This window comes from Protopterus annectens, chromosome 7.part1, assembly GCF_019279795.1.
Source record: "Protopterus annectens isolate FY-2018-M chromosome 7.part1, PAN1.0, whole genome shotgun sequence".
Lineage (NCBI taxonomy): Eukaryota > Metazoa > Chordata > Ceratodontiformes > Protopteridae > Protopterus > Protopterus annectens.
The window spans coordinates 449,549,290-449,693,468 of NC_056740.1; the positions used below are offsets into that span (position 1 = coordinate 449,549,290).

The 144,179-nt window shown below is 41.4% G+C and overlaps 1 protein-coding gene across 1 annotated transcript; it reads right to left on the reverse strand.

The window, feature by feature from the left end:
• Positions 1–2,964: 2,964 nt before the first annotated feature.
• Positions 2,965–118,820, reverse strand: LOC122807821 (three-prime repair exonuclease 1-like). The gene is made up of 2 exons (XM_044078910.1): positions 118,712–118,820; positions 2,965–4,272 (listed from the first exon to the last, which is right to left on the reverse strand). Exon 2 carries the CDS (start codon positions 4,254–4,256, stop codon positions 3,240–3,242), a length of 1,017 nt encoding a protein of 338 aa, XP_043934845.1. The 5' UTR covers positions 4,257–4,272; positions 118,712–118,820; the 3' UTR covers positions 2,965–3,239.
• Positions 118,821–144,179: the final 25,359 nt, after the last annotated feature.

The following is a 144,179-nucleotide window of genomic DNA, read 5'->3' on the forward strand; positions in this document are numbered from 1 at the left end:
CAGTGTGAAATATGAGGGTAACTGAAGTTTTGTCAGGCTATAGGGAAGGTCTTCTCAGTGTGAAATATGAGGGTAACTGAAGTTTTGTCAGGCTATAGGGAAGGTCTTCTCAGTGTGAAATATGAGGGTAACTGAAGTTTTGTCAGGCTATAGGGAAGGTCTTCTCAGTGTGAAATATGAGGGTAACTGAAGTTTTGTCAGGCTATAGGGAAGGTCTTGTCAGTGTGAAATATGAGGGTAACTGAAGTTTTGTCAGGCTATAGGGAAGGTCTTCTCAGTGTGAAATATGAGGGTAACTGAAGTTTTGTCAGGCTATAGGGAAGGTCTTCTCAGTGTGAAATATGAGGGTAACTGAAGTTTTGTCAGGCTATAGGGAAGGTCTTCTCAGTGTGAAATATGAGGGTAACTGAAGTTTTGTCAGGCTATAGGGAAGGTCTTCTCAGTGTGAAATATGAGGGTAACTGAAGTTTTGTCAGGCTATAGGGAAGGTCTTCTCAGTGTGAAATATGAGGGTAACTGAAGTTTTGTCAGGCTATAGGGAAGGTCTTCTCAGTGTGAAATATGAGGGTAACTGAAGTTTTGTCAGGCTATAGGGAAGGTCTTCTCAGTGTGAAATATGAGGGTAACTGAAGTTTTGTCAGGCTATAGGGAAGGTCTTCTCAGTGTGAAATATGAGGGTAACTGAAGTTTTGTCAGGCTATAGGGAAGGTCTTCTCAGTGTGAAATATGAGGGTAACTGAAGTTTTGTCAGGCTATAGGGAAGGTCTTCTCAGTGTGATCCTGTCATACTTATTACAATGAGCAGATGATATAAGATGGGGGGGTCTTCTGAAGTCAAATTTAAATAAAGAATGAGCAACTCAAGAGCTACTGAGTTAAAAATACAACATAGACAGGGTAGGCAGGGTGTGGAAACATTGACAATTGTCTCAGAGCAGCTTTAGTTGGGAGGTCTCACATATAAAACCCAGTAACTTAAACCCCACAGAGTTAGTAACTCAGATCAGATTTTAATGTTTTCGGTTTACAGTTCAGTGTCTTCCTCTGATTTTTTACTCTTTCATAACTTTGCACTTATGCTTGAAAATCCCAGGACTTCTCAAAGTTTTCTCTTCTTTCATGCATTGACTTTTTGCACTAGGCAGGCACCTCCCACGTTATTTGTTATTGTAGAGGTTCCTTCATTCTATTCTAAAAAAATAAATAAATGACCTTGACTGTCTCGAGCTACTGGATTGTCTATCCGTTGCCCAACCACCTTAATTTTCTATGAGCACATCGCAACAACTATCTGTTCCCTCCAACTCATGACAAGCCTCACTCATGATGATTGGACTCCTGCTAGATGTTTATTTTATTAATTAATTGACTGTGAAGGATGTACAGTTTGTACAGGCAGGTCAGACATTTTCCATTGTTCAGATGTAATATTGTATTTAAATGATCTCTCAAGTCTGGAACTGAGGTTCTGTGTCCTCACCACTTTTAGCTCTTCCTGTCTTCTATACATGCAGAGTATTCCTCTGTAATTGAGGTTCTCTGACATCCTTGGATATTTCAGTTTAAGGGGTTCATACCATACTTCACCATCACTTATTATTCCGTTATCTTTTTTCTTTTCCTGTATGACCTTTACTTTTGTTTTTGTTTTATGTAATGATTTCAGGAATTAAACCCTTCACTATAACTCAGTTGAAAAGTTGGTTTCTGATTGGTTATGTCTTTTTCTTATATGAAGTTCCATTGGGTATGTCAGAAATTAATACTATTGGCTGTATTTGGAATTTTTCAAAACAGGTGGTTAGGCTCCTCATACTGTGTCTATTGTTATGTTACTTATACAAAGATGTATAATGAATCTTTGGTATATATAACTGTTCATAAAATTGTACCAAAAATATGTTTGAAGGATTATTTCTTAATGCAAGTTCTTACAAAACTTTTGGTTAACTGTCTCTGTTGGATTTAATAAAGCTTAAGTCACTAGTGGCACTGTACAATTCATGTATATTTTTATTTTGTTTAGCTAATATGTATAGCTATTGTAAGGAGTCAATAGTACAGAACCCAACGAGACACTTTCAGCTGTGAGCAAACAGGACAACAATGAATAGTGAGCACACATGTAGCAATAAACTGATGAATTAAAGTCTGATCCATCATGGACATTGACTTTAATGATACCCACCTGGAACAGCACTACTTTTAAATAAATACATATAATTAAACGGTTCTGCAGTTTACATATTAAAATCAAACAGAGAAAGTGCAAAACAATTTGAAAACCACAGAACAAACAGTGTACAAAATCATGAGCATCAGCTGTGAATACACAGAAAATGATGTGCAAACAGTGAACAAGTTACGTGAACAGCAGTTGTGAAAACAGTGCAAGCAGTAGAACTCAGTTATCAGAGTATCGGCACACATTTGCACAGTAAAATGTGAGTGGGTAGCGCATGTTAAACAGTTGTAGATACTGATTCCTGCTAGCATGTGCTGTTGATGAATCAAGAGTTTGTAACAAATGGCAGTAAAATGAATGAGGTTAGAAGCTGATGATGTCACATGATACAGTCTGCTAACTGTGAGTCCAGTATGTCGAAAATCAGCAGACTGGTTTAGATACTAAGGAAGAAAAATGATGACCAATGAAATAAAAACTATATTTAAGTAGTTTTACACACCAGCAGAACTCTCAACTTATTGGCGCAAACAGTCTGGACAAAGCCAAAAATAATGTGGGGACAAAGCCCCTAAAACAGGGACAAGTTTTAAATATTGCTCTCATAAACTTAGAAGGATGCTGTAATAAAACATCTTGTGTTACCATGCATTTTCTGAAGGATATGACGTCTGAAACTCAAATGCTTGTCATTATATAATGAATTCGGTCTTCACTGATTTGCCACAAAAATCCAGAAAACCACAAATTTTATGAGGAACAGACAAAAAATATGAGACAAAAATCTGGGCATTCTCTGAAAATTTGGACAGTTGAGAGGTATGCACATCAGCTGATAGTAATTACTTTTACATCTTGATTTCAGGGAATTTCTGGTAAGCACTTGGATGCTACCTTTGTTTTGAAGGGACAGCATGAGTGAGGACTAGAACTAGGGCTGAATGAAGTCTGTAGCTGAAAGTGTGGGTAATACCTTTATAGAAGAAATACATCCATTTTCTTTTGAGTTGGCACTTAAAGGGTGTGCCTCAGCTCTGTCTTCACTACAGCCTTGTCACTTAACTTCTAAAAGGAACAATATGAGAGTGCAAAGTATAAGTATAAGCAGACCAGTGGCCAACATCGTTGGCGGACATTTGTCATCAAATGAGCCAGAATTATTGTAGTGTCTTAGAAAGTGACTGGATGTACCACTGAATCTTGTATCTTTGAAAACCTTTCCTTGATATGATTTATATACTGGTTGTTCATCATCCGTTTGGTCCTCATCACTAAAATGAACGTGCTTTCTCTGTTGAGATTGAGAAGGTGTAATGTAGTCCCATGTTTGTCTGCGTGTTCCAAAATTTTGAATACACATCATTGACATGTCACTAAATGTTTTGTAGTTTTCATCAACCCATTTAATAAGGTCTTCTGCTTTCCACAGAAAGACCATTATAAGTGCAGTTGCATCACCCTCTGCAGTATGGCTGTTCTGTGGGTATCGTTTATAGAACTGGAAGAACAGGTCACGAAGGTTGTAAAGCTTCCTTTTTTTCTTAAAATTAGACGTTTGATCATAAGAACATTGATCCGTTTTATCAACAGCTCTTATTGCCACTAAGCTATCAACACAGAATATGTCATCCAAGATGCAGGAATCGATCAAGAATAATTCTGCCTTCAGCAGTGGAAAATCATATTTGTAGCCATTATGTGCTACCAAACAGACTGGTTGTGCTTGTCGATCAAGGAAAGCTTTTAACAGACACGCCACATTAGTGTTGAAGGGTTTCTTCTGATTATCTTGTAGGAGGTTGTTACTAAGTCTAGTCACGGTGCTGGCAGATGGTGCAATCGGTTTGTCTGGGTCTATGTAAAGGCATAGCTTGTCAGCGACTCTAGGAAAAAGTGGCTCCGGATTTGTAAAAGAACTTGTAGACTGAGGATTATCCAGCGAGTACCTATTCACTGCGATCATACACAGTTCTGTTACTTTAGGATGCTGCAAAGGTAAGCCAGTAGCTTCCAGGTCAAGAAACACAAATGTTCGAAAGCGCTTCCTGGTATGATAGGAAAAGAACTGCATCTTTTAATTCAGAAGCCTGAAACAAACAAAAATCCAGTTTATATTAATGTCTAATGATTATAAACATAACAAATACAGTCTGTGAGTGTGAGAGCTGCATGCTAGTAAACCAGTAATGCAGGTATTACATAGAGCAATGACAGATTCATTATTTTTTCCAGTCTGTGCACATTCACACATTTTATTGTCTTATAAAAATATGAGGTTACACTAAACAGGCACTTCAAACTACTTTGTGCCTTATAGGCATTTTGAACCTTAATTATTTTATGCAAATGTATCTTTTTTCATGGCACCTGACCTGTAAACTTCTTGTAAGTTTTAGCCACTCATAATATGCTGTAGACCTGCCAACCCTCCCTCCCAAAAAAAGAATAAAACTGTAGAGTTATAATATTGTAATGAAAATGCCTGAAGGCACAGGGGCATATGTGGATCTGTCACAGAAGGCTGGTAAACAGAGGCGTATAAACCATTTTCATTTGGTTTCTGTGTATCTGCAAAGAGACTTTGTTCCACTCTGTACTGTGGTAGAAAGACAAAGATTTGTGAATTTATATGCTATGTGCAAATTGCATGGTCTATATCAGCCCCTCTAGTAATGCCAGATATACAGGGTCCTAATTCCCGAACGGTCCTTTACCCCAGAATACGGACACCAGCACGACCACTATCCTGAAGGGTGTGCAAGGTATCTGTAATCATATCAGCATCAGTAACTTGCAGTTAAATCAGTCTGCATTTAGTGGAGTTCATAGGTTCTTAGCTTCATAGGTTCATACTAGGCTATCTGCCCTAGGGCATTTATAAGCCCAGCCAGAGTGTGTTTGGCTTTCGCCACCCATTTTAAATTAATTTTGCTATGCCCTTTTTCGAGGTTAGTATACTGTGCCTCTGTCTAACAGTAACACAGAAGTGACACCCGGGGTAAACCTACGATCTCCCATCCACTCATCAAGATTCCTCTTGAAGAGAGTCAATGAGGGACTGCCTAACCTGGACTGGGATTTTATTCCAGAGTGAATGGAGCCTCTGTGTTATGAATTTGTCTCTCCAGCATGTCCTATTTATTTCAGTGCTGAGGTTCAAGTCTCTCGAGCACGTAGCTCGATGGGATTTGGATTTTCTGAGGTGCAGCATGTCCATTAATTCCGGGTTGGACATGGCTTTATACGTCAGGCACAGATCGCCTCTGAGCAGGCAGTATACCACTGAGTAGAGCTGGAGTTTCTTTAACCGGGCAGCATATGGCATCTGTTTGAGCCCTTTGATCCTCTTGGTGAGGTACTTTTGGGGTCTTTCCAGTTGCTGCAGGTGTCTGGTAAGGTACATCCCAAAAGGGGCATTGTACTCAATTATGGGCCTGATGAGGGATGAGTAAAGAGGCACGATGACCTTCTCTGATCTAGATGTGAATCCCTTCATGATTAGGTGGGCTATATAAAATGTTTTTCTAACCACTTTGGCCACGTGGTTGTCAAATGAGAGATTGCTATCAACTTGGGTCCCCAGGTCCCTAATTACTTCTTCTGTACTTAATGGATTATCACCTATGTGGTAATTTGTGGGCACTTTGTTTTTGCCAAAGGGGATGACTATACACTTTTTGGTGTTTAGCTTGAGGCCATGGCTCTGGCACTAGTTGTCTGTTTCTATGAGGCCCTTTTGGAGGATGCTTGTGTTGGCTGGAGAGTCGATTATGGCGTCCACTTTGCAGTCATCTGCGAACTTGGTCAGCCACAGTCCTTCCGTGTTGGCCTGTACCTCCGAGAAATATATACCGAACAAGAGAGGTCCCAGGACTGAGCCTTGTGGGACGCCACTTGTAACTGGTTTGGAGTTTGACATGGCTCCAGCAATTCTAACCATGTGGGTTCTGTCCTTGAGCCAGTTTGCAACCCATCTAGTGACATAGGGGTTTATATTTAAGCTGGTGAGCTTATCTATAATGCCCGAGTGGGGTATTGTATTGAAGGCTTTGTGAGGTCCAGGTAGGCTGTGTGGACCACCTTCCCTCATCAATGGCCTTGGTGACTGTTTCAAAGAAATTGACCAGGTTTAAGAGGCAGGATCTGCCTTAACAAAGCTGAACTGGGTAGGATCCAGTGTCTGTAGGTCCCCAATATCTTTATTTATGAGGTCCATGATGATCCTTTCCATAGCTTTGCAGACCAAGCTAGTCAGGCTTATGGGGCGATAGTTTCCAGGATCCGTTGAGGCACCACCTTTGTGGAGAGGGACCTCTGTTGCTGTACGCCACTCTTTGGGTACATATCCTGTAGTAAGGCTGAGATTGAACAGTAGTTTTATGTTTGGGTTTAGCTCTTCTTGGAGTTCATGTAGGATGCAGCCCGGGACACCGTCTGGTCCCATTGATGCTGTGTTTTTTGCTTTGGAGGGGGCGGCTCTTACCTGAGCATCTGAGATGTCAGGGGCAGCACTCTGCTGGGATAGATATTTGCCCTTTTGGTGGGGGGCCGCGACTTTGCGCTGAACCTGTCCGCTAGGATGTTGGCCATGTCTGTGGGTTCGTGTATTTTTGTCATTTTGGACTAATTCTGAGCATATCTGGGAATTCCCACCCAGGTTCCTAACATAACTAAAGAAAGCCTTGTGATTATCCTTAGTGTCCTGTGCAATTTTTCTCTTGAAGCTGGCCTTAGACGATTTTATGAGTGCCTGTAGTTTTTTGCTAATACTGATCAGAGATGCCTTCCCTTTTTGGGATTTTGCTCTATCATGTAGTAGCTTCCTCCTTCTATTGTATAGTGTGTTTATGGCTGGGGTCCACCAGACAGGACGTCTGCCTTTGGAGGATTGGGTCTTGGTTTTATTTGGGATTGCATGATCCATGCATTCCTGAAGGTGTTCATAGAATGTGTTAATAAAGGATTCTGCAGTCTGGGCCATATTTTCTACAGGCCCGGGGGCTTTGAAGGATTCCACCTCAGTTTTGAGGAGTGTGAAATTTGCTTTAGAGAAGTTTTTCACTGTGGTTTTCTGGGCAGGGGGTGGGGTCGGGATGTGAATATCCGGTGAGATTAGTTTATGGTCTGATCTTACCAGTGAGGGATGCACTTCTGGTCTGGAGCATAGAGTCCCCATGTTGGTGATGATCAAGTCCAGTATGTTTTCCCCTCTTGTGGGAGTGGTAACAAGTTGTTCCATAGCATTTGAGTTTATAAATTCTAGGAACCTTTGGGCTAGGGTGTTGGAGCTAGAGTAATGCTTCCAGTCTATGTTTGGGTAGTTGAAGTCACCCAATATAATGGTGTTTGGAGAGACCTTCATATTTTCCAGTGTTCTCAGGAAGGCCATGTGGGGTTCCTGGGTTTGGGAGGGTGGTCTGTAGCAGGCTATAAACTGGAAGGCAGTTTTACTCACTGTTAGTTGCACATGGATAGTCTCTGATGCTTCATGCTGTGCCACCAACCTGGAGGTGTGGGTATCTTTGACGAATATTGATACTCCCCCTCCTTTTGTGGTTCGGTCCAAGTTTTGGGGCTGAAAAGCATGGTATGAGGTATAACCTGGTAGTGCTGGGGTGCTCTCGGGAGCCTTGAACCAGGTTTCTGTTACTGCACAGATATTGATGTTCTCCATGCTAAGGAGAATTTTGAGTGCATGCATCTTGAGGTTTAGACTTCTGGCATTGAGTAGCATTACTCTTAGTTTCTTATCCCTTGTGATACCTATGGAGGTGGGTTTGTCTTTTGAGCCTTGCCTAAAAAAGGCACTATGGGGGCAGCAAGAGCCTTTGCCAATATCCGAAAGCCCAGGGGTGACAGGTGGAAGCCGTCCCTAGCGAAGCATCATAGCTTGTCGAGCATGTCATCCCAGGCTGACAGGCATTGGATCCCCTTTGAATGACACTAATACTTAAGCCAATTGTTGAAATTGATCATCTTGTCTTCATATTGTGGCATCATTCTTGGTGAGGGTAAGATGCTACTCAAGGTCAGGGTCATACCGGCCTGGGCTACATGCTCAGAGAGCTCCTCTATGTCTCTTTTCATGTAGTCCAGGGAGGTACATCTCAGGTCATTCACACCAGCATGGACAATGACTGAGTCATATTTGTACTTGCCTTGGAGTGACCTGAGTGCTTGTGTTATGTGGCGGATCCTAGCACCCGACAGGCAGCTCACCGTGACCTTCTCCTTGTTCAGCCTGGTGAGCGGGACGTCAGTGTGCCTGACGATAGAGTCACCTATTACAAGTGTATCAGGTGTGTTGTTTAGCCTTAAGGGCTGTGACTGTTTGGCACACTGGCTTTGTAAGCTATGTGTTGCACGTGTTTTGTTTTGGGGTAGCGGTTGCTTGGGTATCTGCTTTGGAGGTCTCTGCTGCTTAGGCAGATTTTTATTTAGAGCCTCCGAGTATGTTTTTGTGTGTTTATGTGTTTGGTTTGCTGTCGTGGTAGGTCTATGTCAGACTGGAATTGTAGTGAGTGTGGTTTCCTTCTCCTCCTGACTGGTTACGCCAGTACTGAGTTGAGAGAGCTTAGCCTCCAATTTGGCTATACGGTTGCATCTCTCACATGTGTTGGAATTTGTTGGGAGGAGGGGAGGGTTGTCCGTCTACATGAGGCAGTTGTAACATTGCCTCAAGATTCTCAGATTCACAAGCTGGACCGGAGAGGAGATTGACAACTGACCTTTGGACATGCCAGAATAGTATTGGGAATTCCTTTATAATTGAAAAAAGGGCCAATGGGGAACAAGGTACTCAAGGGGAGTTTGTGAGGGTGTAGTGCTTTTAATTTTTAGTGCTGACTTATATAATTGCTTTAGTGAGCAAGTGCCAGGTAACTTAAATGCAATGTGTTACAGGTAACTTAAATGCAAAAATGACAAACAGTAACTTTCTTTCAAGTGAAACAAGGAAATAAGTACAGTAAGCAATGCAGATATCACTAGGGATCCACAGAAGTGCTGAAAAGCCGCGTTTTAGGTGGAATTAGCGTTTCAGGGAAATAACAAGCAAACAAACAACAAACATACAAACATAGCTAGATTCAGCAGGCCTGGATCTAGTCTATGCTATAGCAAACAAGGTGTACCAATTTCAGTAAGAAACAGTTCAAATATGCAGGCACTATAAGCCTTTAACCAGAAATTCCCAGCTCAGAAGGGCAGAGTCCAGCCTCTCCTCCCACAAGAGTGCAGACCACGAACCTTCTTAATGTAAAATAACTGGCCTGAAGCCCAAGTGCTTAAACCAGAACTAATATATTTTTAGAATAACAGACACTGAGCCCTCAATCAGCAGTTCCCAACTTAGAAGGATGTAAGCTACCTGTCCTGCCACCACAGTGCAGTTCCTTTTCTGTTGCTGATGTTACACCTTGAATATAGTACCCCCACCCATATGTATGCTTCTCTGAATTATATCCCTGATTTATGAATGAGTGAACAGTGGCAGGATATAGATGGTTTAGAGGAAGTCAACAAAAATATGCATTATCTGCACTTATACCATATTTTTTCACCACAGCATTTTATTAAAATATCTCCAAAATGAAAAATAACACAAGCATAGAACAATCATTTTGAATGGGGAATTATATAAACAAGACGAAGTATCAGAACTGTAGTAAAACGGAAAAAAAAAGAAAATATAGTTTTCGTTTGTTAATAACAAGTGTGGATACTACAAGTCTGAGAAAACACTCTTAACAGATAAAGTTGCAATAAGCTGATGTGGTTACTGCAAGTGTGAGAAAACATTCTGAGATAGAGTATTTATATTCTGAAATAAACAAGCATCCTGAAAGTAAAGAAAGACAGTTGATTCACAAGCATAGCACACTTATCACGTAAGTAGTGATTTTATATGAATGCTAGTGCATAAAGAATGTAGTGTGTGATTCACAAGCATGAGACACTTGTACAGCTGGAAGATGAGGTAGTCAAAATGACTGGAGTGGCACAAGGGTATCTGTGGTATAAGAAAACAATTAAAGTGAAGTTTATAAAACTGTATATACTACAATTAGCTAATAAAACATGGTGAGATGCTCTGAGTATAGTGGCCTGTGTAACTAAAATAAGATCCAAATTATTATTTAAAAATAAAAGCATAAGATTCAAAGAATACAAAACAAGCTGAAACAGAATTAACAAGGATCCATTTAGTAACTATCGAAACGTACAGAGCATTACAGCTCTGAACTGTTCATGAGCTGCTCCCTGTTATCTAGCGGTACAGGGTTTGAGTCCTTCCACCTCCATTTACCCACTGTGTGACTGAACAAGTCACTTAACCAGACAGGGTCCTGGCTCACTCCTAAGAAGTATCATTTGTGTCTGATAGGCTTACCTAGTTAACAAAGGAATAAAGCAAGTAAATGCTTTCAGCATAAAAGTATTACAAGAGATCATCTGACATAAGTGTTTCTGTGCAGATCACTAACAGAATCAGAATGAATCCACAAAAACACTGTCAGCACAATAATACAACACATACATTCTATTCTACATGGTGTTGGTCTAGTTTGTACCTCACATAAGACATTAAAACAACTACATGAAGAATAGCAAGTAAGATGCAATAAATTTAATAAGTCATTAACCTGTCGACAATTATCTCAAGTCAGTGATAAAACAAAAATCATACTAAGTCCATATTACTCCACAACAGAATACATTTTTTTAGGTGACCAACATTTCAGTGTGAGTACACGACTAAAGGCTTCCATTGAGAGTACTCATTACAGCCGAGTGACGTCTCCAGGCGTTTCTGCAGTTACCTCCTACTGCACTTCTAGGCGTCAAATATTGCCTGTTCATATTTGCACTGATATTTCCAAAACCATGCTACATACAAGGTATCAGAATATTTTATCTTGAAGCATGCATGATGGCAAACACAACTGTATTGATATATGACCTCCATCAATTATTATTTGGTAGAACTATAAGGTGATCACTTCATTTTTTCAAGGCTGAAGCCACACCCACTGGGAGTTACAGGTGCACACTTAAAAGAACTCTACTGGAGGGAATGAGTGTATGGTTGTAACAGGGACCTATACTCAGATAATAAATTGGTACCCAATAACTAAAATTTACAAGTTTGATAAATGTCTAGAAAATGTTAAAGAAATACTCTGACATTAAACAAATAGTTGCAATGGTACTATAACGAGCAAACATATAATTCAATCAAATGGATAGCTGTAGAATAATGTGTGTACGTCTCTTTAAGAAGCTATCCAAGGGCTTGCACAGGTGTATAAATACTGAACACGTATGAGCCTGACTGCCATTTTGTAATAAATTGTTGAAATGTAAGCATGTCTGCATGTAAGGTCTGTCTGTTAATCAGTTTGTTTAGATGCTTTATTACACAGAAACACATCAGAATGGATAGCAGCATCATTAAATATAAACAAAAAGTTACTGGTGGTCTCTGGGCCATATTCAAAGTGGTGGCAGTGTTACCATGCAAGAGATCACACAGGTGACTATATTTTAAGGCATCTATGCTGATGACCTAATAGAGAATGATTTTGACAATGCAGCACCTTGTGTGCATGCTGCTACACACAGCCAGGCATGAAGGCAATCATGTGGGGAAGGCTGTAGGGTGGAGATCCAGCTGGGACCAACCTACATCACCAGCTCAGGCTGCCAATGTGACTACCTCGGAAGGGGAGCTGGCCAGTAGAAACAAACTGGCAACTGAGTCGCAGCACCAGAAAATTCCTGCAATTCCCATGGAAGGTGGTACTTCTAGGGTGATTGTCATCGGGGAGAACTTGATGCACCACTGGTAGATGGTACCAGAATTCCTTTGGGAGAGATGTTGGGAAGGGTCACCAAATAGAAGATGAGACAGGCTCAGCTCTCAGACTCTGTTTTACAGGGTTTGAAGTAAATAGCCATAAAGGCTATTCCCATATATTGGGACAGAGATTTATTTGTACAGGGAATGGATCCCTAAAGTAGGGGAGACTTAGCACATCAATCAGTAGTACTAAGAGTCTGTCTACAGGCACTTCTATCCATAGCCCATGATATTCATTTTACTGGTCATATGGCCATAAAGCACACTAAATGATGGTACAGGCATAATTTTCTTTGGCCAGGAATTGCAAAAGACATCACAGGGTACTGCAGGACCTATGATTAGTGCCAAATGATTGGCAAAACAAAGCTGCTTTCATGCCTATATCTGTTATTTAGGAACCATTTCAGAGGGTAGCTATGGATATTGTAGGACCTCTGAGTTCCCCAAGTTCCACAGATCAAACATATATTCTGGTAGTGGTGGATTCTGACACTAGATATCCAGAAATGGTGGTATTGTCATCCATTAAAGGAAATAAAGTGGAGATGTTTAGTAGATATTTTCAGCAGGGTGTGTTTTCATAAAAAATACTGACAGAGATGCCAACTTTATGCCAGACCTGTTGGCATGTTTGTGGAAGTGGTTGTGAGGTAAAGCATTTACAAAAAGAAAAATCCATGGTATCCCACGAAGTCTCTGAAAAACCCAGTGTGCAACCTATACTGGGTCAAAAATCAAACTAAGAAGAAACATCACAGTGTGGAGGGTGTGATGTTCACTTCCTGAATTATGTTATGGACCTAGTACACTTAATAAAAATCAAACTGTAAAACACCTGCTACAAAGTAATCAAACAGAAAATAGGTAGAGTCCGCAGCTGAGTTAAAAATGGAGTATCCTTTATTGAAGCGCACAAACAAGCGATCCTAGTTGAGTATAATGAAAAGCATTAAAATCATTCCTGCAGCCAAGTCCCCCTTCCCCCCTTACCACCATAGTGTAATCTGAGACTGTGCTACCTAAAAAATGAAACTAAAAAGCTAAATTAAAATATAAGACCGGCTTATTAAAACTTTATATAGGCTAACCAACTAATGCAAAACTTTATTAATTAAGAAACTAACTAACTAACAAAATGACTAACTAACTAAATAACAAAAAGATCTACCAGAATAAATAATAATAAATATAAACTATACCACTTTTAACAAAGATTGCTTTTGTATCAAGTAAATACTTATCAGGTTTGTGTGTCAAAAACAAAACATAATATGAATGAACACGTGTGTAAATCTACAAGTGAAAACCTAAGTAAAATGAAATACTTAAAAATAATTGCTAAGGTGAAATACAGTGATAAATGTTAAAAATAAAGCACTAAGGCCATGGGGATCTGTTAAAGTGTGGCATCTAACTAAGAAAACAATTAGTCTGAATGTGTAAGAGTGCACTCAAGAGTAATTACAACCTTTAAAACAGAAAAAGAAAAAGACTAGGCCCGTGCACATCGTGTGCACTATCAGACTAGGCCCGTGCACATCGTGTGCACTATCAGACTAGGCCCGTGCACATCGTGTGCACTATCAGACTAGGCCCGTGCACATCGTGTGCACTATCAGACTAGGCCCATGCACATCGTGTGCACTATCAGACTAGGCCCGTGCACATCGTGTGCACTATCAGACTAGGCCTGTGCACATTGTGTGCACTATCAGACTTTTACTGCCTAAAAGGAAAAAGTGTTCAGTTTAAAATCTAAAGTAGCATTTAATGTGGAGCCATCAAAAATTATTACTGTATGAGCCATCAAAATATATCCTTTATAACACTGTAAGTTAAAAGAAGCAAACCATGCTTGATATTTGTTTTTAAATACAATATAAGTAAGTAATGTCAGCATTAATCAGTCTCATAACAGATGTTTAAAAAACAGGGGGGTCAAGTTTTATGGGTTCTAGTATGCTGTTTATGGAGCAATAATAATTAAGCCCTGGTTTTCTAAAAGAGTTCAGTTTCAGCTGCCACAGTAGTTCACGTTTTTCTAAAAGATGAGGGATATGTCCTTCCAGTTCCAAAAGGACCACACAATCAGTAATTTGAAATTTAAAGGCAGTGTGTCTTTTATGAAGCTGCAGGTGCTGGGCCAGTGCATTATTCTTGCACTTAGCTCTAATTTCAAAAAAGATGGCCAGAAATCCTTCTTTTAAGTCTATTGAGTGTTTTCCCCACATAAAATGCTTCAGTCATTTCAGCTCACCCTGTAATCCACGTGCAATCAGTTACAGTCACCTCCTGCACTGGTTTTAATTTTAATCATTTTCTTTATTGGCTTAACAGAACCACCCTCTGTAACCACTCCCTTGCTCCAAACAACCTGATTATACATAAATAATGAATGTTTTTATGCTTGTCATTATACTCAGCTAGGATCGCTTGTTTGTGTGTTTCAATAAAGGATATTCCATTTTAAAGGAAAACTCCACCTTCTCCATCAGTTTAACTCAACTCTTAGGTTGCTTTTCTCCCTACAATATGATTCCAGTACTGCATGGGCACTACCTGCAACCTGCTTGTACTTTATAAAAACATTCTTTCCTCGCTTTGGTATCAAAGGAAGGGAAAGACCACACACTTTTTTAAGCTTAACTTCTCACATAAGTTGAAGAGGAATTTGCCTACACTTGCATGACATACCACAGACACAGATATTAGTAGTCAGGAGCTCAGGCTGCTGTAAACAAGACAGAGAGGTGTGGCATACCACAGACACAGATATTAGTAGTCAGGAGCTCAGGCTGCTGTAAACAAGACAGAGAGGTGTGACATACCACAGACACAGATATTAGTAGTCAGGAGCTCAGGCTGCTGTAAACAAGACAGAGAGGTGTGACATACCACAGACACAGATATTAGTAGTCAGGAGCTCAGGCTGCTGTAAACAAGACAGAGAGGTGTGACATACCACAGACACAGATATTAGTAGTCAGGAGCTCAGGCTGCTGTAAACAAGACAGAGAGGTGTGACATACCACAGACACAGATATTAGTAGTCAGGAGCTCAGGCTGCTGTAAACAAGACAGAGAGGTGTGACATACCACAGACACAGATATTAGTAGTCAGGAGCTCAGGCTGCTGTAAACAAGACAGAGAGGTGTGACATACCACAGACACAGATATTAGTAGTCAGGAGCTCAGGCTGCTGTAAACAAGACAGAGAGGTGTGACATACCACAGACACAGATATTAGTAGTCAGGAGCTCAGGCTGCTGTAAACAAGACAGAGAGGTGTGACATACCACAGACACAGATATTAGTAGTCAGGAGCTCAGGCTGCTGTAAACAAGACAGAGAGGTGTGACATACCACAGACACAGATATTAGTAGTCAGGAGCTCAGGCTGCTGTAAACAAGACAGAGAGGTGTGACATACCACAGACACAGATATTAGTAGTCAGGAGCTCAGGCTGCTGTAAACAAGACAGAGAGGTGTGACATACCACAGACACAGATATTAGTAGTCAGGAGCTCAGGCTGCTGTAAACAAGACAGAGAGGTGTGACATACCACAGACACAGATATTAGTAGTCAGGAGCTCAGACTGCTGTAAACAAGACAGAGAGGTGTGGCATACCACAGACACAGATATTAGTAGTCAGGAGCTCAGGCTGCTGTAAACAAGACAGAGAGGTGTGAAACTGTTTTCCATTTTCTTTACTGCAGAGAGGAAGAGAAACTTACACTGATTCACAGCTGCTTCCCATGTAGCCATGCCTTTCATAGCAAAACAGAAGAATTAGATCAGTTAATAGTTCAAAGGCAGTTGTCACCTTTTTTGACAAATTTGCATAAGCAGCATCACAGTATTGAAATGCTAAGCTTTAAACTTTAAATGTTTGTTGATTACACTACTTTACATTTAAATATGACTTGAATGTAGCATCAAATATATCTGTGACATTTAGAGAAAAGTCAGACAATATTTCTTCTTGTACATTTTGTAAAGTTATCAGCACATTTACCAAAGTGTAGGGGAGGGGCTATCAATTCATCTTGGACTATAAAAAGATACTTTGAGCAAAGGCCTGCAATTTAGCAACTATTTTGGCTGCAGCTGTATAATTCCTTAGTATACTATAAAACAAGCCTTGAGACACACACAAAGGAGGGCCCTTCAAGAAATAAAAGAATCAGTCCTGTTACAGACACTATACAAGATGACAGTGACTGACACTAATCCCATTATATGTCAATGGAATGGGAATACACCGCTACTTCCTTATGTCTAGCATGACTTATATATAAAGCAGGCCTGAAATGGATTATGGGAAAGATGGGAAAGAGAAAGGCTTGAAGAAAAATAAGATCACGTTGATTTGTCAAGCCCCATTAATAGCCATTTTGCATAAAACATATTAAAAGAAGCAGACAGAGTGATTATGACATGTTAAAATAACTCAGAAAACAGAGAAAGAGTGAAAAAATTGATTTTTTTTAGTTCTAAGGTGGAGTTGGCCTTTAATTCAGCTGTGGACTACCTACTATTTTCTATTTGATTATTTTGTAGCACGCATTTTATGGTTCGATTTTTATTACGTGAACTAGGTGCATAACATAATTCAGGAAGTGAACATCACACTCTCCATACTGCGAAGTTTCTTCAGTGTAAAGCATTTAAAGACTCCCCCCTACCATCCACAGACAAAAGTTCTGTTGTAGAGGTTTAACTCTGCACTGAAGGCCACCTTAAGAGCATATTCAGATCACTTTAAGAGGTAGTAGGACTAGTTCCTGTCAGATAGGTTCATAGGATCGTAGGCGTGTACTAGGCTAATGGCCATGGAGCCTTTACAAGCCTAGCCCACAGAAGTGCCCTGGCATTGTGCTGCCCGACGTCAATTCCCAGTGCCTCTATCAAGTAGAGCCACTGGAGTGATCCCCGGGGTGAACTTTCTATTTCCCATCCACTCATCAAGATTTCTCTTGAAGAGGACAAGTGAGGTGCTCTGCTTGACATATATGGGAAGTCTGTTCCAGAGCATGGCCAGTCTCTGGATTATGAACCTGCCCCTCCAGCGTGTTCTGTTGCTTATGGTAATGAGGTTGAGGTCTCTGGAGAGTGTGGTGCAGGGGGATTGAGATTTCTTTAGATGTAGCATTTCTAACAGAGCTGGGACAGACATGGCTTTGTAAGTCAAGCAGAGCTCACCTCTTAGTAGATGATATGAGACAGAGAATAGCTGGAGTTTTTGAGTCTGTCCATGTACGACATGTGTTTAAGGCCTAGGATCCTCTTCGTGAGGTACTTTTGTGGCCTTTCCAGCTGTTTCATGTGTCTAGTGTGGTACATGCCAAATGGGGCATTACACTCAATGACTGGCCTAATGACAGAAGAGTAGAGAGAGATGATGACCTTTTTCTTCCTAGATGCAAAACCCTTGGTAATGAGATGTGCCACATAGAAGGACATTCTGACCACAGTGGCAATGTGGTGGTCGAAGGAGAGGTTGCTTTCAACCTGTGTCCCCAGATCTCTAATAATGCCTTCAGTTTTCAGTGGGCTCCCATGAATGTGGTAATTAGTGGGAACTGAGTTTTTCCCAAAGGGGATGATGGCACATTTTTTGGCATTCAGTTTAAGGCCATGGTTTTGACACCAGTCATTGGTCTCAGTGAGGCCTTTCTGTAGGATGCCTACATCACTTCAGGAGTTAATAATGGCTCCCAGCTTGCAGTCATCTGTGAACTTGGTCAGCCAGAGTCTCTCCATGTTGGCCTGGACTTCTGAGAACATAAATCCATTTTCTAAAAGATGAAACTATAATAACTGATATTAATGAGTGATTGTAATCTTTAGTGATCAATAAGAAAATCTTATGTGTTAGTATGTAAACCATGAGTATGCATTCTTGCAGGATCTCCACATACACATATAAAGAGATGCTTATGCTTTTGAAATAATCCAGGCATTTGAAAGATGTCCTTGCCATTGAAGTGATCCAGGCATTTGGAAGTGGCTTGAACTTGTTTGTTCATTCATTCCTCAGTCAGGGAAAAGGTTGTTAATCTTTACCTACAAACCTCACAAACACTCTCTATCTCTAGCACCTGCATGCTCACACACATGTAGACACAAACGCACGCACACACACGCACACACACGCACACACACACACACACACACACACACACACACACACACACACACACACACACACACACACACACACACACACACACACACACACACACACACCACATATGCTGTATATCACATTTTTATACAAGCATCTGTTTTCAGGAAATTTAGCTCCAGAATAGCTGGTACCCAGTTTTTACTAAAATGAAAAGACTGTGCTTTCTGCACCACTCAGTTTTAGCTCCAGGGAAGTCTCTCATTGGCTCAAATGGACAACAGTGAAACAGATGAAAGAACCAAGGAGAACAGAGCAGCTGAGAGGAGTTGATTTGCAGATGAGTGGACCTATGTAAGCATGATGGGTGATGCTAGAGGGTCGCTTTTTTCTCATCTTTTTTTTGTAGGTTTATGGGGCTCCTCTGCCAGCACCCATCAGGGCCTGCATACTGTCTCCCCCTAGAATGACACCAATTGCATATCCAGTTGTAAAATCCAATTATCATGTCTTGATACCCAAGCATCATTCTTGGTGAAGGCCAAATACTATTCCAAGCCAGTGTCTTTCCTGCCACTAATATATGTTTAGTAAGTTCCATCATGCCTCTCTGAAAGTCCCTGTGGATGGAGCACCTCAGGTTATTCACCTCCAAACTGGTCACAGTTAAGTCATAGTCATATTTGTCTGGTTTAAGGGTCCTTTGAGCCCTTGTAACATCAGATTGTGGTATCAAACAAGCAGCATACACTCACTCTGTTTGTTTCCAACAGTAAGCATGGAGTCTGTATGTTTAACAGTGGAGTAACCTTTGACTTAAATACTTCTATGTGTAAAACCAGATGTAGTGGTCCTCGTGGACTTAAGCATGCTTTCCTGCTGACTCTTGCTATGCTGTGTGGAGTTTCAGTATGTGAGAATGAAAAAGTGATTGGTGTTGCCTTGCATGCTGGAGACTGGGATATTTTACAGTGTGTTTTAGGAGGTTTTGGCAAATGTTTCATTACAGCCTCAGCATACGTTATGTACCTAGTAGTGTGCTATGACTGATGTGCTGTGGATGTACGTTTGATTTCTGATTTAGAATCAGTAGTACATCATTAAGAGTCCTTAATGGCTTGCACAGCTTAGGGACCACAGAGCCCTTTCTTCAGAATCAGAAGTTGTGAAAGTTTTTGGGGTAGCGTGCTACCCCCAATGTAAGTGCTTTCTTGAATCCAAACTTGGCAACTTGTCTTTCTAGGAGGTAAGGCTGTCCTATTTCTATAATTAGACATTGACACATGGTTATGTCCACACTCATTTCACTGGTGAGGTGTTGTAGGTTTGTTCAGTCTTTCATGATATCATGACTAGAGCTTATACTCTAACAAAAATTGAGGAGACCACCCTCCTAAAACAAAACAAAACAAAAATATAAAAATACATTTTTGCATCAAAACCCTACAATTTAGTGTGTTTATGGTAACACGGGGTATCATTACTTGCAGCTGCTTCTGAAAATCTGAGAATATATTTTGTTGTTACAGCTGATCTTATGAATTTGTTTTGAGCTGTACCCATTGTTAATGGGTTACCTTAATTTGACTGAAACCCATTTGACTGACAAATAGTACTTCAGTACACTTTAAGGCAAATACTGATTTGTCCCCTTCCCCAATGTAATGCGACCCTGGAGTTAGTATATATAGTTAGGGGTTGAGTGGGGTGCACAGCCCCCCCACCTATTTTGGTTTAAATTCTGCACTTTTTGTGTTATATTCTTCTTTTAAACAAAACTAGGTGAGGGGCTTCACCCCAACCCCCCCAACTATATATACTAAATTTTATTTGCCTTAAAGTGTACTGAAGTACTAGTTGTCAGTCAAATGAGTTGTCAGTCAAATGGGTTTCAGTCAAATGAGTTTTCAGTCAAATGAAGGTAACCCCTTGCTAATACATCACAATGGATGGAACCCAAAGTAGCAGACAGACTGTTACATTTTATTTTTATTTACTTGTTTTATTTTCCATTTGGTAACTGGGTAAGTAATCTATGACCTGTGGACAAATGCATGAATATGAGCAACATTAAAATATATTACAGCCAGTGAATAAAACCAATACAAATCTCACATTAATGATAGTTCTGTACATTCAGACATACAGCTAAGGCAGAGGTGTAGTTGTTACATTAAGTAGCATTTCAAAATCATCACATTTTCAAAGTTGTAATAGAATGGCATACAATGAGAAATTAATTCCTGAATATTCACCCCTACAAGCATTAAAATTATGTACCTTGCATACAGTATATCACTGGTATAGCAGCAATATAAACTGACTGCTTGAGTACTATTTGTAACAGTTTAAAAATGTTATTATATAGTTAACCAGTCCCCTTGAAGTAATTACAACTTATCTCATTATGCAGGTAAATGAATAAGTTGTCCTGAACCTTGGAGTGAGTCTTGGGATTTTGCATCAGAAGGAAGTTTATTCCATAATGTTAAGCCAAGCCTGGAGAAGGCACATTCTCCAAATGGTGTTTTAAATGTGGGCCAGTTTAGGACAATAATAATCATCTTAATGGTTTCTCAGTAAGTATGGTTGCCCTGTGATATGAAGTTTTCTTTTTGGGGGGCAACACCCTTCATTTAGGCGTTTAAATATGAGAGTGCCAAGGAGGTAGGAGGATGTTGCTGTTACTGGGAGCCAATTAAGGCTCTTTAGGAGATTGCAGGGGTGAAAGTGCAAGTCTGCAAGAAGTGCAAATCTGCAAATTTAATTTTCAGCAGTCTGTAGTCTCTGAGTGTTGTATGCTGAGCGAAAGACAAGCAAAGGTAATCCATATTCAAGTTTTGGAAGAAGAACATTCTTAGTCAGTGCAGAGCAGGCAGCTGGAGCAAGGACGTGTGAAATTCTATACCAGATTTTTAGACAAGAGAGGACTTTGTTAACAATGATGGTGTGGGTAGTAAAGGACAGTGACTGATCTATAAGGAGACCTAGATAGTTCTATTCAGAAACCCGAGGAATAACATTGTTTAGCCTATCTGCAATGGTGAAGGCTGGAGAGTGAGTGATCTATAATGAGACCTAGAAACTTATTCAGAAACCTGAGGAATAACATTGTTTAGTCTGGCTGTGATGGTAAAGGCTGGCAGTTGAGGTACTTTATGGGGAAGCAAACATCATGGAATTTGTTTTTTAATGGTTGATCAGCAGGTTATTGGAGTAAAGTCCAAGAGCAGAGGTATGAGAATGAGTGCTGTAGTTGCATTTGTTTTGGTCTGAGATATGTTTATTGGCATGTAACAGTAGGATATTATCTGCATATAAAATAATATTTAGTCCTGGAGGTTCTTCGGTAAGGTTATTAGTGAAGGGACAGAGCAATAAGGGCCTAAGACTGAGCCTAGTGGGACTCTAGAGTACCAACAGTGAATAGCTGATTGTCAGTGTGGACTTGAAAGGTTTTATTTTCACGGTACTGTTGGAACCATTTGATGTTAATAGGGACAAAGCTGAATCTTTTCAGTTAGTTTATGATCATACTGTGGTTTAGAGTTTCAAAAGCCTTGGTTCTGTCAACAAAAATTCCAGTAATAATGGGTCTGTCATTGATGGTGCTGTATATGGGATCAGTTGTTGTGACTAAAGCTATAGCTGAGCTAATGGCATTTCAGAAACCTCGCTGTTTGTCTAACAGAAGGTCATAATTACTGAGGTGTGTAAGCATTCATTTGCATAGATATTTTTTAAATATTTTTGTGGGAGGGCTAAGATTAGAGATGGGTCCAAAGTCTTTATGTGTTTTGGGTGAAGGTACTTTTGGGAGAAGGATAATGATGGAATGCTTTACGGAAGGAGGAACAACTCCTGAGGTGAGTGAGATATTGTATATATATGACAAGGACTTGGTAATTTTATCTGCAGTTCTCCTAGGACAGCTTGGGTGCAGAGTACTAAATCTGCAGAGGAACACCTCAAGTGATTTTAGCAGGGTGTTAGTATCCATTGCAGATATCTCAGAGAAGTGAAAGGCAACTGCATATTCAGCTAAGGTGTATAGTTGATAACGAGGACTATGATCAGAGGGATGGTGAGGGTGGGTTGGGGGAGAGTAAGGAATTGGTGATGGCTAGGATTGTAGCTATAAGACAGGATTTGTACTCTTCAGCTACAATGCTGTCTGAACTCCTGGAAGATGAATTATCTGAGTAAGAAGGTTTGGTGAATTGGTCAGCGAGTTGCTTTATTTCTTTCCAGAAGTGTTTATGGCTGTTTGTAGCAGCCAGTTGTTTGTTTCTTAGGTAGATGGATTTACCTTAATCAGTGGCAACAATAGTTTGCCCTCTCTATGAGAGGTAAGCTTGTTGTAGTTGGCATATTTTGTTCCCAGCTAGTCCAGGCAGTACCCTTTGTTTCATTACATTCTTAGTGTTGTTTGTCAGCCACAGGCAACTATGTGTTATGAAAAAAAACATCCAACAGTCCGTCACCCTAATGTATTTTTCCACCCACACCCCCTCCAAATTAAGCATACCGTCTCCAAGATCACAGTACATTAAGGAAAAGAATGACTCATGCAAGTCAAGCCCATGGCATGCCCACATCTGCACGAACTGCCCAGGGAGGTACAGATGTAACAGATCACCAAAACAAAAGTATTCCATGATGCAGGAACTATGTCTGGTATCCAACCTGTGACCTAGATGCTAAGAGAGCAAACATAAAGGAGTACAAAGATTAAACCTAGAAGATATCACCTTAGCTCTTAGAGCTAAGAGAATGTTTCTAATACTATTTCAGCAGGTGGAATAACACACCTCACAGAAGTGTTTTTTTTTTTTTTTAAGTTTAAAAGACTTATTCAAGTTAGTTAAGTGAACTGATAGACAAGCTTTCTTGCTCTGATGTTACACCAGATATTTAAAGCCATTCTGGGACCATAGATGGAGGATCCAAGTTTACTGAGTGCCGGAAAAGGAAGAGGTGGAGAAATAAGTGGACCAATCCCATTGCTTAGAGTTGAATCCCTTATTCGAACAAGCCAAACAGCCAGAGGAGCGCTTCCATCCCAACTCATCCTGTCATGAATGTTCCCATTAAGTTTGCAATTCATCAGGTGCTTGTTTATGCAAACCAAATGAGGTATAAATGCTTATATTTACAAAACCTCATGTTATATTGCGAGGCTGGAAGACAGCACAAATAATAAGTTACACTTCTGAAATGTTTTTTGCATAAGCTTCTTCTGTGTATCCTTTTCTCTTATTATCTCTGAATTTTAGATTCTTTGCAGAGGGAAAGAGGTTATACAAAAAAGGATGTGTGTCATTTCATCTGAAATGCGTCCCTTACAAGGAACACACATTTTGCATCAAAAACTGCATCATTATTTATGTATTTGTCTTTGTTGACTGGGATAGCCTAATTGGAAAAAGTTCAATTTCAGTGGAGACCCAGGGAGAAAAGCTCCATCACAGGTACATACCTGCTTGAAATCACATTACACCATCACAGGTGCACATTTGACATTAAACTACAAATTTGAAGCAAAAACACCATTAAATTTGAAATATAATGTACATTTGCAGTTTAGGTAAGATTTCTTCATTCTGATAACAGAAGTGAATAAGTCCTGTTCTCATGATAGAATGCTTGAGGTGTTAGTGTGTTGTAACATTGTGTTGAATAAAGTACGTTATCAGTGTAGAAGTTTATTTCAATGGGAAAAAAAGGTCATGTAGCTGTAGTTATTTAGCCTTAAAACCTTAGGAGTGTGTGATGTAGGTGAAATGAATGTATCTTGAAACTGGGACATATAATCTTGATGTGGGGGTGGGGGGTAGATATAGTAAGATACTGGGTAAGGTAAAGCCTTTCAGTGTTGGAGGGAAGCCTTCTAGCTTATCAGTGGGAGTGGTAAGCACTAGGTAGCCTATTAGGAGTGGTTTCTGGCCCAAAAATTGTAGTTTATTGGCCGTTTGGGCAGTTTTTCCATCTCTTTCAACTTTCTGGTTTAAAAACCCACGTTTGTGCTTGTTTCCCGCCTTTCCTATAACTAGTCTTAGTCCAGATACAGATTTGCTTTATCCAGGACTGTTTGTGAGCTTCTGAGTGGTGTCAAAGTCTGCTCTTTAATTTTTCCCTTAGATCTACTAGTTCTCTCCTCTCCTGCACGTTTACTGATTCTCGGCTGGAGCACCTTCTGTGTGGAGTCTGCATGTCCTCCCCGTGGTCGTATGAAGTATAAAGACATGCAGGTAGGTGCATACATGAATGGGTGTGCCTTCTTTGAAGGTTGGGTGTCGGGCTGGCAACTCGGCACCGTAAAATCCACTGCCATCATTAGCGGACCGGAGTTCCGCTGTGGCAACCCCTAACCGGGAAAAGCAGAAAGACAAAAGATTAATCTAGCACTTTACCAGACTTCTTGTAGCAATTATTATAGCACACAAAAGTGCTACCAGCACTAAACGTTCTACAAGGAAACAGCTCCAGTACTTATTATTAATGGCCACCCCTCCAGGCATGTCTAAAGGTCAGTTCCCTGTGCTTTCTCCTATTAACCTGGTGAACTTGGACAGCCTGAGACAATGTAGCAACTGCCTCATGTACCCTGACAACCCTCTCCTCTTAACCTCCCAACACTCAGACTTGTGAGAGATGCATTTACAGTGGATATAAAAAGTTTACACACCCCTGTTAAAATGCCAGGCTTTTGTGATATAAAAAAATGAGACCACAATAAATCATTTCAAAACTTTTTCCAACCTTTAGTGTAACCTATAACCTGTACAATTCAATTGAAAAGCAAACAAATCTGTTAGGGGGAAAAATATAAAAAATAAAAAATGTACAATAAGCTGGTTGCATAAGTGTGCACACCCTTAAACTAATACTTTGTTGAAGCACCTTTTGATTTAATTACAGCATTCAGTCTTCTTGGGTACACACCTGCCATCAATTAAACAGACTCTGATTAACCCCAAAGAAACTCAGCTGTCATAGTAGGATTTTCCTGACATTTACTCAGTTGCCTGCTACAGCAAAAGCTATGGTTCACAGCAAGCCTACAAAGCATCAAAAGGATCTCATTGTTGAAAGTTATCAGTCAGGAGAAGGGTAGAAAAACATTTCCCCAGCATTGGATGTACCATGAAACACAGTGAAAACAGTCATCAAAAAGTGGAGAAAATATGGGACAACAGTAACGTTGCAAAGAACTGAACGTTCCTCCAAAAATGATGAAAAGGCAAGATGAAAACTGGTCAGGAAGCCTGCCAAAAGACCTACAGTAACACTGAAGGAGCTGCAGGAATTTCTGGCAAGTACTGGTTGTGTACTACATGTGACAACAATCTCCCATATTCTCCATATGTCTGGGCTATGTGGCAGAGTTGCAAGATGAAAGCCTTTTCTTACAAAGAAAAACATCCAGGCCTGGCTAAAATTTGCAAAACAATACATCAGGTCTCCCAAAATCATGTGGGAAAATGTGTTATGGTCTGATGAAATCAAGGTTGAACTTTTTGGCCACAATGCCAAAAGGTACGTTTGGCACAAAAACAACACTTCTCATCACCAAAAGAACATCATCTCCATGGTGAAGCATGGTGGTGGCAGTATCATGCTTTGGGGTTGCTTTTCTTCAGCTGGAACTGGGATTTTAGTTAAGGTGGAGGGAATTATGAACAGTTCCAAATACTAGTCACTTTTGGCCCAAAACCTTCAGGTGTCTGCTAGAAAGCTGAAGATGAAGAGGAATTTTACCTTTCAGCATGACAATGACCCCAAGCATACATCCAAATCAGCAAAAGAATGGCTTCACCAGAAGAAAATTAAAGTTTTGGAATGGCCCAGCCAGAGCTCAGACCTAAATCCAATAGAGAATCTGTGGGATGACCTGAAGAGGACTGTGCACAAGAGATGGCCTCACAATCTGACAGATTTGGAGTGCTTTTGCAAGGAAGAGTGGGCAAATATTGCCAAGTCAAGATGTGCCATGCTGATAGACTCCTACCAAAGAAGACTGAATGCTGTAATTAAATCAAAAGGTGCTTCACTAAAGTATTATTTTAAGGGTGTGCACACTTATGCAACCAGCTTATTGTACGTTTTTTATTTTTTATATTTTTTCCCCTAACAGATTTGTTTGTTTTTCCATTGAATTGTACAGGTTATAGGTCACATTAAAGGTGGGAAAAGTTTTGGAATGATTTATTGTGGTCTCATTTTTTATATCACAAAAACTTGACATTTTAACAGGGGTGTGTAAACTTTTTATAACCACTGTATATATTCAAATTGGAAGCCACTCACTCTCCAGCCAAGACCGGAATAGCTGGTCAAGAAGAGAAGGTCAACACTTGCACCACACCACATGGAACACATAGCCCTCCAGAACACACACCAGCACTGCCTTTACATAAAAACATAAACCGCACACCTACCTTTGCGGAGGCTCTCAATAAAAATCTACCCAAACAGCACTCACTCGATCACCACAACACAACACTAATTATGAGACACATAACTCTCCTAAACAGTGTGCCAGTCAACCAAAGCCCCTGAGGCAAAACAGCATGCCCAACACACTAGTCATAGGTGACTCGATACTGAGGCACATTGATGTCCCACTCACTAGGTTGAATAAGGAGAAAATAGCAGTCAGCTGCCTGTCAGGCACTAGGACCCACCACATAATGCACGCACTCACGTCCCTCAACAGCAGGTATAAATATGACACTGTCATTGTACATGTGGGTGTAAATGACCTGAGACGTACCTCCATGGACTACATGAAAAGAAACATGGAGGAGTTCTCGGATTATGTAGCCCAGGTGAGTATGACCCTAGCCCTGAGCAGCATCCTACCATCACCCAGAATAATACCACAGTACAAGCAGAAAATGATTCATTTCAACAACTGGCTATGTTTCTGGTGTCATTCTAAGGGGATCATGTCATGCCTGGGATGACATGATTGATAGACTTCAATGCTTTGCCAGAAATGGCCTGCATCTGTCACCCCTGGGCTTCGGGATACTGGGCAAGGCTCTTGCCACCCCATATAGTGCCTTTTTTAGGCAGTGTTCCAAAGACCAAATTACCACTGTAACAGCTACAAACAAATGCAATCTGACGGTCATGCTGCTCAATGCTAGAAGTCTAAATCTCAAAATGCACTCGCTGAAAGCATTCCTTAAAATGGAGAACATCGACGTTTGTGCCATAACAGAGACCTGGTTCAAGGCAGCAGAAAGCACCCCTGCACTACCAGGCTATAACTCATTCCACACCTTCCGGCCCAAGAACTTGGACCGAAGCTCCAAAGGTAGTGTTTTTTCAATATTCATAAAAGATGCACACACCTCCAGACTGGTAGCCCAACATATTGCATCAGAGATACTTCAGGTGCAGCTAACATTGGGTAAGACAGCAATTCAGGTCGTAGCCTACTATAGGTCCGCAACCATGTCCGAAGACTCACACTCCATGTTCCTAAGCACCCTGGAGAATATTAGGGTCCAACCTGACACTCTCATACTGGGCTACTTCAACTACCCCTCCATTAACTGTGAAAACTACTCATGTACCAATACACTTGCCCAGCGTTTTCTGGAATTCATTAATTCCAGTGCCCTGGACCAGCTTGTTCTTACCCCCACTAGAGGTACTAACATCCTTGACCTGGTCATAACTAACATAGGTGACCATTGCCCTACACCAGTAGTCAGCTCCTCCCTGGTTAGATCTGACCACAAACTAACCACCTTGGACATCCACATCCCTCACCCCCCCCCCCCCCGCAAAGGTAACCACCATGAAAAACGTCTCCAAAGTTAACTTTGGGCTCCTAAAAACAGAGGTGGCTAACTTCATGGCACCCATGCAAATGAAGAATAGTTGCATGACCGCCGAATCAAACACCAATGCACAGTATGAACACGTACATAAATGCAAGGATCTCAGTCCCAAGACTGGAAAAACTCCCTTATCAGTCTCAACAAAAAGTTGAGATCCCTCATCAAATCCTCTAAAGCTAGCTATGAAAACAGAATTGCAGCAGATAGTAAAGACAACCACAAGGCCTTCTATAGTTATGTAAAGAATCTCCACTGCAATCTCCAGATTTTCCCTGATCTACTGCACAATGGTACCTCCTATGCTGAGCCAACAGATATTGCCAATATACTGGCTGACAGATTCAGTGCCAGCTTTACCCCTCTCTCCCCCCCCTAAGGGATCAGTCACAATACCAGTAGATTTCCAGGGACCCAGTATTACTGCTGCACAGGTTAAAAATGCACTGTCCAAGGCCAAGAATACCGCTTTTATGGGACCTGACAATATCCCTGGCTGTTTTCTACATGAACTACGGAGTGAACTGGCACCTCATCTCTGTGCCCTGTTCAATCACAGCCTCACCTCAGGCTTTGTCCCTAGCACATGGTGCACTGTTACAGTCATCCCTCTCCACAAAGGAGGAGCAACTACAGACCCTGGGAACTACTGCCCCATTAGCTTGACGAGTGTGATATGCAGAGCTATGGAATGCATCATCATGGACCTAATAAACAAGGATATAGGGAATCTCCAAACTCTGGATCCCACACAGTCTGGTTTTGTGAAGGATAGATCATGCCTGCTCAACTTGGTTGACTTCTTTGAGTCAGTCACCAGAGCTGTGGATGAAGGCAAGGTGGTTATACAGCCTACCTTGATCTGGCCAAGGCCTTTGATACCATTCCCCACTCAGGAATCATAGAAAAACTCACTAAGCTAGCCATCAACCCCTATATCACTAGTTGGGTTGCAAACTGGCTCACAGGTAGAACCCACAGTGTGAAAGTAGCTGACTCCAAGTCACACTGCAGACCAGTCATGAGTGGAGTCCCACAGGGTTCAGTCCTGGGTCCTCTCCTGTTTGGTATCTACTTTTCTAAAGTCCAGGCCAACACAAAGGGACTCTGGCTGACAAAGTTGACAGACGATAGCATGTTGGGAGCTATTATTAACTCCCCAAGTGATCTTGACATCCTGCAGAAAGGCCTTACTGAGACCAATGACTGGTGTCAGACCCATGGCCTTAAGCTCAATGCCAAAAAATGTGTCATCATCCCCTTTGGGAAAAACCCGGTTCGCATGAATTACCACATCGTTGGTAGTCCACTGAACACAGAAGGTGTTATAAGGGGTCTAGGATATATGGCCGAATATCCATTTGGCCGAAAATACTAATGACAGTGTATATGCCCTGTTCCCCACTGTAGTGCGATCTCGGAGTGAGAATATTAAAGTGTGGGGGGGGGGGTGAAGCCCACCACTTATATAGGTTTAGAACTACTTCCTCATGGTATGAATAACAATTAGACAATGTTAAAAAATGGCAGATATTACTAAACTGAACTGGGTGGGGGGCTATGCCCCCCACACACCCCACTTTAATATTCTCACTTCGAGTTCGCACTACAGTGGGGAACAGGGCATATACACTGTTATTAGTGTTTTCAGCCAAATGGATTTTCGGCGATTTGGACCATATGTAACAAATTTTCAGCCAAATGGAATTTTGGCCATATATCCTAGACCTGTTATAAGAGATCTGGGAACACAGGCTGACAGCAACCTCTCTTTTGTCCACCACATTGCCACTGTGGTCAGAAAGCCCTTGCATCCAGGAAGAAAGAGGTCATCGTCTCCCCCTACTCTTCCCTCATTAGGCCAGTCATTGAGTACAATGCCCCATTTGGCATATACCTCACTAAACACCTGCAACAACTAGAGAGGCCATAAAAGTACCTTACAAAGAGGATCCTAGGCCTTAAACATTTGTTTTATATGGACAGACTCAAAAAACTCCAACTATTCTCTGTCTCATCTAGCCTACTTAGAGGCGATCTCTGCTTGACTTACAAAGCCATGTCTGACCCAGCTTTGTTAGAAATGATACATCTGAAGAAATCCCAGTCCCTCCATACCACATGCTCCAGTGACCTCAACCTCATTACCACAATCAACATGCTGGAGGGGCAGGTTCATAACCCAGAGACTGCCCATGTTATGGAATAGACTTTCCATACATGTCAAGCAGAGCACCTCACTGGCCCTCTTCAAAAGAAATCTTGATGAGTGGATAGGAAATAGAAAATTCACCCCGGGGATCACTCCAGTGGCTCTACTCGACAGAGGCACTAGGAACTAAGGTTAGGTGGCATGATGCCAGGGTAATCCTATGGGCTGGACTTGTAAAGGCCCCAGGGCCATGACCCTAGTACACACCTATGACCCTATGAACCTATGACCTATGAACCTAAATGTGAGTTTTGTGAAAGAGAAGAGAATGCTGTCATCTGTACAGTCACTGAGACGTGGTTTGAAGCCACAGAGATCACACCAATGGTGCAAGGTTATAACGGCTTCCACAAATTTATAGTAGCTACTGCACAGACAGGGACTAAAGGTGGAGGTGTCTCAATTTACATCAGAAAGAAATATACCTGAAGGCTGGACAAACAGGACAATGCAATTCAGCTTCTCCATGTTCAAATCACTATAGACAAAATGCAATGCCACTTCCTTGCAAGGTATACCCCCTCTATGACCCAAGAAACCCATACCATTTATTTAACTTACTAGAAACACTCACCATCCAACCCAACATCATATTCATGGGTGATTTCAATTATCCTACTATTAACTTGGCATCCTACATGACACCAAATGTACAGGTGTAGAGATTCATGGATTTGTAAACACAAACTCCCTGGACCAGATTGTCAATACACCAAGGGGTGCAACCATACTGGATGTGGTCATCACTAATAATGAAGAATGCTGTACACACATAGTGTTATGTTTTCTCTAATAAGGTCAGATCCCAAAATGGCTTCATTTAAAGCAAAAATAAATCCTGAAACCCCATATAACCCTGGAATATTCAGTAACTACTATAAGGCTAACTTCCTACTGTTAAGTGGTAACCTGGCAAAACTGCAAGCCCCCGTAAACCCTGAGAACATGGCTGCCTACGCAGACCTGTTCACAAAAATCCTATACAAGCATGTTAATAGCTGCATAGAAGCAGCTGTAGCCACCAGGAAGAAGTACAGAACTAACTCAAAAAATAAGCTGCCCTGGTTGAATCACAAAATCATTAGGCTGTATAACAGAAGGAAGAAAATCATGGCAAAAATTAGGGGGTGCAGCACCAAGCAGGGTAAAAGCACTCTCACCAAACTAAACAAACAACTTAGAGAAGACAAATTAAAGTCTACCAAAGCTAGATTTGAGGGAAATTTGGCCTCCCATGCCAAGGACAACCGTAAAACATTCTTTAGCTATGTCCACAACCTCAAAAGCAATATGCAATTGCATCTAGAGCTCATTGTAAATGGAGCCACCTATATTGTGCCAGAAGATATAGCAAACTTACTGGCTGACAAATTCAGCTCCAGCTTTGCCCGGCTCTTCCCCTCAACCTTCCCTCAGGAAATACCATCAAATATAACTCCCTCTGCTATCACCAGGAAACAAGTCCTTACTGCTCTTTCTCTAAGACTAAGCACACTGCATCAATGGGCCCAGACAATATCCCAGGATGCCATCTAAATAGCATGAAATATGACCCATCAGGCCTTCTGGAATTGCTATTTAACTGTAGCGTCCAAATAGGCTTTGTGCCTCATGAATGGAAAACAGTAACAGTTATCCCTCTGCAAAAAGAGGGGCCATCTACAGACCCTGGAAACTACAGCCCCATAAGTCTCATTATTGTCATCTGCAAAGAAGTGGAAAGTGTTACCATGGCAATGGTTAATAATGATATAGTACACCTCCAGAGACTGGACACAACCCAATTTTGTTTCATTAAGGCAGGTCATGTCTACTCAGCCTGCTGGATTTCTTTGAAAGGGTCACCGAAGCAATAGATGAGGGAAAAATGGTTCACACTGCCTACCTTGACCTAGCCAAGACATTTGACACAATACCCCACTTGGGCATTGTTTACAAACTCAAGAGATTGGGTACAAACCTTTATGTCACTCAGTGGATAGTCAACTGGCTCAAAGACAGGACTCAAGAAGTTAGAACTGGGGCGTCCACCTCTACAAAGAGGCCAGTCACTAGTGGAGCCACTCAGTGAATTGTCCTGGGCAGCTCCTTTTTGCCATTTACTTATCTGAAGTCAAGGCCAGTGTCAATGGCCTCCAGCTGAATAAATTTGGAGATGACTGCAAATTAGAAGTAGACACTGAATCCCACACTGACATGAATGTTCTCCAGGAAGGGCTGATACAGACAAACAACTGGTGGCAGAGCTGTGGACTAAAACTAAATGCTAAGGAATGCTAACACTATCCTTTGGGAAGTCTTTCATTCCTTGTAACTATCATCTTGACAACACACCTTTTGGAGTTGACCCAGTAGACAGGGACTTAGGGACACACACAGACAGTAATCTAGCCTTTGACTATCACTTTGTCTATAGTAGTGAGGAAATCATTCAGTGCTGTGTAACTTACAAACAAAGGTATGGCATCTAGGTCCAAGGAAGTCATTGTTCCACTGTATTCAGCATTCATCATACCTTTGGTAAGTAACTAACAAGGCATGTCCAACAACTGAAACATCCACAGAGGCTCCTCACAAAAGAATACAGGGTATAATTGACATGTCCTATGCAGACCACCTCAAGGACCTACCCTGTATTCTGCCTTCTACAGGCTGTTGAGGGGAGATCTATGCCTGGCATAAAATCATTGTCAGACCCCACTTTGATGGATCTCCTGCATATCTGCAAAACAAACAGCACAAGAATTACCCATTCTAAAGACTTAACCTTGCCTGTGATATAAATGGGACCTGCTGGAGAGACAGGTATCTATCCCAGAGACTATCCTATCTCTGGAACAGGCTGCCCATCCATGGGAAGCAGAGTTCCTACCTAAACCAATTCACTTTCCAATGTAACTTGGAAAATTGGATGGGGAACAGGAAATCCATCCCAAGTTTGGCACCTATGTCTCTAATGGGCAGAGGTAGCCTGAAAATGGTTCATCTCCCAGGCTCCTGCTTGCACTTATCAAGGGTATCAGAACTTGTCAGAGATTTGAGATGCATGGCTAGGCTTAAAAAGGCCCTTGTGGTCATTAGCCTAGTAAACACCTATGAACCTATGAAGCTATGTCTAAGATTCTAGATGGAAGAGTGCAAAAGAATAGGTCACTAGAAAGCTGAAAAGGATAGACAAAAGAGGAAGATATTTAGTGGGGTGATATGAATGAAGTTTTATTTTGATACTGAATATGATAAGGAAGGTATCGTCATCTTCTTTCGGCTGTTCCTATTAGGGGTCACCACAGTGGATCACCTGTTTCCATTCCTTCCTGTCCTCTGCATCTTGCTCTGTCACACCAACCACCTGCATGTCCTCTCTCACCACATCCATCTTAGGCCTTCCTCTTTTCCTGTTACCTGGTAGCTTCATTCTTTTCCCAATATACTCAGCATCCCTCCTCAGCACATGTCCAAACCAACGTAATCTTGCCTCTCTGGCTTTGTCTCCAAACCTTCCAACATGGGCTGACCCTCTAATATACTTATTCCTAATCCTGTCCACCCTCATCGCACCCAGTACAAATCTTAACATCTTCAGCTCTGCCACATCAAGTTCTGACTCCTGCCTTTTTGTCAATGCCACTGTCTCCAACCCATATAATATAGCTGGTCTCACTACCCTCTTGTAGACCTTCCCTTTCACTCTTACAGGTACTCGTCTGTCACAAATCACTCCTGACACTCTTCTCCACCCACTCCATCCTGCCTGAACTCTCTTCTTCACCTCTCTTCCACACTCACCATTACTCCGAACTATTGACCTCAAGGATTTAAACTCATCCTCCTTCGCCACCTCTACTCCTTGCATCCTCACCATTCTTCTATCCTCCCTCTCATTCACACATATATATTCTGTCTTAGTCCTGCTGACCTTCATTCCACTTCTCTCTAGAGCATATCTCCATCTCTCCAGGGTCTCCTCCACCTGTTCTCTACTCTCACTACAGATCACAATGTCATCTGCAAACATCATAGTCCATGGGGACTCCTGTTTGATCTCATCTGTCAAACTGTCCATCACCACTGCAAATAAGAAAGGGCTCAGAGCTGATCCTTGATGTAACCCCACCTCCACCTTAAACGGATCCATCACTCCCACCGCAGACCTCACCGCTGTCACACTACCCTCGTACATATCCTGTACCACTCTTACATACTTCTCTGACACTCCTGACTTCCTCATACAATACCACAACACCTCTCTAGGTACCCTGTCATATGCTTTCTCTAAGTCTACAAAAACACAATGCAACTCCTTCTGACATTCTCTGTACTTCTCCATCAACACTCTCAGAGCAAACATCACATCTGTAGTGCTCTTTCCCGGCATGAAACCATACTGCTGTTCACTAATCATCATGTCCCTTCTTAACCTAGCTTCCACTACTCTTTCCCATAATTTCATGCTGTGACTGATCAATTTAATCCTTGTGTAGCTACTACAGCTCTGCACATCACCCTTATTCTTAAAAATCGGTACCAAAACACTTTTTCTCCATTCCACAGGCATCCTCTCACTTTCTGAGATTTCATTAAACAATCTGGTTAAAAACTCCACTGCCGTTTCACCTAAACACCTCCATGCTTCCACAAGTATGTCATCTGGACCAACAGCCTTTCCATTCTTCATTCTCTTCATAGCTATCCTTACTTCCTCCTTTCTAATCCACTGCACTTCATGATTCACTATCCCCACATCATCCAACCTTCTCTCCCTCTCATTGTCTTCATTCATCAACCCCTCAAAGTACTCTTTCCATCTCCTCAACACACACTCCTCGCTTGTGAGTATGTTTCCCTCATTATCCTTTATCACCTTTACCTGCTGCACATCTTTCCTAGCTCGGTCCCTCTGTCTAGCCAATTGGTACAAGTCCTTTTCTCCCTCCTTAGTGTCCAACCTTTCATAAAACTCTTCATATGCCTTATCCTTAGCCTTCGCCACCTCTCTCTTTGCCATGCACCTCATCTCCTTATACTCCTGCCTACTTTCTTCATCTCTCTGACAATCCCACTTCTTCTTTGCCAACCTCTTTGCCTGTATGATAAGGAAGGTATACCCAACTAAAAGGGTTTGTAGCTTACATTTACCAAAAAATGTGACTAGTACCCTTAAAGCAACTATCTGTATCTATTTCCTAAAAATAGATTTAGCCATACTAACAGAAACCTGGCTTAAACCAGAACATCACGATAAAGAAATTACACCCCCTGGCTATAATATTATACGGAAGGATAGAACAGGGAAAAAAGGAGAAGGTGTAGCCATAATGTATCAAAATCATCTCATATTGGAACAAGTTAGCTACTACTGAATGACATGCTACCTTTTTCAGCCTTGTACCACTAAAAATGTCTAAGTTCGAACAAGAAAACTACAATGTTAAGTTTATGTATGTATTCCAAGTATGCATATAATCCTATACTTCTATACTGGTATCTATATGTGACTGTATAAAACTGCTACTGTTTAACTCTTATGTAACTATCCACATGTGGAGCTTTTCTCCCCGGGCCTCCTCTGAAAATGGACCTGTGTCCAGTTGGACTATCCCAGTTAACAAATGTAAAATAAAAAATAAAATAAACTATCTAGATCTATATCTATATACACATACATATACAATGCCCAGAACGTACATTAGAGAAGGCCAAAAGGAAGGAGTTCTCTATCTTATAATGGGGTATGCATTATCTGGTCAGGCTGTAGAATCTTCTTCCAGGTGTGTGCTTTGATTTACCTCACAAATAGTTAAATCCTCTATTAAAATGAAAAGATTAATTATCTACAGAGACTGGGTGTGCAGCAACGTATCCTAGACTGAAAATAATTAGCATTTAACAATGAGAAAAAGTAAGTTCCACAAGTAACTATAGTAGCAAGCTAATCCTGTACTAACTTTACAGAGTACAAGGGTGGCAATTCACAGTAACAGTAACAGAAGGATGGTGTTATGTTGTGGCTGAACAGTGGTCATCCAAATGAGCTAAATTAGTACGGGAAGAGAAGGAATATAATGATGCTACGTCACATGTGGCTAATCTGTTTGCGGCAGAAAAAACTAGTGAAGTTAGCAACTGAATAGGAAGTAGTGCCCAGTGATGGTAAAAGGGGATCAAAAAGCACTAGGACAAAAAAAAAAAAAAACAGGTCTATATTAGAAGCACGAAACAGCTTCTGAGTGAACAGGTAAAGAGCGACACATATTCCTCGAACCACATTTAAGCGATTCGATAAATATCTCACAGGGAAAGGAAGTAGTTGGCCAACTACACGGAGTTGCCCTTTCCTTCACTATAGTGCAATCTCGGAGTTGGTATATTTAGTTAAGGGGGGGGCGGGTGTGGGGGCAAAGCCCCCCACCTGATAATGTTTTTTAATTTTTTTTTCCGAACGGCCGCGCAAATTTTTTCACTATGAAAAAATTAGATTATGTGGCCATTCCATATTTACAGGGTTCGCGGATTATGTGTCGATTTTTATGTAGTCGCACTTTCGTTATTCTGATATAGAAGAAAAACAACATGCTTTTAAAGTTGAGACGAAGCATCAGGAAGCAATGCAACTAGGTTATAGAAGGTGAATAATTCCAAATGATGATGGGGTGGACCAATCTTCTAAAGATGGGAGTCACTGTGTATGATAGACAAGCATTGAGGATAATTAATAAAACAAGAACCTAGTATAGATTAAAAGTGGATGTTTTAAGGTTCTAATACAGAGAAAGGGTGGAAAAACAGTGTAAGAATGGGGGATGTTTGAGAAAGAAAGGGTAGATCTTTAGAGAGAAGTGCAACAAGTAAGATTTTGGACACATGGCTAGAGGTCAGCTAGCAGAAAAGAAATAGGTGGCCCAAAAATGGAATGCTTTTGATGTACAGCTACTACTTTCTACTAAGATTCAGTCTTGGGATCCTTCAATCGAAGGCTTGGCAGCATATGCTATGCATTTTATTACAGATAAAGGATTGTTAATTCATATGTAAAAGTGAGAAGAATAAAAAGTATGTCACAAGAGGGCCAATGCTAGAAGGAGGCTGCACATATTTACAGTTGGAGGCATTGTAGCCAGATAAAGAGATCTGGAAAGGCACTTTATCATCTATGGTTGCAGGTGGAGCACCATATACTGAGAAATTACACACCTTGGGCTGCATTCCGTAAAGTTCATGGAAGTTGTTTATAGATACGTACAACACACTATAAGAAGACTTCACACCTGCTACGGACACAATTTCAGAAGTTACGCTGAAGCAGTCCATGTACTTAAATATTCACTGTAGGGTAATTAATGAGTTTATGCATGCCAGTTTGATTCCAAAACACATCATGAGCACACGAAGCAGCTTAAATGTGACAAACAACCACACTGACTCCATTTCTCAAATCCTCGGCATATGCTTTATGGACCCCAAGGAATAAAAGCAAGTACTTTAGAGTTCGATGAAATCCATAGCAAAAGATCAAAAAATATGTTAAAATGCAACCTGCTGTTAATGAACTGCAACAGGCTGCAGTGATACAAGCCATAAATGAGGCTGTGGCTGTGCACCCTAGAAGGCAGCCAGCTAGAGTCAGAGCAAGACTGCAACTAAACCAGCTGTCAGACCAGCAAATAATTGACAGATACTGGCTAGACAGACAACTGGTGCAGGCTGTCTGCATCATGTGTGCCCCACACATGTCTGTGTAGACCCCTTGAGGAAACTGAATACCACCTGAAACCAAAGTGTGTCTCAGTCTGGGTGTACTTGCATCTGGGACTTTCCAGAGACACAAGGGGATGCTATGGGGGTGTCACAGACAGCTGCCAGATGTATTGTGGCAAAATTCCATGCAGCAATATGCAGCAAGGTGGATGACTACATACACTTTCCATCCACTCACATGGAGTGGAGAACTGTAATGAACAAGTTTTACAGCATCTCAAACTTACCTCATATACTCAGTGCAATAGATTGCACACACATACCTATCACAGCACCAGCACATCCTGAAGCAGACTGATGCATAAACAGAAAGGGGTGGCCATCCATCAACTGCCAGGTCATGTGTGCAGTGGATGGCAGCATAACAAACATTATGGGAACATTCCATAGAAGTGTTCATGATGCTGCTAAAGCACATGATGGTCTTCCAGCTACAGGTGGGGTGAATTACCCTAAGAACCCCAGATGTTTGAAGAGGACATCCCCCAGTTATCAAAAAAGGAGAAGGAGGACACAGGGGTCAGAAGTCACAGGCATAGGCAACATAGGGTGTGACCACAAGTGCGGGCCAAGGCAACACAACAGCATCTGAACCACAACTTTAAGTTATGACAAGCCACACCTATATAAGTACACAGATCAAACATTGATATTCAGGTGTTGCCCACCTCAACACCATGGATTGCAACTAATGGCAGATACCCATTGGATATATACACACTGACCATAAGACATAACAGCATAATTATAATATATAAAATTATAAACATATAGAAATCTGTCAGAACAGGGTTCATCAACTCATGACACAACTGACTCAGTTATGCATGCAGACTCAGCTTGTATCTATTAGAGTATGGCCAACAATAAAGCACAAATCAGTACAGCACATTCCTATCCCTACAATTTAATAAGCTGAAAAAAGGAAACAATACAGGACATAATGCAGAATTTTTAATATCACAAGTCAAATATATTACAGTAAACTATGAATAAGCTAACATAATAAATGGAGTTGGCCATGTTTACTAAAGTTTTGGACTCCCATGGTATCAGACATATCAACGAATACAGACAGATGACATTGTCAGTGCTCTGTGCAGCAGTCTTCATTGCCACAGGCAACGATTACAGACAGGTGACATTGTCAGGTCTATATTATAAGACAGACGGTTGAAAACTTCGAACAACATATGGTCGACATCATATGTTCGATGTCTTCAAACGTCGACCTTATAAAAAGACAAAAATAAAAAAATAAAAAAGTACCCTAACGGGTTTAAGGAGGTGGCAAGCCACCCTACACCCCCCACATGGGGGCTGCGCCCCCAAACCCCCCACTAATTAAATATACCAACTCCGAGACTGCACTACATTGCAGTAGACAAAAATCTCCCCTTACGGAGATTTCCATTTACACACTCAAGATTCTGAGCAGTCAATATTCTCGTGTTGATAATATCAGATTTGACATTGTCGGCTTTTGAGAATATAATATAGACCCACATTGTCAGTGCTCTGTGCAACAGTCTTCATTGCCACAAGGTAATGATTACAGACAGGTGACATGTCAGTGCTCTGTGCAGCAGTCTTCATTGCCACAGGGTAATGATTACAGACAGGTGACATTGTCAGTGCTCTGTGCAGCAGTCTTCATTGCCACAGGGTAATGATTACAGACAGGTGACATTGTCAGTGCTCTGTGCAGCAGTCTTCATTGCCACAGGGTAATGATTACAGACAGGTGACATTGTCAGTGCTCTGTGCAGCAGTCTTCATTGCCACAGGGTAATGATTACAGACAGGTGACATTGTCAGTGCTCTGTGCAGCAGTCTTCATTGCCACAGGGTAATGATTACAGACAGGTGACATTGTCAGTGCTCTGTGCAGCAGTCTTCATTGCCACAGGGTAATGATTACAGACAGGTGACATTGTCAGTGCTCTGTGCAGCAGTCTTCATTGCCACAGGGTAATGATTACAGACAGGTGACATTGTCAGTGCTCTGTGCAGCAGTCTTCATTGCCACAGGGTAATGATTACAGACAGGTGACATTGTCAGTGCTCTGTGCAGCAGTCTTCATTGCCACAGGGTAACAATTACAGACAGGTGACATTGTCAGTGCTCTGTGCAGCAGTCTTCATTGTCACAGGGTAACAATTACAGACAGGTGACATTGTCAGTGCTCTGTGCAGCAGTCTTCATTGCCACAGGGTAATGATTACAGACAGGTGACATTGTCAGTGCTCTGTGCAGCAGTCTTCATTGCCACAGGGTAATGATTACAGACAGGTGACATTGTCAGTGCTCTGTGCAGCAGTCTTCATTGCCACAGGGTAATGATTACAGACAGGTGACATTGTCAGTGCTCTGTGCAGCAGTCTTCATTGCCACAGGGTAATGATTACAGACAGGTGACATTGTCAGTGCTCTGTGCAGCAGTCTTCATTGCCACAGGGTAATGATTACAGACAGGTGACATTGTCAGTGCTCTGTGCAGCAGTCTTCATTGCCACAGGGTAATGATTACAGACAGGTGACATTGTCAGTGCTCTGTGCAGCAGTCTTCATTGCCACAGGGTAATGATTACAGACAGGTGACATTGTCAGTGCTCTGTGCAGCAGTCTTCATTGCCACAGGGTAACAATTACAGACAGGTGACATTGTCAGTGCTCTGTGCAGCAGTCTTCATTGCCACAGGGTAATGATTACAGACAGGTGACATTGTCAGTGCTCTGTGCAGCAGTCTTCATTGCCACAGGGTAACAATTACAGACAGGTGACATTGTCAGTGCTCTGTGCAGCAGTCTTCATTGCCACAGGGTAACAATTACAGACAGGTGACATTGTCAGTGCTCTGTGCAGCAGTCTTCATTGCCACAGGGTAACAATTACAGACAGGTGACATTGTCAGTGCTCTGTGCAGCAGTCTTCATTGCCACAGGGTAATGATTACAGACAGGTGACATTGTCAGTGCTCTGTGCAGCAGTCTTCATTGCCACAGGGTAATGATTACAGACAGGTGACATTGTCAGTGCTCTGTGCAGCAGTCTTCATTGCCACAGGGTAATGATTACAGACAGGTGACATTGTCAGTGCTCTGTGCAGCAGTCTTCATTGCCACAGGGTAATGATTACAGACAGGTGACATTGTCAGTGCTCTGTGCAGCAGTCTTCATTGCCACAGGGTAACTATTACAGACAGGTGACATTGTCAGTGCTTTATGCAGCAGTCTTCATTGCCACAGGGTAATGATTACAGAGAGGTGACATTGTCAGTGCTCTGTGCAGCAGTCTTCATTGCCACAGGGTAACAATTAGAGACAGGTGACATTGTCAGTGCTCTGTGCAACAGTCTTCATTGCCACAGGGTAATGATTACAGACAGATGACATTGTCAGTGCTCTGTGCAGCAGTCTTCATTGCCACAGGGTAACGATTACAGACTGGTGACATTGTCAGTGCTCTGTGCAGCAGTCTTCATTGCCACAGGGTAATGATTACAGACAGGTGACATTTTCACTGCTCTGTGCAGCAGTCTTCATTGTCACAGGGTAACAATTACAGACAGGTGACATTGTCAGTGCTCTGTGCAGCAGTCTTCATTGTCACAGGGTAACAATTAGAGACAGGTGACATTGTCAGTGCTCTGTTCAGCAGTCTTCATTGCCACAGGGTAATGATTACAGACTGGTGACATTGTCAGTGCTCTGTGCAGTAGTCTTCATTGCCACAGGGTAACAATTACAGACAGGTGACATTATGAGTGCTCTGTGCAGCAGTCTTCATTGCCATAGGGTAATGATTACAGACATGTGACTTTGTCAGTGCTCTGTGCAGCAGTCTTCATTGCCACAGGGTAAGACTGACACAACTGGGCAAAGTGGATCAACTGCATGTTACCCTAATGCAGTCTAGAGCATCCATGCTGATGGCTTATACTGCTGTTTGGTCTGCCCTTGCTATAAATGGCAACACTTGGCTAAGGTTGCTCCACAGAGGAGACTAATGGGGGTGACACCAGAATGTGGAGGTGAAGGAACGTGACTGCAACTTGACTGTCTGTTCATGACTGCCGGGCCCTTCGCAGATCATAGGATTATAGGATCATAGGAAGTTATTAGGATATAGCCCCTGAGGCCCATACAAACCTAGCCAAGAATTTAGCCCATGTTCCAACAAGTCAGCACCCAATGCCCCTGTCCAACAGAGATACAGGTGGAACCCCAGGGGTGTATTTTCTTTTCCACTTCCAGTTATCTAGGTTGCACTTAAAAAGGGATAATGAGGTACTCTGATGTGGTGAGGGAGTCTATTCCACAGACAGGGGAGTCTCTGGGACACAAATCTGTCCTGTCAACAAGTCTTATTGAGGTCACATATATGGGTTACTTGAGTGGAGCTTGACTTGCGGATCTGTAGCAGTCTGATCAAGGTGGGGTCTGAGATTGCTTTGTATGCCAGGCGGAGGTCACCTCTGAGGAGTCTGTATAAGACTTAGTAGAGGGACATGGCTTTTAGTAGGGTAGATGTTTGAGGCCTTGGACACTGTGGTGCTGACTGTTACACAGGAAGGATCCAGAATGGGTAGCATAGTGAATAACACTGTGGTGCTGACTGTTATACAGGAAGGACTCGGAATGGGTAGTGTAGTGAATAACACTGTGGTGCTGACTGTTATACAGGAAGGACCCGGAATGGGTAGTGTAGTGAATAACACTGTGGTGCTGACTGTTATACGGGAAGGACCCTTGAATGGGTAGTGTAGTGAATAACACTGTGGTGCTGACTGTTATACAGGAAGGACCCAGAATGGGTAGTGTAGTGAATAACACTGTGGTGCTGACTGTTATACAGAAAGGACCCAGAATGAGTAGTGTAGTGAATAACACTGTGGTGCTGACTGTTATACATGAAGGACCCTTGAATGGGTAGTGTAGTGAATAACACTGTGGTGCTGACTGTTATACGTGAAGGACCCTGAATGGGTAGTGTAGTGAATAACACTGAAGAGGCTGAACTTAGATGGATCTAGAGACTCAGGGTACACCAAAGAAGTGGGTTAATTAATATGTATCTATTAAGCCTAAGCTTAGAGCTAGAAAACGTTTGAAATAAGTGATGTAATTGTTGCATTTAGACAGTTTTATTGCTTTATGATTTTATTGTATGCATTTTTGTATGTTGTTCATGTTACTTTAATTTTTAATTGTCTAAATTAGTGATGTTTACTGATTGGATGTTTTAAAACTGTTTGATTAGACAATTTAGCTAGACTATTTTTGTCAGTTAGTATTTGTCTGGTGAAGCAAATTGCATTTGTGAAAGTGCTAACCCACATTTTTTGGATTAAAACAACATTTTATCATTGGTTTATTGGAAGTTTTTCTACTGCCGTGTTTTGTTTCTGGTTATTGTTTTATTTCATTTTCACTGTTTTGGCCTGAACAGTTAATTGCCACAAGGTTTCTGTTTGCTACATTCCATTTTCTGTTTATATTGAGGCGTCATTCTGGGTGACGATAGGATGCTGCTTAAGGCTAGGAACATACCTGCCTGGGACAAATATTCAGCGAGCTCGATCATGTCTCTCTTCATATAGTCCAGGGAGGTACATCTCAAGTCATTCATGCCAACATGGACTATGACAGAGTCATAACAGTACCTGATGTTGAGACAGTTGAGTGCATGGGTGATATGGTGGATTCTGGCACCTGACAAACAACTAACAGTGACTTTCTCCTTATCCAGCCTGGTGAGGGGGACAGCCTGGTAAGGGGCACATCTGTGTGTTTCACAATGGAGTCTCCTATGACTAATATGTTGGGTTTATGTTTAGGCCTTAGTGGCTGTGAGACACAGGTGTGTGGACTATGTGTGGTGTGGTGGGCAGTGGAGTTTGCATGTGTTTTTGCCTCAAAAGTCTCTTTTGTTTGGGTATGTTTTAGTTGAGGACCTCCATGTATGTGGGTGTGTGTTGTGTAGGTGTTTGAGGTGTGGGGTTTCTGTTAACAACCTTCTCAGTGCCAGATATACTGGCTTGTGAGGCAGAAAGCATAGACTCTGGTTTCTTTATGTAATTGCATATCTCACAAATTGTGTTCCTAGGTGGTAGTAGTAGAGGGTTGTCCATGTACATGAGGCAGTTGCCACACTGTCTGAGGATGCCCATATCAACCAGACTGACAGGAGAAACCGTAGGAAATTGGCCATCCATATTTGTCAGAATCTGAGGGAGAGAGGCCAGAGAGAGGTAAGGGGGTAAAGGGAGGAAGGTCTAAGAGGAGTACTACTAGGTGGCTACTAAGGGAAACTTTGTATCTGGAATACCTCACAATGGGTTAAAAACAGTGCAGCTGTGGTGTGTGACTTGCAAACAAACCCAAACCAGCTCAAACACGGGGTTTAAATACCACAAAAAATAAACAGAAGATTCTAGTAACACAGAAATGTAACCAATCCTGCTAGCCCCTGCTTTCTTTACCAGCTTGTGCCAGACAAGGTCCAGGCAGCCCTGCTACTCTCACTAGCAGAGGATATAGGCCCCTGCCAACACAAGATGGGCCAGCAGCAGACGTGTGTGCATGTTGGAGCATGAGCACTGCACTGATGCTCAATGGGAAGGTTAGTTCTGCTGAGAGGTGGCCTGCCTCTCCCATGTGGCAATCAGCCAAGCACAGTCAGAGCACACAGAACCCTGCGTGTACTATGGCACTGCAGTAGCACTGTAGAGGCCAAGGTTACTACTGACCATAGAGACCAAGGTTATTACCAACCATGCCACAGACAGCATGCATTCATTTTGAGCAGCCAATGACACCATTATGTCCTGTCCTTCATGCAGCACAAGCAGCTGGTGTGCAACATGGTTTGAGGCACAGCCAAGTGCACTGATGTCAGTTCCATTACATTGCTGGGAACATTAATTTGCCTGTAGGGGTAGGTAGACATCTTCTGACACCTGGCCATGCACACCATCTGCACACCTATACCTACTGCAGTGGCCAGTATCAGTGTGTTGTGGGAAACTGTCAACATCTGCAGCACTCTCATCTTGGGTCTGTTGTTCACCACCCTCATTCTGTTCACAATCTAATGTTCCCTCATTGTCAGAATAGCTAGACAAGTTGCGCTCCACATCTGAGGCTATAGCTGCATCCACATGACTGTCTCCAACTTGGCTGGATTGTATCACCATGTTCACTATGTAACTGCTCTGTGTGCCAGGGCCCATGTTACCATACTGAGAAACATCAGATCCCACATCATGATCACTGGCCAGGCTAATGGAGGATACAGAGAGCTGATATGCTAAAAGAAGACACAGGTGAAACAGATCAGGACAACATGCTTATATCACATGCCAGGTATCATTAAAGACAAATGACACATATAGCTCACTGCAATGTTATACATGATGCTAACTTAGGTCTCATCTGTGTATGGGTCACGGAATCTACATTACAGGGAGTAGGCAATTAGGTTACATATTCAACATACATGACATATGTGATGATTATAAACAAAACACACAAACACTGGCTAATGTACAATGTATGTTCTGTACCTGTGTACTATGTATGTATTGTACCTATGTTCCAAATTTCAGCTGTACACCACAAATCTATTAATTACCTTTATCTTTAAATTAAGATTTTCTTCTTTGTTCTCTCCACTGTAACTGCTGATGTGCTGCATAGCACTGTAAAAACATGTCTATTGTAATTTGTGTGTATACTGATCATGTCTAAATATCTAAATGTATCTGTAATTTTTCTGTGTGGAGCATTTCTCCCCGGGCCTCTGCTGAAAAAGTTTTTTTTCGGCTCAGTCAGTCACCCCTGGTTAACAAATGTAACATAACATAACATAAATGTAACATAATAAATAAACAATTAAAAAGTTCTCCTGGGAAGAAAGTGTGAGAGAACAGGTATGAACTTCAAATCTTGTAGGGGAAAAAAGTCAACAGACAACACAGTCATGTATTCAGCCAACAGGATACTGACAACATGACATATACAACATAATAACAGGGGCTGCAGATACGTGATACATGTTGTACACCTGTATGTCCCTGTGTAGAAATGCAGTGACATTAATGTCATGTAAAACAGGTCTGATACACATTTCTGTAAATTATGAGTAACATACCTGGTCTGTCTGAACTTGAACCTGCAAGGCTTGGGCCCCCAAATGGATGTACCTGTAGTGTACAATGTACCTGCACAGCTTGGGCTCTCACTGGATGTACCTGTAGTGTACAAAGTACCTGCATGGCTTGGACCCTCACTGGATGTACCTGTAGTGTACAGTGTACCTGCATGGCTTGGGCCCTCACTGGATGTACCTGCAGTGTACAAAGTACCTGTATGGCTTAGGTTCCAACTGGATATACCTGCATTGTACAATTTACCTGCATGGCTTGGGACCTCACTGGATGTACTTGAAGTGTACAACGTACCTGCATGGCTTGCACCCCCACTGGATGTACCTGTAATGTACAACATACCTGCATGGCTTGAGCTCCCACTGGATGTATCTGTAGTGTACAATGTTAGGGAAATATCAATATGACAGTAAACAGCAGTGCCATGAAATGAGGCTGAAGCAATAACAGGTAGTGGTCACAGTAACACAGTATGGAAAAACTAACCTGCCATTCCTTAGTGTTGTGCAGAAGTATATGTATCTGTAAAAATTAATGCAGACAGCATTACACGTGCTGATTGCACTGTTCTGTCTATACTGCAGTTGTATGAGTAAATGTCATTAAACTTACATTCATCATCATCACCCTGTGTGGATCTGTGTGCACGATTCATTACATTATGCTCATTGTCATCACCCTGTGTGGATCTGTGTGCACAATTCATTACATTATGCTCATTGTCATCACCCTGTGTGGATCTGTGTGCACGATTCATTACATTATGCTCATTGTCATCACCCTGTGTGGATCTGTGTGCACGATTCATTACATTATGCTCATTGTCATCACCCTGTGTGGATCTGTGTGCACGATTCATTACATTATGGTCATTGTCATCACCCTGTGTGGATCTGTGTGCATGATTCATTACATTATGCTCATTGTCATCACCCTGTGTGGATCTGTGTGCACAATTCATTATAATATGCTCTTCTACCTGTGTGGATCTGTGTGCACGATTCATTACATTATGCTCATTGTCATCACCCTGTGTGGATCTGTGTGCACGATTCATTACATTATGCTCATTGTCATCACCCTGTGTGGATCTGTGTGCACAATTCATTACATTATGCTCATTGTCATCACCCTGTGTGGATCTGTGTGCACGATTCATTACATTATGCTCATTGTCATCACCCTGTGTGGATCTGTGTGCACAATTCATTATAATATGCTCTTCTACCTGTGTGGATCTGTGTGCACGATTCATTACATTATGCTCATTGTCATCACCCTGTGTGGATCTGTGTGCACAATTCATTACATTATGCTCATTGTCATCACCCTGTGTGGATCTGTGTGCACGATTCATTACATTATGCTCATTGTCATCACCCTGTGTGGATCTGTGTGCATGATTCATTACATTATGCTCATTGTCATCACCCTGTGTGGATCTGTGTGCATGATTCATTACATTATGCTCATTGTCATCAGCCTGTGTGGATCTGTGTGCACGATTCATTACATTATGCTCATTGTCATCACCCTGTGTGGATCTGTGTGCACGATTCATTACATTATGCTCATTGTCATCACCCTGTGTGGATCTGTATGCATAATTCATTACATTATGCTCATTGTCATCACCCTGTGTGGATCTGTGTGCACGATTCATTACATTATGCTCATTGTCATCACCCTGTGTGGATCTAAGTGCACGATTCATTACATTATGCTCATTGTCATCACCCTGTGTGGATCTGTGTGCACAATTCATTACATTATGTTTATTGTCATCACCCTGTGTGGATCTAAGTGCACGATTCATTACATTATGCTCATTGTCATCACCCTGTGTGGATCTGTGTGCACAATTCATTACATTATGCTCATTGTCATCACCCTGTGTGGATCTAAGTGCACGATTCATTACATTATGCTCATTGTCATCACCCTGTGTGGATCTGTGTGCACAATTCATTACATTATGTTTATTGTCATCACCCTGTGTGGATCTGTGTGCACGATTCATTACATTATGCTCATTGTCATCACCCTGTGTGGATCTGTGTGCACAATTCATTACATTATGTTTATTGTCATCACCCTGTGTGGATCTGTGTGCACAATCCAGTTCTGCTGCTGTAAATCCAAAATTACAGTACATGAATATGTATGCAACAGCAGTATGCAGTGGTTTACTCTATAGTCACCCATGTCATGGAAAGTAAGACATACATGGTTAGCCTAGAACTCCTGCTTCTATCCCACCCTATGTATGTGTCGCTCTCCTCTCACTGTATGCAGGGGAGACCAAAACCACTGTGATGTCATTGGTTGGTCAGTGGTAGTCCACCACCAGTGGCATCCCTTCATCTCACATATCATTGTAACCTGTTGGCTGCATGGAGAATCATGTCAGAGCAACATCATTAAGTGTCCAAATGACAAAGGCCAGTAATATATCCTTTAATAAAAGCACAATACCTCTCTAGCGCCTCGGCATAAAGCCTTCCAGGAGATAACAATTTTAAAAAAGAACACCTCTTATAAAGGTACATCAGTTAGAAAAAACAATTAAACAATTAAAACAATTAAACAGTCTAATACAATTAATTATTTACAATAAGTATTTCCAATTGCATTCCTGATTTAATCCACCAGGTGTTAAAGTGTTATACTTTAAAATAAAAACTGCTTCTTTAAACAAGTTACATTTGTTGCTTTAAGTTGTTCAAGAATGCAACCTCTCAATTCTGAATAAGCTCCCCTTGTACAAAATTAAAATGGGAAGCAATAGGACTTTCTATCTTGTTATTTTTAATATCACAAATGTGTTCCTGCAATCTAACCTTAAATGACCTTTCACTCTCACCTATATAAAAAAGATTGCAGGGACACTTAAGTGCATAAATAATACCTACAGCATTACAAGTAAACTCTGCTACTGGTCTAAATTTCAAACCATTAATTTTATCAAAAAATCTAGTAACATATGAACAAACTGAACAATTTCCACATGCCCAGGTGCCCAACCTACCAACTTCACTTCCCACATTTACATCAGGTAAGGAAAAAGTTGCATGTACTAACATATCTTTTAAATTACGGCCTCTTTTAAAAGAAATCAGGGGAGCATGCCATACATTTTTTAATTTATGTCTTCCCTCCATCAAAAATACTACTACAATAGTGGCTATGCCTTTAAGAATCTAGCTAAACATAACCAACAGAGGCGGCAACGTGTGGGTGGAACTAATTTAAAACATAGCATTTCCTTTGCATCGTCGGAAGCAGTTAGCAGTATGGGATAATCAGAAGAGCAGGCAGTTAATTTTCCTTCACTGCCGAGACCACAAGACCCGGAATATCTACGCAGCAATTTTTGGAACCAGCTGGACAATTATGGAAGAAAGAGAGGGCGTACAGACAACAACAAAGATGGACAACATCAGAGGTATGATAACCTCCAGAAACAGACTAAATATTGATGTTCATAATATATTGTCGTCATTAGATGATGTTGTAATGAATAATGAAAGCAGGTTTGCTGTAAATTTATCTGGTTACACTTTAAGTGAATGTGAGATGGTCGTATTAAGTTGTGGTTTAAAGTTTATACCTACTGCTCTTCCTAGGAAGCATGTCACCTATATTGAAATGTTTCAATTAATACGTAAATTACATCTATGTGATTTCTTTGAAAGGGACATGTATACTGAAGTTTTGGATGAACATAGTGATTCAGACTCTGGTGATGGTTTCTTTACGTGTGATTCTTCCATATTGGATTGCAATGATGAAGTAAATGCTTACTGTTTATTAGATACTGTGAAGGTACCAGTTAAAAGTACTTTTATTCTGCCTTTTAGGCATGAAGGAACTTCTTATTTTTCTTCTATGGTACATCATTCAGTGGATTATATTTTTATGAAATTTTGGGGCAATAAAAATGCTATATGTTATAATTTAAGTAAAAGAGAGTGGTAAACTTTACAAAACATGAGCAAAAGAAAAGATTTAGGAAAGATTCACGAAGCCTCCGTGTAAGAGTTATAACTCTTACACGGAGGCTGCAGTTAAACGGAGTGATGTCAGCATGCTTTGCATATTCATGAGAGCATGCTGAATCACACCTAAGTCTAACACGGTCCATGTAAGACAGTAGGGGCGTGTCCGTAGGCTGAGCCCTGCAAGCGGACACGCCCCCAGAAGTGTAAAAGTGCCCAAAGTAAACACCCACAACAGAGTCCACGGAAATGTGAATAAACACAACACAACACATGCCCCCACAGACTATGAACATAAAATATATATAAATGAACATGTTATATATTTTTTTAAATTGTAAAAATGTTTAACCGCGAGTGCGCTCGTTTGCACGGGTGTGCCAGTAGCGTAGCTACAGTTAGCAGTCAGTGGGAAAGCATATAAGAACTAAATATGCAAAATAAGCCAGGAAGCAATAGCGTAGCAGTAGAGATGTTGGCTGAAGAGCAGGCATTCATGGTTCGAGCCCCCACAACACCAATTTTTTTTTTCAAAATAAGCAGGAAACAAGTCCCTGACAAATATGTACACATAAAACCCCAATATATGTAAAATGTAATGAAATAGCCCATTTATATTGAAGACATGTGAGGTAACAAAAGAAGAAAAAATGCCAGATGTGCTCATAGCTGAGCTACAGTTTAACAGAGTGAGTGCCTATGCCCGTAGATGAGCAGTGGTTTAACTGGTGCAAAATGAGTGTCCGTAGCTGAGCAGTGGTCTAACATGCTAAATCTATGTGCCCCTAACTGAGCTGAGCGTAATATGCATGCCGATAGCCAAATGAGGCTTAAACCAGCGTATCCCATTTGCACGGAGCTGCACACCGTGCAAACAAGCTAACCGACGGGCAACGTTGAGCAAGCCGTATCAAAACTGCCTTTACACAGACACACCCCTCAGCATGTCTAGACAGTCATGAAAAATAAAAAGCAGTGTCCAGGTTCGAACCCAGGATACTATACACCATAGTCAAGGTACCAAACCACTAAGCCATGACAGCAGCACCTAGAAATGCAATAATAGCTAATATATAGGAATGAATACAAACTGGAGCATGACAATGCAGGTTTACTGAAGTTGATACAATTCCAAAATGGCCAATCACAGATATGTGCGGGAAAAACGGACTATATAAGCCCCATAGGTGGGAATACACAGCATAAATGATTGTAGAACTGACCTGCAGGCAGAATGACAGGAGTAGGAGAGGGTAGTTGCTTCCGAGCACAGAGGTGGGGTGTTGAGGAGTCCAGGTACATGGTCTGGCTCCTAGTCCATAATCATGGGGCCCAACTCATGCAGGGCCAGGTCCTCTGGGGAGCATACAGGGCCAAGGCGTGGGACCGGTTGGCTCATGATCTCACCAGTGCCACAGGGATTCCAAGGACTGGTGAGCATGTCCATCACCACCATGCGGACCTGAAGAGATGCAAGCAGGACCAACTGAACCTTTGGATCCAGGAGGCCCGGCAAACACCCAAAGCCCCACTACTGAGTAAGTAACATTTAATTATGTATGTAAGAAAGTAAACTGGCTGATATTATGGAGATGTGTATTCCAATATTACTTCATTTATATTACAGCTGCAGGTGTCCGTTCTGCAAACCGCAGAGCCTATGGCGATAGGCTGCTGCGGTTGCGCCACCAGGCAGGTCAGTAATCCACTACCAGTAACTGTAAAGAAATATAAAAGTATGACAGTCAGCAAAAGAGTGCAGTGTAGTCAGTAAGGAATAAAATCTGCAGGTAACAGTGTGAAAGTGTATGCAAGTATTGCTTGATTACAAAAGTGTGTTTCAGCATGTAAGTTAAACCAAATAATGAAACTGTCTGACATATATTCTGAAATAAAAATGCCCTACCTGTAAGAAAATAGTACACAACCTGCAGCAGGCTGAAAAGTATAGCTGCAGAAGATGATGAAATCACATGTGTGAAATATATCCCTGTGGAAATACTGAAACATGACAGAAGTGAGACTGCTGGAAAGGATTGTAATAACTACTGGTAAAACATGTCAATAAAGCCTAGAAGTACCATCCTGAATAGTAAAATGAAAGCGAGAGAGTGTGAGAAAGTGTCATGAATCCAGCAATACAGTAGTAATAACCCCTGAATAAAGTATACTGCAGTCAAGACAGAATGAAATGCATGTGAGATTCAAAACCAAACAGCAAAATCTGTTCAAAGTGTTGCTGCATCTGGAATGTGTATCCCAAAATCTGGATATGTTGCTCTCAGCCTGCAATATGCAGATAGGATGATTGTCTGATATACCAAACATCCACACTTGTCTACAGCTATATAAAGCAAATGTAGCAGGATGATGCAGCTGAACAAAGCTAGATATGAATGTGTATGAAGAATCATAAAATGTACATTGATGTTGCAGTAACAGTCCTATCACCAAGTTGAAATAGTTATCATATAGGAAACTGTAGTTAGAACAGTAGTGTGTATATAACTGTAGCTATTAGAAATGTACAGCATATGTATTGTTATTCAAAGGTGTTAATATTACTTTCTTTACCCCACCCTATAACCACATATAACCCATTCCACATGAAAATGGTATGTGCAATCACAATTAACACCCCTGGACATTTGTCCTGTTGGGTCATATATATTTGCATGTCCATTGATGCATCTGCCCTGTTCATACATCCACACCTGATGGCCTGTTGCCATCAATTAACCCTGCATGTTGTTGGACTGTGCATTTCTGTTCAAATTATGCATGTGTTATGCACGCTGTTCAATGGTGTGAATATCTGGGTGTTTGGTTAATGGGAATACTAATGCATGCTGTTACAACTAATTGTGAATGGTATTATATGTCACTAACCCAAACTGTCATGACATAATGCAAAACATAGGATGACAGGGAAGGCGGGTTCCAGCGGACCCACCTCTTTCACCTCAGCTGGCGAGTGCACCTGACACTAGTGCCGAGTCCAGACCCTCCTCTGGTGGCCCTGTGCCACCTGCAGGTGGAAGCACTGCAGAGGATGGGGCTCACCCTCCCTCTGCAAGTGTGGCCGGAGGAGAACCACCACTCACCCTCCGAAGGCGTCCGGACTGTGGTGTGAGGGAGATTTGGGACTCTGTTCTCGAGCCCCTATGCCAGCTCGAGGCATGGGTGGAGCAACTAACGGGCATGCCTGTTGCCCCACCTACACAGCCCCCAGCACAGCCCCGTCCTGGGCAGTGAAGGAACAGTGGCAACTGCCTATGGGTGGGGATATCAGTTCCACTGTTGCCATCTGTGGGCTCATGGGCTCTGGATATCCAAACCTCCATCCCATCAATTGCGTAACCCCCCCACACGTGTCATACACCGCCCCTGTATGCGTCTTGTTTGTCTTGTCTGTTTACCTACCCAACCTACCTCCCCAGCTGTACCGACTTCCTTCACCTGACATACCACCCTCACCTGAAAAAAAAAAGGGCACTCTGTACCCACAAAAAATTATGCCCCATACATAGCTGCCCATTCCGCACACATGTCTGCTGGACATGGAACCTATCAATTACAATTGGCTGTACAACAAGTATTATTGTTGTCCTGACACCTCTCTCAGGGGTGGAAGGTTTCAAATGTCACACCAAATTACATACATATGCACAGCTGTTGCTGATGAAGAAATGGGCAGCTGTGGGCCTTACCTACATCCCTCCTGCACATCCCAAGCTTGTTTCCCTACTGTCTTACCCTCTTTGTGACCTCTTTTTCACCACTTTCCTGTCTCCCCATTTTCTTTTCTTTCAAAGAAAATAGCGTGGGTGTGCGCAAGAGTAAGCACGTTTAAGCAGTTGTAAGCGGGTGTGCGCGGAGCTGAACACCAGTGCGCATGCGGAAGCTCTGCGTAAACCAGCGCTAACCCAGTTACACCTGCTTAAAAGTGCCTTAGTCACTTTGATTGACAGATCCTGTACTCAGTTCAAAAGCAAAATAAAATCCCACTGTCAGTCCCGAACCCAGGACCTTGGAAACAGTAGTCTGCATGACTTACCACTAAGCCATTACTCTTATACAAGAACATTGTGCTAAAATAAATATATCATGTAATAGTAGGAATGAATGTAAAGGGAATATAGATGTGTAGTACACAAAGCATGCCATTTAGAATTACTATCAAAACTAGTGGATTTCCATAATAGTAGTGTGTGAACAGAAACAGCCATACTAGTTGGAAGCTAGTAGGTAATAATGTCACTATAGCACCTTGCAAGCCACACACATACTCACAGCAGGATAATCACTGCCCATACCCCACAACCTCTTACAGGAACACATATGGACCAAGTAATAAAATATGTGGAGCAAAGGCCCAAAACCAGGGACACATTACAAATAATGTTACAACAAACGCAGACAGTTCAGAGAGTAACAGGATCTGCACTTTGTGGGATGTTTGGAAGGGTATGAAGTCTGCAACTTGAATGTTTGTCACCATATTCTGACTTGAGCCCAGAGTGATTTGCCAGAAAAAGGTGTGCATGAGATATTGACCAAAATATGAGGCAGAAATGTGGACAACCTGCAAATATCTGTACACATGATGGGTCTGACACCACCATATTTGAATAGTTAAGTGCCTAGACATAGCAACAGTGAATGACTTACAGGGATGCCCCACAGACTCCATGTGAAATGTACAAACAGTAGGCAGAAAGGTGTAACACATGCAATGGTAACTATGGAGTCCTGAAAGTATTCACCACTTGCATGGCAGAAAAAGTGTAGTAATACATATGCTCATGCTAACCCACAGTCACAACTGCAGCATACCAGACATTTTAATGGGTGTACCCCACTGATATGTACCATTCCATGAGGCACATAACAGATGAACCTGAAAGTCTCTGGGGCCTGCTCAGCAGCATACTCAAATACCCTAATAGATGTCAAGGCCCACACCATGGCTAGACCACACTGCATGCTGTAACACCCTAGCAGATATAGCAAGCATTCCAAGGTGTGAATGTACATGGAAAATAGGAAAGCTACAGCAGCACACTACAGTCAGGACACCTAGCAGGCATACAAGTAGTAACTGTAAAGGGCAACTATTGAAGCCTTAGCAACAAAGTGCAAGCAAAAGTGAAAGAAAAGCACACACACACACACATTAACAGTAGTAGTAGTTGTAGGTGTCAGTGTACATACACAGTTAGTACAGGAAACTGGAGAAATGAATGGAGGAATGTTAATCTACAACACACCTGGAAATATGAGAGAGATACCAACCTTTACACTCACAGAACATTGTCCACAGCATAACAGCATGGTCCCTGCCCTTAAAATCTGAAAGGGCTACGCCTATCTCACATACCTTTTTATAGCACTGTTCTGAAATCACAGTGAGAACTGCAATCAGTGCACAACTGGCTGCATGCAATTAGCAAATGCTGGCTAACAATTGGTGCAGAGGTCATCACATGGGCATATGCAGATACCTACAAAAGTATGCTGTACTCCCAGTCCACACGTGCAATACTTTCATTGCACCCTGAGAAGGACGTGAGAGACAGACAGACAGAGAGAGAGAGAGACAGAGACAGAGACAGAGAAAACAGCAATTAAGCAGACACAAACAAATTGTTCAGCAACAGCCACCTGAAAGCTGACAACTGGGAAGTGGAACAGCAGGACAGAGAACCAGACGGCAACACAAGCAGCTGTGACAAACACAGGTAATGTAAAGTAATACTATAAAGGTCTACATACTGTGAACCCTCCATATGTGTCATTGGTCTGTATCCATATGTATATGAAGATGTGTAAAGGGCAGGGGACATACAGCAACTATCAGTGAAGGCTGTACATACATTTGTATGTGAGAGCATCTATGTGCACATATCAATGTTGGTTGATTGTAGGTTGTAGTGCCATGTACAAAGTAGGTTTCACAGTTGTGTATGTTTAGCAGTATGTTAGTGTGTGTATACAGTATGGTAGACAAACATGTTGATATACCTGTCTAACATATGGATACGTATGTATGTCAACATATGTTGACATACGTATGTATGTCAACACCCTCTCAAACTCAGGAAACCCACACAGCCTTCCTGAAGACACTGGAGAGTATGAATGTCTCAGCACACCATCCGCCGTATTGGGTTCTAGCTGCCTAAACATAGACGTAGGAACATTACACGTTCTGCAGGCCCCGAGCTTTCAGCGGGGTTTCACGGAGTTTATATAAGCTCAAATGCTATGGCAGAACGACGATGCCATCCCCGGTTGGGACAAAATGCTCCACACGGAAGTATATCCTTCATTGGTGAGCTCAGACCATAAATTGGCGGTGTTCAATGGAGATCCGTAAATCCGGCTCCCCAACGGCTGCACAAAGACCAGCGGAAGAACTTTGCGGAAAGCAAAGCTGCGCTAATTTTAAGGCAGGGGCGGGTATCCTCAACGGCCCCTGAACCGGTGTGGAAACCACAACCCGCGCTTCGCTCAAACCCTTGCAAATGCCCTTCTACGAGTACCTTCAGGAATGGCAGCCGGATAAAACCGTCCCTTGGCAAAATCCGTTGCGCTGCGCACCAGCAGAGGCAGGCACCAGTTCTGGTGGACCCCAGCCATAAACAAACCCCTACAACAAGAGGAAAGCTACTACATAACAGAGCAAATCCTCAAAAGGAAGGCATCTCTGATCACTAGCAAAAAACTACGACATTTATAAAAATCATCCAAGGCCAACTTTGAGAGAAAATTGCTAAAGACACAAAAAGACAATTATAAGGCCTTCTTTAGCTATGTTAGAAACCTGGGGTGGAAATCAGATATGCTCAGAATTAGTCCAAAATGATACAAAAAATCACTGAACTCACAGATATTGCCAACATACTGGCAGACAGGTTCAGTGCAAATTTCCAAAAGGAGAAATATTCGTCCCGGGCCAGAGTTCAGCCTCCCAAACATCTCAGATGCCCAGGTGAGAGCTGCCTCTCTAAAGCAAAACATGGCATCAATGGAACGGACGGTGTCCCCAGCGGTGTGCTGCTATCGACTCATATGCGGAATCCAACTCAATACTACAAGGTTGCCGTTTAATCTTAGCCTTAATACAGGATACATACCCAAAGAATGGCGTGACGGCAACTGTGGTCCCACTCCACAAAGGCGGTGCTTCTACGGACCCTGAAATTACCCATAAGCTTGACGAGCCTTGTCTGCAAAAGCTAAGGAGAGGATCATAATGGAATCATAACAAAGACATTGGGGACCTACAGACACTGGATCCTACCCAATTTGGCTTTGTCAAGGGCAGATCCTTGCCTCTTGAATCATCGACATTTTGAAACAGTCACTAAGGCCATTGATGATGGCAAGGCAGTTCACACAGCCTACCCTTGACTCCAGCAAAAGACCTCGGTCATTACCGGCCCCACTGGGCATCATAGAAAAGCTCACCAGCTTAGATGTAAACCCATATGTCACAAGAAGGTTTTGCAAACTGAGCTCAAGGACCGAACCGCAGAAGTTCACGAGTTGCTGGTGCCATGCCAGAACTCTAAGCCGAGTCACTGCGGCGGGGTCCCACAGGAACTCAGTCCTGGCAGACCCCACTTGTTCGGCATATTGAAGCATTTGGGCACGCGGGGCACCAGGCAAACATAACCAGGAAGTTATGGCTGACAAAATTTGCAATTGTTTGCAGGCTGGTACCATAATTGCCACCCATCAGACGCAGACCTCCTCCAGGGAGTGTCTCATATAAATGGATAACTTCGTTACTGCCAGAGCCATGGCCTTGAGCTAAATGCCCAAAATGTATAGTCATACCCGCTGGGAAAAACAAGGTAACCCCCAACGCAACATAGGTGGTAATCCGATAAACTTTATGGAAGGCGTTATGGAAGGACCTGGGGACCAAAGTTGACAATAACCTCTTTTGGCACTCACATTTACCAAAGTAGTTGGGAGACCCTTCTACATTGCCCACCTGATCGCCATGAAGGGATTCACTGCTGGACTGTGAGAGGTCATTGTAGCCTGGTACACCACTCTTCACTTTATCAGACCAATGATTGAGTACAATGCCCCTATCTGGGTTGTACCTTACCCGACACCTGCAGCGGTTTGAAAGACCAAAGTTCCTGACCAAAAGGACTAAAGGGGATGAAAAGGGCTTCGGCATACGCTGCCTGACTGAAGAAGCTCGAGCTCTGTATTTCGGTTGCGCAATGGCCTGCTCAGAGAGGTGATCACCATTCACCGAGCATACAGACGCCATATCACAACCGGATTACGTGGACATGCTCCACCTCAAAATCCAAATTCACCAGAGCCATACAGAGCAAGAGACTTAAACCTCAACACGGATAATAAATAGGGACGCGCAGGAGGACAGATTCGACGCTTTGGAACTCTACACTATGGAACAGAATCCCCAATCCATGTGAGGTAGCCCTCACTTATTCTGTTCAGGAAATAAACTCTGACGGGTGGATTGGGGATCGAGGGGTTTACTCAGAGGAATCATCTCTGTCGCACTAAGCTGGACGTGAGGCACAGCAAATTAACGAATTATAAGTATTCTCTCATCCTAAGAGGGTGGTGAGCCACACACACCTGTAGCTCCTGGCGAAGGCTTATAAATGCCTAGGGCAGATAGCCTAGTATGAACCTATGAACCCTATGAACCTTAGAACCTATGTATATGTATATATATATATATATATATATATATATATATATATATATATATATATAAGGATATGCATATATGTATACATACATAGAGAGAGAGAAGTGTAGAAGGGAATAGACAGATGACCCAACCTGTACAAACACCGCTGTGCAAACATATATATGTAGTACACACATACTGAAGATATGAATGCACACATACAGATATAATATATGTAGATACATAACTGAACGGACTGTCCTGACTATCTGCAGGTGTGACAGGCATGGCTGTATATGATTTACATTCAACAGACCCTGTCCCACCCCTCTGTCCTCCTCACCCTCTGCCCCTTTCACATCTATAGCAATATGGCATCAATATATATATATGTGATATGTGCAGACACACATATATATATATATATATATATATATATATATATATATATATACATATAGATATATCTATATATGGGTCTACTTCTAATGACGAAAGCATGATTCGCCGACAGTGAAATAACCGGCCAGAAAACCGACAACACACAAACCGACAGCGAAACACGAACACCATAACACCGACACACTACGTAAAACAGTACACTACACTACAACACATATCCACTAGCCCTAACCCAAACCCTAACCCTAAGGTCGACACTACACACACTCTCTCCCTACCTGCCCTAACCCTAACTCGCATACACACCCCAAACCCCAAGCTCCGACACTACCGCACACTCTCCCTACCTGCACCTAACCCTAACTCACTTACACCCCAAACCCCAAGCTCCGTTTCACTCTCTACCTGCATCCTAACCCTAACTCGCTTACACACCCAAACCCCAAGCTCGACACTACCGCGCCGCTCTCCCTACCTGCACCCTAACCTTAACTCACTTACACACCAACCCCAAACTCCGACACTACCGCACTCACCTATCACACACCCTAACCCTACATCCCTGAGTATTGCACACTTACCTGTCCGCTCCCTACTCCTAAATCCCTCACTATCGCATACTTACCAGGTCGCGCTTTACACATTCCCTTGTCGGTCTTCATCTGTCGGGATTGAGCGTGTTGGTCAACTGCGTTGTCGGTCGTTTCGTGTCGGTTATTTCCCTGTCGTGAATGACGTTTCGGTCATTAGAAGTAGACCCCTATATACATATATATATATATATATATATATATATATAGAGAGAGAGAGAGAGAGAGAGATGTATATAAATTCTGAGTGAGGCACATGTGTACAGATGTATTGCAACAGGTGCTTGGTGACAAAGGCATGGAGTGAACACCAGTGTCAAAACTGGAGTACCATACCACATTCCAAATCACCTACACCAGTAACCACCAGATATGTGGATGCCCACCACTGCATGTGTCAGGGGTGAACAGGTCATAAATGTGTACAATAGTGGCCCCAATGATATTCTGGCGGCACACTATCCCTGGAATACCTGCACATGGTATGTGTCAGCGAACATGGTGTGTCAGCTATGGACATGTAGGTCAGTGTACCCCTCCACACCACATAATGGATGCCATGGTATGGACCTCACATGACAGCTACAGATATGGAGAAGGACACAGTGACATGTACAACACTGTGACAATGCACTCAAACACATTACCAATGCACAGTGACTGACAACACCACAGAGTACACATATACTACCCACATAGAGGTTACCACTCCTGGATTTACATATGTAAGTCACACCCATGACAGATGTCCAACAACCATAGTAAAACCTCACACCATCCAAAACCTAAATGACTGTTGTGTGTCGTCCATGCCACTGCAATAGAGTGCACATGTGGAGGTAAAAGTTCCTACCCACAGATAAGACATACCCTGCAATAAACCACACAGTGTTAAGAAGCAAGACTCCCCCATAAGTACATGTCACATACCCCTGCTGAATGTTAGTCAGATAGGTAATATGCCATATGAGTCACCCTGTGTAACTGTGTGACAGCAGCAGGTACCATCACACCACATGTGTCACAATGGTCAGGGTAGCAGAACAGTCGCTGCTGTAGTCCCAGGGCAATAGCATATTGTATAGTATTGTATTGTAATGTAATGTATTGTGTTGTATTGTATTGGTATGTTGAGGTGCCTCCGTGGAGTGGAACCACTGCTGCTGTGCACCAGTGTACAGGTACATATCCTGTAGTCAGGCTAGTGTTACATAGCACTTCTATATGTGTGTTTAGCTCCTGTCAGAGTTTATGTAGCATGCAACTGGGGATACCATCAGGTCCCATTCATGTTGTGTATTCTGCTGTCCTGAGGGTGGCTCTCACCTGGACATCTGTGATGACAGGCAGGTTACAGTCAGCTGGGATAACTATGTCTTATTTTGTGGGAGAGGGTGGGGTGACACCTGCACTGAACCTGTCTGCCACAATGTTGTCAATATCTGTGGTGTCAGTGAAATATGTGTTGTTGTGTACTAACTATGGGCATAGAGGATGGATCCTGACCAGGTTGCTAACATAACTGAAGAAGGCCTTCTGGTTATCTGTAGTGTCCCTCTTGATTTCCCTCTCAAAGTTGCCCATGGATGTTTGTATGATGGAAAATAGATCCTTACTAGTGCTGCTCAGACATGCCTTCCCTTTATGGAATTATGCTCTGTCTTGCAGTAGCTTCCATCTTCTGTAATACAATCTGTCTATGGCTGGGGTCCACCAGACAGGATGCTGTCCTTTGTGGAGAGTGTCTTGGTCATATATGGATTGCATGATCCATGCATTCTCAGAGATGTCTGTAGAAAGCAATTGTGTAGGGGTCAGCATTGTGGGTTGTATCTGCCACTGGCCCAAGGATACCATGTCACTGTTACAAAGTGTAAAGTTTGCATCTGTAATGTTATTCACTATAGTCGTTTGTGCTGGTGGTGGAGGTGGGATATGTATATCTAGGGCAATCAGTGTGTGGTCAGCTCACAGTAGTTGATGATGTAGGCCATACAGTACCTAGATACAAACCCCCAGAGTGAGGAGGTGCTCTTGATCTGAATCAGTGTTCTGACTGCTGGGGTTTGGTAGTATGTCGTATGGAGTGTGCCAGGTACTGTTGCACAGTTGCTGGCTGAGCACTGATACCTGGCCATTTACATGTGTATCCACCAATAGACAGACAGATGCTACATATGTGAGATATGTTGTATCATAACAGTCGAGTAGCATGTATAGTATGTGTGCCAAATTCTGCTGACATATATTGCTGATATCAGGTTATTTTCTTTCTCAGGTACATGGCCCATGGGAATCCCACTTACTCCACAGCTGAGAATGAGGAGATACACCAGAGCCTGGTGTGGGATTATGCAATACTCTTTTCCCGCACCAGCCAGAATCAGCAGGAGAGGGCTGCACTGTGGCAAGACCTTGTCCTTCGGGTAAATGACATAGGCGCATAATAGGACATATGAGCAGGTACGACATCACTGCAGTGATTTAATCAGACATGTCCGTCAGCATGTGTCGGATATCCACAGGCAACAGGTCGGCACAGGTGGTGGGGTGGCTACACATCCCCCACTCACCAGACTGGAGGGACTACTCATGAGTGTAGTGGCTCCAGTCCGCCAGCAACAACAACAGCAGCAGACATGCATTATGATGGAGGCTGGAGCTACGCAGCAAGACAGTGAACGTGCAGGTAATATGCCATATGTATAGTTGACTCTTGTGTACACTGGTAGTTAATGCATGTGTGAGGTGTGTCCTTGGTTTGTAGCTGTCACCATAGTATTTAATGTGCAAGTGTGATATCCTCAATATTAGCAGCTGACCTGTGAAAGGCGACTGTTGTACTACTGACCTGTATCATACTCAGTAACAATGGCACAGTTGTGCCCACTGACATTAGTTTCTTCACGTCTGCAGGTCCCTCTGGTATAACAGCAATGCAGCCTATCCATGCTGGTGAGTGTGTATTAACAATTCCTGTATTAGTCTTGATAGTAATAGTACTATTTGGCTCACTTAATAGTGCTCTTTGTATGCATGTAGGTGTGTCTGTGTCTGTGTGTTGATATCACGCATACTGCGTACTGTACAATTGTGTGAAACTGTGTGCATGTGTGCAGGTGTGCACCTGTGCAGGTGTGCACCTGTGCAGGTGTGCATGTGTGCATGTGTGCATGTGTGCATGTGTACATGTGTGCACCTGTGCATGTGTGCACCCGTGCATGTGTGCACCTGTGCATGCATGTGTGCACCTGTGCATGTGTGCATGTGTGCATGTGTACATGTGTGCACCTGTGCATGTGCGCACCTGTGCATGTGTGCATGTGTGTGCCTGTGCATGTGTGCACCTGTGCACCTGTGCATGTGTGCATGTGTGCATGTGTGCACCTGTGCATGTGTGCATGTGTGCACCTGTGCATGTGTGCATGTGTGCACCTGTGCACCTGTGCATGTGTGCATGTGTGCATGTGTGCACCTATGCATGCGTGCATGTGTGCACCTGTGCATGTGTGCACCTGTGCACCTGTGCATGTGTGCATGTGTGCATCACTGGTAATGTGTAGACATTGTAAACTGTGTTTCCTGTTTCCCTCCCACAGGTTCTGGTGCTGCTCTGGTGTCATGTAGCAGGGAACCTGAATCAGGTGCCATGGGTACTGATAATGATGACATCTGTGTAATGGCACAGGAAGGTATGCCAGGGTCTGCCATTGGTCAGCCGATTGACAGTACACAGCTGTCGACCCCATCAATGCGCACAGTTATCCTGCCAATACACCCTTTGTCACCAATGTCCCTAGGTGATGGACAGCATACAGTGGGCATTGACCAGGGTAATGTGGTATCTGTGGCACATGCCTCCCCACACAGCAGCCATGGGCATGGCCGAGAGATGGTACCACACAGACAGATGTCAAGGGGTTCTCGTGGGAGCATCCATGGGCGTACTGCCCCTGTCAGACGTGCCCACAGAGGTCTTACAACCTCAGCTATGTTTCGGGCTGTCATGCAGGCACAGTCACGTATGGAATGGTACACCAGACAGGGTCTGAGGGAGCTGACAGCATGTCGCACAGCCATGACTGACAGTATGTGTGACATTGCGGCTGCCATCCGTGATTTCACCAATGTCATAGACAGACGCTGTGGGGACATATCAGACCGGTTCCACAACTACATGTCCATGAGCCAGGGCGATGGTGGGTGGTTGAGGCATTGACGTGGCCGTATGCCAGCAACAGCAGCAGCTGGCAGTTGTCACGGATGACAACAGGGCCACGGCTGCCCCCATAGTGCCAGCAGCAGCCCCAGCAATGCTGGGTCTGTGCTGTCATCAGGCTGCCCCAGGAGACCACGTGCACGTGGCTCTGGTCAGGCCCGACAGGGATCTGTGTCCAGTCAACGAACACCTGCTTCTGATGACAGTACCCAGTCTGGGTTGGTACCGGATACGGTCCGTAGCACCCCTGCAAGGTACAGGTACCGTGTCCGTGGCCAGAGACACTGATCTGTATGACCTGGCAGGTACAGTCTGTGGCTGTCCACAAACACCAGGATATGGCAGCCATGAGGTGGAACTGTGTGCATCCATACACACATGCGAATTGGCAACACCTAGGGCTACTGCATACATGCACACACTGGATCAACATTGCCCCACCTTCTACTGCTGTCCCTCACCAACACACATACACATACATGTCAATCAGTAGTATCGGTGGCTGACTCAGGCATACCAAGTTCACACCCTGTGCATATGATGAAACTGTGCCACCTCCTGCAATCTGTAACAACTGTGCAGGTACAGGTTAACATGTTGCTGATGCACAGGGTGGCCACATAGATGTGTAGTAATAGTATCATGTTGTTAACAGTACTGTGTGCTGAATTAATTGTGGGTATATCACAGCATGCCTGATGCAGTAAGTGTGTGATTGTCATGTACTGTTGTCTACACCCATGGTAAGTACCATAGTGCATCATCTGCACATGTTGGCATACTGGTGGTAATGATGTCAACAGAAGGCTACATACATAGGTAGCACAGGGGATAAGGAAATGAATGTAGTAATACGCAATGATGGACATGTAAATTGCAAGTGGCATGTTGCCCACACTGGACTCTGCAATGCAGATGTTTGAGGATGTTGATATGTGTGCAGTACTACACGACTGGTACAGGACACACAGGAGCACCCTAGCACTGCATGCTCACATTTCATACCATGCTAGACAGCCCCAACACACAAAACTAACTGTCACAGGAGGGAGAGTCCCCATATATGTCAAGGATACTGTGGGGGCAGGCCAGGTAGCATACATCCTACTAAGTATAGAACCACTGAGTGAAGGCTCAGTGTCTGTTATTTGACATGTGTATTACTGCAGGTATGAGCACATGGGTTTCCATCCAGTTATTGTACATCCTGACAGTACATGGTCTGTACACTTGTGTGCACTGAGACTGGACCCTAGCCATCTGACCCGTGTATATCCATGTACATGTGCATAGTGCCTGCATATTTGCAGTGTTACCTACTGGAACTGGTACAGCTTGTTTGTTGTACAATGGACTACATGCAGCCCTGTTTACTGTAGCTTTGTTTGCATGCATGTTTGCTTGCAATTACCCTGGAATACTGATCACACCTGCAATGCATAGTTATAGAGCTTCTGTGGACTCCTAGTGCAATCTGCATAGCTTACTATATGTACGTCCATGTCCCACTTGACAGGATGTCACTGTTTGTCCTGTTCACATGTACATTGCCTGTGACACAGTGCATATGACTTACCTGGCATGTGTCCACGTGAGCAGTCATATATGCTACTGCTAACTAATCACAGGCACTACACCTTCACATATTCATCTTCTGTTGAACTACCTGCTTTGCTAGGGACGGCCTGCACCTGTCACCCCTGGGCTTTCAGATATTGGCAAAGGCTCTTGCTACCCCCATAGTGCCTATGTTAAGGAAGGCTCAAATGACAAACCCACCTTCAAAGGTATCACAAGGGAGAAGAAACTAAGAGTAATGCTACCCAACGCCAGAAGTCTAAACCTCCAGATGCATGCACCCGAAACTCTCCTTGGCATGGAGAACATCGATATCTGTGCAGTAACAGATGCCTGGTTCAGGGCTACTGAGAGCACACCAGCACTACCAGGTTTAACCTGGTTGATTTCTTTGAAACAGTCACCAAGGCCATTGACAAGGGGAAGGTGGTTCACACAGCCTACCTGGACCTCGCAAAAGCCTTCACAACAATACCCCACTTGGGCATTCTAGAAACTCACCAGCTTAAATATAAGCCCCTATGTCACTAGATGGATTGCACAGTGGCTCAAGGACAGAACCCACATGGTTAGAATTGCTGGAGCCATGCCAGACTCCAAACCAGTTATGAGTTGTGTCCCACAAGGCTCAGTCCTGGGACCTCTCTTGTTTGGTATATATTTATTGGAGGTACAGGCCAACACGGACGGACTGTGGCTGACCAAATATGCAGATGACTGCGAACTGGCCACCATAATCGACTCTCTAGCTGACACAAGCATCTTCCAAAGGGGCATCATAGAAACAGACAACTTGTGCCAGAGCCATGGCCTTCAGCTGAACAGTGTTTAGAAAGGGAAATGTGCATCCTGTAGTCTGTTCACCTAGTTGCCAAAAGGGAAATTTCTGTCACACACACTAACCCCTCTCAGCCAAACACACACACTTGCAGAATTTTAACCCCTACCTAACTATATTATGACACTTGAGACGGACGCATTAGCAGAGCGCGCCATTCGCATTACTGGGAGGTTTCCCTTCTCTTGCTGTACTTATAGGGTGCTGACATCATCAGTGTTTAGAAAGGGAAATGTGCATCCTGTAGTCTGTTCACCTAGTTGCTAAAAGGGACATTTTCCTCACACACACTAACCCCCCTCAGCCAAAAACACACACTTGCCAATTGCAGGATTCAAACCCCTATCTAACTATGTTATGACACTTGAGACGGACACATTAGCAGAGTGTGCTATTCGCATTACTGGTAGGTTTCCCTTCTCTTGCTGTACTTATAGGGTGTTGACATCATCAGTGTTTAGAAAGGTAAATGTGCATCCTGTAGTCTGTTCTCCTAGTTGCCCAAAGGGACATTTCCCTCCCGCACAATTGCACACACACTAACCCCACTCAGCCAAACACACACACTTGTCATTTGCAGGATTCAAACCCCTATCTAACTATGTTATGACACTTGAGACAGACACATTAGCAGAGCGTGCTATTCGCATTACTGGGAGGTTTTTCTTCTCCTGCTGTACTTATAGAGTGCTGACATCATCGGTGTTTAGAAAGGGGAATGTGCATCCTGTAGTGTGTTTTCCCAATTGCCAAAAGGGACATTTCTCTCCCACAGACTTACACACACACCAACCCCCCTCACACACACTGAGCATTTGCAGGCTTCAAACCCCTACTTAACTATGTTATGACATTTGTGACGGACGTATTAGAAGAGCGTGCTATTCGCATTACTGGGAGGTTTTCCTTCTCCTGCTATACTTATAGAGTGCTGACATCATCGGTGTTTAGAAAGGGGAATGTGCATCCTGTAGTGTGTTTTCCTAGTTGCCAAAAGGGACATTTCTCTCCCACAGACTTACACACACACCAACCCCACTCACTCACACACTGAGCATTTGCAGGATTCAAACCCCTACCTAACTATGCGATGACACTTGTAACAGACACATTAGCAGAGCACGCTATTCACATCACTGGGAGGTTTCTTTTCTCCTGCTGTACTTATAGGGTGCTGACATCATCGGTGTTTAGAAAGGGGAATATGCATCCTGTGGGGAGGCAGATGCCAAGCACACTCTGGCTAAGCTGTCATTCCCTAGGGCAAACAGCCTAGTGTTGACCTCTACACCCATATGTTTAATTGTCAAATGCACATTATTTGTTGCTGATAGACTGTTTGCACATCTTTATTGCCATAGCATTCCCTGTTTGTATGAACAACTTGTGCATCTGTGGAAGATGTTTGCATATGTGAGGGATCCACTATATCACGTATGTCTCTGTAGTCTTTAACTGTGTGCACTGGGCAGACTGCTGTAATGTGGTTGGTTCCTGGAATAACACGTAAAAATACCAGATATGTGTGTCCAACTGCTAAACTGAGATTTAGCCTAAGTGTGTGAGCATGCCCAGTTCAGCCTTCCCATGGCATGTTGTCTGACATATGTCTCATTTATCAAAGTGTGTGAGCATGCCCAGTGTGAGCATTCCATATGTTGGACTCTGCAGCCCACCACATTTGTGGATGAGTGTGAACTTCAACAAATATCACCCGTTTATGGTTGTGAGTTTTGTGTCATGTTGTGTAGTTACTGTACAACTGCTTTGTGTGTGAACACAACAGGATTATACTGTGCCTGCAGTGTTTGCATGGGATACTTTGCATACAGTTGTCAACATCCTTTCACACTGACCTAACACTGTAGTACTGTATAATGTACTGGTAGTACTTTGACTGTGGTGGACAGTATCCTGGGCTTTAGTGCTATCACTGCTTTACATTTCGATAGTGAGCACAACAGCCTGGTTAGGGGCCAGTTGTGTACATCTGACCATGTTGCATTCTGTTCAGATATGAACTACTTAAACCAGGCTTGTCCAACATTGGTAGTGTATTCCACAACATAGGTGTACATTTGCAAACACTAGCGATGTGCCCTAGTCCATGTCTAATGCTAGTTGGAAAGTGTGCTTGTCCTTCAACACACATTGTAAGTGGAGTTTGCCATGACATGTGTCATGGTTAGTATACTGTGCCTCTGTCTACCTGTAACATGACAGTGATACCCAGGATAAAACTACCATCTCCCATCCACGCATCAAGATTCCTATTGAGGAAGATTGATAAGTGACTCTATGGGTAGCCTGTACTGGGGGTTCACTCATGGGTGGGGGTGGCTTCTGTGTTATGGATCATGCAGTACAGCTTGTCCTGTGTAAGTCAGTGCTGGGGTTCAGGTCTGTCATGTGCATAGCTCACTGCCATTCAGATTGTACAAGGTGCAGCATGTTTATTGATACCAGCAACACAGGCAACACATGGCATCTGTGCAAGCTCTTTGATACTCCTGGTGAGGTACTGTTGGGGACTTTACGGTTGATGGAGGTGTCTGCTGAGGTACATCCCACAGGGGCTATTGTAGTCAATTGTACTGCTGATGAAGGATGACTGCAGAGCCACAATGACTTCCCCTTATCTAGATCTGACAACCTTCATGATTAGGTGGGTATATGGTATGTTTCTGTAAACACTACAGCACATGTTTGTCCAATGCAGGATATCTATCACCTTGTGTCCCCAGGTCTCTCATTACATGTTAACACCTATGTGGTAATTGGTGGGCACTTACTGTATATCCACAGGGGTTGACTATACACTTTTCTGCAATTAGCTTGCTGACATGGCTCTGGCACCAGTTGTCTGTTTCTATGTGGCCCTTTTGTGAGATGCTTGTGTCAGCTGGTGGATCATATGTGGTGAGCAGTTTGTAGTCCTCTGCAAACATGTTCAGACACAGTCCTTCCATGTTTGCCTGTACCTATGGGACATATATACCAGACTAGGGAGATCCCAGGACCAAGCCTTGTGGTATGCCAGTTATATCTGGTTGGTAGTCTGACATGGCTGCAGCATGTCTGACCATGTCTGTTCTGTCCTTGGTCTGGTTTGCAACCCCTCTACTGACATAGGGGTTTATATTTAAGCTGGTGAGCTTATCTATAATGAACACGTAGGGTATTATATAGAAGCCTTTGCAAGGTCCAGCTACACTGTGTGGACCACATTGCCCTCATCAATGACGTTAATGACTGTTTCAATTGAGTCAAACATGTTTAGGGGCAGGATCTGCACTTAAGAAAGCCACACTGGGTAGGGTCCGGTGTCAGTAGGTCCCCAATATCTTTATGTCTGTGGTACATGCTGATCCTTTCCATAGCTGTGCAGACCGAGCTTCTCAGGATTCTGGGGTAGTAGTTTTAAGTATCCATTCAGGCAACACCTTTGTTGAGAAGGACCACTGTTGTTGTACACTGCACTTTGGGTACATATTCTGTGGTAAGGCTGACATTGAGCAGTAGTGTGGTTTGGCATTTCAATCATCTTGGAGTCCATGTTGGACTCAGCCCAGGACACCATCTCATACCATTGCTGCTGTGGGTTTTGCTTTGTAGATGCTGGCTGTTACCACAGCATCTGCAATGTCAGGGGGCCAGCAGTCTGCTGGGATAGATATTTTGCATTCGGCGGGCGGGGTTGCACTGCACCTGTCAGGATGTATGTTGGCAATATGTGTGTGTGTTTGTGATATTTGTGTGATTCAGAGCATATCTGTGAATTCCCATCATGGTTCCTACCATCAGTTGTGAAAGCCTTGGGATTATCCTTAGTGTCCTGTACAATTTGTATCTTCATAGGTTCATAGGTTCATACTAGGCTATTCACCCTAGGGCATTTGTTAGCCTAGCCAGAGTGTGTGTGGCTTTTGCCACCCCTTGCTATGTGAATATTATGGCCATTTATGATTTGCTTTGCTGTGCCTCTGTCTGGACATGACACAGTGAAGACCCCCAGTGTAACTCTACAATCATCCATCCACTTGGCAAGATTCCTGTTGAAGAGTGTCAGTGAGGGGCTCTGCCTAACATGGAGTGGGATTCTGGTCCAGGGTGTGGGGAGCCTCTGGATTATGTATCTGTCCCACCAGCACATCCTATTTCATTATTTGTTGAGGTTGACATCTCTCACTCTCACAGCTCCGATGGCTTTGAGTTTTCTTTCTGGGGTGGAGCATGTCCATTACTCCTGTGTTGGGCATGGCCTTCTACAACAGGCATGCAATGCCTCAGTGTAGGCAGTATGTGACTGCATTCAGCTGGGGTGTCTACAGCCAGGCAGCATATGACATATATTTGAGACCCTTTATCCTCTTGGTGAGGTACCTTTGAGGTCTTTCTAACTACTGCAGGTGTCAGGTAAGGTACATCCCATATGAGGCATTGTACTAGATTATGGGTGTGATAAGAGAACAGTATAGGGGCACAATGACCTCTGTTGACATAGATGTGAATCCTTTCCTGATACGGTGTCAAATGTAGACAGTCTTCCTAGCCACATTGGCAATGTGGGTGTCACATAACAGTTTACTGTCCACTTGTGTCCCTAGGTCCCTGGTTACTCCTTCCATACATAATGGTTTACCACCTATGTGGTAATTTGTGGTACCTTGTTTGGTATTTGGTGGGACATTCATACTGTCCAGTGTCTTCAGGATGGCTGGGTGGGGTTCCTGTGTGTGAGAGTGTGGTCTGTAGCATGCTACAGACTGTACAGAGGTCTTGCCTACAGTTAGTTGCACATGGGTGGACTCCAATGCCTTGTGCATTGTCAGTTACCTGGACGTATGGGTGTCTGTGCTGAATATGGATACTCACCCTCCTTTTATGTTTTGTTCCAGGTTTTGAGGCCATGACACATGATATGTGGTATAACCTGGTAGTGCTGGTGTGCTGTCAGGAGGCTTGCAGCAGGTTTCTGTCACTGCACAGACATCGATGTTTTCCATACTGGGGATGGCCTTGGGAGCATGCATATTGGGGTTTACACATCTGGCATTGGTCAGCATTACCCTTATGTTTCTTTCCACTTATGTTTTCTAGGGTGGTGGGTCAGTCTTTTCAGCCTTGCCTACAAAAGGCTCTATGGAGGTGGCAAAGGCCTTATCCAATATCCAGATGCCCAGGGGTAACAGGTGCAAGCCATCCCAAGAACAGCTGCGTGGCTTGTCAAGCATGACACCCCAAGCAGACAGACATTGGATCCCCTTGGAATGACACCAGTAAGTGTGCCACTTGCTATGACTGATCATTCCGTGTTTGTACTGTGGCATTATTCTTGGTAAGGGTAGGATGCTGCAAACGGTGAGTGTCATACCGGCCTGGACTACATAATCAGAGAGCTCATCTATGTCTCTTTTCATGTAGTCTAGGGAGGTACATCTCAGGTCATTCACACCAGCATGGACTATGACTGCATCATATTTCTACTTGCTTTGGAGTGACCTGCATACTTCTGTTATGTGGCATATTGTGGCAGCCTACAGGCAGCTTACTGTACCCTTTCCCTTGTTCAGTCTGGTGTGCGGGACAGCAGTGTGTCTGACTATGGAGTCACCTATTACAACTGTATCAGGCATGTTGTTTCTCCTTCTGGCCTGTGACTGTTTGGCACACCAGCTTTGTGTACTATGTGTTGCATGTGCTATGTTTGGAGGTTGTTTGATTGGGTGTCTGCTTTAGAGGCCTCTGTTGGTGTGCTGTGTTTGTAATTTGTGCCTCCGGGAATGTTTTTCTGTGTTTATGTGTTTGGTTTGCAGTTGTGATAGGTCTATGTGGGACTGTGTTTGTGGTGTGTGTGGTTACCTTCTCCTCCTGACTAGTTTTGGGAGTACTGAGTTGAGGGAGCTCAGCCTCCAGTTTGGATAGATGGTTGCATCTCTCACATATATTTGTATTTCTTGGATGAAGTTGGGGGTTGTCTGTGTACTTGGGGCAGGTGTAACATTGCCTCAGGATTCACAGATTCAACTTGTTGTGGCTGGCCTTAGTGGATTGTATGTGTGGACAGATTTTATTGCCATACTACTGATCAGTGATTACTTCATTGTTTATGTTTGCTCTATCATGTAGTAGCTTCCTCATTCTCTTGCATGGTTTGGTTATGGCTGGTGTCCACCATGCCAGATGCCTGCGTGTATGGCATTGTGTCTTGTTTTAATTTAGGATTGCATAATCCAAGCATTCCTGGCAGTGTTCATGGAATGGCTGTATTACAGGTTCTGAGGTGTGGCCCATATTTTGCACCTGCACAGGACCTTTAATGGATTCCACATCAGTTTGGAGGAGTGAAAATATTGCTTTACACATGTTTTTCACTGTGGTATTCTGGCCAGGGACTGGGGTCAGGGTGTGTATATCTAGTGTGATTACTCTATGGTCTGGTCTTACCAGTGAGGGGTACACTTCTCATCTTGCCATCCAGTACACATGTTGCTGATTATCACATCCAGTATGCTTACCCCTCTTGTGGGAGTGGTACGTTGTTCCTGGGCATTTTGGTTTATGGATTCTATGAACTTTTGTCCTACACTGTTGGAGCTAGTATAATGCTCCCAGTCTATGTCTGGGTATTTTCAGTCACCCAATATAATGTGGTTTGGAGGACTTGATATATTCATGTATTCCAGCATAGGCCAGGTGCAGTTCCTGGTGTTGGGACAGTAGTCTGTAGCAGGCTATAAACTGGGGGGCAGTTTTAGCCACTGTTACTTGACCATGGCTAGTCCATGCTGCTTCTTGTTGTGGTAACAACATGGGGGTGTGGTTATCCTTGACAATTCTTGCTAGTCACCCTCCTTTTGTAGCTTGTTCCATGTTTTGAGGCTGTACAGCACAGTATGAGGTGTAACCTGGTAGTGTTAGGGTGCTGTTGTGAGCCTTGGCTCAGTTTTCTGTTACAGTGCAGATATCACCATTCTCCATACTGGGTGAGTTTAGACTGCATGCATCTTGCTGTTTCGACTTATCCCTTATCTTATTCTTATCCCTTCTGATACCTATGGAGATAGGTTTGTGTTTTGAGCCTTACCTATTCAGGGCACACTGTGGGTAACAACAGCCTTTGCCAGTATCCATACGGCCTGCACTGATAGATGCATGCCAGTCCTAGCAGGTGGAGCATCATGTCATGCCCAGCATGTCATCCCAGACTGGCACACATTGGATCCCCTTTGACTAACTGCGATACTTCAGTCAATTATTACACTTGATCATCTCATTGTCATATTGTGGCATGATGCTTGGTGAGGGTAGGATGCTAGTCAGGGTCCTCAGGTGTGCATATAGTACATGGTGTTACATTACTTAACACATAGCATTCATGCCTCAGGTGGTGCTGCAGGGCTGCCTCTGTCGGATGCGCATATTACACTTCCCTGTACATGTTTGTGAGCAGGTCATGTCATTGTAGGCATCCATGTTATTATTTGAGTGAGTCAGAGGGGGTGTCATTCCCAGGGTTCCTACTGAGCCAGTGTATGTGCTATGTGTTGCCTCTTTGCCAAGGCCAGGGCATACTGGGCACGCCTCCTTCTGCCTACTGGGGCAGGCTCAGGTTGTTTCTCCTCCGAGTCACGCTCTGCCTGTGATGGCCTTGGCAATGGTGGGGGGCTGTTTGGCCCAGCCCTATGCTGGTCCTGCTGCAGCTGTTTTCACAAGATCATATTATGTAGCATAGCACATACCATGACAATTTGGGTACATGTAGTTGGTGTGTACTGCAAGGCTCCACCAGATGTGTCCAGACACGAACCGTGACTTGAGCAGCCCAAACACATGCTCTATTACATTACATGTTTGTGCGTGTGCCTCATTATGGCGTTCCTGTTCAGGTGTGTGTGCATTTCTGATGGGTGTCATCAGCCATGGCTCCAGTGCATAACCTGCATCCCCCACTAGGTGTCCATGCGGGATGTCCCCATTGGCAAATGTCTGGTACAGCTGCGTCAAATGCCAGATGTGGGAATCATGGTAGCTCCCAGGACAGCCAGCACACACATTCATTATTATGCCCTGGGCATCACACACGGCCTGGCAGTTGATGGAGGGGAAGCCCTTGCGGTTGATGTATGCCCTACCTCGCTCACTGGCTGGTGCTTTGATGCATATGTGCGTGCAGTCTATTGCACCCACTACCTCAGGGTATTCTGCTATTTGCTGGAAGAGACGCATATTGCTGGCCAATACCTCACGGGCATTGGGGAAATATACATGATCACCGACATGTGCTGACATGGCATCCAGGAACTGGTGCAGTACCCTGGAGGCTGATGCCTGTGATATCCCCATCATATCACCAGTTGGTCTCTGGAAGGTACCTGTTGCTAGTATTCTTAGGCCAACACATACCTTGGTTTCCACTGGGATGGGTTCCCCTCTGTTGGTTCTGTGTGTGAGGCGTGGCCTGCACAGCTCCACTATTTGCTGCAGGAGGTCTCTGTCCACTCTATAGTGCTCTACTATCTCCAGCTCATGTAACCCATGGTAGGTGACCCTGGGCCTGTGCACTCTTCTCCGTCTCCTCACTGTGGTTTGTCTGGTACCATCTGCATTGTCACCACCCTCAGCAAGTCGCCTATGTCTCATTATGACAGCTATGGCAGCCCCTAACATTTCTGCTCTGAGTTCAGCTTTTTCAGTTTTCACTTCTAATAACTTAACTCCTGTCTTGCAGTGTCTCTTGAGAGAAACATCCTGCACTGCTGTTTGCAGAGTTTTAAGTGCTGGGCTGGGCTACTATTCTGCCTGTGTAATTGCCTGCTTCTAATTGTTTTCACCTGCTAGCTCCAGCAGTATTCCCTGCTAGCTTCCTACTAAATCTGTTGCTTCCTTTTTCCTTTCTGTTTCCTCAGGGAGGAGCCATGTGCAGACCAGCAGAAACACGCTCACAGTGGCTTACACGCGTGCACACATGCTTACATGGTTCAGAATCTGCTTATTCAGGTTAAAATGCATGCATGCCCACGGAAACAGTGTTAAACATCTCCCAACACGCTCCCACATGCTCAGTCTGCCTTACACGCACGCACACTGCCTTACTCGTGCTTCATGGCGCCTGCGTGCATGCATGCGCCCAGCAAGAAACTTTGGTGTAGACAACAGTGTACACCTTCCATTTCTTGACTTTCTCATGCTTATTTAGTGGCACACCTCTTTCCATGATATCTGTCTGACATCTGTCATGTAACTCTGACCTCCAATGAACTGCATTTCTTTCTAACATTCCCCCCTGTGATGTCACCTATCTCCTACTCTGTTCCTCCCCCTTCTGTAACTCTTACACTACTCAGACTGTGCTCATTTGCTATGTGACAGTGGAATTCAGTATCCTAACACTCATTTGCATCAGATTGCCTACTAATGCTTAGTTACATCTCTTAGACTCAGCTTCCCCCCTTAGCAACCACTACACGGTGGCCATGTTGGGTTTGGTCTGCTGGTCCCTGCATTGACATTCCATGTATTGCATAAAACCCACATTTGTGGGTTTAAAACCTTCATTTTTATGTTTTATACAGTGCAGCCCGTTTGCGCGGGGCTGCGCTGGGTTTAAACATCGGCGATCGCCGAAAAAAAAATTATATTTTTAAGATATTTGCATCAGGTTACCTTGCCAATGGCCACATATTTTCCCATTGGCATGCTGCCTGACACATATGCACCCTTTATTTGGAGCTGACATGGCTCCATTGCGGTTTTTGCAGAAACATACTCAGTTGTCAACTGAGTACATTTCTGCAGCTAAAACGGCTCTTACACGGGCTGTTCAGGGCTTCCTGGATCGCTAATCATCCTCATTTGCATGCTATTCGGCTGCAAGTGAGGTGATTAGCTTATCCACGCCCACTCCGTGTAAGAGCCATTTTAGCTTGTCTCTTACACGGACTTTGGGCTGTTCCTGGATCGCGAAGGCTGCATGGAGTCTTACACTACTCTTAGACTCCGTGCAAGCCTTCGTGAATCCGGCCCTTAGTTATTAAACCTTCCGATAAGGGTAGTAAAATAGTGGTGCTACATTTTACTCAATATTTAAAAATGTGTATGGACCATTTAAATATGAGAGATGTATACAAAGTATCTAGTATTGTTGAATATGAGCAAGCTGTAAAAAATTTCGAAGACATTTTATTAAGAGGTTTCGGACTTGGATATTTGTCTAAAAAGGATTTAGATGTGAAATTTAATACAGATAATTGTAGTTTGGCTAAATTTTACTGTTTACCTAAAGTACATAAAGACCTAGTGAATCCATCGGGTCGTCCTATACTAGCAGCTAGTAATTATTTCTTGCATAATATTGGAATTATGTTGCATTGTTATCTAACTAAATTTGTAATAACTTTAAATTCCTACATAAAAGACTCTTTTGCCTTCTTAGATAAGATTAAATGTGTGTTTTGGGAGAAAGATTATTACTGGATTGCATTAAATGTTAAGAGCTTGTACAAAAATATTAAGCATTCAGTAGGTACTGAGGCTCTTAAATTCTTTTTGGGTGATAGTCCAGTTTCAAATTATATTATTGAATTAATTTATTTTAGTTTGGTTAATAATTACTTTGAATTTAATCAGGTAGTTTATCAGCAGATAAAAGGTACAGCTATGGGGGCTCCTTTTGCCCCAATGTATGCCAACCTGGTTATGGGATATTTTGAAATTACTTTTTTATATAGATTAGAGTTTTTTTTAGAAAGTATGTAATTCATTATTTTAGATTTACTGATGATTTGATTTTTTATGTAAGGGGGTAAATCATTAATACAAGATTTTGTTAATATATTAAATTCTAATCAGTTAGGTTTAAGGTTTGAAGGTTTACAAAGTGGAAGTTCAGTTATTTTTCTGGATTTGATCCTAAAAGGTAATATTAGAGATGGAAAAATCATTACTAGTATGCATAGAAAATTTGGTGATGATGGCCATTTTTTAGATGGACGTACCTGCCATCCAGCACATATTTTGAACTCCCTACCCTATGGAGAGTTATTAAGAGTCAGTAGGTTATGTAGTAAATCTGATATTTTAGAAAAAGAGATTTTGAATTCCTGTCAGATGTTTAAAAATAGGGGGTATGCTCTGGAAGTCATTAAAAAGGTACTAGAGAAGTTATGTTTTCCAGAGACAGATAAAAGAAATAGTAGGGAACATAACAACAATACACTGCAGAGAATAATAAATGAAGATGGTAGGTAAATGTCTTTTGGTACCTCTTATAATATATTATCTGATGAGATTATAGCTATTATAAAATATTATTGGCCTTTTTTGATGGAGGGAAGACATAAATTAAAAAATGTATGGCATGCACCCCTGATTTCTTTTAAAAGAGGCCGTAATTTAAAAGATATGTTAGTACATGCAACTTTTTCCTTACCTGATGTAAATGTGGGAAGTGAAGTTGGTAGGTTGGGCACCTGGGCATGTGGAAATTGTTCAGTTTGTCCATATGTTACTAGATTTTTTGATAAAATTAATGGTTTGAAATTTAGACCGGTAGCAGAGTTTACTTGTAATGCTGTAGGTATTATTTATGCACTTAAGTGTCCCTGCTATCTTTTTTATATAGGTGAGAGTACAAGGTCATTTAAGGTTAGATTGCAGGAACACATTTGTGATATTAAAAATAACAAGATAGAAAGTCCTATTGCTTCCCATTTTAATTTTGTACAAGGGGAGCTTATTCAGAATTGAGAGGTTGCATTCTTGAACAACTTAAAGCAACAAATGTAACTTGTTTAAAGAAGCAGTTTTTATTTTAAAGTATAACACTTTAACACCTGGTGGATTAAATCAGGAATGCAATTGGAAATACTTATTGTAAATAATTAATTGTATTAGACTGTTTAATTGTTTTAATTGTTTAATTGTTTTTTTCTAATTGATGTACCTTTATAAGAGGTGTTCTTTTTTAAAATTGTTATCTCCTGGAAGGCTTTATGCCGAGGCGCTAGAGAGGTTTTGTGCTTTTATTAAAAGATATATTACTGGCCTTTGTCATTTGGACATTTTTCTCTTCTACATTTGGTGGTTTTGGACAGCATCATTAAAAGGCCTTATGGGATCTATTGGGACCTCCAACTGCTTTAATCATGTCTCTTATGTTGTTTCACACTTCATTTCTCCAAATTGCATTCCCTGCACATCCAAGGAGTCCACCATCCATGTTGTCTCAGAGCATCTAGTATGATTTTCCAGTTGGGAGAAATTGTCACCCCAGGTATAAATATGACTCAGTCATTGTCCATGTTGGTGTGAATGACCTGAGACGTACCTCCCTGGACTACAGGAAAAGAGACATGGAAGAGCTCTCCAGTCTTGTAGCCCAGGCAGATATGACCCAAGCCCTGAGTAGCATCCTGCCATCACCCAGAATGATACCACAGTACAAGGACAAAATGATTGACTTCAACAATTGGCTAAGCTTCTGGTGTCATTCTAAGGGGATCCAGTATCTGTCTGCCTGGAACGACATGGTTGACAGACCACGATGCTTTGCCAGAGATGGCCTGCACCAGTCACCCCTGGGATTCCAGATACTGGCTAAGGTTCTTGCAGCCCCTATAGTGCCTTTTTTAGGCAAGGTTTAAATGACAAATTCACCACCATAATGGGAACAGGCAAGCAAAAACTGAGGGTAATGCTACTCAGTGCTAGAAGTCTAAATCTCAAAATCCAGTCCCTCGAGGCACTCCTTAAAATGGAGAACATCGATATTTGTGCAGTGACTGAGACCTGGCTCAAGGCTCCAGAGAGCACCCCTGCATTACCAGGCTATAACTCATACCACACTTTTCGGCCATCTAACCTGGACCTGAACACCAAAGGCAGATGTCCATATACATTAAGGCTACCTACACCTCCAGGCTAGTTGCTTAGCATAATGCATCCGAGGTTATCCAAGTCAACTAACTCTGGGTAAAACTGCAATCCAAATTGTAGCTTGCTACAGATCCCACACTATGTCCCAGGATTCCCACTCCTCTTTTATTAATATACTGGAAAATATTAGGTTCAACCAAACACCCTAATCCACCATTAACTGGGAAAACTACTCATGTGCCAACTCCTTCACTCAATGCTTTCTGTAATTCATAAATTACAATGCCTTGGATCAACTTATCCACACCTCCACCAGAAGCAACAATATCATAGACCTAGTCATTACCAACATGAGTGACTGGTGTTCCACACCTGAAGTCAACTCCTTGTTGGTCAGATCCGACCATAAGCAAATCACCCCAGATATCCACATACTGCCCCCAACCTCCATTAAGGAAACCATGGTAACAAATTTCTCCAAAGCCAACTTCATCCTTCTTAAGACAGAAGTGGCAAACTTCATGACACCCATGCAGATGGACAATACTGTTACGACTGCTGAATCCTACACAAATGCACTCTATAAGCACTTTCACGAGTGCATGGATCATGCTATCCCAAACAGAACCAAAACACTATCCTCCAAAAAAAGGAAGCCAATCTGGTGGTCCCCTGCCATAAACAAACTCTACAACAGAAGGAAGAAACTGTTGCAAAAGAGAGTAAAATCCCATGAGTGGAAAAGCTCCCTGGTCAGCCTCAGAAAGGAGCTGAGATCCCTTATAATATCCTCCAAAGCTAGCTACAAAAACAATATCACCACTGATTCTAGGGACAACCACAAAGCATTCTATAGCTATGTCATGAATCTCAGTGGCAACACCCAGATCTGCTCTGAGTTACAGCTCAACAACATGGAAATTACAAAGCCAACTGATATTGCCAACATCCCAGCAGATAGGTTCAGTGCTAACTTTACCCCCCTCTCATCCTCTGAAGGGCCCATATCTATACAGGAAGAATGCAGAGTCTCCATAATCACAACTACGCAGGTAAAAGCTGCAATCTCTAAAGCCAAAAACACAGCATTCATGGGACTGGACAACATTCCAGGTTGTATTTTACATGAACTTCAGAATGAACTGGCTCCCCACCTAAGCACCATGTTCAATCATAGCCTCACATCAGGCTTTCTGCCCACTGAATGGCACAGCAACAGTTATCCCACTCCACAAAGGGGGAACCAATACTGATCCTGGGAACTATCACCTTATTAGCCTGATGACCCTGGTCTGTAAGGCCATGTAATGTATAGGTTCATAGGTTCATAGGTTGATACTAGGCTATCTGCCCTAGGGCATTTATAAGCCTAGCCAGAGTGTGTTTGGCTTTCACCACCCTTTTAGATTAGCTAACTCTGCCTCTGTATAGTAGGTCACAGAAGATAGCCCTTTTAAGGTTAGTTTACTGTGCCTCTGTCTAGTAGGGACACAGAAGTGATCCCAGGGGTAAACCTACGCTCTCCCATCCACTCATCAAGATTTCTCTTGAAAAGGGTCATTGAGGAGCTCTGCCTAACATGGATTGGGATTTTGTTCCAGAATGAGGGGAACCTCTGGGATATGAATCTGTCCCTCCATCATGTCCTATTTATTTCTCTGCTGAGGTTTAAGTCCCTGGAGCATGCAGCTCTAAGGGATTTGGATTTCCTGAGGTGGAGCACGTCCATTAATTCTGGTTTGGACATGGCTTTATACGTCAGGCACAGATCGCCTCTGAGTAGGCGGTAAGCAAGTGAGTAGAGCTGGAGTTTCTTTAGCCTAACTGCGTAGGGCATCTGTCGTAGTCCCTTGATCCTCTTGGTGAAGTACTTTTGGGGTCTTTCCAGTTGCTGCAGGTGTCGGGTAAGGTACATCCCAAATGGGACATTGTATTCAATTATGGGCCTGATGAGTGATGAGTAGAGGGGCACAATGACCTCTCTTGATCTAGATGTGAACCCTTTCATGATAAGGTGGGTTATATAGAAGGTCTTTCTAACCACTTTGGCAATGTGATTGTCAAAGGAGAGATTGCTATCTACTTGGGTCCCCAAATCCCTAATTACTTCTTCCGTACTTAATGGATTACCACTTATGTGGTAATTTGTGGGCACTTTGTTTTTCCTAAAGGGGATGACTATGCTCTTTTTGGCATTTAGCTTTAGGCCATGGCTCTGGCACCAGTTATCTGTCTCTGTGAGACCCTTTTGGAGGATGCTTGTGTCAGTCGGTGAGTCGATTATGGCACCCAGTTTGCAGTCATCTGCGAACTTGGTCAGCCATAGTCCTCCCATGTTAGCCTGTACCACAGAGAAATATATACTGAACAAGAGAGGTCCCAGGACTGAGCCTTGTGAGACGCCACTTGTAACTGGTTTAGAGTCTGACATGGCACCTGCAATTCTGACCATGTGGGGTCTATCCCTGGGCCAGTTTGTAACCCATCTTGTGACACAGGGGTTGATATTTAAGCTGGTGAGCTTATTTATGATGCCCGAGTGGGGTATTTTGTCGAAGGCTTTTGCGAGGTCCAGGTAGGCTGTGTGGACTACCTTCCCTTCATCTATGCCCTTGGTGACTGTTTCAAAGATGTTGACTAGGTTCAAGAGGCAAGATCTGCCCTTAACAAAGCCAAATTGGGTAGGATCCAGTATTTGGAGGTTCCCAATGTCTTTGTTTATGAGTTCCATGATGATACGCTCCATAGCTTTGCAGACCAGGCTAGTCAGGCTTATCGGTTGATAGTTTCCAGGGGTCCATTGTGGCACCACCTTTGTGGAGTGGGACCACTGTTGCTGTATGCCATTCCTTGGGTACATATCCTGTAGTAAGGCTGAGATTGAACCATGACTTTATGTGAGGGTTCAGTTCTTCTTGGAGCTCATGTAAGACGCAGCCCAGGACACCGTCCAGTCCCATTGATGCTGTGTTTTTTGCTTTGGAAAGGTCAGCTCTCACCTGTGCATCTGTGATGTCAGGAAGGTTGCACTCTGTTGGGATAGACATTTGCTCTTCTGGGGGGGAAGGGGGGGGGGGAGTTTGCACTGAACCTGTCTGCCAGGATGTTGGCAATGTCTGTGGGTTCAGTGTATTTTTTGTCATTTTGCACTAACTCAGAGCATATCTGGGAGTTGCCACCCAGGTTCCTGACATAACTAAAGAAGGCCTTGCGATTATCTTTAGCATCTTGTGCAATTTTTCTTTTGAAGCTGACCTTAGATGATTTTATGAGGGATCGTAGTTTCTTGCTAGTAATGATCAGAGATGCCTTCCCTTTTTGGGATTTTGCTCTATCATGTAGTAGCTTCCTCCTTCTGTTGTATAGCTTATTTGGGTCCACCAGACAGGTCTCCTGCCTTTGGAGGAGTGAGTCTTGGTTTTATTTGGGATAGCATGATCCATGCATTCCTGTAGGTGTCCATAGAATGCGTTTGTAAAGGATTCTGCAGTTTGGGCCATATTTTCCACTGGCCCAGGGGCTTTTTAGGATTCCACCTCGGTTTTGAGAAGTGTGAAGTTTGCTTTTGAGAAGTTCTTCACCGTGGTTTCCTTGGCTGGGGGTGGGGACAGGATATGGATGTCCAGTGAGATTAATTTATGGTCAGATCTTACCAATGAGGGGTATACCTCTGGTATGGAACATAGAGTTCCCATGTTGGTGATGATCAGGTCCAATATGTTTTGCCCTATTGTGGGAGTGGTGACCAGTTGTTCCATAGCATTTGAGTTTATAAATTCTAGAAACCATTGGGTGAGGGTGTTGGGGCTTGAGTAGTGTTCCCAGTCTATGTTTGGGTAGTTGAAGTCAGCCAATATGATGGTGTTTGGAGAGACCTTCATATTCTCCAGTGTTCTCAGGAAAGCTGAGTGGGGTTCCTGAGTTTGGGAGGGTGGTCTGTAGCAGGCTACAAACTTAAAGGCAGTATCATCATAGAACTCATAAACAAAGACATTGGTAACCTCCAAACTCTGGACCCCATGCAGTTCGGGTTTGTGAAAGGCAGATCATGCCTTCTGAACCTGATCGACTTCTTTGAGGCAGTCACCAAAGCCATAGACAAGGGTAAGGTGGTTCACACAGCCTATCTTGACCTCACCAAGGCTTTCGATACCATATCCCCATTTTGGAATTATAGCTAAACTCACTAAACTAGGTATAAATCCCTACATCACAAGATGTGTTGCCAACTGGCTCACTGACAGAACCCACAGTGTAAAAGTTGCAGACTCCAAATCTGACTTAAAACCAGTGACAAGTGGAGTACCACAGGATTCAGTCCCGGCTCCTCTCCTGTTTGGTATCTACTTCTCTGAAGTACAGCCTAACACAGAAGGCCTTTGGCTAATGGAGTTCACAGATGACTGCAAACCAGGAGCCATAGTCAAGTCCCCAAATTATGTCGACATCCTACAGAAGGGCCTCAGTGAGACAGATGCCTGGTGTCAGAGCCATGGCCTCAATCTCAATGCCATAAAGTGCACTTTCATCCCCTTTGGTAAAAACTCTGTACCAATGAACTACCATATAGATGGCAGTCTACGTAATGCTGAATGTGTGATAAGAGACCTTGGATTCCAGGTGGACAGTAGTCTCTCCTTTGATAATTACATTACCATAGTAGTCAGGAAATTCTTCTACGTGGCACACCTCATCACAAAAGGGTTCTCATCCAGGAAAAAAGAGGTCATTGTTCCCCTCTACTCAACACTCATTAGACCCATTATAGAGTACAATGCCCCTTTTGGAATGTACCTCTTAAGTCATCTGCAACAGCTGGATAGGCCACAGTAGTACCTCACAAAGAGGATTACTTGCCTCAAACAGATGCCCTACACTGAACATCTCAAAAAACTCCAGCTTTACTCTGTAGCATATCGCCTACTCCGAGGTGATCTCTGCCTAATATATAAAGCTATGTCAAACCCAGAGCTGTTGGACATGCTCCACTTAAAGAAATCCCAATCCCTCTGAGTTACATGCTCTAGGGACCTAAACCTTGTCACCACAGTAAACAGAACATGCAGGAGGGATAGATTCCTGTCCCAGAGACTTCCCATACTCTGGAACAAGCTACCCATCTATGTCAAGCAAAGTTCCTCATTAACACTCTTGAAGAAAAATCTTGATGAGTGGATGGGAAATAGGAAATACACCCCGGGGATCACGTTTGTGGCTCTGCTTGACAGGGCCACAGGAAAATAACTTTCTTGGGTTGCATAAGCCAGGGAACCTTGTTGTCTAGGCTTACTTAGGCCCTTGGGCCAATAGCCTAGTACCTACCTATGAGCCTATGAACCTAGGTCTGTTTGTGATCATATTCCTGTAAGATCCCAGTTATGTAGATGATTAAGTGACCAGCATATATCACCATAAACAGTATGCATTCCTGTGGAATGCAAAGGTCTATAAAACACTGCCTGTGACAAATAGTAATGTGACATATAAAAAGTAACACCAATATCTGCATACATAACAGGTGTAAAATTAACTTAACTTGTGGTATCTGTAGAGGCTGTCTGTGTGATTCAAACCCCTTACAGTATATATCTATTTAATGGAGGTCTAAGGGCAACAGCATCATGCCACATGAGTCTGCACACATTTCATGTTAAAATACCAGACATACTAGCAAATGAACAACTTATGGAAAGCGAATGTTATAATACTTGTGCGCAAGTACTACCTAGGCAGTCTCAATAATTCAAAGTCCCAAAGTACAAATTGCACAGTGCTCCGTAGTTCAGCCAGCAGATATCTTTACTTAAATTAAATTCCTCGTCTCTTCAGACCATAAAAGTAAACTTTGTCAAAGTGCATCAAAATCCATGTGATAATGCTTTCCAAAAAAGACAAATCAAACTGTCGACCACAGTTTATTGCATAAAATAAAAGGCAGGTGAGCGCTTTTGCTTATCAGATTTATCAAACCATAAAATACTACTAAAAAATCCATAGTATATATACCCTTATGTATAATCAATTAATCAATTAACATGGGATTAAATTATATAATGAAATGAGTTTCTTAAAGAAACAAGCTCATTCATACATAAGAATAAACATGTATATTTAAATATATAAACGCACTGCTTGTATAATAAATAGTGTGACATAAATGGACAGCTGAGGACTGATAATGTTTCTAATTTAAATGTAAAAATGTTTACTAATGTTAGTAATAATGGTAATGTAAGTGGAAATGTAATTGGTTTGTCTGCTTCTAATACTGTGACTAATGTTCTTCCTGAGAATCATGCTCCTACACTTGTTGTTGAAGCCTCTAGTCAGAATGTGTTAGAGACAGATAGTCACAGTTTGGGTAGCAGTCGAAGTGCCCCTGTTACTATAACACCTGGTAATTTAGGAGAAAGACCTACTAGTCATGTAGATCACAGGAATGACAATACCCAGTTAGTTGTACGCAGTAAAACGACTGCTTTATCCAAAGACACTGTGGAACCAAACAAGCACTATCCTTTCCCCATAGGAGAAGCCTCAACCAGAGGCAGAAACAGATCGATGAGCAGGGGAAGGCAAAAGAGAAAGGCAACTGGTACGGACATGAGAGAGCCTACAATAAAAAAAATGTGGGAGAAAATGACATAGTTTGTAATTTATCCCACAGACCCTTGAACCAAATAGAAATAGAAGTGTTAAATAAAGGACTATCTTTCATTCCATCAACTAGTAGTAATATAACAGAAACAATATTAGATGTGAAACTTTTTGTTAGAAATATACAGCTACAAATTATGTTTGCCAATAAAAATGAAAAATCAGGTTGTAACATACACCTTAGGAAGCCAAGCACGTTTGTACCTGTTCTACATCCTATTTTAGATACTTTTGGTAAAATAGTTGAGAAAGATCTGTTAGAAATGGAAGAAAATAAACAGTATAATATCAATAAAAGGAACTTGACACCCAGACAATTTTCTGCATTACAAAGTTTGAGAGAAGATATGAATATCTCCATTAGACCCGCAGATAAAGGGGGCCCGATTATTGTAATGGATAGAGAACAATATAATAAAAGCATGTTTGAGATGTTGAAAGACATAAATTATTATGAACCTATTGGTACATCCAGAGTAGAAGAATTCATTTCTAGAGTTCACATGACCCTAGATGAAATACATGATAATGAGCTTATAGATTCCAAAAAGGGGTTACCGAAGATCCATAAGGACCCTGTAATACCACCAATGAGACCAATAGTGTCAGGCCAGGGCTGGGTGACAGAATACATTTCAATATATATAGAGAAGGTACTGAGACCAATTGTAAATTCTAATAAATACATCTTGAGAGATTCTAAACATTTCCTTCTAGATTTTTATGAAGTGGCTGAAAAGTTAGAGGATAATAACCGAATTATTATGGTAACCATGGATGTAATTTCATTATTTACTAAAATTCCTAATGATCTAGGCATTGCATATATTAAATTGTGTTTAGATAGACATTCTAATCTATCTTTGAATGAGAAGGAAGTTATTTGTGTATTGCTAAATTTGGTCTTGGAAAATAATGTTTTCTTCTTTGAGAAAAACCTGTTTTTGCAAAAGGATGGCGTAGCTATGGGCACTTCGTGTGCCAATAGCTACGCCAACCTGGTTATGGCAATCTGGGAGGAAGAGAACCTTTTTATGCTGGATAAGTTTATCCAACATGTCCGCTTTTATAGAAGATTCGTAGATGATTTGTTTCTTCTTTGGGAGGGTTCTGTAGATGAACTGAATGAGTTTTTCATTGAAGTTAATTTGATAGTACCTTTTTTAAAATTCATTATAGTATGCTCTAATGATAATATAGCATTTTTGGACGTGTCATTACAGCACCTTAGTAATGGCAAATTTAATACTGGAATCTTTAGAAAGACTTGTTACAAAAACACTTTGTTAAATAGAACCAGCATGCACCCTAAGCATGTGTTCACTAACATTGTTAGAGGACAGGCGGTTAGAGTTTCGAGGTTGAATCCCATGCAAAATCATTATGAAAAGGAGCTAGATAGATTAAATAATAGATTAGTAACATGAGGTTACAATTGCAATGAGATAGATGAATGTTTTGTTAAAGTTGCTAGAGACAGGGAGAATAAGGCTTGTCCATATTTTTCAGAAAAAGGTAGTGAGTTTTATAGGAAGTTTCAGAAACCAGTTAGTAAAGAATTAGGTAATTATCAGAGAATTTCCTTATATTACACAGAAGACATTAAACCAATTAAAGATGTCTTAAGTAAGCACTGGGATATTTTGACTATTAATCCTACTATTAAGGAGTTAGTAGGAGAACATCCCAGATATACTTTTAAAAATAAGAAAAATTTGCATAGGCTTTTGTTCTCTTCTAACACTACCGCTCCACGGAAAGTTAGTTTTAATGGAACATCAAGATGTGGTAAATGTAATTTTTGTAGGTATGTGAATAATACTAATATGTTTATACATCCCTTAACTTCGAAGATTTACACCTTTAAAGTGAATGGTACATGTGACACAGAGCATTTGGTTTACCTCGCTACCTGCATGGAATGCAATGCATTCTATGTAGGTAAAACAGAGGAAACTAAAAAATAGAATTAGGGAGCATTTATATCAGATCAAAATTAAGTCAGAGGTAAATGCTGTATCTAAACATGCCTTGGAAGAAGGCCCCCAACATGTATTTAATTTCATGATTATGCACATTAATATACCTAGTTTAAGAGGAGGAGATATTAGGAATCGGACAGAGGAACTACAAGCAGACTGGAATATTAAATTACAGGCACATAATTATCCAGGACTGAATGATAAGGTTCCATTAAAACCAAAATTAAAGCAAAGAAGGTTCAAATATTAACCAGATAGAGATAGATATATGAATTTAAATATATATATTTTAGATTCATTTAAGGTAGGTTTTTATTTTTATTTTTATTCTTAAGGATATGTATATAGGGTTTGAATATATGTAAATGGAGGTTGTTAAATCAAGTTTTTGTCATTTGATAAACCCTTTACTCGATATATGTTTTTTAAAATATATGTCACACTATTTATTATACAAGCAGTGTGTTTATATATTTAAATATACATGTTTATTCTTATGTATAAATGAGCTTGTTTCTTTAAGAAACTCATTTCATTATATAATTTAATCCCATGTTAATTGATTAATTGATTATACATAAGGGTATATATACTATGGATTTTTAGTAGCATTTTATGGTTTGATAAAGCTGATAAGCGAAAGCGCTCACCTGCCTTTTATTTTATGCAATAAACTGTAGTCGACAGTTTGTTTTGTCTTTTTTGGAAAACATTATCACATGGATTTTGATGCACTTTGACAAAGTTTACTTTTATGGTCTGAAGAGACGAGGAATTTAATTTAAGTAAAGATATCTGTTGGCTGAACTACGGAGCACTGTGCAATTTGTACTTTGGGACTTTGAATTATTGAGACTGCCTAGGTAGTACTTGCGCACAAGTATTATAACATTCTATTTGTATGAACTTTTTAGAGTTGTGCAAGTACTTTTGTGTTTTCGTGGTGCTCAGTTTTATTCTACATTTATAACTTATGGAAAGCATTGGAAAACCTCAAAATCTGTAGGCATGCCACAGATAGTACAGATCCTTTGTATATTGAGCCAGGAGTTATAAGACTTTTTTTAAGGACCATCAATGAATAAATATCAGTAAAAGCAAAATAACATGGTATTAAGACTTTTGTTCAGAACCACCAATGAAGAAATATCCTTAATAGCAAAAGAATATAGTCTTAAGACTTTTTCTTAAGAAATATCAATGAAGACATATCTGTAACAGTAAAAGAACATATTATTAAGACTTTTGTTAAGAAATACCAATGAAGAAACATCCGTAACAGTAAAAGAACATAGTATTAAGACATTTGTTAAGAAATACCAATGAAAAAATATCTTTAACAGGAAAATAACATAGTACATATGGATAATGTTGGAATCCATAGGTTTCTGTACTCACACCACAGAGTGTACAGAATTACCCTTAAGACATATGGATGATCCATAAATCTGCCTTAATGTACGGCTCATTTTTGCTATGTAAATCTGTCTGTACAACTGCATATGGGAAATTACTGCATGTCCTTAATAAAAATGACAACACCTGTATGCATGAAGGTAAATCTGACATCACTCCAGTAAGTTACAACCATTTCTCTTAAAACATACATTTTTAATTAAAAATAAATCTAAACAGGTGCCTTTGAAAATGAGTAATTTTAATGGATGTAAAATTCTCCAAAACAGAAATGCTAGCAGGTACCAATTTACCTTATCAGTTACCTCTGACTCAGGTATGACTGAAAGTAACAGCACCTAATGTGTACCCATCTTTAAGTACCATTTGTGCCATACATGATTAATGAGCTTCATTAAATTTCAAGTTGTTTGAATCCCATTTGCAAATGTTTGAGTAAATTGTCTAAATTTGGTGTAACACCCAGTTGCACTGCGCAAGTACCCAGTAGGTATCGATAAATGGTGCCTTGTCACAGTAGGTATTGATAAATGGTGCCTTGTGTGGCACATGCCAGTTACCTTCCAATGATCTGATAACATGACATAAGCACCACTTTTAAGTACTGTTTTCACTACATTTACAGATCAAACCACTGATACCTATGAACTGAATGGGACCTCAGTGAGCATTTTACCATTTTTGTATTTTCCATTGGAGTATTGAGATGGCTATTTCCAGGAGGCTGGGACATGTCAGAGTGCCCAATTAGACTGAGGAGGAGGCCACCCAGATGCTGACCATCTATGCCGGAATGGAGCATTGAATGACAGCCAGGCCAAGGAACTTCACAATGATAGACATTTGGAACTAGATTGCGAGGGAGCATTAATAACGTATGGGGATCTATGAGACTGGAGTGCAGATTCGCCACCACCATGATGACCTGCATAGAGTGATGTGGAGGAGGTTCATCGGAGGGTCGCTGAGGTGTGGAGACAGCCGGTGGATACCTACAGTAAGTGTCACAATCCAGTGTATAGCTGAGCATTCCTCTAGAATTTAGACATATAGCTGTGTCCCATATATATTAGATAAATGGCTTTTATAACCATTAAGTAGCTGTTAATTAGCTCATCTGGATAATTAAGTAGACATGGTGACTGCTCTCAAAATAAGTATGGATATGATTCCCATGCCATTCATTTATTTACTTATGCTTATAATATAAAAATTTTGAACTTTGTAGCTGTACATCTGCTTTCTAACATATAACAACATCATTTCACACATCGACTGTACTCCTGCATCACTGATGCCTATAGTTCATAGGTTCATAGGTGTGTACTAGGCCAACGGCCATGGAGCCTTTACAAGCCTAGCCCATAGAAGTGCCCTGGCATCATGCCGCCCGATGTTAGTTCCCAGTGCCTCTGTCAATAGAGCCACTGGAGTGATCCCCGGGGCGAACTTCCTATTTCCCATCCACTCATCAAGATTTCTCTTGAAGAGGGCCAGTGAGGTGCTCTGTTTGACATGTATGAGAAGTCTATTCCATAGCATGGGCAGTCTCTGGGTTATGAACCTGTCCCTCCAGCACATTCTATTGATTGTGGTAATGAGGTTGAGGTCCTTGGAGTGTGTGGTGCTGAGGGATTGGGATTTTTTTAGGTGTAATATTTCTAACAGGGCTGGGTCAGACATGGCTTTGTAAGTTAAGCAGAGATCACCTATTAATACATGATATGAGACAGAGAAAAGCTGGAGTTTTTTGAGTCTGTCCATGTAGGGAATGTGTTTAAGGCCTAGGATCCTCTTCGTGAGATACTTTTGTGGCCTTTCCAGCTGTTCCAAGTGTTTAATGAGGTACATGCCAAATGGAGCATTATACTCGATGTCTGGTCTAATGAGGGAAGAGAAGAGAGAGAGAGAGAGAGAGAGAGGATGACCTCTTTATTCCTGGATGCAAAACCCTTGGTAATGAGATGTGCCACATAGAAGGGCTTTCTGACCACAGTGGCAATGTGGTAATCAAAGGAGAGGTTGCTGTCAACCTATGTCCCCTGATCTCTTATAACGCCTTCAGTGTTCAGTGGGCTCCCATTGATGTGGTAATTAGTGGGAACTGAGTTTTTACCAAAGGGAATGACAATGCATTTTTTGGCATTAAGCTTAAGGCCATGGTTTCGACACCAGTCATTGGTCTCAGTGAGGCCTTTCTGTAAGATGTCTGCATCACTTGGGGAATTAATAATTGCTCCCAGCTTGCATAGGCCACTAATCCATTATACTATGACAGTATCCGCTAGTGTAGCACTATATGTCTGAGTACTAACTCAGAAATAACTTCCTTACTTCATTCCTCCTAATAAAGTGAACATTCTTGCTGTAGTCCCATTGGTTTATGCCAAAAGGAATGCCTATCAGACTGATTATGCATATGTTTCAGTTATGTGTTGATAGCCATTATTTCTTTAAAGTATGTTGTTGTCTTTCAGCTTTTCCCGGTTAGTGGTGGCCACAGCGTAACTCCGGTCTGCTAATGATTGGCAATAGATTTTCATGAACGGTGAGGTGCCAGCTTGACGTTCAACCTTCAACGAAGGCACGCCCATTTACGCATGTCTTTCGAACACCCACCCAACCACGGGGAGGACATGCAGACTCCACACAGAAGGCACTCCCCACACTCCAACCGAGAATCGAACGGGAGAACCTCTTGCTGTGAGGCAACAAAACTACCGGTGCACCATCACAATAAGTCTCCAAAGTTTCTGTATTCATCCATTATCCACAGGAATTTGAATAAGCCCAGGGAGTACCCATTTGTTAAGAAGAAATGCATGTGACCTGTAAGGGAACTGGCCATCATATCTACATTTTGGCATGCTATGTGTTCAAATCCCCACAGGGGAAACATGTCATTAAATTGTTATCTTGATTTACTTCACACATATTAGTTACGGAGAGAAGAATATTCAACTTACTGTTATTAACGTTTATTTTGTACATGGTTACAAATAACTCGGTTATTCATTGAATTCCTATGAATATGCTTCTAATCTGTAATGGTCTGTTAACAGCAGCTCTTTAACTGCAGGGTTAGTTAAGTTTGCTGCAGACTGTTATATGTCTGACAAAAGTTTTGTGCTATATGGTATTATTTTCAATAGTGCTATCGAGTGTTGTTTTATCATCAATTATCAAATTTATTTCAAAAACACACCATCCTTATCTTTTGAAGGCATCAGGTTAGCAGACTTACAGTTGAAATGCATGTATATATTTGCTTTGTGACGTCCTCCCACATACCTTACTGTGCCCCTGATGTACAGCAGCTTTTATGGTTCTGTTAGCAGAAGCTGTATGATACATGACAGTGTCCCACTGTCTGAGGAATGCAGGTTCAGTTAGCAGAAGCTGTATGATACATGACACTGTCCCACTGTCTGAGGAATGCAGGTTCAGTTAGCAGATGGTGTATGATACATGACACTGTCCCACTGTCTGAGGAATGCATGTTTTCCATTGCTGTTAATGTTTCTGACCGCAGAGCTGACATGAATGCATCCTTGCTAAGTATTTACCTACATGCCCAGCACGTGTTCACTTTTTTGAAATCCTAAGCCAGGGTCCATATAAGTGGACTATCCCCCATCCAGGTGATGCCATAACACAAAGTCTTTTCACTACATTCACAATGTATGTTTTCAGTTAACGTGTTAGCTAAGCAGGTAAGTGTCAAGGTTATAGGTGGGATGCACATTATAGTTGCAGGTTTGAAACGTATGTTCTCTAATCTGTGTTCAACTATGTACAAATATGTAAAGGTTTGTGTATAACCTTGCAAAATGCATATAGTGATTATCTGATGTTTTTCAGAAGACATTGTTTTATAACCTGGTCTGATAAATATATCCCTGTTATTTGTTGCATGCATCATTCATAGTTGTTTTATAACATGGTCTGATTAATATATCCCTGTTATTTGTTGCATGCATCATTCATAGTTGTTTTATAACCTGGTCTGGTAAATATATCCCTGTTGTTTGTTGCATGCATCACTCATAGTTGTTTTATAACCTGTTCTGATAAATATATCCCTGTTGTTTGTTGCATGCATCACTCATAGTTGTTTTATAACCTGTTCTGATAAATATTTCCCTGTTGTTTGTTGCATGCATCATTCATAGTTGTTTTATAACCTGGTCTGATAAATATATCCCTGTTATTTGTTGCATGCATCATTCATAGTTGTTTTATAACCTGGTCTGATAAATATATCCCTGTTGTTTGTTGCATGCATCATTCATAGTTGTTTTATAACCTGGTCTGATAAATATATCCCTGTTATTTGTTGCATGCATCATTCATAGTTGTTTTATAACCTGGTCTGATAAATATATCCCTGTTGTTTGTTGCATGCATCATTCATAGTTGTTTTATAACCTGGTCTGATAAATATATCCCTGTTATTTGTTGCATGCATCATTCATAGTTGTTTTATAACCTGGTCTGATAAATATATCCCTGTTATTTGTTGCATGCATCATTCATAGTTGTTTTATAACCTGGTCTGATAAATATATCCCTGTTATTTGTTGCATGCATCATTCATAGTTGTTTTATAACCTGGTCTGATAAATATATCCCTGTTGTTTGTTGCATGCATCATTCATAGTTGTTTTATAACCTGGTCTGATAAATATATCCCTGTTATTTGTTGCATGCATCATTCATAGTTGTTTTATAACCTGGTCTGATAAATATATCCCTGTTATTTGTTGCATGCATCATTCATAGTTGTTTTATAACCTGGTCTGATAAATATATCCCTGTTGTTTGTTGCATGCATCATTCATAGTTGTTTTATAACCTGGTCTGATAAATATATCCCTGTTATTTGTTGCATGCATCATTCATAGTTGTTTTATAACCTGGTCTGATAAATATATCCCTGTTATTTGTTGCATGCATCATTCATAGTTGTTTTATAACCTGGTCTGATAAATATATCCCTGTTATTTGTTGCATGCATCATTCATAGTTGTTTTATAACCTGGTCTGATAAATATATCCCTGTTATTTGTTGCATGCATCATTCATAGTTGTTTTATAACCTGGTCTGATAAATATATCCCTGTTGTTTGTTGCATGCATCATTCATAGTTGTTTTATAACCTGGTCTGATAAATATATCCCTGTTATTTGTTGCATGCATCATTCATAGTTGTTTTATAACCTGGTCTGATAAATATATCCCTGTTATTTGTTGCATGCATCATTCATAGTTGTTTTATAACCTGGTCTGATAAATATATCCCTGTTGTTTGTTGCATGCATCATTCATAGTTGTTTTATAACCTGGTCTGATAAATATATCCCTGTTGTTTGTTGCATGCATCATTCATAGTTGTTTTATAACCTGGTCTGATAAATATATCCCTGTTGTTTGTTGCATGCATCATTCATAGTTGTTTTATAACCTGGTCTGATAAATATATCCCTGTTATTTGTTGCATGCATCATTCATAGTTGTTTTATAACCTGGTCTGATAAATATATCCCTGTTGTTTGTTGCATGCATCACTCATAGTTGTTTTATAACCTGGTCTGATAAATATATCCCTGTTGTTTGTTGCATGCATCATTCATAGTTGTTTTATAACCTGGTCTGATAAATATATCCCTGTTGTTTGTTGCATGCATCATTCATAGTTGTTTTATAACCTGGTCTGATAAATATATCCCTGTTATTTGTTGCATGCATCATTCATAGTTGTTTTATAACCTGGTCTGATAAATATATCCCTGTTATTTGTTGCATGCATCATTCATAGTTGTTTTATAACCTGGTCTGATAAATATATCCCTGTTGTTTGTTGCATGCATCATTCATAGTTGTTTTATAACCTGGTCTGATAAATATATCCCTGTTGTTTGTTGCATGCATCATTCATAGTTGTTTTATAACCTGGTCTGATAAATATATCCCTGTTGTTTGTTGCATGCATCATTCATAGTTGTTTTATAACCTGGTCTGATAAATATATCCCTGTTATTTGTTGCATGCATCATTCATAGTTGTTTTATAACCTGGTCTGATAAATATATCCCTGTTGTTTGTTGCATGCATCATTCATAGTTGTTTTATAACCTGGTCTGATAAATATATCCCTGTTATTTGTTGCATGCATCATTCATAGTTGTTTTATAACCTGGTCTGATAAATATATCCCTGTTGTTTGTTGCATGCATCATTCATAGTTGTTTTATAACCTGGTCTGATAAATATATCCCTGTTGTTTGTTGCATGCATCATTCATAGTTGTTTTATAACCTGGTCTGATAAATATATCCCTGTTGTTTGTTGCATGCATCATTCATAGTTGTTTTATAACCTGGTCTGATAAATATATCCCTGTTATTTGTTGCATGCATCATTCATAGTTGTTTTATAACCTGGTCTGATAAATATATCCCTGTTATTTGTTGCATGCATCATTCATAGTTGTTTTATAACCTGGTCTGATAAATATATCCCTGTTGTTTGTTGCATGCATCATTCATAGTTGTTTTATAACCTGGTCTGATAAATATATCCCTGTTATTTGTTGCATGCATCATTCATAGTTGTTTTATAACCTGGTCTGATAAATATATCCCTGTTGTTTGTTGCATGCATCATTCATAGTTGTTTTATAACCTGGTCTGATAAATATATCCCTGTTGTTTGTTGCATGCATCATTCATAGTTGTTTTATAACCTGGTCTGATAAATATATCCCTGTTGTTTGTTGCATGCATCATTCATAGTTGTTTTATAACCTGGTCTGATAAATATATCCCTGTTATTTGTTGCATGCATCATTCATAGTTGTTTTATAACCTGGTCTGATAAATATATCCCTGTTGTTTGTTGCATGCATCATTCATAGTTGTTTTATAACCTGGTCTGATAAATATATCCCTGTTGTTTGTTGCATGCATCATTCATAGTTGTTTTATAACCTGGTCTGATAAATATATCCCTGTTGTTTGTTGCATGCATCATTCATAGTTGTTTTATAACCTGGTCTGATAAATATATCCCTGTTATTTGTTGCATGCATCATTCATAGTTGTTTTATAACCTGGTCTGATAAATATATCCCTGTTGTTTGTTGCATGCATCATTCATAGTTGTTTTATAACCTGGTCTGATAAATATATCCCTGTTATTTGTTGCATGCATCATTCATAGTTGTTTTATAACCTGGTCTGATAAATATATCCCTGTTATTTGTTGCATGCATCATTCATAGTTGTTTTATAACCTGGTCTGATAAATATATCCCTGTTATTTGTTGCATGCATCATTCATAGTTGTTTTATAACCTGGTCTGATAAATATATCCCTGTTGTTTGTTGCATGCATCATTCATAGTTGTTTTATAACCTGGTCTGATAAATATATCCCTGTTGTTTGTTGCATGCATCATTCATAGTTGTTTTATAACCTGGTCTGATAAATATATCCCTGTTATTTGTTGCATGCATCATTCATAGTTGTTTTATAACCTGGTCTGATAAATATATCCCTGTTGTTTGTTGCATGCATCATTCATAGTTGTTTTATAACCTGGTCTGATAAATATATCCCTGTTATTTGTTGCATGCATCATTCATAGTTGTTTTATAACCTGGTCTGATAAATATATCCCTGTTGTTTGTTGCATGCATCATTCATAGTTGTTTTATAACCTGGTCTGATAAATATATCCCTGTTGTTTGTTGCATGCATCATTCATAGTTGTTTTATAACCTGGTCTGATAAATATATCCCTGTTGTTTGTTGCATGCATCATTCATAGTTGTTTTATAACCTGGTCTGATAAATATATCCCTGTTGTTTGTTGCATGCATCATTCATAGTTGTTTTATAACCTGGTCTGATAAATATATCTCTGTTGTTTGTTGCATGCATCATTCATAGTTGCTATTTTCTTTTTTCAGGTGAGGAAGACTGGACTAGACGTTGTGCATTGTGCATAGGGTTGCCAGATTTGTTAACTGACAGGTAGGGATGCAAAAAAAAAAGTATTTCATGTAAAACTGCCTGCTGTTCCACATTATACAGAAATGGCTCCTCCTATGCTTCTATGAGCCAATGAAAATCGCACAGCTTTCCTCTTCTGGTCAATGTGGAACAGCCTGTTGTTTTGTATTGAACAGAAGTGGCTCAGCTTTGCAATTTTTGATTGGCTCGTACAAGCCGATCAAAAATCACAAAGGGGAGCCTGTTTCACTGGGATTTTAACAGGCAATGCAGGACTCAGGATTGGGCTGTTGATCTTGGGACAGTCCCACTCAAATAGGGACAATCTGGCAACCCTACTTGTACATCAAGTGGATGAACAGGCTTGAGGAGCAGCAGGGAGAGGGAGTGTGTTGATTACTTTTTCATTTTTGCTAAATGAAATGCATCTGATCCTTGTTACAGGCTTTTATTTTCTCACAATACAATGTATACTGCTTAGAATGCATGAGTGCCCATCATGCATTAGGAAGGTAAGTGAAATAATCACACTATAGCTGTGCTTAAAACTTTGATTTATACCCCAAAATGTTTAAATATAATTTAATATTAAGCTATTTTGTTCTGCAGATAGTGTTTGAAATGTATTCCACAACCTAAATGACAGTTGGGTTTGTGTATCTATCACACATTTTTAAGATGAACGTTTTATATATTGCTCTCAGTGCTTTGACTGCTGTTTGTAATGTATGTTTTGGCACATTTGTATGTGGGTGTGTTTCCTGGTGTCTGATCTGCTGTGTATGACCTGCCTGTTCACAGACTTAATGGCTACCTGCTGTGTTAGTGTTTGCACTGTTGTTAGCAGACTGTTTGGCATATCCTTCAGTTCAACGTTATTATTGTAATTGCCTGCAGCACTTTGGATGTTTTTCTTATAACACACTTATAACCTAGGTTTGGTTCACAGGTTCATAGGTTCATAGGTTCATACTAGGCTATCTGCCCTAGGGCATTTATAAGCCTAGCCAGAATGTGTTTGGCTTTCGCCACCCATTTTAAATTTATTTTGCTATGCCCTTTTTCGAGGTTAGTATACTGTGCCTCTGTCTAACAGTGACACAGAAGTGATACCCAGGGTAAACCTATGATCTCCCATCCACTCAAGATTCCTCTTGAAGAGAGTCAATGAGGGACTCTGCCTAACCTGGACTGGGATTTTATTCCAGAGTGAAGGGAGCCTCTGGGTTATGAATCTGTCCCTCCAGCATGTCCTATTTATTTCAGTGCTGAGGTTCAAGTCTCTCAAGCGTGTAGCTCGATGGGATTTGGATTTTCTGAGGTGCAGCATGTCCATTAATTCTGGGTTGGACATGGCTTTATACGTCATGCACGGATCGCCTCTGAACAGGCGGTATGCCACTGAGTAGAGCTGGAGTTTCTTTAACCGGGCAGCATATGGCATCTGTTTGAGCCCTTTGATCCTCTTGGTGAGGTACTTTTGGGGTCTTTCCAGTTGCTGCAGGTGTCTGGTAAGGTACATCCCAAAAGGGGCATTGTACTCAATTATATGCCTGATGAGGGATGAGTAAAGAGGCACGATGACCTCCCCTGATCTAGATGTGAATCCCTTCAAGATTAGGTGGGCTATATAAAATGTTTTTCTAACCACTTTGGCCACGTGGTTGTCAAATGAGAGATTGCTATCAGCTTGGGTCCCCAGGTCCCTAATTACTTCTTCTGTACTTAATGGATTATCACCTATGTGGTAATTTGTGGGCACTTTGTTTTTGCCAAAGGGGATGACTATACACTTTTTGGCATTTAGCTTGAGGCCATGGCTCTGGCACCAGTTGTCTGTTTCTATGAGGCCCTTTTGGAGGATGCTTGTGTCGGCTGGAGAGTCGATTATGGCGCCCGGTTTGCAGTCATCTGCGAACTTAGTCAGCCACATTCCTTCCGTGTTGGCCTGTACCTCCGAGAAATATACACCGAACAAGAGAGGTCCCAGGACTGAGCCTTTTGGGATGCCACTTGTAACTGGTTTGGAGTCTGACATGGCTCCAGCAATTCTAACCATGTGGGTTCTGTCTTTGAGCCAGTTTGCAATCCATCTAGTGACATAGGGGTTTATATTTAAGCTGGTGAGCTTATCTATAATGCCCGAGTGGGGTATTGTATCGAAGGCATTTGCGAGGTCCAGGTAGGTTGTGTGGACCACCTTCCCCTCGTCAATCGCCTTGGTGACTGTTTCAAAGAAATCAAACAGGTTTAAGAGGCAGGATCTGCCCTTAACAAAGCTGAACTGGGTAGGATCCAGTGTCTGTAGGTCCCCAATATCTTTATTTATGAGGTCCATGATGATCCTTTCCATAGCTTTGCAGACCAAGCTAGTCAGGCTTATGGGGCGATAGTTTCCAGGATCCGTTGAGGCACCACCTTTATGGAGAGGGACCACTGTTGCTGTACACCACTCTTTGGGCACATATCCTGTAGTAAGACTGAGATTGAACAGTAGTTTTATGTTTGGGTTTAGCTCTTCTTGGAGTTCATGTAGGACGCAGCCCGGGACACCGTCTGGTCCCATTGATGCTATGTTTTTTGCTTTGGAGAGGGCGGCTCTTACCTGAGCATCTGAGATGTCAGGGGGGCAGCACTCTGCTGGGATAGATATTTGCCCATAATACTTCTGCAGGTAGGCATTTCTTTGTAACATTTCATAATCAGCGAGCATCATCAGGATGTTTGCATTTTGGAGGCTACTGATTGGTACTAATTGTGGATAGGTAATGCATACAGTTGCACACATACAATACTGTTTGTATAACATATTACATTCTGATATGTCACAGGCTGCGGTGATTGAACATATTATGTATTTGTTCCTGTTGTATTCATTATATTGTGTGTTCAGCCAATTATCATGCTGCCTGGCTCAGATGTTTGTCATACGGCTCGCCTACTTTCCAAACAATTGTCATCTCACTTTGTCCTCATTTTAACAATGTCACTAAGTGACTGTTCCTATGAATCATTACATGCAGAGACTACAATTTATAGATTCATAGATTGTTACTAGGCTAGTGACTTGGGGTGGGGGTGGGGCTTTACTAAGCTTAGCCAAGTTTTCATGAAAGAATAATGATTCCCTGTATCCAAGTAGGACATTGAGGGCCGGGCATTTATAAGGTACCTCTGATCATAATGGACATGGGTGCCAGGCCTGGTGCAAATTTCCTATTCCCCATCTGATGGTGTAGGTTATGCTTAAATTGGATAATAGGCAAAATCACTTCACATGGATTGGAAGCCTGTTCATAGGAGGTGCAGTCTGTGGGACACATATGTGTCTCCAGAATGTTCTGTTTAAGTCACAGACAAAATTCTGGTCCTTAGACCTTGTACTTCTGGTACTGTTTGGCTTATGAATATACAGCAGATTCAGAACTGTGGGGTTTGCTGATGCCTTGTGAGCCAAGGATAGATCACCCCTCAGCAATCTATATGACGCAGAGTAGAGGGAAAGAGCTTGAAGGCACTGTGCCTAAGGCAGGTTTGTTACACCTTGTATTCTTTTTGTACTGTAACACTGAGGTATTTGTAGTTGCTGCATATGCCTGTTCAGGTACATACAGAAAGGAGCATTGTGCTCTATGATTGTTGTCATAAGGGCAGGCTACAGTGACATGATGACCTCTTTGTACCTAGATACCATGTTCTTACTTATATGTTTCAGAACATAAAAGGATTTCTTCACTACTGTGGCCACATGGTGTTTAAAGGTAAGGCTACTGTCTACATGTGTACCCAGATTCCTAACCACTGGGTCGACTCTTGGGGCATATTATTAACAAGGTAATTAGCCAGGATGGTTGATGTACGAAAGGGTATAATTATACATTTCTTAGCATTGAGTTTAAGACAATGGCTTTGGCATCATGTAAGTCAGAGATAGGCCTTCTTGAAGGCTACTTGTGTTTGCATGGGAATTGATGATAACCTCCAGTTTGCAATCATCTACAAAGTTAGTCATCCATAAACCTTCAGTGTTTGCTTCCACTTCAGAGAAATAGATGCTGAGAAGCAATAGGCCCAGTAGCGAGCCATGGGGGACTCCAGTAGTGACTGGCCTCTTGGTGGAGATGGCCTCACCTATTTTGACCTCCTGGGTCCTCGTACAATAAAACCTATTAGTAAGTCTTTTGGCTATCCAGTGGGGGACACAAATGTTTATTCCTAATTTAGTGATATAATGTATAATACCTTTGTGGGCTATGTATCAAATGCCATGACCAGGTTGAGGTAAGCTATGTGCACAATCTTGCCTCCATCCATTGCCTTGTGGACCCTCTCAAAGAAGTCCACCAGATTTGATAGGCTTGACCTTTGTTTAACAAAGTTGAACTATGATGGGGTCAGTATTTGCAGGTTACCCATGTCCTCATTTATTATGTCTCTGATGATTCTTTTCTATGGCCTTACATATGAGGCTGGTCAGACTTATGGACCTATAGTTATCCTGACCGGTGTTTGGACCTCCTTTGTACAGGGGAATGACTGTAGCCATCTTCCATTCTTTGGGCACAAAACCTGACTTTAGGCTCCAGCTGAAAAGTGATTCAGGTGGACTAGAGAAAACATGGTTCATGCTATTTAGTAAGCATCTTGGGATGTTGTTGGGACCCATCAATGCGGTGTATTTGGCCTTGTAAAGTGCTCCGAAGACCTTTGTGATGATAGGAGGTACTGCCAGCCATGCCCAGAGAAGTAGTCTAGTGGATGTATAACTTATGCCAGCACAAACGTTTCATTGTGGCTGGTCCTTTTTAGAAAATATTTAAGTTTTGAGTGTATTTCCACATATTTATTTGGTAATAACTGTGGCCACTCTTGACAGCCTTGCTATTTGGTCAATATTACCATTTGTATTAATATTAATTTCACTCAGTATAACTTGGTAATCTTTTAAGAGCCTTAAAGTAGCTGGCAGGGGTTCTGTTGGCAGTGATAGCTACCTTATAGTCTGGACAAAAGGGGGCACAGCAGGTGGATCTTTCTCAGCCGTTCCCAGGGTGTGTGTGTGTGTGTGTGTGTGTGTGTGTGTGTGTGTGTGTGTGTGTGTGTGTGTGTGTGTGTGTGTGCGTGTGTGTGTGTCTGTGCGTACATATGTGCGTGGGTGTGCACAGGTGTGTGTGTGCGTGTGTGTGTGTTTGTGTGTGTGTGTGTGTGTGTGTGTGTGTGTGTGTGTGTGTGTGTGTGTGTGTGTGTGTGTGTGTGTGTGTGTGCATGTGTGTGTACATGTGTGCATGTGTGCGCGCATGTGTGTGTGTGTGTGTGTGTGTGTGTGTGTGTGTGTGTGTGTGTGTGTGTGTGTGTGTGTGTGTGTGTGTGTGTGTGTGTGTGTGTGTGTGTGTGTGTGTGTGTGTGTGTGTGTCTCCATGTGTCCAGGTGTGTGTGTGTGGGTGTGTGTTGTGTATGTGCAAACAAAATCTCAGAGTGTGTGTACGTCAGCTGCTTGGAACAGGGACACAAAGCACTAATTTCACAGAGAGGGTGTGGTAGGACTTAGTTTGGAACCCCAGCTAAAGACTTAACTCTATGCTGTGCCAATGGGGAGTCTTATTGGGGGTCTGGACTAATATAGAGAGGAACTAGCCCCCGGACTGAGCATGTTTCCTGGGTGCTCTTAAGGGAAATTGTGCTTGATGCAGAGAGGTCTGCATCTGGTAATACTGAGTGTATGTACTTGTATTCCAAGTGAATGTCCCTATCCAGTGTCAGATTTGAGGATTCAGGCTCCTTGATTAGTGGCCCAGAGTGGGGACGTCACAACCTGTACCCTAGTAATGGTTATGGGAATTGTGGTGTATGATATTTGCTTTGAACTATCAGGTGGAGAGTTGGTGGAGAAATTTCAGCTTGTCCTGAGATTTACATTTCCACACAGATATAACTGCTCAGGGAACACATGCAAAGAAAAAACTGAGGGAATAGTGACCTGCTGCCATACACTCAGATGACCAGTTTATTGAGGCAGACAACATTACTAAACAGTGCAGGTCACAATAATAATGTTATGTTGATGTTTATCATTACTAAAATTATTATTAAACATTCCCTACAAACATCAATTTCATTAACCTAATATGTGAACTAAAACATAAACTAAAATATTAAACATTAAACACAGAGAATATGAGCATTTCTATTTAACACTCTAAATCACTAACTTACTGCAAAAAACATGGTGGGGAAAAAGAAGAAACAAATTGTTACACACATCATTTCCAAGCCAAAAGTGGCTTGATGGATAATGAATCATTCAAGCCTGGTGGGGTAGAGGCATCTGTAAATATTTGCCAACATAATTCTTTATATGAGAGTAAACCTTTGAAGTCTCCCCCTCTTTGATCAACCTGCACACTATCTACTATGCCAAAGTTGAAAAAGTGACTATCACCATGCTCTTTAATGTCTATATAGCGCATTTTTGTCATCCTTTCTTCTAATGCTATACAGGTGGGAATAAATACGTCTATTAAATCTTCTTTCAGTCTTGCCTATGTAGAACCCATGGCTATTATGTTTAAAGATACTAAAGCCTCAGTTAAATTAAACAAAACTGACATTACCTCCCAAGTATTAAAAAAGAAGAGTACGTTTATACCCCCGATGCACCCTACAATTTCTATGTACGACAAAGTGGTCACTCGACAGATTTATCAGTTAAACAGCTTGCAGGATCTCATTTTAAGTCTAATTTGACTTTGGAAGAACATAAGGTGCTTCAGGAATTAAGGAATGAAAGAAGTATTAGAATTATGAAACCTGACAAAGGGGGGGGTATAGTCATCTACGACAGGTTGTTATACTCTTGTAAAATACATGATTTGTTATAGTCTTCAGGTAATTATTTAAATGTTTCACTTAATGAAATTAACATCGGTTACAGAAAAACTGACATGTATAGAGGAATTTTTAATTGACAACAGGATCAATGATGACATCTATAAGTTTATCAACGTAGAATATCCCACTTTAGCCACCATAGTGGCAAGGGAGCCCGCAGGATTTTTTGCAGGGGGGTGCAAACCCAGAGCCCCACCCACACAGCTCTCCCAAGTCCACCCACCACAAGCCCCACCCACACAGCCATTCCAGTGTCCCATTACTTGGCTATTTCTCCCCATTTGCCGTAGACCCTGTTCAAATCTCTGTATGCATACTGTTTTATGCTTTAGTTCTACAATGATTACAGACAGTTGGATTTAATTTACAACTTTTATTTCAAACGTTATAGCCCAAACACTGATAGACACTTACTAAACCTAAACAAAGCAATAGTCTTACAATGAAAACAGACTTGACATTAAAGCTTCTCTACTTTTGAAACTCACATTCACTGAAACAGCATTGAAACCCACATTCAAAGAAAATGCATCTGGCCAGTGGCAGGTTATTTACCTTTGAACTGTTTTCAAGCAATAGGCTCCTTGCACACTGTTAGGGCCATGCAAAAGTTATTTGATTTACCTGATTGTATTAATTATAATATATAATTGAATTATATCCCTTGTATCATACAGCAACACTTGTTTGAGTGTGTTTTAAATTTATAGTTTTGAACATTTTTCCAGTAAGCAAAACATCTTCTTCTTCTTCTTCTTTTTTTTTTTTTTCGGGTGGGGTCGCCAGCGCGGATCACCATGTCCGCACATTGATTGGATGTGGGAAAGGCTGAGAGCACGGGGGAAACCCACGTTCCAGTAAGCAAAACATACAAACCAATAATGACAAACTGCCCAATTCAGAACATTTCAACCATAAAAGGCCACTCATTACAATCCACCAATATCAGTCAATACACACAATCTCTGCCGAAGTAAAAGTAATCTGAATAATTCCACATTAAAGATATATGAAACTAATGAAGATGTTGTTGCTAGAAAACAACTGTATATTTCAGTGTTTCATCTACAAATTCAGTGCCTGCTGCCGTCAAAGAATAAATTGCCTATGTTAAATTAAAAAAATGGTAAGCTGGTATATTGCAATAGAAAATGGATGGGAAGCTGAAAAACAGGTTCATAGTTATTAGGCATCTCATCCAAAGGAGGACATCCTCAGGACTGCAGCATACAAATGTACATGCTGTAAGAATAGAACCTCAAGCCTCTACATTAAGATGCAAGTATTCTACTTGTGGTGCTACTAACATAGCTTTAAAACTTTATACCACAATAGAGATACCATTTGCTAAACAAAACAGTTGCACATTGTAAATAGACTTGGCATGAGCAGCAGTAAACTTCACTTCCCTTAAAAGTCACAGTTCCTTGAAAATGCACTTGAAAATAAATTCCACCTGCTAACTCTAACTTGGGCATTTCACTTTCTCTCTCTCTCTCTCTCTCACACACAAACATACCACACCCCTCAAGGCCTCAACCTTAGTGCAAGAAATCTGGACAAAGCCTAAAATAAATAGGGACAGATTATAAATATGGCTCTCATAAACTTAGAAAATTGTAAGTGTAACAGGATTTGTGTTCGTATGCATTTTTCTAAATGATATGACATCTAAAACTGAAATGTCTTTCATTATTTAGCAAACTTCAATCCTTTTTAGGAGGAATATGGGGCAAAAATCTGGACATTCTGCAAAAACCTAAACAGCTGAGGGGTATGCTACCTCCCTCTTATACACACACACACACCAAATAATTCTGGTCAGACTTGAATTAGTTCTGGGAAGGTTGCACTGAATGGCACCGTGCTTGATCTGAAGTGGGTGAAATCCTGGTAGCCAGTGATAATAACTGTGATCTGCAGCTCAGCAATGTGGAGCATTAAAGCATTTTTAGCAGAGCATTGTTTCATCACTACCTATTGTGTTTGCACATAAGCTGTAGTTATTTCAAACATTTGCCTTTTTTGATTACTACAGAGTACATTTACCCACCAGAGCTATTGTGTTTTGACTTCAGTGTGGAGCTTACCTAGTTGTTGCAGGGCTTGGCTTTTAAGTAAGGTAGCAATGCTTATTTACCATATACCATTAAAGCCACCCAACTACAAGTGTACTAACACACATACACTGCTATAAGACACTGGTCTCCAATAAAATGTAATGAGCTTCTGAAAATACTGTAATCCTGTCCTTTTATTACAAATACTGTCATATGCATTTCAATACCCAAGGCTTATACATTATCTAGTTATGTAAATATTCTCTGCATGGCAACAACAAAAAGGCTTTCAATGCTGGTAATTCTTTAACAGTATGCTTACTAAAGCTTACTTGCATCTTACAATCTCCGACAAGCTTACCTGATGTTCATTAAATCATTGCTACTTAAACAGAGCAACAGGGCACTGTGACAGCATGCATTTCCTGAATAATAAGAAGCATAAATCAACAGTATAAAAATCTGATAGAAAACCAGAACATTCTGCAAAATCAAGGACATATGAAAAGCCACGGTCGTACTTGTGGTCTACCTTGGATGGGGGAATACTCTGCACACTTAACTGCATAACTGCTCCTTGCCTTCCTTGGACACATCCAGAGCCACTACAATGGAGGGTGGGGTGCAACAAGTATGTCACAATTTGAAATGTCTCTGGCTGACTGTGATGGCTCTGACACTTATACCTCTCAACCTCAGAGCAAGAAATCTGGACAAAGCCATACATAGAACTAGAAGTGGGACACAGGCCCAAAAATAAGGACACTTTTTAAATATTGCTCTTATAAACTTAGAATGATAACAGAACAGTAGTAGGTCTTGCACCAGTATGAATTTTCTGAAAGGGTATGAAATCTGAAACCCAAATGTCTGCCATTATTTTCTAACTTCAGTCTTTAATGATTTGCCACTAATTTGCCAGAAAACCACAATTTTATGAAAAACAGACCAAAAATGTGATGCAAAAATATAAAGTTGCCACACAATACAGCTGGGTACCTGTCAAAAAAGGGACACCTTTTTAATATTAACACTGTTAACTTGAGCAGCTAACAAAATAAGAGCATCAACATGCATTTCTGAAATAAAAGTAATCTATAACTCTGATCATTACAGTTATTTATAATTGTAAACCCTCCATGGTTTCTTCCAAAATTGCCATTTTGGAGGAGGGATTATTAGAGGAGAGCAACATTTTGAGCCACAATTGGGGACAATTGAGAGGTTTGGATATTCCTAATCTACAAAGCGATTTGCACATACCTCTCAACCTCTTAATGCAGGAAATCTGGACAAGGCCAAATATATTGGGGGATCATACAAACACTACTAAAAACTGCTCTTGTATAAACTTAAGACAGTCTTGCATTAGCATGCATTTTTCTGAAGGTTATGATGTCTGAAACTCAATGTCTGTCATTTAGTGACTTAATTCCTAAATGATTTGCTAGAAAACCACAAATTTTATGAGGAACAAACCAAAAATAAGAAGCAAATATCTATTCATTCTGCAAAAATATGGACAACTGAGAGGTATAGTTCAACTGGGGCTGTCTGAGTTTGCTACCCTTCCCCCCTCACAAAATCATGGTCGAATGGAGCCTCCCCCTTGCAGCCATTCCAACGTCCCAATGCTTGGTTATTTTGCCCCATTTACCATAAACACTGTAATGTGCATACTGCTTTACTTCTGTGATGATTTAGATTTCATTTGAAAGTTCTATTTTGCATTTTACACACAAACCCTAATAGATATATGTTAAACAAACCAATGCAGTCTCACAATGAAAATAGACTTAGCATTAAAACTTCACTGCCCTTGAAACTCACATGCATTGAAACAGCATTGAAAACCACATTCAAAGAAAATACATTTTGCCAGTGGCAGATAAAGATTAACTCTGGGCTGTTTTCAAAATCATAGGCCCCTTGAGCATGAAACATACACATGCTCTTTGATACACCTTCCTGACTGTATTACATTATATTCCTTGTACAATACAGTACAGTTGTTAGAGGGCATTTTAAATTTATTGTTTTGAACATTTTTCCAGTAAACAATGAAACAAAATGCATGCACCAATGACAAAACTGACCAACTCAGAACATTTCCATCATAAAACGTCTACTCAACCTTCTATAGTCCACCAGTATCAGTAAATATGCACAATCTCTGAAGTAGTAAAATCCACATTAAAGAAATCTGTAACTAATAAAGAGGTTGCCTGCTAGCAAACAACTTTATATGTCATTGTTTCATCTACAAATAAAGTGCCTGTTTCCCTTGAAGAATAAATTGCCTATGTTGCATGCATTAAAAAAATGATAAGCTAGTAATACCGCAATAGGGAATGGATAGCAAACTGATAACAGGTTCATAGTTACTAGGTATCTTTGCCAGAAAGGACTGCAGCATCCACCCCCTTTACAACACAGTACAGTTTCAGCAATGCATCTACCTACTGTGGGAGTAGAACCCACAGCCTTCTGCATCAAAAGCAAGTACACTACCTGTTGTGCTATTAACAATGCAAGCAGACTTAGCATAAGCAGCACTAAACTTTTGTTCCCCTGCAGCTCTCAGCTCCTGGTAAAATCTACTCGACACTCAGCTGTATCTCTGAACTTTGCAGCACAAGATATCTGGAAAAAGCCAAAATGTATGGGGGGGACAAAAGGCCAAAAACCAGGGACACATTTTAAACATTGCTTGTATAATGTTGGAAAGTTGCTAGAATAAAATGCTATGTTACCACCATACATTTCACTGCCACGTCTTGAACCCAGGGGACCCTGTGCAAAACAGTCAGAGAAAAATACCACTATGCCAAATCAGCTGCAACAAAGGAAGACAAACTTAAATGGCTACTATTTAGTGAATTCAGTTCTCACCATAGCTGTCAACCTCTGAGCAAAACACACCTGAAAAAAGCCAATAATGTGGGACTACAGCTGCCAAACATATTCAGTGAATTCAGTTCTCACCATAGCTCTCAACCTTAGCACAAAATACCTGGACGAGGCCAATAATGGGGGAATACAGTCCCAAAAATATGGGCAAATTTCAAATATCCATGTTATAAACTTAGACAATTGCTAGAATAAAATGTTTTGTTTTACCATGTACTTTCTGAAGAATATGAAGTCTGACATTCAAATGCCTGTTATTTTTAAACATTTGTTAACCAGGAAATTAGTCTGACTTGGAACAAAACAAAGCCAAATTTAAGCAGAGCAGGGAGAAACACATCTTTGTAAGGGATAGGAACATTCAGACTCCACACAGAAGGCACCCCAGCTAAGAATCAAGCCAGAGAACCTAAAGCTGTCAGGCAACAATGCTACCAGTGCACCACTGTACTACCAACCTTTGCAAGCAAATATGAAGATACAGAAACCACAGATTTTTATGACGAACAGAACAAACACTAGGCAAAAATCTGCAGTTTTTTTACAAATTGTTGTGGGTAGGGAATTCAGATCCTTGCCTCCTGCAACCAAGGTACACTATGTGTTAACAAGGGCATTTTACACACACACACACACACACACACACACACACACACACACACACACACACACACACACACACACGTTAACCTACCTACCCTAACCCACACAAACAACTTAAAAACAATCTAACTCAAACTCCCACCCAAAACCCTTAAAAAACGGCTACTTACTTTACACTCCATGCAAATCCATGCACCACATCTAAAGTAAACACTGCACGTCACATAACGTAAAGCCATAAACACAAATTTGAGATATTTGGATTAGCGATTATGCACTTTCCACATTTTGAAATTCGGCTTTATAGTCTCGTAATGCTGAAATTCGAGATTTCAGCATTTTGAGATTATAAAGTGAAATTTACATATATGTGTGTGTGTGTATATATATATATATATATATATATATATATATATATATATATATATATATAGATAGATAGATATGGAGTTATATGGAGTTTAGCAGTTAATGCTCAAAATAGTTATATACTAGCAACAGTTCTACACCAAGCAGAGAAACTGTGATAATATTTTTAGGAGGTCTTGGTGTGCAGGTTTACAGATGAAATAGAAAGCATTTGTTCAAGGCACAATGTGAGGAGGTGTAAGGATTAGAGTGGCTACTGCAGCAATACCAATCCCAAAGGGACATAAACTGCTATAAAGCACCGCAATCGTTCAGAGTAAAAATAATCCTTCTTCTGGTACAGGCATTCAGCATAGCAAAGAGTAATCCTAAAGTTTACTTTGGGTAATGTCAAAAGCATTAGTTATTTATTAATAAATTAATTATTGTTTAAGTAATATGTCATTTGGGAGAATTCTCTGGAAAATATATTGTGTCTAGACAATACTGGAGACATGTAAGACTGATTATAGAATACAAATTATGCAAAAATCTTAAAGGTAACTTTTTTCCAAACCTGATATTAATGCCACTGACTATCCAAATGCTTTGATTTCTGAATTAGTGTATTTTATGTGACACATTTGTTATATATGGTTTTGTTACAATTAATTTAGAATCGGTGCAAATTTAACTGCTATATATGCATTCACTACAATAAGTGCCTGCTGAAATTCTACAGACCTATTGTAATCCTCCTAATTTCAGATCTGCAGCTGTGAATTTGGAAGAACTGATACAGAGTCTGAGTGTGAGAAATCTCTGAGAATTACTCCTGTTCTGTAGTAGCGGAACATGGAGTTTTACATATAAGTTGAAGGCTGTAGGTAGTACCACTCCTTTGTTAGTCACTATGGGGCTGAAGCCCCAACAAACAAAAAAAAAAAAGCTTTAGAAGTGCAATAAGGAGTTTCTGCAATGATTGTTTGCTGTTGGGAGCGACATATATATATGTATATATTTTTTAAAGTTAGGGAGTGAGGCATGTGTGTATATAATGACAACGGAGAAGCCATAACTTTACGCTGGTGAAAAAAGCATATCCCAGATTACATAGACACACACACTGTAATCAGTGTAGTAATTTGTTAATTGCCTTTGGAGCGTTTCTCCCTGGGCCTCCACCGAAAATGGATTTTGCCCAGTCAGATCCCAGTAAACAAATGTTAAATAAATAAATAAAGTAGTTTATTTTATTCAGTTAATTAAGTAATGGTTTCCTGAACTTTTGAGTCAAACTGAAGAGATATCCCCCAAGAGTTTTAGGGTTACTGATCACATAGCAAATATTTCAAACATCATTTCAATTGTAACACCCTGTTTAAAATGACATGTAAATTAATACATTTCAACAGGAAAATAAATACCCCACTTATGCAGGGGTCCAGGGGCTATGCTCCTTGTACTTCCTTACTTAACATAATTTGTTTATGCCTTCAGCAGCTTAGGGGGGATGGAGGCTCCACCATTTTGAAATCAGTGTTGATGGACATGCACTTTTGACAGGATCTGCATTGCATCACATTATATCGCAAGTGGGTATTAAGTCAGTGTCATGCTGCTTAATGGGAGGTTATTGTTTACCACTTCCAAGGATGGAACAGAATTCTCTGGCAAAAAGAACAGTGATTTTGTGAACGTTAGAAACTTGTGTGGGCAATACCACTTAGAAGTAAGAATGAAGAGAACACCGAAGTAGGCCCGGAAAGGCATCACTACCCCACACATGTATACCTGTTCATTTATTCATTTGTTCTTGACTGGATTATCTGACTGGTCAGTGAATAGCTATAGTGAAAACCTGGAGAAAAGCACCATAAAAGAGTGACATATTTAATATATTTTATAAAAAACCAAGAAAGAAGAGTTGGCAAATGTCAAATATGAACTGGCATCCTTCAGCATGTATTACTTACTGCATCTTTTCCAGAATGATTGAGAATAGTATGAAAAAGAAAACACATTTCACTTTAGATGTAGAAGTAGATGAGTCACCTGAACATGCTATAAGAAACTTTTCTCAAAGACTAAAGAAGTTTAGACATTCCATGACTTGAAAGCATTTATTTTCTTAAGAATGGAGTTTTCAGAGTTTTGTTATCTATTCTTTTTTGAAATGTTAGAGACTAGACCAGTTTTATACCGACTCTGCAGTGACCTAGTTACTCCTGGCATGTGAATTTGGATAAATCACTGCTTTAATTAATTATAGACACACACACACACACACACACACACACACACACACACACACACACACACACACACACACACACACCTCCCTTACCTGTCCAACTCCATTGTCTCGAAGCAGCAAAATCCGCGCTCGATTTAACGCTTCCCTGCAGCAGCAAAACCAGTGCTCGATTTAACGCTTCCTGCAGGAGCTGTGAACTCAACTTACCTCTCTCCTGATTGGTCTGAGTGTGTCCGCGCATGTGCGGCGTTCTGGTATTCGGTAGAAAATGAAAAATGTCAGCCCGTTCCAGGGGGGTGCAAATGCACCCCCTTGCACCTGCCTGTGGGCGCCCTTGCATAGTGGGCATCCCGAAGATACATAAAGGATTGGATGACCCCCTTTTAGACCGATAATATCAGGGAGTAGATCTAAGACATTTCCTATGGGTTTAGTGATTGATACATATCTTAAACATGTATATGGAAAAATACCACACATAGTTAAAGATTCTTGGGAATTCCTAAAAAATTATCCTGTATATTTATCCAAAAATGATATTCAGTTTGTGACCATAGATGTCATAGATTTGTTCTCCTGTATACCTAAGGAGGAGGGATTAGAGGCATTTACTTGTAGTATTAGGAAATATGCAGACATCCAGTGGGACACCACATGTCTTCTTTCAGATATGATGTCTTTGGTCTTGGACCATAATTGCATCTTTTTTGAAGGGGAATATTTCAGGCAAACCAGGGGCATAGCTATGGGAGCAGCATGTGCTCCCATCTATGCCAACCTATTGGTAGTTATAGTTAGGGGGGTGTGGGGGTGGAGCGCCCTCCACTTGGGTGGATTCGATTTAGTGAGGTGTTGGTCCATTGTGCTGCAGGGCAAGTATTTCCTTGTCCTTGGTAAATTCAGTAACTCATGGTATTAATTTTTGCTGAATAGGGGTCGATGTTTAGGTGTTTGCTGAAATAAACTTTTGGTGAACTAATATAGATGCCAGCAGAAGCACCATCTTTGTTCAAGGAGATAATGGGGGCTGTTTTCCATTCAGCCGGGATGAAGCCAGTGCTTAGAATATGATTGAAAAGAGTACCCAATGGTGTTACTAATTCTTGTTGGAGCCCATGTAGGATGTAGCCTGGGATGTTATCAGGTCCCATAGATGCTGTGTTTTTGGCCTTAGAGAGGGCAGTTATGATCTGTTCTTTAGAGATACAAGGTAGGGGACAGGTGGTAGGGATGTCATGGGGTACATGCGGCAGGGACAGGGGAGTGAAGTTTTTATAAAACCTGTTGGCTAACAGGTTAGCTATGTCCATAGGCATAATATATGTGGTATCATTAACTACCAATTCGGTGCAAATCTGGTTCTTTCTTTTTAGGTTACAAACGTAAGTAAAGAACACCTTATGGTTGTCCTTAGTTGAGGAAGCTAATCTGGATTCGTAGTTTGCTTTGCAGGACTTCACAAAAAGTCTTATTTGCTTGTTTAAGCTGAGGAGGTGGTGTTTCCAGGTTAGGGCCTTTTACTCTTCGACACCCCACTTTCTTCCTCTTATTGTAAAGCCTGTTAATGGCAGTTGTCCACCAGGCAGATTTGCTCATTCTTAAACAGCTTGTTTTGGTCCTATCAGGTATGGCCAAGTCAATGCAGTTATACAAGTGCTTGTACAGGGCATTGGTGTAGAGCTCAGCATAGTTACCAGTTCCGCCTGAGGGGGAGGTGCAGTGCAGCTATTTATACTATCCTGTAAGAGGTTATAATCACTTTGGAGAAGTTTTTTAGTCTAGTTGCTGCTAGTTGAGGGGTCAGGTGTGACAGTCACTTCAAATGAGACTGATTTGTGGTCAGATCTCACCAGAGAAGACCTCACAGTGGGGTTGGTACAGCGGGGTCCCCTATATTGGTAAGCACAAGATCCAGAATGTTGGTGCCCCTTCTGGGGGTGGCAACCAGCTGGTCCTGGGCATTAGAGTTAACAAAGTTGAGGAAATGTTTGGGAAAATGAGTTTCAGCATGAGTAATTTATCCAGTCATTGAATGGGTAATTAAAGTCACCCAAAACCATGGTGTTTGCATGCATCTTGATAGCTTCAAGTAGATACAAATAGGCAGAGTGGTGTCCTAATTCATGGAGGGGGTCTGGTGTTTAGGTATGTTTCTGATGAGGACCTCTGCATATGTCGGTATGTGTGATGTGAATTTGGGTGGAGTAGGAAATAAGGTGTAGGTGCTGACAACCTGCTTATTGTCATACGTACTAACTGGTGTGTGAGAGAGCATGGATTCAAGGTTCTTAATATAGTTGCATCTCTCACATGTTGAGTTTGTGTGGACTAGGAGTAGAGGGCTGTTGGTGAACATGAAGCAGTTGCTACACTGCCTCAGGATGCCCATGTTGACCAAGCTGGATGGAGAAACTGTGGGAAATTGTCCATCCCTAGCGTTAGGGAAATTTATATGATTATAAACAAGAAGAGGTCATGAAAATAGGTCATACTTAGGAATGGCTAGTGGGTGAGAGGAGTGTTGGTGCTTTAGAGGCTAGGCTTAGTGTCTCACTTGACAGTAGAGCAGGGCTGCAAAAAAACCTCTGGAGGATCATAAGCAAAATGCTAAGGAAAAAATGAACAAACAAAACGTTTGTGTCTATAACCAACAATGGTAACAACCACTATGTGGCAGTGCACGATGGTGAGCTACACACAAACAAGCATAAACCCATGCAAATGTGGGGCTTAAATAAAACAAGAAATAACACTTTTAACTGAAACTAGCCAATAAGGACACTGAGTCTGATCTCTAGTTCAGTCACCCTCAATTAGATGGGACCCAGACAACACTCTTCTTCCATAAGATTGCAGGAGGGCCTTCTCTAAAAAATGGCTTGAATTTGATACTCAGAAATTACAAAGCAAACCCAGGAACAGCAAACCTGGATCTGGGCTGTGCTACAGCTGAACTAGTGCAGTATACAGTAAAATGTGACCAAAACAGTTCAGACAATTCAAACAGACATTAGAATGGAAATACAAACTAAAATTGCAATATCAGAGCAAAAACAGGCAATTATAGCTAGTTGGAAGCAACAGATGCCTCAGATCTTTCAGTATCTCAGTGAAGAGCTGGTTTTAGTGCTTAAGTGGTACCAGTCTAGATTCAGCAAGTCTGAATCTAGCCTATGATAGAATGCAGAAGTCCTAGAAATTCAAAGCGCAGAAAATCCCAGTCGCAACAGCAAAAAAACAGTTTAAAGCAACAGTTCAGTAGACTACTCCCACAAAAGTGTAGAACACAAACCTTCTTAGTGTGAAATAACTGGTCTGGAACCCAATCTTTTCAGTAATGCTAGAGACAACTACAGATGTCTCTGTAAGTCATGTACTAATAAAATATGCTTGTTTGCACTTATGGATACTGATGGTATCTGTAAAATTTGTAATAAAAAAATTAATAAAGGTGCAGGGCAATCACAGCTACATCACTGTAGCTAACTCTAACAATCAGTGCGGACTTGTGTGGGGCACACAGGTAATGCACACACCCAAGGAAAGTGGAAAATAGAAAAGCAGACGTGGGGTATGGGTGAAGAAGAGGGACACATAACAGGGATGTTTGAATAGAAAAATCTGAGGTAATGTCAGAGGGGCATGGATATATTTATATATATATATATATATATATATATATATATATATATTTTTTTTTTTTTTTTTACAGGAATAGACTCCTTTTTTTAAGAGTAGAACGAAAGGTAAAGATATGGAAAGAGGAGGAGAAAGCCACCACAGCAGGTACACCCTTATAATAAATATCACAGCACATGACAGACAGGGTTAGAAATAAAACAGTAAAGACAGGCAAGTTATACAGATGGCACACTGCATAACACAGGCAATTGAAAACATTATCAAACAGGGTGGGGATGCATACCTGCCATGGTGAAATGTAGAAAAAACCTATTTACCTATGCACTATCATGTTACAACATGTTGAAATGTGTGTCAGTCGTACCTGGATGTGGCTGTCCAATGGTAGACGTGTGTTGTATGTTATAAATAATGATCACAGTACTAACGTGATGAATAAACACATATCCAGATAGTGTGTCAGCAGTGCAAGTCTAAGGCAATCAACACCAGAAATGAGCAAATGCAGATCTAACAATGCTAGACAGCACCAGCAGAGCACAGAACCAAACCTCTGACCATGCATGTGAAAGGCAAACAACCAAGAGTAGTGGCAAACAGTAGTACTGCAGCAAAGCAGCGAAATAGCTGCTAAATATACAAGTAGGTCTATATAATCTAACCCAACCAAACATGCAATGGAGTTCATATATGTGACACACATATGCCATGTCAAAGGTAACACACAGGTGTAGGCGTATATGTATGACTGTCAGTGGCCTGAATGGAATGCATGAAAGTAAGTTCAATACTCACACCCATACACACGTCAGTGACATGTGAGAATAGTTACAAAACCATAACACCACAGCTTAAAAAATATATACCAGCGAGTAGAAACCAGCAAAGCGAATAATGGGACAACAAGTAACTCAACAGGCAAAATCCTCTGAAACGCTGAAAGACCTCTGTGACTTGGGAAAACCACACAACTGCTCCAATTAAACCAACGACAACAAGCAGCAAAATAAACCGTTTTCAGAACGAAAATAGGGGCTCGAGCAATAAACATATTTAAAAATAAAAGCATTTAATGAATCCAAACTCCAAAATAAGTTAAGCACTTTCACTTGTACAATTACAAGCTTCATCAGATAATAATAATAATTAGGAAAACTGCAATATTTATATAGCTGTAGCTTTAAATATTGCAGTTTTCCTAATTATTAGGATATAGCGATTGGCTAGAACTTTTAATCACACTTTTTAAATGTCTTAACATTGTTCTGCCTTCAATTCTGATGAAGTTACTCATTTTAGGGTGATGAAAACATGTTCTGTTGTAATAAACTGAGTATACGTTAAGTTTTTGAGGCTCCTAGTTCTTCGTGAACAGCTGGTTGGTTCCTGTTTTACGTTTAATATAACAGGCACCCCAAAAGTTCATCAACAAAATCCTTAATAGGCAAAAAAAGCAGAACAACAGAAGCAGCCAGGAACCAGGTCAGCTTCATGAGAACATCCTCAAAAATGCAAAAAGAATTAAAAATCAGACAAATGCAGCACCACTTCAAAGTCACACAGCCACCTGCCGCCATTGTCAGGAGCGGAAACTGCGTCTGCAATATCAACAAGATCACCTGATACTGAGTCAGTACAGAGTGTGTATCTGTTGTGTATACATGAGATGGACAGGAATCCTTCAAAGTTTCAGGAAAAGTGGTTCCTTAAGCCTTACAAAGTCACAGTGGATACAACCAAAACATAAGCATCACTCTTTTAGTCTGATGATAATATAAAACTTTGTGTATTGTATGCTTTGGACTTATTGATAGTTTTATGTATTTGAATATGCAGATCATTTCATTATTTGATCACAGTAATATTTCAATCTGTAAAAGGCTGAAATGAAGTAAGCTCATCAGACAGCTGCTGTCTTGTCTCTGTACTCTGCCTGCCCCATTGTAATTTAATGCACGCATTCAGACCAATATTATCCACTACCTCACTTAGCATATTCCAAGGATTTACCACTTTTTCCATCAACAAATATTTCCTCACATTATTCTTAATTTTTCCACCTGCTAATCACCACTTCTGCTCTTGTTACCACAGCTATTCTCTTTCTGTCTTCAGTGCTGAGAAAAACATGTCTATAAATGTTTAAACTCCATTCAGAAGTAAACTGGAGTTGCATATACTCTTATGTAATGTTAGTTTTATTCCAGATTAAAAGTACCACAGTTCAAGTTAATACCCCAAACATACTGAGCTCCTACATAATGAGTTGTTTATAGAAATTTAATGAAATGATATCTTTCCCTGAAACTGTAAGTTATAATGTACTACATTGCTTAATTTCCAGAATTTACCACACATTACAAAATGCAAAAGAACAACAATATTTAAAACACTCTATCTTCAGCTGTGTGGGTAAGAATGCATCTTTGATTCAGCTGATATACATGAACTTCTTACCTGTTGTTTCTCACCATCTCAACCTTTGACATGTTATCTCAGGAAATCTGTACTTTCATTACATTTTACATAATACAATTCATGGCGATTTATCAGTGTACGTACCTCTGTTCCTTTATCACTGTTTTCCTTGGTTTGTCACAGCGTGGAAGGAATAAGTAATGAAATGTCTTACTTATTGTAAAAAAGATATGTGTAGTCACACCCAGTGGTTGGTGCCTCTCAGTGTAAACAGCACCTGCTCAAACTAGTATATCCAGTTAAAATTACTACCGTCCGTCGCTTACTGACATCATGGTGAATTTGTACTTTATGACACAGCCGTTCATTTCATGATGTCTAATGCAGCTGTATTACCTTAAGCAACCCTTTAATCCTATGGCTATTCTTAATTATTGTAATGCATACTTTTTATTCCTTTAACATTCATTGCTATTTATGTTATTATTCCCATAATGTGGTCATACTTTGCAACCTGATTCCTCTTTCTGTCAGACACATTGAAAATTCTTCTTCTTTTAAAAAAGTACATGCATACATACTTTCTCAAACTGTGGCTATGTCACTGTTCCACCCCACTTTAGTAATGTTTTCTACAACAATCTACCTCACCCACATTTCAATGAGACCTGCCTACAACAACAATGATCTATGACATCATTTGCATGCATATTCTCCTTACTCTTGTATCATATTAATGATAATGCATCTCTTTTTTTTCACTTTGGTACACTTACATTAGCTTTCCTGATATATGATAGGTTCATAGGTTCATAGGAGGTTACTAGGCTAATGGCCCTGGGGCCTTTACAAGCCTAGCCAAGTAAAAACACGAATACCCTTATTGACCAAGTTCAGACGGTCATTGTTAGCAGAGCGATACTGTGATCAGTAACGACTGATATCCAAGTACAATATTCTGCAGAAACTGACAGTGTTTACATTTTGCTGTGTGCTGTAAATTCTCTTGGAATGCTTATTAATGTCTGCTTTAAAATGTGTGCATGTGCGCACATGTGTGTGTGTGTGTGTGTGTGTGTGTGTGTGTGTGTGTGTGTGTGTGTGTGTGTGTGTGTGTGTGTGTGTGTGTGTGTGTGTGTGTGTGTGTCTATTACAATTTTGTTGCAAATTGTTTTGAAGCTTTTTTTCCCTGGGCCTCTGCTGAAATGAGGTCTTGCATGACCTAGTCAGACTTTCCCAACAAACAAAGTCAAATAGATAAATAAATAAATATTTGTGTGATGATTTTTTTTTTTTTACCTTTTCTTAGACAGTTCTATGCAAAGTTCTGAGTGAAATATTTGCCTGAAACTTTGAGTACTTATGTAACAGAGGTGACGCCATAACACTCTATACAAGTCATGCGTTATTTCATGCAAGAGGGAAAACGTCTGGCTAGAGCTATGCTAAATATTCATTATATCTGAGAAAGCATTATGTTTCTCCTCCAGTTTTCATTTTTTCATTTACAGTTTTAATCAGCTGAAACTGCCATGTGGCCTATTTTCTTTTTATAAGAGAGTACTAAAGAGCAAAGGGTGTTAACTTTGGTCTGTAACACTAAGTAGCCTTTAATGTAGGTTGGAGCTGAGTTTTTCTAAATAGCTTGATATCTGACTTCATAGAAACAGGGTCAAAGATCAGAAATTCTGACTTGTATCAGAATATCGAGTTACCTACCATAGTTCTCAACCTTCCATCGCCAAAATGAGGAACACTCGCCTTCATAATGTGGAACAAATGGGAAAAATGTGGAACACATACTAATGGCTTGCTAACAACTTCAACTAGGAATGTCATAGGATGGTTAAAATATGCTGGTTTTACTTATAAAGAAGATCATTTAATGAATTAATATGATTAATTTCAATTTACCATGGATTTCACTTAAAAAAATTCCTAACACTGAATGTGTGACTGACTCTTTCAATGTGGAACTTTGAGGAATTTGAAGGAACATGAACTTTTTAAGACCCCAAATGAGGTACATTCCTCATAATGAGGTACACTTGAGAGGTATGTTACCTATTAAAGGGCTGTTTCTGACAATTTCTGAATTCAAGGACAAAAGTTAAGAGGAACATTTTGTTGGTAGAGTTCTTCTGAATTCTAAACAAATGAACAAATAAACACACTCTCACACACACACACACACACACACACACACACACACACACACACACACACACACACACACACACACACACACACACTCACTGTTGATACTTTTGAAAGCAGTGCAATCGATTGATAGTGAACAAGAAATGAAAAGCAGGTCGTTAGTAACATATTTCATGTAAATATTTCCTGGATGGTACGGCTGTGAACCAGTTATTTTTGCTGTCTCGTAGCTCTTGCTTCTCAGGTTTGGTTCCTCGCTGGAGTACCTTCTTTGAAGTGTCTGTACATTCCCCCCAAGTCTACATGAGTTTTCAATGCAACCCCAAAGACACTCTTTATGATAACTGATGAGATGATCCTGTAGCTGGCTGAAGAGTAGGCATGTGGTTTGACCATCTGTGTATGTTGTTCGATCATCTGTGTATGTGGTTCAACCATCTGTGTATGTGGTTTTACCATCTGTGCATGTGGTTCAACCATCTGTGTATGCGGTTCGACCTTCTATGTATGTGGTTCGACCATCTGTGTATGTGCTTCGACCATCTGTGCATGTTCATAGGTTCATAGGTAGGTACTAGGCTATCAGACCAAGGGCCTAAGTAAGCCTAGCCAGCAAGGTTCCCCGGTTTATGCCACCCAAGAAAGTTATTTTCCTGTGCCCCTGTCGAGCAGAGCCACCAAAGTGATCCTCAGGGTGTATTTCCTATTTCCCATCCACTTATCAAGATTTTTCTTGAAGAGTGCTAATGAGGAACTTTGCTTGACATAGATGGGTAGCTTGTTCCAGAGTATGGGAAACCTCTGGGACAGGAATCCATCCCTTCAGCATGTCCTGTTTATTGTAGTGACAAGGTTTAGGTCCCTAGAGCGTGTAGCTCGGAGGGATTGGGATTTCTTTAGGTGTAGCATGTCCAACAGCTCTGGGTTTGACATAGCTTTATATGTTAGGCATAGATCACCTCAGTGTAGGCGATATGCTATGGAGTAAAGCTGGAGTTTTGTGAGATGGTTAGTGTAGGGCATCTGTTTGAGGCCAGTAATCCTCTTTGTGAGGTACTTCTGTGGCCTTTCCAGCTGCTGCAGATGTCTTGCACTCTATAATAGGTCTAATAAGTGTCGAGTAGAGAGGAACTTGAAGGAACATCTTTTTTCCTAGATGAGAACCCTTTTGTAATGAGGTGGGCCACGTAGAAGGATTTCCTGACTACTGTGACAATGTGATTATCAAAGGAGAGAGTACTGTCCACCTGGGTCCCCAGGTCTCTTATCACACATTTGGCGTTAAGTAGATTGCCGCCTATGTGATAGTTCGTGGGTACAGAGTTTTTACCAAAGGGGATGACAATGCACTTTTTGGCATTGAGCTTGAGGCCATGGCTCTGACACCAGGCATCTGTCTCAATGAGGCCCTTATGTAGGATGTTCACATCATTTGGGGACTCAACTATGGCTCCTTATTTGAAGTAATCTGTGAACTTTGTTAGCCAAAGACCTTCTGTGTTAGGCTGTACTTCAGAGAAGTAGATACCAAATAGGAGAGGTCCCAGGACTGAACCCTGTGGTACTCCACTTGTCACTGGTTTGAAGTCAGATCTGGAGTCTGCAACTTTTACAGTGTGGGTTCTGTCAGTGAGCCAATTGGCAGCCCATCTTGTGACGTAAAGATTTATACCTAGTTTAGTAAGTTCAGCTATAATTCCAGAATGGGGGATGGTGTTGAAAGCCTTGGCGAGGTCAAGATAGGCTGTGTGAACCACCTTACCTTCATCTACAGCTTTGGTGACTGCCTCAAAGAAGTCGATCAGGTTCAGGATGTATGATCTGCCTTTCACAAACCTGAACTGGGTGGGGTCCAGAGTTTGGAGGTTACCAATGTCTTTGTTTATGACTTCCATGATGATACGTTCCATGGCTTTACAGACCAGGCTCATCAGGTTAATAGGGCGATAGTTTCCAGGATCAGTGGTGGCTCCCCCTTTGTGGCATGGCATAACTGTTGCTGTGTGCCATTCAGTGGGCACAAAGCCTGATGTGAGACTATGACTGAACATAGTGCTTAGGTGGGGAGTCAGTTCGTTCTGAAGTTCGTGTAAAATGCAGCCTGGGATGTTGTCTGGTCCCATGTGTTTTTGGCTTTAGAGAGTGCAGCTTTTACCTGCATAGTTGTGGTTACAGGGACTCTGCATTCTTCCTATATAGATATGGGCCCTTTAGGGGGTGAGAGGGGGGTAAAGTTAGCACTGAACCTATCTGCCAGGACGTTGGCAATATCAGTTGGTTCTGTAATTTTCATGCCTTTGTGCTGTAACTCTGAGCAGATCTGGATGTTGCCACTGAGGTTCTTGACATAGCTATAAAATGCTTTGTGGTTGTCCCTAGAATCAGTGGCGATTTTGATTTCATAGCTAGCTTTGGAAGATCTTATAAGGGATCTCAGCTTCTTACTGAGTCTGACCAGGGGACTCCTCCACTCATGAGATTTTACTCTCTTTTGTAACAGTTTCTTCATTCTGTTGTAGAGTTTGTTTATGGCAGGGAACCACCAAATTGGCTTCCTTTTTTTGGAGGATAGTGTCTTGGTTCTGTTTGGGATAGCATCATCCATGCACTCATGTAAGTGCTTATAGAGTGCATCTGTGTAGGATTCTGTAGTCGTAACTGTATTGTCCATCTCCATGGGTGTCATGAAGTTCACCACTTCTGTCTTAAGAAGCATGAAGTTGGCTTTGGAGAATTTTTTTACCGTGGTTTCCTTAATGAGGAGTGGGAGCGGGATGTGGATATCAAGGATGATTATCTTATGGTTGGATCGGACCAACGAGGAGTTGACTTCAGGTGTGGAACACCGCTCACTCATGTTGGTAATGACTAGATCTAGGATATTGTTGTTTCTGGTGGGGGTGTGGATAAGTTGATCCAGAGCATTGGAATTTATGAATTCCAGAAAGCATTGAATGAAGGAGTTGGTACATGAGTAGTTTTCCCAGTTAATGGTGGGGTAGTTAAAATCACCTATTATTAGGGTGTTTGGTTGAACTCTAATATTTTCTAGTATATCAAGAAAATAGGAGTTGGAATCCTGGGGCATGGTGGGTGATCTGTCGCAAGCTACAATTTGGATTGCAGTTTTGCCCAGAGTTAGTTGCACTTGGATAACCTTGGATGCATTATGCTGAGCAACTAGCCTGGAGGTGTGGATATCCTTAATGAATATGGACACACCACCGCCTTTGGTGTTCAGGTCCAGGTTAGGTGGCTGAAAAGTGTGGTGTGAGTTATAGCCTGGTAATCCAGGGGTGCTCTCTGGATCCTTGAACCAGGTCTCAGTCACTGCACAGATATCAATGTTCTCCATTTTAAGGAGTGCCTCGAGGGAGTGCATTTTGAGGTTTAGACTTCTAGCACTGAGTAGCATCACCCTCAGTTCTTGCTTGCCTGTTCCTGTTACGGTGGTGCATTTGTCATTTGAACCTTGACTAAAAAAGTCACTATAGGGTTCGACCATCTGTGTATGCAGTTCAACCATCTGTGTATGTGGTAACTGTGTATGTGGTTCAACCATCTGTGTATGTAGTTTGACCATCTGTGCATGTGGTTCAACCATCTGTGTATGTGGTTTGACCATCTGAGTATGTTGTTTGACCATCTGTGTATGTGGTTCGACCATCTGTGTATTTGGTTTGACCTTCTGTGTATGTGGTTCGACCTTCTGTATATGTGGTTCAACCATCTGTGTATGCATCCTGTGATAAACTAGCATCTCATGCTGGCTTTCTTCTGTTTCTTATCCCATTGCTTCCACACTAGGCTTTGGCTCCATTATGAACCTGTATAGGATAAATTACTTATTTTTGCATTTTCACTTTGTTGACCAGGTTAGTCCGACTAAGCCAATGGCCTCTTTTCAGAGACAATCAAAGCTGTTATTCATACTGACTAGGAGAAATTTGTCCAGGGCAATGAGAACTTCCCCTGCTCTTTTTAATAAGTGCCACGGGATCTTTTACATTCCTCTGAGCTACCATCAAGTCAGGCAGACAGGGCCTTAGTTTAATATCTCATGTGAAGGATGGTACACTCAGGACTGCAGCACCCCCCTTATGCTCCACTTCAACGTCAGTGCTGAAAAAATTAATCCAACCACCAGGGGTAGGAATAGAACTGACAGTCTTCTGATCTTTAAGCACCAAAGGCAAATGTGCTGCCTGTTGAGATACTGTGACTATCTAAAAGAATCAAAGAATAATGAATTTCTCATTTTGTAGAATACAGAAGAGTTTGCAAACATTATCTGAACTTTTGTAATATGTTTTTCATAGATTATTTATAAGCAGTAATTTCAGACCAAGATGTATAAAACAGCAGCGCCACTGAACTGCTCAGATGTAACATTGTGGTTTCCTTGAGAACAGATAGTTTGCCATTCACCTTAATGCCATTCCACTTCATATCCTTCACTTTCTTGACTGCAGAAATTGGACTAATCAGTACAAGATTTACAAGAATACTAGCTATTCTGAGATGAAGAAAGTGCCAAAATAGGAACATTTTACTCCCATAATGTGTCCATACTCATCTTTTGGTCAGACACATTGAGAATTCTTCTTCTTTCAAAAAGTACCTGCATACATACTTTCTCAAAGTGTGGCTATGCTACTGTTCCACCACACCTGAGTAGTGTTTTCTACAACAACCTACCTCACCCACATTTCAATGAAAGCCACCTACAACAACAATGATCTATGACATCATTTTGTGTATATTGTATATATTGTGAATATCCTCCTTGCTCTTGTATCACAGTGGCGCAGCGGTTAATTTTTTCACCTCACAGCAAGAGGTTCTCCAGTTCGATTCTCAGCAGTTGTGCCTTCTGTGTGGAGTTTGCATGTTCTCCCTGCATTTGTGTCAGTTTTCTCTGGGTACTCTAGTTTCATCCCACATTCTAAAGACGTGCATCTGGAATGTTTCTCTCTGGACCTCTGCTGAAAATAGGCTCTATCCTAGTTGGATTTTCCTGGTCAACAAATGTTAAATAAAATAAATTAACACTATTACAGCTTTTTCACTTCAGTATAGTTGCAATATTAAATGTCCCTGTACTACATCTGTATAGTACATATGAACCCAAGCCAAAGCCATGAGAAAAGCCTTACTACTGTGTTACCATGTTGTCTGCCAAATGCACAGGAAATATCCATGTACCAATTTAGAAGGTATACTTTCTCCAGGATACAATAAACTCCATGTAGGGTTTGCGTAAAGCCTACGTGGACTGTTACCACAGACACAATTTTGCTCACCCCGCAGCATTGCACAATGCATATTAACAAGGCTTGGCACACCTAAGCAAAGTTTTGCAGCTCACAGCAGTGCTGCTGGCTGTGAAACATCTTAAGTGAATTCAGATAGCATTTCTGTGTAAGATTGCTGGCCATGAAATCTTGCAAGTGAACACGTATAGCAATTCTGTGTAAGTCCAAGCAGCTCTGATATATGAATTTGTGACAAATACCACAATGACCACCAGAACAACACATATCATACCTCTCAATTGCACCTCATTTTGAAGAACATTCATCATTTGAGGTCCTAAAAAGTTCATGCTGAACAAAGTTTCACACTGAAAGGGTCTGTCACACATTCAGTTTTATGAAATTTTTCACTGATATCCAGGGTAAATATTAATGAATCACATTAACTCATTAAAAGATCTTTTATGTAAGTAAAATCAGGACATTTTAACCATCATATAACCTTCCTATTTTCAGATGTTAGTAAGTCATTAGTATGTTTTCCACATTTTGCCCATTTGTTCCACATTATGAGGGCTACAGTTCCTCATTCTGGAGATGGAAGGTTGAGAGCTATGACATAGATGGCACTGATTCTGCTCATGGATTGTATGACAACACAGCATTTGCTTTTCCCTTTCTTTAGTTTTCTTCATTTAAATTTATTTTGGCCACTACTTGCATGCCACACCGCGTAGCAAAAACACTGGTAGCAGAGAACCTGGACCAAAAAAATAGTAAAATAGGGGATGTCATGTAACTAGTCCATTGGCAATGTAATGCTGCCATATGGACTGGCATGGCCTTCACCTTTGCCTAAAACACATACACAAAGATATGTACACCCGATAATCCCAAAATTACATTGCTAACCAATGTTGCTCACCATTGTGCATTCCCGAGCACTGTGTTTGCATGATGGTTAGCATTACACAACATTTTCAAACACTGTGTGCATACCCAGTAAGTGACTGATAACTGGAATTGGTGGCAAAACATCAGAATATAAAATGCAGTTGGTTGAAAAATGTCATTCTACTTTGGGCTTGATCTCTGGTAGTCATGACTGGTGTTTGTGGGGAGGGAGCCCAGTTCCGAGCTCAGAGATGTGGTGTCCAGGAGTCCAGAGTGTTTACTGGAGTCCTTGTTAAGCATAAGGGGCTCTGGTTAATGCAGAGGGACTATTCAGGCTCAGAATAAAAATCTGCAGCATGGGATAGTGTTGCTAGGGTGTTGATCAGTGCTACAGGTATCCCCTGCACTGCTGATTAATGCAAACACCATTTTAGTGACCTCAGGAGGAAGAAGAGGGATACCCCTGACTGTCGGATTGGGGAATTTAGGACAGAGGACACACCACAGACCACAGATGTTTGGTATACATAATGGTATTCTGTTCTGTGTTTTCCACAGCTGCCATGGAGATAGATTTGAATGTGAGGAGCCATCCCACGAGATTGGCAAGGATGAGAGAAGCATATGGTATGTATGCATCAGAACAGTACTGTTATTATAGCATTAAAGACAGATTATTTGGTATTTAGTACAGTTGTATCAAATTGAGCATGCATCTCTCAACTGTAAAAGGAAAGTATACATACAGTATTCTATATGAGCATTTCGGTCAACAAATGATAAATAAATAAAAAAAAAAATATGACAAAATAACAGAACAGTATTAGACAGTACTCAGAGGTTGTGGGTTCAAACAACAGACTTCCCAAATATACAATACTGTTAAGTTTTCATCAAAATATAACTTCAGACCTCCACACCATTGGCACAAATGGCCTGCTGTAAACTGTAATAAGTATAATGTGGACATGCATGTGGACAATATATGCACACATCATGGACTGCTTGCTGCAATCTGTACTATAGTGTATATCTGTTATGAACAGGGTAGTCTTAAAATAAATAAATTTGTTAGGAGTTTGTAGTCTTAAAGTAAAGGCAACAGAATAGAGTCAAATAATTGTATCAATGCTTTGTATGTCACATATAAAGTTGCTAATGTTATCCTTTTTTCTCTAACTCCAACCCTTATCTTCTCTTTTTTTTTTTTTGTATTTTATTTTTTCCCAACAGCACAGTGGGGTAGGCCTGTCCCACAGGATCCTCCTGCCCCCAATCCACTGGCTACAGCACCACTGCTGTAGCACATCTGGGGTGAAACCTGGCAGCAACCCCGCTGCTGCCCCTGCACTGCTTGGGCTGTCAGGTAGTTCTGCCCCACAGGAAAGGCCAGTGGGAGCAGTGGTGGTGGTGATTTTATCACCTGTGAAGAACTGCCAGGGTTGGTGCTTAAGACTGTGTACCTCACTGTTGGTGCATGCCTATCCTGGATGGAGCACCTGCTCTCCATCCTTGTAGAGAATACTAGGAGGGGATGAAGAAGCAGGTACTGCAGCCATCAGTTAAGTGTGGTGACAGTGATAACAGTCCAGTGGGCGATGACTCGATCCTCATTGTCACCCAGCTTAACAGTGATGTCACCACCCTCACTGCAACCACAGTGTTCACTGACCTCTTGTGCCCTTCACCATCCCTGTGTCTTGCCTTGTATGTGCTGTCAGTCTGCTTCCTCACCTACCTAACTTGCCTGACCCAGACATACCTAAGTCCCTTCCCTAACATCCCCCCCCTCTCTCTCAAAAATAAATAAATAAATGGGCACCTGTCCCACCGAAATTATTTGTCCCATACATAGCTCTCCATTTCACACACATCATCTTAACACCCTTGGTTCAGTCCAATTGGCTATACAACATGACTGTGTTGTGGTCACCCCTCTATCTGGAGGTGGCAGTGCAAATTCAGGTAATATTCTCCACATATAAATAATTTTGTATTGTTGAAGTAAGGCATAGCTATGGTCCATTCCTGCCTCCCTTCTGTACATTCCTGCACTGCTTTCACTTTGTTTTTCCCCCTGCTTGCTCCCCATTTTACCACTTTCCTATCTCCCAGTTTCTTTTATTTAAAGAATGATTGCATGATGCTGAGCATTGTACGGCAATGCACAGCAATGGTAAGTGGCAGCAATATATGAAAATTTACTTAAAAGTATCACAGACACTTGTAAAAGTACTACCTACACCCATATTCAAACTCAGTACTGTCTGCCTCCAACAGCAATGCATTAACACCTGTTGCCACAAAGACAGTTGTGCAGCAGATGTATTTGATACACTCAATAGTAAATGTCACACAGTTTCTGAAAGATTTCCTTATTTTCTTCTCTTCCCCTGATTTCTCCACATTTTAACACAGTCCCTTTTCACCATTTCTTTATTTTTTAAATCAATGTTTAAATATTGTCCCTATTTCTGGCCCTTTGTCCACTCCTTACATATGGCTTTGTCCAAATTTATTGCTCTAACAGATTGAGAGTTAAGTTCATCCTGTTTGCTGCCCATTTCACCACTGTGTTATCTTGCCCATTTATTTTCTTTAAAGCATTTTTGCTTGAGTGTGTGCAATGCACACCATCATACAATAGTGCTTTCAATAGAAAAAATTGTACTGTAGAACTAGTTAAATTTATTAGATACAGCTATATTCAAACCTAGTACTATGCAGATCCAAAAAGGAAATTATCAGTACATTAACACCTGCTGTCACACAGTCAGTTAAGAAACAGGTATCTGTTAGATGACAATAATAACTGTTAGACTTTAGCAATCCCAAAGTGCATTGGCATTCATAATATACCTGTTTGTGCATAGGTAAACACTGCACAAACTCCTGCCACATTTCTCCAGTTTGATAGTTGTTATGTAGTCTCTAAGACATGCCTGATACTTACTGACTCTGTGGCAGCAGGTGTTAATGCACTTAATACAATAATATTTACCTTTTTTTGGCTAGATGGTACTATGTTCAAATACAGTTTTATCGAATACTTTTAAGTGCTTTTTCATAATCATTGGTGTGCATTGGTGCACAGTGTGCACCAGCAAGCAATAATTCTTTAAAGAAAAGAAATGGGGAAGACAGGAAAGTAATGAAATGCGGAGCAAGCAGGAGGGAAAACAAAGTGAAAGTAGAGCAGGAATGGGCAGGAGGGAGGTAGGAAAGAACCACAGCTATCCATTTCTTCAACACTAAAAAATGATCATATATGCAGATGCTTACCATTGCACAACCATGGTACTCAGGAGTGTGTAATGGTGAGCAACATTGGCTAGCAATGCAGTTTCAGGTTTATTGGCTGTGCAGGTCTTTGTGTATGTATTTTAGGCAAAAGTGAAGGCATGCCAGTCCACATAGCAACAATACACTGCCAAGTAACTAGTTACTTGAGAGCCCCTGTTTTAATTCCTTTTGGTCTAGGTTCTCTGCTTCCAGTGTTTAAGCTCTGTGGTACATCATGCAAACACTGGACAAAAAATTTAAATGAATAAAACTAAAGAAAGGGAACAGCAAATGCAGTGCTGTCATGGAGTCCTAAGCTCTGAATATCATGTGACCTGTGATCAGTCCTAAGCTCTGAATATCATGTGTCCTGTGATGTGCACCAAACGCTCTGAATATCATGTGACATGCGATGTGCACCAAACGCTCTTAATATCATGTGACCTGTGATGTGCACCAAATGCTCTGAATATCATGTGACCTGTGATGTGCACCAAACGTTCTGAATATCATGTGACCTGTGATGTGCACCAAACACTCTGAATATCATGTCACCTGTGATGTGCACCAAATGCTCTGAATATCATGTGACCTGTGATGTGCACCAAACGCTCTGAATATCATGTGACCTGTGATGTGCACCAAACGCTCTGAATATCATGTGACCTGTGATGTGCACCATAGGTTTGGACTGGAAAAACCTGCAAGAGAATTGGTAGAAAGTAATTACACACAAGAGATAAAGGTCTGACATATTGATTCTATCAACTGTCAAACGTTCTAAGGCCAATATAAGTTAAAGGTACAATGACCAGTTAAACACCACAAATTCAGATATACTAAGCAGTAAGTTAACTATGCACCCTGAGCATTAGACACCAAGTTTTTGTCTCCCTGAATCCAAAACATGGAAAACAAGGATGTGACACAGTTATCATCACTTGCACAGGGTGTTGTGTGTGTGTGTGGGGGGGGCTAGACTGACAGAAAATATCAGTGAGTGTGTGTAAGTAAGAAGACAAAACAGCAAATGGACAGACAGAGAAAATGAATAACTGTTGCGTGTGTGTCTGTAGTTGTCCTACATGTGAAATTGGTGTGTGAGTGTGTCTATGAACACAGCCATGCTGAGTGCTAGCTCTACATCTTCTTATGTTGGACATGTGTGTGCCGTGCATGGTAGAGGTGACAGTTCATCATTATTGTCCCCAACCATGAGAACTGGCTCTGCCAGGAGTTGCAGCAACACATTGATGGCCAGGACCATGCTGAGATGCAGTGCTGTTACCTGAACATGACTACTGTTTGCTGGGCGAGGTCTCTTCATGGGAACACCCAGAAACATGACCCCATAGCCTGGCACATCTGTGTGTGGACAGCACAATCACTGATGTAGCAGTGGAAGTACTGCCATTATGGGATCGTGATTTGGTACAACCATGTTGGCTGACAGCAGATGATGTGGCTGACCTACACCACCAAGGATGTCATTCCCCTCCCAGCAGACATTCTATCACAAAGAGTGCTCATTCCATTACAGCCACCCCTTGCTCCATCACAGAAATCCCTCATTCCAACATGTCATTTATCCAATCCTATGAATTGGGAACATGGTGGAGCAGTCACGCATGTCAGTCTGTGCCACATCCACACTCCTGAGCGTTTGTCTGGAGCACCTATCTGAACATGCCTGTGCCTCCATGATGGGCCTAAACATATGTTGAGTGGCACAGGAAGTGACACCTGCACTAGGTGGAGGAGGGACAGCAGGCCCCATCCGAGCACCCCTATAAATCCTCCTGCATGGCATTTCACCCACACTTTGGCCATGGTCAGACTCAACAGGCAATGAAGCTGCAGTAGCCACACTTCTCTGATCAATGTCCTCACCCTCCACCTATCCAAGATATGTGGGCTCAGTGGACTGGGTAGGCTTAGGCATACTGGCTGTGTCCACTGTAAATGCAGGAGATGGCTGTATGTCAACCTCAGTGTCACATTCAACCTCTGCACCCCCAGACTGTACCTCAGTTTGGTCACCATCATCGTCAGACTCTGCTGCTACACTGACATCAGGTGTCACAGGGACCAGAGTTCCACCGTGACAATCACCTGTGATAAAAAACAAGACACACAGGAATACATTAATACTGGCAGTACTATAGTACAATGTATACTAACAGAGTAACAAGGTTGCCACTGTTACAGACAGTCCAGCAATACACACAATACACCTGAGATCAAGCTCACAAACTGTAGTATTTGTTTAACTTGATGAGCAGTACTGACCTCAAATTATTTGGCTTACCAACTGCAGAAGGCAAGCTTTACTGGAGGCCTGATAGTCCTGAAAGAAGTTAAGCAAGATGTAATGGCAACAACATCACAATCAAGTGTAACACAGGGGGTAATACATTTGCTCCTTTATAGCTGCAGTAAAGAAGCATTTAACCAAAAAGTGCCTGACGACTCCCAGCTAAGCTTATAACAGTAGCAATCTTCAATCCCCCAACCAATAAATACATGTGGCATAGACTTAACTTGTTCATTTAAATTCACTAAACATACAACAGTATTCAACAGTTTAGATAGCAAGGCCTACCTGGAAGCTCCTCTTTGGATGTGGTTGGTGTGTCTGACATGCAGGCCTACACATCCAGCACATGCTGGACTTCAGTTTCCTGTGAGCTTTGTGTGGTACTTAAGTCAGCTAGGAACAGCTCATTGGGGGTCAGTGTTGTTTTCCTAGCAGGGCCTCCACCTGTTACCAAAAGGTCACAGCCTACTGCAGCTGCTCTCCTTCTTGCAGTGGTGATCATATCAGTAGCCCTGTGGCACACCTGTTCATAGGTTCTGCCATGGCCACCCACAGCATTCACATGAGCAACAATTTGTTGCCATATTGTGAGCCTACGGCCCATATCTTGCCTTCCTGTTTGCAGGAGGAAGGCACCATGTTACCAGAAAACATCAATTATTATATTGTTTTTGGCATCTGTAAAAGGTCTTAGATGCAGATTCACACATCTCAATGCCATGACTGTAGATGGTCTAAAAGAAAAAATATGTATATTGCACATAAGTATCACATAACTACAAAATAAGTGTTTATGTATACAACATAAAAGTTAGCCAGTCAGAATTACCCACTGGTAAAATATAACACAGTCTAGAGATGTGAAATACTAAGAACAGGAAGGATGCAAAACACGGAGATTAACAAGAGAAAGATATCCTTGTTAGTGCCATAACAGTAACGCACCTTAACCCTAACTCCACAAAAGAACAGGCAAATAACCGTTTTAGCTAACAAAATATCTTTGAAATGCTACAAGTGCTGTCAAAGGACCCATCACTGAAACATTTCTACATATTTGTCACACAACAGTCATTTCCATTTATATATTAATGTATTGCCAGTCATGTCTACCTCTGAATTGGCTGGACAAGCATGGCCATGCCATCAGTGCACTTCTAAGTAATGCATACAATAACAGTGTAAAAGCCTTTGCTTCATATTATTGTTAAATACATTCCAGCATATGCAGTATGCAGGTGACAAAAATGGAACCTACATACCTTGTAAGAATGAGTACTCCTCTGTAGAGATATCAGGAAATGTTTGTGCTGAATGTTCTATACATATAGAACTAACATCAGCTTGCCTAGCATGGTTGCCTTTTTACATGGTGTACATTATTAATGGACTGCAGCCATGAATGATTACTGCTTGAGAGGGGGAAATCACAACAGCACTGCAGGCTGCCTTACTTTGACTAGGTGTGTCAGCTTAGTTCTAGAAAGTGTTACAGGGACACCCTGTCCCCCTCACCAATAAACCAGGATATCACCAGCACCTGCCCCCCTCTCCTCATCACTAGAGAACAGGTCTTTAATGCCCTCTCAAAGGCAAAAAATACAGACTCCATGGGACCCAACAACATCCCTGGCTGCATCCTACATGAATTCAGGCATGAGCTCTCAGCTCCATTAGGCACCTTGTTTAACCAAAGCCTGAGCACTGGCTTCATCCCAGCCAAATGGAGGACAGCCACTGCCATCCTTCTACACAAAGGTGGAGCGTCCACTGACCCAGGCATTTATAGGCCCATCTGCCTAACTAGCCTGATCTGCAAGGCCATAAAATGCATTATCATGGACCTTATAAACAAGGATATTGGTAACATCCAAACGTTTGACCCCACAAAGTTTGGTTTTGTCAGAGGGAGATCATGCCAATTAAACTTGGTCACCTTCTTCAAAACAGTCACCAAAGCCATGGACGAGGGGAAGATTGTGCACACCACCTACCTTGACCTAGCCAAAGCTTTTAACACTATTCCCCACTTGGGCATAATAGATAAACTCTCCCAGCTAGGCATCAACCCATATGTTGCCAGATGAGTAGCTAACTGGCTCATGATAGCACCCACTCAGTCAAAACAGGGGAAGCCACTTCTAGTAGTAGACCCTTAATGAGGGGTGTACCCAAAGGATCAGTCTTGAGGCTTCTACTGTTTGTGATGTACTTTTCTGAGGTGCAAGCCAAAACCAGTGGTCTGTGGCTAACCAAGTTTGCAGATGACTGCAAGCTGGACACTGTCTTAAATTCCCCTAGTGATGTGAACATATTCAAAGATGGCCTTGCCCAAACTAATGACTGGTGCCAGGAGCATGGTCTCAAACTGAATGCCAAGAAATGCATCATTATCCCCTTTGGGGAAAATGTCATCCCCACTAATTTTCACATTAATAACAATTTACTAAGGATGCAAGTAGTCATGAGGGACTTGTGCACCCAGGTTGATAGCAACCTGACTTTTGACCACCATATTGCCTCCATTGTGCGGAAGGCTTTCTACATGGCGTACCTCATAAGTAAGGGTATGTCATCCAGGAACAAGGAGATCATAACATTCCTGTAACAAGGAGATCATAACATTCCTGTACTCCTCCCTTATCATACCCATTATCGAGTACAATGTCGCCTTCTGCATGTACCTTGCCAAAAACATGCAGCAGCTGGAGAAACCACAGAGCTTACTGACCAGGAAAATTCTGGATCTCAAACACCTGTCCTATACAGATAGGCTAAAGACCCTGTCCCTCTACTCAGTCTCATACGGACTGCTCAGAGGTGACCTGTGTCTGGCATACAAGGCTATCTCAGACACAGCCTTGATGGAGGTGCTGCATATCCATAAGTCAAAATCCACTTGGAAAACTCACACACAAGGCCTCAACCTGATCTGTGACATTAATAGAACTTGTTGGCAGGATAGATTTGTGTCCCAGAGACTCCCCCATCTGTGAAATAGATTCCCTCTCCATGTTAAGCAGACTACCTGTCTAGCCCTCTTTAAGAGAAACCTTGACAACTGCATGGGAAACAGAACATACATCCATGGGATCCCACCTGTGTCCCTGATGGACAAGGGAAACAGGTGCTGACTTTGGGGGAACATGGGCGAAAGTCTTGGCTAGGCTTATAAGGGCCTCCAAGTCAATAGCCTCATATCATCCTATGAACCTATGAATCTATAAGGTTAGAAATATAAGTAAGTAACACACAATTCACATCTTATGTCCCTTAACATCCAAGCTGGCCTTCAAAAAAAGAACAAACTGGAAAAATAACAAAAAAGCAAGCAGGCTGTAAGTACTCCAAACCACACTATTTATTGTGAGCGCTTTCGTCAGAGACAATGCTCCAACTTCATCAGACAAAAGAAAAGACAACAATTAAACACTTTATATACTTACAAGTGGATGAAATTAAACCAATCACAAATTAGCCATCAGTAAATTACATTCACTAATTCATGTAGGATTATAAAAATATCTAACTCCATTGTGGCAACAGTAAACAATTCAACTAATACAAGATATATTCTCCACTTACAATATGCATACTTATATACAAAACATATCAGAAACCTATACATAAATACATGCATATAATAAAAATATATATGTTAAAGATTAAAAATTAACAAGGTGTAATACTCTTTCAGCTAAAATACTAGGGGAGCTAAACACATAGTTGATACAAGTGTGGGTAATTATAAAGTAAAAATTAAAACTTGAATGATTTTTACTTAATTATTCCTACATTTAAAAATACAACTTATGCTTGCCTGTTCCTGTTACAATGGTGAACCTTGCCTAAAAAAGGCACTAAAGGGGTGGCAAGAATCTTAGCCAGTATCCGGAATTCCAGGGGTGACAGGTGCAGACCATCTCTGGCAAAACATCATGGTCTGTCGACCATGTCATCCCAGGCAGAAAGATACTGGATCCCTTTACAATGGCACCAGAAGCTTAGCCAATCGATGAAGTCAATAATTTTGTCCTTGTACTGCAGCATTATTCTGGGTGATGGCAGAATGCTACTCAGGGCTAGGGTCATACCTGCCTGAGCTACAAGATCGAAGAGCTCTTCCATGTCTCTTTTCATGCAGTCCAGGGAGGTATGTCTCAGGTCGTTCACACCAACATGAACAATGACATAGTCATATTTGTACATGTTGTGGAGTGACCTGAGTGCGTGGGTTATGTGGCGGATCCTGGCACCCACCAGGCAGCTAACAGTAACCTTCTCCTTATTTAGCCTGGTGAGTGGGACATCAGTGTGCCTGACTATAGAGTCACCTATGACTAGTGTGTTGGGTACGTTGTTTTGCCTTATTGGCTGTGGTTGAGTTGCACACTGAGTCTGTGGGCTATGTGTCATTTGGGTTGTGTTGGGGGATGGAAGTTCATAGGTCCATAGGTTCATAGGTTGGTACTAGGCTATCAGCCCTAGGGCCTATACAAGCCTAGCCATAACAATTCCCTGGCTATTTCTTCCCACACTATTTACTTCCCTTGCTTGCATTTCTGCTTTGGAGGTCTCTGTTGCTTAGACAGATTATTATTGAGAGCCTCCGCAAATGTTTTTGTGTTACTATGTGTGGATTTTGGTGGTGTAGATTTAGTGAGACTATGTGATGAGTGTGGTGTGGTGCAAGTGTTTACCTTCTCCTCTTGACTGTCAAGTTCAGTCTTGATTAGAGAGAGCTTTACCTCTAGTTTGGCTAGATAAGTGCATCTCTCACAGGTTGTAGTGTTGGGTAGTAGGAGGAGCGGGTTGTCTCTGTACATGAGGCAATTTTTGTATTGCCCCAAGATGCCCAGATTCATAAGATAGACATGAGAGAACACTGGGAGCTGACCCTTGGACATGCCTGAATAAAAAAACTATTTTCCTCTAGATAAGTGAGGAAAGTGAGCACAAGAGCTGTTTTTCTCTAAGCAAGTGAGGAAAATAAATACCAAAACTGTTTTCCTCTAGGTAATGAGGAAGGTTGAGTGCTGTAGTAATTAGTAGGTTATTTAGTGCTTACAAATTCTGAACAAGTGCTGATCACGAATAAGTAAATTCAAGTGCTAAAACTAAGAATCTGTATCTGGACTAAACTAGTTACAGGAAAGGGGGGAAAGTGCAAATGCAGGCTTTTAAATCAGAAAGTTGAGAGACATGGAAAAACTTCCCAAACGGCCAATAACTACAATTTCTGGGTCAGAACCACTCCTTATGTGGTAGATAGGTTACCTAGCGCTTACCACTCCTACTGTTAAGCTAGAAGGCTTCCCTCCAACACAGAAAGCTGGGGGGGGGGGGCTCAGAAGCTTACATACCACATATCTGAATCTGGACTACACTAGTTACAGGAAAGGTATATATATATATATATATATATATATATATATATATATATATATATATATATAAATGCAAAACGAAACCAACCAGTACAAGAATATAACAAATTCAAACCCAAACGAACAGAGAAATCTGAAATAAATTCCAAGTAAGTCCCAATGGCTCACTGAGCTAGAAAAAAGCCAATGCTTTCAGTAGTAAAAAACAGCTTTAATAGTGCACTATTAAAGCTGTTTCTACTAACGATAACTGACTTTGAACTGTGAACTATATTATAAGCTTTGTGAGCTTTTATTTAGTATCGTGAGCAGCATTTCTAGCTCAGTGAGCCATTGGGACTTACTTGGAATTTATTTCAGATTTCTCCGTTCATTTGGGTTTGAATTTGTTATATATATATATATATATATATATATATACAGAAAAGTAGCTAAACAGCAGTAAAAACAATTCAAATGCAGTGCAAGCTAGCACACTTGAGTATGTAGCAATGTTAGACCAATTAAATTAAAAATGACTAACAACAAGTGCAGAAGGAGTCTATTAGGTAGAATGAGGTAAAGAGATGGGACTGGGGGGAGTGTCCCAGATCAAATCTACTGTGGGGGCAGGCAACTGCAAAAGCCTCCAAATTTAAACAACAAGACAGGAATAGGGAGGGTGGCTATGGGAAAACCAACACCTTCAGCAGAGATCTGAAAATCTATACAGTGAAACAAAAATAACAGTGCACAACTCTGAAGTCAGCCAGCAATGGTATAAAATTAGTCAGACAACAATTACCAGTACACAACTCTGAAGTGCCAGAAAAAGATACTCAGCTCTATATATCGCCAGATAGTTTGAAGAGCACTCTGTCAGGACACAGGAAGGCTCCAGCAATGCCTTCATATTCAGATATTAGGACTGTATGACAGCACTGTAGTGAAACTTGATCAGAACAGTAAAACAGTATAATGATCTCTTTTGCATTACCCTCACCAGAAATGCAGTAGCTGGACAGACCGCATGCCTTTCTCATCAACATAACACAGAGGCTATGAACCATGCCATAATGTATGTGGATAGATTAAAAGCCACGTGGCTGCAATCTGTGTGGTATAGGATGAGGTCACATCTGCCTGGCCTCCAGCCCACATTCTAACCATGGCCTGCTGGGATTACTGCAGATCCAAAACTATCATATAGCTGATGACATCAGCAGAGTCTGTTGAGGCAAGGATAAATGTCCCACATTCCGGTGTAAAAGGGTTTCAGTAATTTCAAGCAACAGCAAACAGACATACACATTCACACACATAGTTGACTGTAGTGAGAATAGAATGCCTACCTAAGTACAGAGACTACAGAACACAGTACTTTATGCAAGTGCCACAGTTCAAGTCCAACTTGGAATGTGTCAGACAACAGTTTATAGCTGATGATATCAGCTGTGTTTGTTAAAGACAGAATAAGTGTCCCACATACTAGTGTAAAAAACAATTGCTTAATGTTAAGCAACAGCTAACAGAAATACACACACACACACACACACACACACACACACACACACACACACACACACACACACACACACACACACACACACACACACACACACACACACACACACACACTTGACTGCAGTGAGAATAGAAGCCCTATCTACCTAGGTGCACAGACTACAGAACACAGTACTTAACACAAGCACCATGGCAAAAGTCTGACTTTTACCGGAGTGCAGGGGAACTTATAGCAGATGACATCAGCAGGCCATGTGGGAGACAAGAGGTTGGGAGGGCTGCATGAAATGTGTGTGTAAGCTTGTGCAAGTATCAAAATACTGGCAATCCATGCCCTTGTAGAAGTAACTGTAGGATACCACGTATACTCTGCTGACTAGACACACACATTTGACTGCAGAGAGAGCTGAACTCCTCCCTATCTAAGTGAACAGACTACAGAACATATAACTTCATGAAAGTGCCATGACATAAGTCTGATTTATGTAAGAGTGCAGGTGCACTTATAGTAGATGACATCAGCAGGTCTTATGATGCACAACAGCTGGGAGGCCTGCCTAAACACATAGCTTCATAGCATTATATGAGGCTAGTAGCCTAATGCCACTAATAGTACTAGGCTGTTTAGAAGTCTAGTTGTATAGCAACACAAGTATCCTTATTGAGCATAGTTGGATGTTTGAGTTTAGTAGAGCGAGGCTGTGAACACCACCAACTGGCCCTGTCCTTGATGGAACACACAGTATTATATATTACACTGTCTAGTATGGTTGATATATGTGTGGAAAAAGTACTGAGACCCCAGTGTTGTAGTGCTTGGTGGTGGTGTCGGGGGGGGGGCAGAACATGAATGTACTGTAAATATATGATGTATAGCTAGATCGGGCCCTTGGTTTGTAATGTTTCCACATACAGTTTTTTGTGTCAGACAAAAGAAATAGAGAATAAACACCAATAATGAAGCAGCTGGTTTGAGCAATGGTGAACAAAGTGTCCACACATGCAAAATACACCTGTTCGCGCACAGGTAAGCAGTGTGCAAACATGAGCCGCACTGCAAATGTAGTTCCATCTGTACTCCGGGCCTGGGTTTTGTGATGCCCAAGAGCATTAATTAAATATATCTGGTTTATATTTATGGCTGTCTGCTTCCTAGGTGGTCTGGTTTGTCCTGTTTCCACATTGTGGCACTTCACACAAATCAAATGAGCATAGCCCATCCTGTAATGTATTTGTTGTCTGGTAAAAGCAATAGGAATAAGAAACTGAAAAAATGAAAGAAAAAAGAAATATGTGAAATGCGGAAAATCGATATATGACATACACAGTAGAACATGATAGTACACATGAGATATTTCTACATAGCTCAGGATTTGAACTCTCACATCAATACATCTTCAGAAAACAGGATGGCTGCCTTATTCCTGTTTGCTACAGAAACAACTTTGCAGCAAAGGACTGAAGTCATTCTTCACACAACCAACTGCAACAAAATGTACACTGCTATCAAACCATCAGCTATTTGTACACTTAATTAGCATTATTATATTTGAATGTAGTGCACTTACTGAGCATACAGCCTGTTAGGATTATGCCTGCAAATATGCAGATGTGTCTTACATTTCTGTGTTTCTTGGTAATTCATCACATATCTGAACAGTAGAGTGAGACATGCAGTGTGTAAGCCATTCAATATCTTTGGCCCTAAATTTTGTGAGGATTTTAACTCCATTGCTGCTTATTAGTGCATGATGTGCACTTCCATGCCCCAGCGCACAGCCGTGCACAAATAAGGTAAACACAGGTGATATTGTTATTACTTTCCTCATTCCTGTGATATCATGCAAACACAGAGCACAAAAACTGATTTAAAGTTTTTACACCCTGTATTAGAACCCAGGACCATCTGTACTCCAACCCTAAACATACACAACACATGCTGCCAGAGGAATAGTAACATATCAGGCATAGAGGAACATACCATTCATTCCTCCATTTCCCGTGATTGTGCTTAGCATTGTATCGCGCAAACACTGACAAAAATAATTAAATAATAACTTAAAGCAAGTATGAAACAAAATTAATAAAGAATCCAAACACAAAAAAAAACTAGAAAAAGAACTTTTTAAAACTTTTATGTTTTGCTTGGGCCATTGAAGGTGGATATCGACACCATTTGGATTGCTTTAATAGAAGTGGTGCAGTGAGGGCGTGTTCATTTGTCTCAGTTCTTTTTCAAGTATGAAACAGAACTTGTGAATTGTGCACTGCTTACATGCACTTTCACCCTTCACAAACCTACATGTACACCTCTGTAAGTGTAACCTGACATCCCCCCTGATGTGTGGAAGTGCCTACATGAAGTGAACATCCCTACACAGTTACAATTTTTTATGAGTCAGCAATTTGAGTGAGTTTTGAACTCATTTGCATCTTTACCATGCTGACAGCCCTGAATGTACATGGTTAGTAACTATATGGGCAGGAAAACTGAAGGGGAGCCCGATATTGTAAATACAAGGGAGAGTATCACATTGTTATATATCTGCACAAAGGGATACAGTTTTTGATAAAATGTAACTGTATTACCTCAGCTACATACTGCTTATGCTTACATGGCAGCACAAATAGTCTGTTTTATGGGGGTTCACACTTTTAGCTATCTACATCATGTATTTATTCGTTTATTCATTTATTTTCTTGCATTTGTTTACCAGGAAAGTTCACTGGGCCTAAAAGAGCCTGTTTTCAGTGGAGGCCCGGGGAGAAAAACTCCAAAAACATAGATACAGAAAAAATGTAAACATTAATTGGTTACAGAAGTAGAAACAGTGTTACACATAATGATCACAGTAATATATACAGAATGTATACATAAAAGCAAGAATTTAGTTGGTTGTCATATGAATTCAATCAGAGGTATAAACTTAGATATATTAAGCAGTATTATTGTACCAGTCTCAACAAGTGATAAAAAAAAATATGGAGAAAGTATCATCAGCCACTAGTAGCAAAAAGCATAGGCATTTAGGTTCATAAGTGTGTACTAGGCTAATGGCCCTGGAGCCTTTACAAGCCTAGCAAATAGGATTACCCTGGCATCATGTCACCCAACCTTAGATCCCAGTGCCTTTGTCAAGTAGCCACTGGAGTGATCCCCAGGGTGAATTTTCTATTTCCCATCCACTCTTCAAGATTATTCTTGAAGAGGGCCAGTGAGGTGCTCTGTTTGACATGTATGGAAGTCTATTCCATAGCATGGCCAGTCTCTGGGTTATGAACCTGTCCCTCCAGCATGTTCTGTTGATTGTGGAAATAAGGTTGAGGTCTCTGGAGCATGTGGTCCAGAGGGATTGGGATTTCTTTAGATGTAGCATTTCTAACAGAGCTGGGTCAGACATGGCTTTGTAAGTCAAGCAGAGATTACCTCTAAGTAAGTGATATGAGACAGAGAATAGTTGGAGTTTTTTGAGTCTGTCCATATAGGACAAGTGTTTAAGGCTTAGGATCCATATTATGAGGTACTTTTGCGTCCTCTCTAGTTGTTGCAGGTATCTAGTGAGGTACATACCAAATGGGGCATTGTACTCAATGATTGGCCTAATGAGGGAAGAGTAGAGGGAGACAATGACCTCTTTCTTCCTGGATGCAAAACCCTTAGTAATGAGATGTGCCACATAGAAGGACTTTCTGACCACAGTGGCAATGTGGTGGTCAAAAGAGAGGTTGCTGTCAACCTGTGTTCCCAGATCTCTTATAACGCCTTCTGTGTTCAGTGGAATACCATTGATGTAGTAATTCATGGAAACAGGGTTTTTCCCAAAGGGGATAACAACACATTTATTGGCACTGAGCTTAAGGCCATGGTTCTGTCACCACTCGTTGGTCTCAGTGAGGCCTTTCTGTAGGATGTCAACATCACTTGGGGAGTTAATAATAGCTCCCAACTTGCAATCATCTGCAAACTTTGTCATCCAGAGTCCCTTCGTGTTGGCCTGGATTTCAGAGTAGTAGATACCAAACAGGAGAGGACCCAGGACAGAACCCCATGGGACTCCACTCATGACTGGTCAGCAGTCTGACTTAGAGTCAGCTACTTTCACACTGTGGGTTCTACCTGTGAGCCAGTTTGCAACCCACCTAGTGATATAGGAGGTGATGCCTAGCTTACTGAGTTTTTCTATGATTCCTGAGTGGGGAATGGTATCAAAGGCCTTGGTCAGATCAAGGTAGGATGTATGAACCACCTTGCCTTCATCCACAGCTCTGGTAACTGACTCAAAGAATTGACCAGGTTGAGCAGGCATGATCTACCCTTCACAAAACCAAACTGTGTAGGATCCAGAGTTTGAAATTCCCTAAATTCTTGTTTATTGGGTCCATGATGATGCATTCCATAGTTTTGCATATCAGACTCATCAGGCTAATGGGGCGATAATTCCCAGGTCTGTAGTCCTTCTTCCTTTGTGGAGAGGAATGACTGTAGCAGTCTGTCATTCAGTAGGGACAAAGCCTGAGGTGAGGCTGTGATTGAACAGGGCACACATGTGAGGTGCCAGTTCACTCTGTAGTTCATGTAGAACACAGCCAGTTATATTGTCAGGTCCCATAGAAGAATCATTCTTGGCCTTGGACAGTGCTGTTTTAACCTGTGCAGCAGTAATACTGGGTGCCTGGCAATCTACTGGTATTGTGATTGGTCCTTTGCGGGGGGTGGGGTAAAGCTGGTACTGAGTCTGTCGGCCAGTATATTGGCAATATATTTTGGCTTGGTATAGGTGGTACCATTGTGCAGTAGCTCAGAGCAAATCTGG

Bases quoted from the DNA above. Each gene is read 5' to 3' on its own strand.
- LOC122807821 (XM_044078910.1), bottom strand. From the start codon at position 4,256: ATGCAGTTCTTTTCCTATCATACCAGGAAGCGCTTTCGAACATTTGTG.